The sequence below is a fragment of the Prosopis cineraria genome, unplaced genomic scaffold (genome assembly GCF_029017545.1).
Source record: "Prosopis cineraria cultivar Desert tree isolate PC_DT_omini unplaced genomic scaffold, ASM2901754v1 PC13, whole genome shotgun sequence".
NCBI classification, from domain to species: domain Eukaryota; kingdom Viridiplantae; phylum Streptophyta; class Magnoliopsida; order Fabales; family Fabaceae; genus Prosopis; species Prosopis cineraria.
Window position 1 is genome coordinate 12,549,027 of NW_026555344.1, and position 144,179 is coordinate 12,693,205.

At 32.5% G+C, this 144,179-nt stretch overlaps 6 protein-coding genes and 1 pseudogene across 16 annotated transcripts; 3 read left to right on the plus strand and 4 right to left on the minus strand.

Moving 5' to 3' along the window:
* Positions 1-15,370: 15,370 nt before the first annotated feature.
* LOC129291632 (probable tRNA N6-adenosine threonylcarbamoyltransferase, mitochondrial) lies at positions 15,371-26,291 on the plus strand. Of its 6 annotated transcripts, XR_008588736.1 has the most exons (15): positions 15,371-15,714; positions 16,042-16,086; positions 17,408-17,482; positions 17,984-18,080; positions 18,730-18,820; positions 19,274-19,323; positions 20,137-20,327; positions 21,030-21,115; positions 21,559-21,634; positions 21,828-21,911; positions 22,030-22,144; positions 22,756-22,844; positions 24,436-24,560; positions 25,246-25,308; positions 25,857-26,291. XR_008588736.1 is itself a non-coding variant. In XM_054929103.1 (14 exons), coding segments are annotated over exons 1-14 (1,386 nt in total). In that variant the 5' UTR covers positions 15,371-15,453; the 3' UTR covers positions 25,858-26,288. The 6 variants fall into 6 exon arrangements, 4 of the variants coding, with proteins under 4 accessions (XP_054785078.1, XP_054785077.1, XP_054785079.1 ...); XR_008588737.1 differs by lacking the exons at positions 25,246-25,308; positions 25,857-26,291 and adding an exon at positions 22,991-23,094 and having other exon boundaries at positions 24,436-24,571; XM_054929103.1 differs by lacking the exon at positions 25,246-25,308 and having other exon boundaries at positions 25,857-26,288.
* On the minus strand, positions 25,162-27,465 carry LOC129291633 (V-type proton ATPase subunit G 1-like). 4 transcript variants are annotated; one of them, XM_054929110.1, is made up of 5 exons: positions 27,173-27,376; positions 26,985-27,077; positions 26,649-26,749; positions 25,830-25,986; positions 25,162-25,283 (listed from the first exon to the last, which is right to left on the minus strand). In XM_054929110.1, the coding sequence occupies exons 2-4, from the start codon at positions 27,070-27,072 to the stop codon at positions 25,843-25,845; spliced, it is 333 nt and encodes a 110-aa protein (XP_054785085.1). In that variant the 5' UTR covers positions 27,073-27,077; positions 27,173-27,376; the 3' UTR covers positions 25,162-25,283; positions 25,830-25,842. The 4 variants fall into 4 exon arrangements, with proteins under 4 accessions (XP_054785085.1, XP_054785083.1, XP_054785084.1 ...); XM_054929108.1 differs by lacking the exon at positions 27,173-27,376 and adding an exon at positions 27,419-27,465 and having other exon boundaries at positions 25,167-25,277; XM_054929109.1 differs by having other exon boundaries at positions 25,167-25,277; positions 27,178-27,376.
* A 2,373-nt stretch (positions 27,466-29,838) lies between these two features.
* On the minus strand, positions 29,839-33,778 carry LOC129291715 (DNA replication complex GINS protein PSF2). Of its 2 annotated transcripts, XM_054929210.1 has the most exons (9): positions 33,492-33,778; positions 33,324-33,414; positions 33,158-33,232; positions 32,931-33,045; positions 31,553-31,652; positions 31,451-31,481; positions 31,282-31,374; positions 30,568-30,720; positions 29,839-30,141 (listed from the first exon to the last, which is right to left on the minus strand). In XM_054929210.1, the coding sequence occupies exons 2-9, from the start codon at positions 33,369-33,371 to the stop codon at positions 30,124-30,126; spliced, it is 633 nt and encodes a 210-aa protein (XP_054785185.1). In that variant the 5' UTR covers positions 33,372-33,414; positions 33,492-33,778; the 3' UTR covers positions 29,839-30,123. The 2 variants fall into 2 exon arrangements, with proteins under 2 accessions (XP_054785185.1, XP_054785186.1); XM_054929211.1 differs by lacking the exon at positions 33,492-33,778 and having other exon boundaries at positions 33,324-33,433.
* Positions 33,779-35,329: 1,551 nt separating this feature from the next.
* On the minus strand, positions 35,330-69,693 carry LOC129291382 (protein ARABIDILLO 1-like). The gene is made up of 12 exons (XM_054928686.1): positions 67,659-69,693; positions 67,233-67,391; positions 67,063-67,143; positions 66,836-66,967; positions 66,438-66,565; positions 63,793-63,880; positions 53,479-53,573; positions 46,572-46,635; positions 45,831-46,006; positions 36,437-36,658; positions 36,128-36,212; positions 35,330-35,861 (listed from the first exon to the last, which is right to left on the minus strand). Exons 1-12 carry the CDS (start codon positions 69,003-69,005, stop codon positions 35,682-35,684), a joined length of 2,757 nt encoding a protein of 918 aa, XP_054784661.1. The 5' UTR covers positions 69,006-69,693; the 3' UTR covers positions 35,330-35,681.
* Positions 69,694-73,510: 3,817 nt separating this feature from the next.
* Positions 73,511-74,163, minus strand: LOC129289906 (uncharacterized; annotated as a pseudogene).
* Positions 74,164-112,250: 38,087 nt separating this feature from the next.
* On the plus strand, positions 112,251-118,960 carry LOC129290392 (uncharacterized protein C227.17c). Of its 2 annotated transcripts, none has more exons than XM_054927148.1 (5): positions 112,251-112,374; positions 113,619-113,704; positions 113,796-113,885; positions 113,979-114,097; positions 118,646-118,960. In XM_054927148.1, exons 3-5 carry the CDS (start codon positions 113,807-113,809, stop codon positions 118,766-118,768), a joined length of 321 nt encoding a protein of 106 aa, XP_054783123.1. In that variant the 5' UTR covers positions 112,251-112,374; positions 113,619-113,704; positions 113,796-113,806; the 3' UTR covers positions 118,769-118,960. The 2 variants fall into 2 exon arrangements, with proteins under 2 accessions (XP_054783123.1, XP_054783125.1); XM_054927150.1 differs by having other exon boundaries at positions 112,294-112,411.
* An 8,281-nt stretch (positions 118,961-127,241) lies between these two features.
* Positions 127,242-137,561, plus strand: LOC129291234 (beta-fructofuranosidase, cell wall isozyme-like). The gene is made up of 8 exons (XM_054928498.1): positions 127,242-127,512; positions 128,752-128,760; positions 131,084-131,515; positions 133,210-133,667; positions 134,667-134,828; positions 136,111-136,367; positions 136,486-136,576; positions 137,270-137,561. Exons 1-8 carry the CDS (start codon positions 127,308-127,310, stop codon positions 137,456-137,458), a joined length of 1,803 nt encoding a protein of 600 aa, XP_054784473.1. The 5' UTR covers positions 127,242-127,307; the 3' UTR covers positions 137,459-137,561.
* Positions 137,562-144,179: the final 6,618 nt, after the last annotated feature.

Genomic DNA, 144,179 nt, shown 5'->3' on the forward strand with positions numbered 1-144,179 from the left:
GTTATGGTCCCATGAAATAAATAGAATATTTCTAAATTATGGATTGTGAATAGTGGACCCCCGGTGTATAAAATACATGGATATTAATGTGGGAAGATCAACTAATGATTATCCACCTTTAGTGATAATAGAAACAAATATAATAACAAGATCATAAAGTTTTTACTCTGAAATTGGAGGCTAAGTTGTGAAAAATTTCCATAGCAATTTTTTTGGTGTAAGTCCGACACTCAATGTTGATGAGCATTTATGATATAGTTATGTTACGTAATGATTGAGCATATCAAACAGTCTCATGAGAGGATGAAACAAACGAACGTTTGAGAGATACCATAAATGTTGGTGTCACATAAAATGGATTTCCATTGTATTAAAATAATACAATGATGTAGATTTAATTTTATATTTATGAGGAAAAATTCATTTATAGCCAAATAAAATATTATGTGAGTCAGAGTATAATACTCTAAAGTTGGCTAAAAATGAGGCTAAGTAGTTCAGAAACTTCTTAATGAATAATATTGCATTGAGAGTAAAACTGACACACATTATGTCAATGATTTGTGTAATTGGCAAATGGCAATAGTCATTGCAAAGAGAACAATGGCCAAATGGTGATAGTCATTGTAAAGAGAATAATGGCATAGGTAGATATCGTTTGAGATATAATTAAGCAAGCTAAAAGAGGAAGTTATCTCAATTGATTATGTAAAATTAGATGTAAATCTGATGAATCCGTTAACTAACCCTTGGGGAAGAATTTTAATGTCAAGGAGAATGGGACTTAAGTCAATTTGAAATTAACAGTGATGGCAACCCAACTTTTGTGATTGGAGATCCCATGAAGAAGGTTCAATGGGTAAGAACAAGTCACTTGTTAGTTTTGCTAGCATTAAATTTTTATCCCTTCCTATGGCTTGAGAAAGTTCTAGAATGCATTGATCGGAGGTTGAGTGAAAGCTCTTAATGTTTTCATAGTCCATATGGATGGTGTATTCATTACAGATACACTTGATAAAAACACTTATACAAATGTGAAGTGGAGCCACTCCTATGAGATTGTGGCAAAATCTCTAAAGCATTTGTTAAAACCAGGTGCGCATGGCTAATAATGTGTAAAACCTCATTAACAATGGAAATTGTGGGGGGTATAATCTGACTAATAAGACCTCTAGCACACAACCAAGATTTGTTGGTTCAATAACAAAGTTACACCAACTTTTCTGTGTGTTAAGTTTTATTGGTCTAGGTTTGGTTCAAGTCGAAAGACACCAAATTTGAAGTGATTATCTTCTGTAAAAATAACTCAGATGATAGTGGTCCTTTTGACACATGTGAGGGATTGTTACTATTGTGTCAAAAGGAAAGTCCCATGTTGCTCAAATGAATGAAGACCTTAGTTTATAGATACTAAGATGTGAACTTGGGCTAATAAATGGGCTTAGAGGAGAAATGGGCTCTTGCATATAATTGCACACAAGTTAGATGTAATTCTGGGCAATTTTCCAAAATTTTGGAAACTATTTTTTGGAGATACAAAATTATTTGTATAAGATAGTTTTTCAAAAAAAAATTTCTTCCTTTTGAATTATGTGGGGGATTGTTGAAAATTATACATATTTTTGAGTATTTCAAAAGAAATTATTATAAATTAATAATATTAATTATTATTTAAGTCTATTCATTATTTTATAACGTATCATTTAAACAACATTATTATTTGAAACCATTTTTTAATTGTGATTAAGGTGGTTTTATTATCCAGCGTTATGAGATCTACCTATAAAAGGCAATACTTGCCATAGGTTCAGTGAGATACTTGGTACTCTCGACCTTTCTCTCCTCTTCTATCATTCTAGTTCATTGTGTAGTTACTTGAATATATTATGTGAATTTCTGTTGTCCTGTGTCCTTACTTTTAGTAGGAAGAGTCTGTTTAATCCTGGGGAGCTGTCGCACGATCAACCCGGTATGGTGAAATAGCTCTTAAAGACAGTGTCCTTGAGCATGACTCAGACTAGATTTCATCAACTATTGCTAACACTTGGTTAGTCAACGCACCTCTTTAAAATGGAAGGAAAACAAGAAAATTTAGAAGGAAAATAACCTGCAGCTAATGGCTAGAAGGTGAAGCTAAGAAAAAACTACTACTTTATGCCTATGAAAGAAAAGCAAGTCACACATAAGAGACCTTTCTCCAACTCTAATCAACTCAACAACACTCTAAACAATGTAACATTTGGTCTAACCAAGTCAGATACTTTATCTTTTAACAAACTAAATGTAATTATTGTCTTTTGACAAATTAGATGTAGTTCCTATAGAGTAACATGCCTCTAGCAGAGAGCAGTGAGTCCCTTGCATCCAATAGAATGACAACTGCTGCTCTAGCATTTTTCTTTTAGTTTTCTATTTTATATTTCCAATAATTTATTTTATATACATATCAATATCATGCCAGCTCTCACAATGAAATCCTCCCATTTTGCTTCATCTTTGTTTTCTCATTTTTCTTTATTTTTAAGCACATGCATCTAAGAAAATTATGGCAAAAGACACCAAAAACTCACCATTTAATTTATAGGTCGAGTATATCATACTGTTTGAGGATATACTCTTTTGGCACACCTGCGTTGCAATCTAGTTAGAATAGGGAATGCATAGAATAACAAATTAGTTTTAAATGCTCATATTTGTGTAATTACTTGACTATTTTAAATGCTTTCAATGAAATTATTAAATATCATTAAAATATTTTACTATATGTGACTTCTAATATAATATAATATAAGGGTAAGGTGCAAAAATACCTATCAAGTGGTCGACTAGGAGCATCCAGTAGCATAAAGTGAAAGAAAAGATAAAAATATTTATAACGTTACCAAAATTAGTGTAAAAGTGACCAAACATTTAACTTTGCCCTAACGTCATTAGTTTTCAGTGTTAACTATTAATTGTGCTTGCCACATGTTAGTTATTGTTGACGTAGATCAAAAAAAGGGCAAAAATATCTATGAAGTCGTCAACCAGAAGCACCTAATAGTCTAAAATGAGAAAAAAAATACCCATAACATTATCAAAGTTGGTGTACAAGTAATCAATCCATCAAATCCCTTAAATATTAACTGTTTAGCTAACATCTAAGTAGAAATTAATCATATTTTAACTGATGTGGACAAAAATATTCCTAAGTGAAATTTCAAAGAGCGACATGGACACCTAAGCCGGCACAACACTTTGAAACTGAAATAAATAAGGGAAAAATCAAAATTGATACTTTTAAAGAGTGAAATGAGAAACAAAGCAATTTTCTTCATGTTAATACTGGTATTAGTACTTACAGTATTAGTATTGATATACATAATTAAGACATGAAAGCTTAGTATAGTACGAGTATTGTAAATATTAGTATTAGAATAGATAGTGTGGACTTTATAAGGATAGTACCAGTGTTGAATGGTTTAATACCTAACCAGTCACTATTAGTACTGGTATTGAGAGAGATAGTATTGGTATTGATACCAAAGAAGAACAATGTGACTTAGTACTGGTATAGAAGAATTTTTTAGGGTAAAAGGCAGTCAGTATCGGTATTAAAGACATTATTACTTGTATTAATGTAACTTCAAAAAGACAAGGCCTTCTGTGTTTCTTAAGATCAAAGCGAAATGAAACTAACATCAGTAAAAAAAATGATCAACTTTTGCCTATGTGTTAGCTAAAGGGTCAACATTTAAGGAATTTAATTAGAATCAAGAATAAAGGCCAGGCCAGAAAGCCTTATTTAAATAAGGATTTGAGCTTGAAAAATGGGTCATTTATAAGGTAATTAGGCTTCGAGGCCAACCTTGGTAAACCCTAAAAAAAGGGCTCAGACTCAGGCGACCACCAAGCCATGTTATAATTTTGTGTGTAAAAACTAAAAGCACACTGTATGGTTGGATTAGAGATTTTTTTAAATGTAGGATTTTCTTAATTTCAAGAATAGGGATGTTTCTTTTATTAGAAAATCTGAATTATTATTTGGAAAAAGTTTTTTTTAGTGGTCACCAGTTTTCACAATTAGATGTATTGCATCGGTGGAAGACTAATCAGCAATGATTTTCAAATCTTTCGAGGATGACATGCAATATTCTAAGTATTTCGATCACTACAATAACTAGTGAATTGTCTTTTAGCATATGCTCTTGTATTCTAATAAAGTATCATTATTGCCTCCTTCCAGATAATGTGCAAGCATTAATTTATAGCTGTGGTTAAATAGTTTTGTGGCATTTTATCGTAATTTTTATGTTTTATCTTTTGATATATATATATATATATATTTGATAATGACACAATATAGTTAATATTTATTGTAAGGGTTAGGCCTCATGATTAAGTTAAAATTTAGAAAATCAAGCTTTAAGGCTTAAGCTTTTAAGGGCTGGGGCCATAAAGGTCGAGCCCACCTAGTTTCCCATATATAAATTTGATGGATTGGTCACTTTTATACCAACTTTAATAACATTATAGGTATTTTTTTCTTTTTTTTCTCACTTTAAACTACCAGATGCTCTTGCCCAGATGACTTCATAAGTATTTTTGTCTCTGTTTTAGTCCACATCAACAACGACCGACATGTAGCGAGTACAGTTAGCAACTAACACTAAAAACTAATAGTGTTCGGATAAAGTTAACAATTTGGTCAATTTTGCATCAAATTTGGTAATGTTATAAGTATTTTTTGTCATTTTTCTTACTTTAGGCTATTGAATATTCCTAACTGACCACATGGTAGGTATTTTTTTACCTTAACCTTATAATATAATATAAAATAATGTAATCTCTATATGAAACTTTAGTAATCTTTAGACAATGTGACATGTATAGCACCTCTTTGGAGTATAGAGATGCTTTAATAATTTGATAGCCATATGAAATAAAAAATATTGAAAGCATTCTCAAATTACTTGAAAGATTGCAATTTATTAAAAATGGTCTCACACAGCATTCAAATTAATATGGATGGGTGGTGGTAATACTAATAGGCCATATTTGGTACAGCAAAATGGGTTGGAATGGAATGAGAATAAAAGTAAAAATGGCTTATTCCCTCATTTGGTAGGTAAGAGTGGTTATTCAATTGGCTGACTATAAGAATGGGCCTATTAGCTTATGAATGAATTTTTTCAGTCCAAAATATCCTTACTTAAAATTTATATTGATACCCTTCACTTTTTACCTTCTCCATCAACGGAGCGTATAGTTTCCCTCAAGAACTACAATTCGATAGCTAACTACACTACCGACAATGCTACTAGATCTACTAACAACTACAAGGTGCATGTCTTATACGTCTGTTAAACCCAATGACAATAGAGTGTCTTCTTTTCTCCCTTCGACCATTGTCATCAACAAGCCAAGCTTTGTCCCTAAGTTCTTCACTCTCCCTTACCATCATTGGGTTCCTTACATCTATATCGGCGAACCAGATCAACGATGAGGTGGTCTTCTTATTTGTATGGTGAACCAAATCAAGTTTGGATATGCCATATCTGAGTTGAGTTTATAATTCCTTGCTAGATCTGGGTTAAGGTTGGTCTTCAAATCATCTCTTTCCATTCTACTATGTAAACTTGTTTTGTATTATGGCTAGGTTATCCCATTCCGCTACAGTACATCAGTGCTTCCTATAACATCCTAATTTTAATATGAATTTAATTATGAAAAATATGGATTTAATTGAGTGGAGCAACTCGCTAGGGCAAGCAGTGCATTTCAAAAAAAATTATAAATGTGTGAGTTACCAAAAGTAAAAGTCAAAAACTCATTTTAAACATTTTAAAGGTGTGGTTTTTGAGTTCTCTCTACTAGGTTTAGCCTACAGTGACCTAAGGAGCCCTGATCGAGTTGGATTTCACTAAGGTAAGTTCGCTAAGACCAATCTAGTGGTTTAAGGTCAGGAGCATTTTGTGTTGAACTAAACTATCACATGGTATTCCCCCATTAGGCCTAATGGGTGGCATGTGTGGTTTGGACTAGTTTACTTTTAGCTAGGTGAGTTAGAGTTCTGACTATGGTGTCAGGTGGTGTTGTCATGCATTATAATTGTGTTTTTTGTTATTTGAAATATCTAGTGTTTTAGAAATGCGTTTACTTACCCACTTAGTAATCCACATTGTTAATTGCAAGTTTATGCATCATGGCATTTTAGTTTGGTTTCTAGGACCTTTAATCCTTTATGTCTCATTCCTTATTGTTAACTATTTTTCATGGAAGAGCTCGACCGAAGAAGCACTTGAGACATAGTGTTGGTGTGTGAAATACCATTTAGTTGTAAGGCCTCATCTTTTTTTTTTTATTAATGTGTACTTTTGGCAACTTAGGGGTGATCATGATGTAAAGTGAAAACATGACTCTTATTTGAAAACTTGTGTGAGAATAGTTTTTGAATCTCATGTATTTATTTAGAATGTTTTTGACTATAATGATTAGAGATGACATATTAATGCATTATGGTCAAAAGTTAGTTTGGATCATCCTTAATTATGTTGGATAGCTATAACCCAACTATGGATAATTGCATGTGCTTGGGTATATTCTTGTGTGTATGTGTTATAATCTATATATATGATGTGATCAAGTGTCTTATACTTTAATTAATGGTTTTGGGGGGTGGTTTAAAAGTGTTAGAAAGTTTGATAGTATATTTTAGAGCCATTAAATATTTTAGTGGATAAAGTTTTCATATGGTGGAATTCATATGCCAACCAAAACTATTATTAAATAAGCTTCATATAAACACTTAAATCACATAAATTGGTTGTCTGTATGACAAGTTATGTGCATTTAAAGTTTAAGCAGGGAAATTGTCTTTGACTATAATTTTGGCACTATCATTGTCCTTTCTGCTGTGATGAGTGTCTTATTTGCCACAACAAGTATCTTATTTATCGTGGTGAGCTACACAAATATTAGGTGGATGCCTTTATGCCATTCATAGCAGCGTGGTTAGTGTGCGCCACGGTGAAAGGCCCTGTTTTCTAATGTTGCCCCTATGCTTTCAATAATTTTCTAGAAAAGCACTTTTCCCCTTCTTACCCTCTTTTAACTTGTATTAGGATGATTAAGTCCTTGGGAATCACGCTTCCTTAAATTTGAGTATCTTAAATCAATATTGTGGTTTAATTTTCAAATAGTTTTGGGATCCTACTCTTGACATCAAGTATTCTATTGGGTTTTCTTCTAAATTGCCATATTAGAACATTTTCTAACATGGTAGTTGATTTTAATACACATTTCTCATGTAAGAAAAATTCTTTTATACCGTGGTGAGTTTTCATTAAATGTTTTAATTTTTTTTTACCATGGTAGACTTTTTTCTATCATGGCAAGATTTTAAAATGGTAAGTTTTGTTCTTTCTACCATAGTAAACCTTTTATTTACAATGGTAGTGATTTGAGAAGATACTTTATTTATAGTTACTATAGTAGATACTTTTCTATTATAGTAAGGGGTTTAAAATCATTTAAGTCTTATAATAAAGTGTACCTTGGTGTAACTAAATATGATGTAAAAGTTAAGGGATGTTTCACCTCTTGACTCTTGTCAATCTCGTTCACATTGTAATGTTCATTAAGCTCTTTTTGTAAGAAATTAAAAAAAGAGAAAAAATATAATTGTAGATCTTTACACTTTGCTCACATTTCGTTATATATTCCTGTATTTTTTTTGGTGTTTTAAGTCCCTTCATAAACAAAGTGTAGGAATCTAGAATATAAAAAAAAGTGTGGAAACCTAAAACACCAAAAAAAATGCAAAAACCTATAACAAAATGTAGGGATTAAAAGTTATGTTTTCCTTTAAAAAAATAGAACTTTTATGTTTTTTTTTAAATATCATATGAACATTTGAATTCGTTAACAAAAATAAATTAGTCAATTGTTCATAAACTACTGTTAGGTGGAGAAGGCTTAAATGTTCATGTGAAATCTGCTTTTGATCCTGTTGCTATGAAGAATGCTCTAATGGCTAGTGACAAATTATCATGTCATAATTTCTGCATAGAAACTGATTGTGAAAGCTGGTTCAAGAGAATCTTGGATCATTCTTTGACTGGTGTGGAGTGGCAATGTAAGGTTATTGTATTTGAGATTTTTCTATTAGTTGATCAAAGGCTTGGTGTGTTCTTTTTCTTGGTTGCTCACCAGGGGATGGTGCTGCTAACTTGTTGGCAGCCGTCGATAGAAGGGGGATGGGACCTTATGGGTGGTTGTGTTCAGCACCATCTTTCTTGTGTGATGTGTTGAAGGCTAATCTGATTAATGGAAACTTTGTGAATACAAGGAATTGCGTTTCTTATTTTACTAAGATTAGTATTGATTAATTTGTTTTCCTAATATATTGTTATTGTTGTTTCTGTTTTGCTTTTATTTTTTGTGAGTTTGGTGTGTTAGGTTGCAATTTTAGGTTTTTTTTTTACTTCAACTATTGGTGTTTGTACTTAATTTTTTTGATATTACTAAAATTGGCTCTCTTTTGGAAAAAAAAAAATTGTTCTTAAACTATTAACTTGAAAAAATTGATTAGCACTAGACAATTATAATAAGTTGATCAAGTATTAAGTATCCATCACATCTTATCTTCTTGTATTTGATTGGACCAATTTGATGAAACGTGGCTTATGTTAGGATAATCTCTCTAACTTGTTTTAACTTTCAATCCTTATCATGAGTCCACTTGGCCATCTTTAATCCAACCAATTATTAAGAGTCATGTATTAATGCATGAGAAAGGTTTAGTGAATTCTATTAAAAAGATATATTTCACTTTATTATAGTCTGTTTTTGTGTTTTACATTTCAAAATCCAACTTTTAAGTGGGTGTTATGTTTTTTTTTAGGTAAATTAAAACTATCAATAGCGCTATTGATTTAAATAGAGATAAATCTCCCAATATATTCAAGCATATACTCGCTTTGTTAAAAAATATAAGGTATTTTTAATTAAATCTCACCTCTAATAAAGTAGTTACCTATTTTTCAACTAACTCTATCTTTCCATATTTACCCCTATTAAACACCTTACAATAAATATAAAATCATTATCAATAGAAGTACTTTTGAAAAAAAAAGGTAATGATTACATCTCAAAAGACTAAAAATGCTTTATATTTTTAAATATCCAACTCCTTAAAAATATCTTATATTTTTAAATGGAGGGAGTAGTTGTTTCTCTTTTCATATTTTTAATAAAAACATATGAATAATTATTTATACACATTCAAATATTGGTAGAAATTTCAAAATTCATCTTAATTAAATAAAAAATCAAAGATGGTCAGTTATAATAACTTTGGGTGCCCAATGCTACCTTCTAGATGTTGAAAGGGTAAATGTTACCTCAAATAAATTTAAAATATTAAACTGTCTTAAGTAAATATATAATTGATGAGCAAAAATGGTTTTTAATTTTTTTAAGAAGTATACTGCATATATGTTTATACCAACTTTATCCTTTATCTTTATTTAATTTTTCTGACCAAATCATTTATATTTAATTACACCAACAGCTTTCTTTTACCATTCTTGTTGACAATTAAATTTTAGAGGAAAAAACCATTGACCTCCCTTCCATTTTACTTAAATTACATATACCTTCTTTTTATTTTTAAAATTAACACATTAGTCTAATTTTTAATACCATTAAGAATATTATGTTAGGCTTATAGTTAATTTTTTATTTGTAATCAAGTAAAAAATTAAAATTATTAATTTTTTCTTATAATCTAATTGTATACTCTTTCTCTCTCTCTCCAATTTAAAGAATTTTAAACAATTAAGTATAACAATATTCAAATAAAAAAATTTAATATATCTTACTAAAATTATATAAAAATAAATTATATTAACTAATTTATCTCTTATTATATTAAATTCCTATTTTATTAAGTCTTTTACATACTTGTTTGAAATGTTATCTTAGCTGACTTATTTATTTAATTATTTTAAGATTACTAAATAAATAATTTTGAAAAATCAAAAAAAATTAAAATATACATTAAAAATGTAAAAATATTGTCATTAATTTTTTGGATGAATTAAATAATTTTTAGGTAACATTTATATTTAAACAGGAGCATTTTAATTAAAAGTATGTGATTTAATAGTCAATTAACAATTGAGTGGATTGAAATGATATATTAAAATGTAATGGAGGATGCATTTAATAACTATTGATTTTAATTGATGTTCATTTAGGTTTTAAAAATAAAGATAATATATTCGTACTTAAAGTAAAATAGAGAGGAGATTACTATATTTTACTCTAAATTTTGATGCCTAAATTGCATTTATGTAAGTATTTGAATTATGTTAATAGGAAAAAAACACACACACGCAGTATTTTAAATAGACAAGCATACAATAAAAATTCATTTAATAAAATATCAAATTATTGTTTCCATGCCCAATCCAGGCTTTTCTTCTCTCGCTGTTAGAAAGGACCAAAAGGCTGGGTGATTGCGAAGAGAGACATCGAATCTTGCTACAACGTCACAATATCAGCAAAAAAGCAGATTCATGCTCTCATGCTCGTTTAAAACCATTTATGGTTTGTTATTCTGAGGATTAATATTTTATAAAACATATTTAAAAAAATAAAAAATAATAATTATTTTTTATTTTTTATTTTTTAAAATAATAATTTTAAAACACTTAAAAGATATTTTTATTATTTTGTTCTTTAAAATAATATTTTTTATTTTTAAAATATTTTTTAAAAATATGTTATCAAATGAATTTTTTATTTTAAAAAATAAAAAATTATTTTTAAAATAGTTTGCCAAACAGACTTGTTTCTTTGCTCTCTGAAAGTACCTTGACTGGAGTTGATGAAAGATGATGGCGCTTTGGAAGAGGAAGATGGTGGTGACCGACAGGTTAGGGGCAAATATGCCATTTTATAAAAAAAATAAAATGATAAATAAGTCACAAAAAACTAAAAAATAATTATCATATTTTGTGACATCTATTTATCATTTATATATTTTAAAGGTATTTTATTTTTATTATACCTTATTTATTTCTAAAGTTGATAATTTGAGTCAAGCCACCTGTTCAAAAAAAAAAAATTAAGACTAGATTTGATTATATGAATTTTTAAAAAGGATGAAATATTTTAAAATTGATTCAAATAAATTTAATTTAGATTGAGCTCGATTTAAATAAACCCAAACTGGTAAAATTTTTAATTTTATATGTGTCAAAAAATTTTTGGTCAAGAATTTTGACTCAAAAAAAGTTGCCGTAAGGAGTGTGAGTTGACCCTTGAAGAAGGGGTTACTTGAACATGGGGCAAGGGCGTGAGCGTCAAGGCAACGTGACAGAGCCTCTTATTTGCAACATAATATTATATATATATATATATATATATATAAGGCCACAATAATTCCCCACATCTAATTAATCACTTTTGCTCTGTTCCCTGCTTCTTACAATTCCCCTTCGAACGCTTTCTTCATACAGCTTCATCTATTCATTTACATATCTATCAAATGGCTGTGCTAAGGACAGGCTTAACTTTCGGATTAGGAACCATGTTTGGGATTGTGATTAGTCGAGCTTTTCATCACCGTCATTTTCCTCATCATCATAAAACTCACCGTTTTTGGCACTGCCCCAAGCAGGCTCAGGCTCACGCCCAAGGCCAAACTCAAGTCGAGGCACAAGCTCAGGCAAAGGAAACTATTGATGATGATCAAGCAATCAAGGTTTAATTTGATGGTGAAACCCAAGGTTTCTGGATTTTATGCGTGTATAAGGATTTGGAGAATTTTATGTATTAGTAGCTGGTTAGGTAGGCAGCTGGAGAGATGTGTTCTTTTTCCCTTTTGTAGAAGTACTTTAACTTCTTTTTTTTTTTTTTAATATAATTTTAAATCCTTACATTTTGTTATAGATTTTAGCATTTTTTTTAATATTTTAGGTTTCTTTATAAACAAAATGTAAGGACTTATAACAAAATGTAAGTAAAGTGCATGAATTTAAAGTTATAATTTCTCTCTTTTTTACCCATGGCGTATATGATAATTCTTTTTGAAGCACTATTAGACATTAAATATACTTGCACTTCTTTTAGTGGATATTTGAACCTTGATTCTTTATGTTAAGAGAGGCTAGTTCTTTTTATCACCAAATTTAAAATTTTTAAATTAAAAAAATATAAGGTCAAGGCCTTGAAAGCTAGGACCAGGCTGGCCAAATCAAAGCCCTGAGGTGTAATCTGGCTTTATAGGGGCAGCCTGTTTATGCCCTGTCGGTCTTAATTGACACCGCTACATGAAAGTATTTTGATTTTGTAATTGAAGAATCATTACAACATGTTATGTACTTATGTTAATAATCACTATTGTTACATTTTGTTTTTTTTAATAACTTTATTTGATCTTCCTTTCATCTAATTTTTATTGAGATTTGAGTATTGACAACAACCTACGTCGCCTTGATCCTTTTGTTAATCTAACATTTAGGTGCTCTAGCCTTTAATATAAGATTGTAAAGTGAACTAATCTCATACTTATTAAAAAAACATTTGTTATATCTTTAAAATTATGAAAAAATTGCAACCTTTTTTATTTTACAATTATTTGCAATTAGTAATTGTAACATCCCAATTTAAATTTTAATAGTTAATTTAGGTTAATAGAAATTTAAAAAAAAATATAATATTTAGAGGTAAGAAAATTAGTAGAAAATGATTATTAAATCTAATTTAGGATATAATTCTAAATTAAAAAAATTAAAAAAAATAAATTTATTAAAAAAAATTAATTAAAAAAAATTATTAAATTATTATTATAATAAAAAAAGGGGAAAAGGTATGCCAAAAAAAAAAAGGAAGAAGAAGAGAAAATGAATTTGCTTTCGCGCCGCATGAATAGTAAATATAAAATAATAATAAAAAAAAAGGTGAGAGAGAGAAGAAAAAATAATAAAAAAAATGTGTGGGACCCACTGAATTTTTATAATAACTCACCTTCCTTCATTTCCTCATTCATTCTTGCGTGCGAGCTGAGGCGGAGAGAACGCGAGTCACCGGTGCGAAATATCTAAATTTTTAAGGTAAGAGTTTTTAATAGGATATTTAGGGTGTGATTTTAAGCTTTTCAAGACTAAGTAAGTGTTCTAAAAATTTTTTTAGTCATCCTTCTTCTTTGGTTTCTGAGTTTGTAATGGTAGAAAATTTAAGATCTGGAAGAGGGATGAATTTATGTTGAATAAATATGGTTTTTGAGGTTGTCAGTAGTATAATAAATGTTATAGAGTATAAATTTGTTAATGATCTTTGAATTTATGACTTATGGATTAAATTCTAAACTAGATCTGAAAATATATGTTGATTTATTGAGGTTTAGATGATTATTTGGGATGAGAAATGAATTATTATGGCTATAGGATTATGATTCTAAGCTAGAGACTCAATTTTTAATTTTTGAGTATTTTAGGTGCGAATTTATAAAATAAAAAGAAAATTTTGATAATAGAAATTAGTTTAGAAGTTAATTTTTAGATTATTAATGTTTATTGATAATTGAAAGAGGAGTTAAAAATTTTACTTAATAGTATTAACTATAGATTTGTATTAAGATTGAAATTAGGAATTATATTATATTTTTAATTCTATTATTAGAATTATTTTATTAGTTTCAAAAATTGAAACTAATATTTATAAATAATATGTTATTTGTAGATTGTATTACTGGTGAAGATTGTGGTGAGAGAGAAATTTTAAGGAATAATTTATTGAAAAAGCCACAAGGTAACCATGCTTTTAATTTATGATTAGTGTTACTTCATGTTAATTGGGTGATTATTGAAAAAATTATAAATTTTGCAATATTATATAATTGTGCAATATTATTATAAATTTATTTGATTATTGTGGGAGGTATTGGGAGACTTGCTATTGTTGTTGTATTTATGTGCCACGTGATACGCCCCTATTGGAGCTCAATAAGTGGCTTGTAAGGGCTCAGGCTAATCTACCTTTGGCCGGGTAATTTAGCACCGAGTGAGGGCTACGGCTCGAGGTTAATGGAGGGATATAAGGATGGTTGTTTGTGTGTATTGTAATATTTCTTATATTTGTTGGAATTATATTATTTTTAATTCTCACTTAGTAAGCACACACTTAACTGTTTGTATACACTATCATAAATTGGCTTTGGTTACTGGGACTTTTGAGTCTCATTATGTGGTTAACAATTTTCAGGAGAAGAGCCACGAGTGACACATGGAGGAGTCCCAGAGGCTTAGTGGTATAGATCCACTATCTCTTTTGGGTATTTAATTTATGATTTATAATGTGTTATATTGCCAATATTAGGACTTTTTTTTTATTGTCAATTATATGAATATATAAATGTAATCATGCCTTTCAAACTATTTCTATTTTTGGTACAATTTGGATGACTGTAATTTTAATATTTGGTTTACTTTGGATTGGTTAAAATGGCATGATTATAAGGCCAAATAACTGGCTTGTGTTGAAAATTTATTAAATTGCTTATTTTACTTGTTGGGAGTATAAGGATGGACAAATGTGATTTAGTTTACTTGTTGGGAGTATAAGGATGGACAAATGTGATTTAGCCTAATGGCATGTGGGAGGTAAAAATTTATCTGAAATGTTATAGTGTGTGAGTTGAAACCAATTATAAAATATTTTATATCGAAATTATTGATATAAAAATGTGTTGGGTGGCTGTAACCCAACTATGGTTGAGTTAAATTATTTAAAAAAAAAAATTTGGTGTGTTACAGTAATCATAATAAATTATTGTTTAACAATATAAACCATAATAAATAAAAGAAAATAAAAATAATTATTCTAACTTCCATTGAATCAATGAGGGTATTGGCTCAATTAAACTAGTTTCAATTAAAATGATTTTTTAATATAATATATATGAAAAATAACATAGATAATATATATCTTTATGTTATTATTTCTATATCAAGTTACAAGATAATTTTAAAAATATAAAAAAAATATAACTTTAAATTCATATACTTTACTCGTATTTTGTTATTAGTCCTTGTATTTTTTTCAATAGTTTTGGTCTTTGTATTTTAATTTTTTTTTTATGATTTTAGATTCTTTTATAAACAAAGTATAATAATTTTGAAATGATCTAAAATAATAAAAAATAAAAATATAAGGATCAAATATATTTAAAAAAATATAATAACTAATAATAAAATATAAGTAAAGTATATAAATTTAAAGTTGTGTTTTTTTTTTTAAATTATTTTATTATCTTAAAATATAAAATAATTCAATAAAATCCTCTCATCCACGGTCATCATCCCCTCGCGTTGCCCATTAGCCGAAGTGGTGGCGTTAGCGGGAGCGAGACTTTTTTCTGTGCCACATTCATCATACCGTTGCCAGTTGCCCTCCTTCTCCAAAATGGCTGCTCCGTCAGCATTTTCCCGCCTAAATATGCTCCCAAAACCTTCCATTTTCAGAGCAGTCAACAATTTTCAAAGAACCCGACTTCCACCCAAATGGTCATTTCCCAATTCTTCACTCCATAAATTCTCTTCCATGATAGCCTGCCTTTCCTCCTCATCACGTTCTATTCTGACCTCCCTTGACGTTTCAAAGCACGACGGCGATTTGGTCGTTCTGGGAATTGAAACAAGCTGCGACGACACTGCTTCCGCCGTTGTAAGTATTCGGGTCTTCTTCTTTGGGCATACTATGCTTGCTCCCTCAAAGTAAGCCCTAATCACTCAGATTGGTAAATCAATGGTAAAAGCTAACTATTTATTAAAAATGTTAATCCCAGTTAAAACTGATGGCAAAGGCCTAACTTCATGGGTATTTTCTGTCGTACATCAGAGTAGATATGCCAATTTTGTAATTACGCTTTGGTTCAAGGGAAAAATATAGTTTCTCCATCTTCTCATGGCGTGGATTCATTAGTGTAACTGTGTTTTAAGAGGTATTGTTTGTGTTCCTTTCTTTTGTTGATTTATGGTTTCTATTGTGTAGGTGAGAAGCAATGGTGAAATCCTGAGCCAAGTAATATCTTCTCAGGTACTGCATAGGCTGACTTAGTTTTGTAGTTTTTGCGATGAAAATTTTTACCTTTTCCATAACTGTTATCTTAAATTATAGTCCTTTTGAAATGGAAAAAAAGTAGTTTGTTTTTCCACTGGTCATCAAGGAATAAATCAAGAAAGGGAAAATAACAATCAAGGACCCCTAGAGACAAGTAGTTACGCTGCAGGACTAAATGATTCTGATATTACTTTGCAGAACCAAAGCACCTACTTTTGTTGTGAAAAGACAAAAATACCCCTTCATGTGTATATTATCTACTCTTTTATCAACAACTCTCCATTCGGAAGAAAGCAAATGTTATTTACATTTTAATAGCAATTCATTCTTTTATTAACAACTCTAAAAAATTCACTTGGTGGTATAGAGAAACAAGTGTTATGATTTGATGAACAAGTCTCTGTTCGAAGAAAAAGATACAAGTCCCATTTTTATTTTAACAACAACCAATTCCTTTATTAACAACTCCAAAAAATTAACTTGGTAGTAGAGAGGAACAAGTGTTATGATTCGGTGAACAAATCCTTATTTAAGAAAAAAAAAAAAAGTCCCATTTTTGTTCTAACAACAATCAATTCCTTCATTAACAACTACAAAATGTTAATTTGGTAAAGGAATTGTTATAATTTGGTGAACAAGTCTTCATTCGAGAAAAAACAAGTCTTATTCTCATTTTAACAACAATCAATTCCCTATAAATAATTTTGTTTTTTCACAACAAATTTTAATTACATTTAGGTCCTTTGGTCTTGCAGCGTAATTAATTGTCTCCAGGGGTCCTTGATTGTGATTTTCCTAATCAAGAAATTATGTGGCATAAACTCTAGTGAATTGCTCTTTGATGAATTGTCAACATGCATGCTTCTTGTTATTGGGGTGTACTTTCTCCAGCAGGCTAATGAGAACAAGGCTTCTGCAAACACAGTGATGCTCTAGTCAGCGAGTGCTGTAATGTTGCTTGAAAGTAATGGGAATATAAATTGTACCTGGAGGGACGGGGTGTACCATCTCATTCAAGCTTCGATGTGACATTTTAAAGTGAAAATATCATTCTGCATATGCTCATCAAGGAAGAACGTGGTGTCAAAAAATTACAAATCTAAATGAAAGGAAAATAGTCTGGCATCACTATTATGAATATTATCCATACTGCTATTTTTTGTTGGTACTAGCAATCCTGGGCAGGCATAAGTTTCATTGTTATTGTCCACTTGGTTTTATATAATGTGGTTTATGTTATTGTTTTTGCCTGCTTATAGACATCTATTTGCATCTGACTTCTATTCACCAAATGAAGGCTGACTTGCTTGTGAAATATGGAGGTGTTGCTCCAAAAATGGCAGAAGAAGCTCACTCACAAGTGATTGATTGGGTATAGTATTCCTTTATTTGTATTTGAGTTTGTTAAATATTTAGTTAGTGTATTGTAAAATGGAAGTCAACAGAAATATGCAAACACATGGGAATGAGAAGCAGGGAAAATTTGAGGCTTTTTCTCATTCTTACTTTGTTTGTCAATGTGTGTTGTTTACATACACAATGAATTGAAAGAATCATGGAAGAAATTGACTTATATCCCTGTTTGAACATATCTCATATAGGTCAGGGGAGAGATATCCCTGCCTTTTCTCACGTGCTACAACTCTACAAACCTTATATGGAGCCACATTTTTCCTATTAATCACCTGCATGAGTTCTTATTTTTCTTCCTTTGTGAATGTTATTCTTTAAAACAGTCAATTGTCTTGGTCTACCTAGTGACTATTTTTGTTGATCCTGTGTAAGTTCCCCAAATGTAGTTCTGGTAGAAGGAAAAGTAATCATTGTGTTACTTTAAGTCCTCAGAATTAAGTCTGCCGATTACTTATTACAGGTTGTGCAAGAAACCCTTGATAAAGCTCATTTGACTGAAAAGGATCTCTCTGCTGTTGCTGTTACTATTGGTCCTGGTTTAAGTCTCTGCCTTCGTGGTAAGACATCATGTCATTTTGGCATATTTCTTTTTACATTCTATTTCTTCCTTTAAAAAGGTAAGTAAGCAAGATAGTACTTGATAAAGCTTATTTGGCTGAAAATGATTTCCATCTCTATGGTTGCTGTTACTTATAATCATTGGTGAAGCTCTGTCTTCATGGTAATACACGATTGAATTTAATTTCCATGTATGTGAATTTACATCATATTGAGTCTAATGAAAGGGTTTGTTGCAAATACGATACCTTCTACAAGAAAAGGCAGTATCACTGTGGAAACAAAATAATTAAAATGCAGGTTAGTCACATTAGATTGCCAAAATTTTCAAACTGAAGAGATCAATAAAATGAATGTATGACACTAGACACTATTTTTTGTTAGTTTGTTTATGCATTAACTTTTAGTAGAGAAACATGCTACTAGTTCTGTACTGCTTGCTTAGTAATGCAAAGAAGTTGGAAAGTTTAGACATTCAGTTCAACTGTGGGTAAGATTTTCTGTTCAGACTTCAATCAATGTCATTGAATATTACGTGCTCATGACAATTCTAGAACTGGCATGACTTTACTATCTGGTCATTCCTGAGTTTTAGAAGAAATTCTTGCTATGAATCATGAATTCCTTTGGTCTACTTGCATGATGCAGTGGGTGTGCAAAAAGCAAGGAGAGTTGCTGGAACCTTTAATTTGCCAATTATTGGCATACATCACATGGAAGCTCATGCTCTAGTGGCCAGGTAAAGGTATAATGTCTTCATATTTATCATTTATTTTATTGCTCCATATATGATGAGGTGCGCTAGCAAATTACAATGCTTGAATTGAGAACTTAATTGTTACTCCCTTTGGTCCTATTTGCAGGACACTTTCTAGAAATAATTTTTGATCCAAAATATAGGACACCTTGTAATAATTAAATCACTTTTCCAATTTTACCCTTTTTTGATTAGCATGAAGGTATTTAATATAGTTGTATCATTATTTAAAGCTAAGGTAAAAATGAAAATATATTTATTTTTTAATTATATCAAGAAAACTAATTTTTTTGAGGTGTGAAATGGTTGAAAGCGTTCTACAATAAGGACTAGAGGGAATGTATGTTAACATGTGTCAGAAGTTGTCTGCTTGTTATCAGTTTTATATGGGAAAATATTATTTTTCTATGAGGCATACATATTTGTTCTTTTTAGGTTAATTGAGCGAGATTTGCAGTTTCCATTCATGGCACTGCTTATTTCTGGTAATTATTCTTTTCTGTTTCATTAAATTTATCTATCATGCTAGTTTTCTTCCTTAGACTTCCTTTAATGGCTGGACTTTTCATTTTGTTTCTTATACTTCTGATCATGCAATCAATTTTCTTGGTTCAGGTGAATGATGTGGCCTTCTTAGATAATGACAAATAAGGGCTGCATGGTAAAATTGCACATCAGGCTGCTAACCTTGTTTTGATGACCTGTAAACATAATATAGGAAATAAAATCACAAGTGCATCAAACATTTTAACCAAAATAAATGCATATGGGTAAGAGAGCAAATGTGAAAGGAAAAGGATTATCATAGCTAAAAAGTGGCAAGGACCAACATGATAACTAATGAATTTGAGTTAGAATATTTTTTGTCTGTAAAAAACAATTTTCTTGTTTTAGCTTCTTCCAAAGGAGAAGATCCATTTTTCTGTTTCTTTCTTGGGGCAGGAATTTAACTCAGAAGCAACTTATTTTCAATTAAGAAACTTGGCCAAACATGACAAAATCTCAAAACATATGCTCCTTTTAAAAAAAGTGTAGTTCTACCCTTGAAGAAGCCTGCCAAACAGGTTATACTTAGCAGATTAGAGTCTTTTTTTTTTTTTGTTAGCAATGACATAAGAGGTATTTCCTTGTAATACAAAGATTGTTCTTGTTACATTTTTTTTATTAGTCCAGTCAATTGCTAACATTTTTCCAGACACAGCCGCTATTGGATATATTCTACCGCGTACCATCTCTGGTGATATGCTCTGATATATTTCTGAGAATAATGGCAAATATTGTATTCATGCAATTCCTAGGAGGGCACAATCTACTCATACTTGCTCGTGATCTTGGGCAATACATACAACTTGGTACTACAATAGATGATGCGATTGGAGAGGCATATGACAAAATAGCTAAATGGCTTGGTCTTGATATGAGGAGGAGTGGTGGTCCTGCTATAGAGGAACTTGCTCGGGAGGGTAATGCAGAATCAGTCAGTTTTTCAGTATGTCACATCCTATCATTAGTTTATGACCCATGGTATGCATGGCTAATTTATTGAAGGAGTACTATGCAATTATTTATTTCCTTATCATCTAGTTCTCTAATGAAAACATTGTAAGCTTATATCATTGAACTTGACATTTAAAAGGCCATTTTTAAGAGAGAATAAATAATAGGGCCAATGCAAGTAATGAATGGGAATGGTTTATGTAAATACAGAATGGGAATATAGGTAGGAGTAACTAACTTATACGGAAGTGCATTTGAGTGTTGAGCTGCTCTGGGTTTGTTATATCAAACACAATCTTAAGCAATATATTAAGGTACAAAAACATCAGGGTGCCAGTTTCTACATTTTTTAGGAGTGTTGCGTGGTCTCAACTCTTATTTGATGAATATTGTTTAGTTTCCACTCCACCTTAAACAAAGAATTTAAGCAAGAAAAAAGTAAACTTAATTGATGTCTAGCTTGTAACATCTTATTGTCAAGTGTCAAAAAACTATGCAACACGTGGATAATATATGTTATAGAGGTGGTATATGCTATACTTTCTTTTCTTATTGGTTGAGAGCTAGATGATGCTTTCTTCCTTCACTAATAATTGATTGATTCGTAAAAAGTAGATTTTTGATCCTTTTCAGAAATTACTATGTCTATGGCTTACCTTGTGGTCAAATAAATTTGTCACTGCCTTGTTTCTAGGTTCCAATGAAGCATCACAAAGATTGTAACTTCTCATATGCTGGTCTGAAAACCCAAGTGAGGCTAGCAATTGAATCTAAAAAGATGTATGTAAATATTTCAAGCTGTGATTATTAATGTCTTTTCTGTACTGAACAAAAAAAATGATGGACTGAGGCCTAGCATGTGTTCTGTGCTTAATTTTGTTACATGGCATTCTGGACAATGTGGTTTTTAGTAGTCCTAATATAAGTTCTTTCTGTTGTGATGGACTGAATGCTTTGAGTATTTTACATATATAAAACATTGCATGCTTTGAGTACTTGTTACTTGGCATTCTGGAAAATGTGTTTTCCTTTTGTTTATATATGAACACTTTGACTCTAATATTACTTATCAAGGCCATGGCTTTTGATAGATGAGAAAATATTACGTGATTTAGCATGTGCATTTAAAGAAGTATCAAGTAATATAATAGTAAAATGTGCGGACAAATTTAGTTTCTTGTCATTTTGCCACCCCACATACTCATAATATGGGCCATACACAGTGATGCGAAAATTCCCATTTCTTCTGCAAGTAGTGAGGACCGAGTTTCTAGAGCTGATATTGCTGCTTCCTTTCAGGTTGGTTTTTATGCTTAATAGGTTTTGCAAAGTAAAATGTAAATATCTCTTCCTTTTTGGATTGGTTGACTCCAGTTAATGGACTTATATATGGGGTTTCACTTTTATAATTTCCTTCTTTTTGATGTCCCATTAACTTGGGTGGTTTATCTTCATATCCCTTATTAATCAATTTTTTCTGTATGTCAAGCAGCGGGTTGCAGTATTACATCTTGAGGAAAGATGTGAACGAGCAATACAATGGGCGTTGAAGATGGAGCCTTCTATAAAATACTTGGTAGTTAGAAGTCAACATTTGTTGCTTTGTCAGTCAAACAATGTCAATGCATTAAATTTTCTGTTAATTGTTCACTGGAAAAGTGGAATGCTGTTCATTTTTATACTTTTAACCGCAGGTAGTTTCTGGAGGTGTTGCATCAAATCAATATGTTAGGTCTCGGCTAGATATGGTTGTAAAGAAGAATGGCCTACAACTAGTATGCCCTCCTCCTAGCCTTTGTACTGACAATGGTAATAATTTATTCCTAGTTTTAGTTATAGGCAAGTAGGTAAGTTTTCAATTTGGTCTTTGATCAATATTCGTTTGGATTTCAGTTCTCGAACATTGAAGTGCCTGCAATGTCTCCGTCTTTGTTGACTTGGACCATTTTTGTTTACTTGACACTGACAAGTCATAAAAATTGGGGGGGGGGGGGAGGGAAATCCTGCAACATTTTAATTATTGAAGGACTAAATTGAAAATCCATCTATTTATCAAGAATTAACATATATTTATCCTCTAGAATCCAGGACTTGTTTGGTAAAAAGAATGAATTGAAATGAATGGGAAATAAAATTAACGGTGATTTTGAAGATAGAAAATGATCTTTATACCGATGCTTTGAAAAATAATAAAAAAAGTATACATTGTTGTACATTGATTATAAAGATATGAAAAAGAAAGAAAGAAAGTGATCTTATTTCCTTAGACAAACCTACGGAATGGAACTTTCTGAGTAAACTAGTTTGGTTAAGAAAATAAGAGTTTTTAATTTGGTCCAATTAACTTTCTTTATCCAATTGCTCAAAGAGGTGTGCAAATTTGCTGGTTATAACCCACAGCATGCTCATGAACTGACTAGGGGTGATGGTTGCTTGGACTGGCATTGAGCACTTTCGCATGGGAAGATATGACCCTCCTCCTCCTCCACAAGAACCTGAAGACTTTGTGGTAAGTTTTGTAAACTGTGACATTACATGGACTGAGCTACTAGTTGATCAATTGGGACTCTAGTTTTCTGAGGAAGATGTCATGATGTTAAATAATATTAATGTAAAGACAATCTGATGGAATCCTCACTGTTTTTTAAATCACAGCGGTAATGAGATAAGGTTAAAGCAAAAGTTCAGATTAAGCCCTTAACCTGTGGGAGATTGGAAGACATACAGAACTCACTGAGAACAGAACTAAAGTGATAAAGGTAAAGCAAACACAAAGAAACTTCACACAGGCTCCTCGGCATTCTAGAGGCCAGCACTCTCCTATTGTCCCTCAATATCTGGCGCACACTCCTCCCCACCACTATATGCCAGACTTCGTTACTATTTTAACCGACTGCCCTGCCAACTCATCCCTCTTCTTTGTCCTTTTCTTTTTGCTATAAATTTGGGCTGGCATACCAGGCTAAGCACTCTCTACAGACCCATCACAATCTGATTTGACTTAAAAAAGTGTAGCATCAGCCAGCTTCCACAATCCTACCTTATAGTTTGGTTTCCTAGTATGAATCCACTTCTACTTAAACTCAGGATGATCGTTTATATTTAGTTTAGAAATTTGATTGCAACTATGAAGCTTTAAGGCCCATTTGGGTTCTCTCAGTGAAATTCTTTCTTTTGATACAAAGAGAGTGAAATTCTCATTCTCTCACTTTTTTGTAGTGTCTATTACATTATTCTAATGATTGTCCTACAATTTTTATCTTTCTTTTTTCTTTTTGGTCTTTTGGTTAAGATGATAACATAAAAAATCATTTTTCATTGCCCAATCACTTTTTTCATTCTATTTTTAAGGCTCATTTATTTAAGATTAAAAATAAATGATTTTTTAGATGATTTAGAGATTTCATAAGGAGATATTTATTTTGTTGAGATTTTGTAAAAAAGTTGAAATTAATCCTTTATGTTTGGTTATAATAATAAATAGTGATTTTTAGATTTTGTGATATCTTCATGGATCATTGTTTATAAAAAATGATTTATTATTATGTTATTTTAAAATTTTATAATATTTTCATGTATCTTTGTATTTTTATAACATTCTCATCCACTGCATTAGATTACATTTAGAAGTTATTCAAGGCAACTTCTCAAAATAATTATAAATATGCTTTTCTCTCATTTTTTTTTGGTTTTCAAAAGTTTAAACAAATATAATAAAATTAAATTTTTTTTTTTGAAAAAGAATTGATTTTTTCATGAAAAAAAGCTTAAGCAAATGGGCCCTTAATTCTAGCAGTGGGTAAATTTTTTTCCCCTCAATATCTAGGATTCCTTTCAGCTTGAATAGCCATTATTATGCTTGTGTTTTGTCAATCGATATATATATATATATATATTTTATAACATAAATGTAGATAACGTATTTAGAGAGAAACTTCAAAAAGGTAGTAGATGTAAATATGAAAAGAGAGGTCGCCATATAAATCACAATCTCGTGTTACCTTCTATCTGAATGCATCAGTACATAAATGCAAAAGATCTGATTTAGTATCTTAGACATCTGGGTAGCAGCTAAACTCTCCATTTTCTTTTCATAACAGTATGATGTACGCCCACGGTGGCCATTAGGAGAAGAGTATGCCGAAGGAAGAAGTGAAGCTCCCTCTGTAAAGAGGGCCCGTGTTCATCCATCTCTGACATCTCTGATACAAGCAGCATCACAATAGTAATCATGACTTGCTTATCTTGCTTCAGTCTTCTTGCTTAGTCTTCTTTCAAAAGAAAATTTATAGCCTCTATCTTGCTTCAGTCATATAATCTATATAGCCGACCCTATCTAGTAGAATTTTGTTGTTGTTGTTGTATTCAGTTTTCAAAAGATAGTCAGACTCAGACCCAGTCACTGGAATGGATCTAGGATTGAAGTAGTGAGATGAATCTTTGAAATGTTAGCATGCTTATATATTCTAAAACTGGATGTGGGTCTCCGTCATTGCGTATAGTTTTAGAAATGAGTTATATTACTCATGACTTATGAATTGATATGTTGATTTTAGGCTGAAAAGTGTACATGTAATACTGTTTTGTTATTTATTGAAGTTGGTGTTCTTTTGTGCTATGGGATTCATATAATTAGCCTAATCATTTTCTGCTGCTCAACTTATAAACGAGTACAAAAACCAGATTAATTTGTGTGGCTCCATGATTGGCGCTGGAACTAACAGAAAGTTACGTGTAGAACTATAATCTTTAAGTAGAGCATTTAAAGCAAAAATGGAGATTGATATTACAAAGAATTATGATTAAAGAAACCCTCTAACCAGGTCTTCTGCCAAAACAACACACCATATTAGTGATATAGCAAATGTTTCTAGAGGTGAATTTCTATAGCTTCGCTGCTTTTATTGTAGATGACTCCTTCCGTTGGCTTCTTCATCAATCTCTGAATCTCAAGAAAACAAAACAGTTGCATGGTGAGTAAGGAAATGATAGTTAAGAGGTTGGTTAGGGGCTTTACACACTCCTATTAGCATAAAGAATGAGGGGGGGGGGGGGGGAATAAAACATAAGACACACTATGTAGGAATCAGGAAAGTTTTACTTGAACACAATTCATTCATAAATGATCTTCTACAGATCTTCATGCAGTGTTTTATATATTGAGTATATAATTGACATGTCAAATTGTAGAACTGCATCATTTTAAAACCTATAATTCATTTTGTTATCTGGAATATTAATATCATAATTGATGTACGTAGAACTGCATCATTTTAAAACCTATAAGCCTATTGATTTTATATTTTGTATCTAATTATATCAAGTTTGTATTGAATTAGATGTCATAATTCAGACCATTCAGGCATGATAATGTAATTCCATTGACATTCTTTGAATTTTGTCGAAATTATAGACACATCTTTTACTTTTAAAACCTACACATACGTGCTTTTGCTAAAAAAAGGGCTCGGAAGAAATAAGTCAATCTGCTGACCTTATGTAAGGCATTATACTTTCACAGAAGTAACATGGTTGAGCAGCATGTCAACAATTTCTGCAGAAACCTTTGAAGCCGATGCTCGTAGATCATTGATCTTAGCTTCTGTTTCTTCTTCAAGCCTTTTCACAGTAGATCCAGCGTTCCCACTAGTCTATAAACACATAAGCAAGTAGGGAAAAAAGAAACAGAAAAATAATGATTCAGGTACTGAATTCTTAACCTTACGTGGTATTACAACAACAACAACAAGCCTTTATCCCACTAGGTGGGGTCGGTTACATAGATTGCAAGACGTCATTGTGCTCTATCATTTATCAAGCTTTTAGGAATATTATTAATTAAGAGATCGCGTTCAACAACTTTCAAGAGTGTTCTCTTAGGCCTTCCTCTACCTCTTTTAATCAGGCTCAAAGTTCCAAGTAAGAAGCTTATCATACATTTTCTTTAATCATTCACTTGACAGAATACTAATGTACAATATGTTACTTTTAAAGATCAACCTGTGAATTCTTTAATCTTTAGGGTTTGACCAATCCTTGTAAGGTTCGACAGTTTATATATCCTTGTAAGGTTCGACAGAATTTTATATTGTCGAAGGCCAAATACAACTCTTTTACCCAGGCTTGAAACCGCTATAAAACATAGTGAGCCTTTATGGTTTGACCCTTCAAATAAAATATGCAACGTGCTAAAAAAGACATTATTAAATATAGTGGAATCTGTGTATTTTCATAAAGCTCAAAATGGCTACGCTATCTATATTTTATAAATGGTACAGCACCTTGTGCATTTCACATTTTATATTAACAATACCTCGGAAAGATTCTTTTGGTATTCACTTTCCATGTGGGATTTGTACAGAGCTGCTTCTCTCTCTGCTTCCTCTTTTGCCTGCTTCAATCTTTGAGTTCTCACTGGAGAATTCACACAAACACATGGCATGCATGTCACATTTGCTAGGGAAAAGGAAGTAAAACCATGCAGGTTGTGATTCTGATTCATTACAAGTTCTATACTTGTCAACAGATGAATAGAAAATCCAATTGTGGTATGGAATAAATTAATTCAACTGATAAAAAGTAAAGCGTTGAGATTGTAGGATATTATTGAAACACGAAGTTTTTATGATAAAAGGCCATTGAATCTCACAGCTTCTTGCATTGGAAACAATGTGTTGAGCTTCTTGTTCTGCAGTTAACAGCATCTGAATTCCTCCTTGCCCTCTAAAGGGATCCATGGTATCTGGAAAAGGACACAAACATGAAGATGGGATCAAATATATAATTAGTAACAGAACCTATGAAATTAACAAGAGTTAATTATTGATAAACTGTTACCGAACCAAATATTAATCTTTATCCTATCAGAAACGTATTTGAGTAAAATTTCTAATGCCAGCAACGAAATTTCCTGACAGCTATTTGGTCTATGAGAATTCAGAATTTGCAATATAATCAACTGATTGAATTTAACATGGCCAAAAAGGGATTAAGTCAAATGTGGAAGTAAAAAAAATAAAGAAAGAAAGAAAAGTTGGATCATGAAAAGGGTGCTGATTTGAAAAAAAGAAATGATTTCATTACTTGAATGAAAAGCTGGTTATGATAAAATGGATAATAATGAGAAGAAGGACGATGCAAGTGTAGTTTGTTGAAGAGTATCCTCCAAAAACTCCTAAATGAGGGGTTTGCGATTGGCTTTGTTATCTACCAAGTCAAATATTACATTTAGAAGCATTTCATTTCATTTGTTTTTTTTTTTTTTTTACGTCAATGTAAGATGAATTAACTTTTTAATATATGTTCAAATTATAGGATCATTTATAAATTTTTACCGCCATCCCTTCATATTAAAAATTACATTTCTAAAGTACAATAATAATTACTTCAGACAAAAAAAAAATAATCCTATATTTGTCATTTGTATGGCATGTTTAACAATTATTACGTATGCATTTGGTTAATATAAAATAATTGGAAAATTGCACAATGATTAAATATCTATTACTATTGCAAAAGTGCTATTTCATACAGTTATCTTTCTTAGTTTCCAAAAAAAAAAATTGATAATAATTTATTTAGGAATGATAATACAGTTATTTAGGAATGATAAAATTTTATCCCATATTTGATCCACAACTTTGTGCGTATTTTCTTTGTTGCCCCATATTGGAGCTTGAATTATGGGTATTCTATTGTTTTGCATTCGTTAAGAGTTGTTTTGTAATAGACAACATTTTCATTGGTGAGCAACTTATTTCTAAGATTAAGAATGATTTTGGTGTTTGGATTGAAGGACGACAGCAAATTCTGCAACATTATGCCATGCAATTTTTATAAATGATATTTAATATACATAATAATAAGGGATACTAGAATAACGATTACAGGTCTATTAGCTTTTACAATGTTATTTACTTTTTTCCTCCAAAGTATAATGTAATTAACTTAAGTTGATATTAGAGCATGTTATCTCTCTTAATAGGCTATGAATGCCTCTCTTAATGATTTTGATATTACTCTATAGGACCAAAGTTGTGAAAGGATAAAAATACTTTTCATATGATATTATACTCTTTTAACAACTCTTCATTGGAAAAAAAAAAATCACATTCACATTTTAACAATAATCAATTCTCTTATTAACAATTTTAAAAAATTAACTTGGTAGTAGAGAAAAATAAGTGTTGTGATTTGGTGAACAAATTTCATTTTCATTCGAATAAGAACCAATTTTTTTATTAACAACTCTAAAAAATTAACTTCATAAGATGAATAAGAATTGTAATTCAATGAGCAAGTCTCCATTCAAGAAAAAATAAGTCCCATTTTCATTCTAAAAACAAACAATTCTTTCACTAACAACTACAAAATATTAATTTAGTAAAAGAATTATTATAATCTAAGAACAAGTCTCGATTTGAAAAAAAAAAAAAGTCTCATTCCTATTTTAATAATAATCAATTCTCATCACAACAAAAATACATCAAGGGTAGTTTTGTCTTTTCACAACAAATTTTGATTACATTAAATCTTTTGATCCTGCAAAGTAACACAAGAATCATTTCATCTTGCAGCATAATTAATTATTTTTGGGGGTCCTTGATTGTGATTTTCCCAATTCATATTCAAGTAAGTATGTGTTTTGAGGATTATGATTTTTATTTCAGGATGATTTAATTTTTTATATTAATTCTTTAATAATGAATTTTTCTACAAACTTTAGGGAAATTATTACATTTCCAGAGACAAAAATGTTATTTAAATAATTCAAATGAATTTTAATGTTATGTTATTTAATAAGTTACATTCTTTTTAACTAGACAAATTATGCTGAAAGTTTAAATCTCTACATGGGCTTTTCACTGAATAAATTTATATAATAACCACATTCCCCTAATCCAAATTCCAAATGTTTCAAAATGTCAAGGGAAAATGAAAAATAAGGACCTCATAAAAATATCAATATCAAGTTAGCATATCTTTATAAATAATATATCCCAAATTTAATACTCCTCCCATGTTTTAGTACTAAAATATTTAAAACAACTTAATTTAATATTAATCTTCTTATGAGGTACTTACTCGAGATTCTCCCAAATCTTGAGGCATCCCACCAAGTTCCTCCTTGTGGTGATGAATATGGCAATGGCTGGGATATGCATGTTCTATCCACTTGTACCCTTTATGCATCCTCCAAAATTCGAAGCTTCTTATTTAACCAAATATTTTATCCCAATCAAACCAGTCCCTCAGAAATTTCTATGATCTAACATTGAAATTTAACTCTAACTCATCCATCTTACCTAATCCTCTACATTGACAGAATGTGACTGGACCTTTTTTGTTTTTGGATAAAAGGACCATTTATATTAATCAAAGTCCAAGGTTAAAAGAAGGGGGTGGGGACAATCCCAGAATAATTTGTTTGGGAATTGGCTATTGTTGAAGATAGAAATAAAAACATTGGAAGAAAAAAGAGCCCAAGCGAAAGAGGCCCTGCGTGATGGGACAAACCGGTTTGTTCTTGATGAAGATTGACCCTTTAAATGTTACCACATAACAGTAGGAGCATTGGTGTTAATTGTCGAGACAGTATGTTTTGATTCTCAACAAGTGATAACGAGGAATTGTAGAGATCAGAGCAATATTCTATGAAAAGTCAGCTCAGGATAACAGTTCACAATGAACACAGTTGCAAAGGTCACTGTAAAGTACACCTGTAGATGCATGCACCTCAAAAGCCAGCCATGTGTCATAAGTGATGATCTTTGATGAGATGTAGATTATCATCGTCGCAATTGCCTCTGTAGAGAGAGAGAGAAGGGGGGGTTAAATTTAAAAACCATTTGTTAGGTGAAAAGTACTCATGATGGACTAGAATAACTTTTTACAATAAGATTTAGGGAGAATTACTTTGAAGCTCCACACAACAAAATTAAATACTATAAGGTCTATTGACAATTGAGCAAAGGCAAATGACACCTAAATGTGTTGTCATTTTCCTTTGTTAAGCTGTTAATGGACTTTGTAGTATTTAAATGCTTTGCATGAGACTTATGTGCAATTCTCTCTGAAGAATTAGTTAGTAATTTTGGCCTCTTGTGAAAGATGGTCAAATGACAAATAGAATCTAAGGATTCACAATAATAAAATCTCATTGCATGAATATGCAAAATAATATGATTCATATACAGAAATAATTCTGAGCATGTAGCAGATGTTAAACATACTCTTGGAGCATTGTTGACTAATTGTGGACGTCTGTCAGCCACTCTCTCTGGGTCTGGTATCAACTCTGGACTATCATGCTTACAAAATGCCTGCAAAGCTCTTCTAATAAATGGGCGAACAATATTCACCTCCATTGCCGACAAATTCTTAATCTGCAATATCCCAAAAGTCACAAGCATGCTTGAGCATAAACATAACTAGAAAATCAATAAGAACACATGTCCCTTGTGTGTGAACTGTTTATACCAAAAATGACAACGAAACGCCAAACGTCCATCCTCCATTTACAGCATAAAATTGCATGGCTGAATAGAAAAGGCATGCCGTGTAGATTTTTGAAAGGGGATAAAGTCTTAATTAGCCAGTTTCAGGCTTGAGTCTTGCGAAAAAAATCATGTTAAGAGAGCTTCCTCCCAATTGCGGCCTGACTAGAATTAAATTTGGATTAATCGGAAATACCAGAAACTCTAAATAGGTGTTTTCATTTAACTTCTACGTTGTGTAAAATGCATGAAAACTATGAACTAAATATTAAAATTTGGCATATATTACAAGCACGATTTTTTGTCCACATCTTTTCTTCATCTTTCATATTTGTGTTCTCATAATCCGTGAGGAGTAATTTCCTTGGATAGGTCGATTGAGAGAGTGTCCCGAGAATTCGTTTGGAATTTTAACAAAAAAACATTCAAATAGATTAAAAAAAAACTTACCTTGACGGCAATTGTACGGCCATTGAATGCCTCTAAGTCAGTCCTTACTTTATGAAATCTTACATCTCGTATGTCCTCAATTAGAGACCTCACCTTAAAAAAGGATATAAATCAGACCAAGAAGAAACGCTTGGCACAATTGCAGAAGGTGAAAGATTCTTAAACTAACCATATATACATCAGGAATGTCATCACGTGCACTAAAATCCACAAATATATTAGTTAGTCACTTAGAAGTAAAAACGTAATAAGTTAACGTCATTAAACTTACTGATCAAAGAGAAGTCTTGAGATTTCTACATAATGAAATGGTAATTTTTCAGACATTTCCTGAGATTCTCGCTCAGCCTCCAGAACTTGAGTTAAATTATCTATTCACAAAGCAAAGGTGTGGGAAACATTAAAATTTCTCCTATCCTTTCGCTTCGCAATAGTGTAAAAATCATATTCACAACAAATTCCCACATTCCAATAGATCATAGTTAAAACAAAAATTTTTGAGACTATCCAAAGAAGCAAAATGTTAGAATAAACCAAGTTTTGCATATATGAATATACAGAAATCAAAGCATGCTACACAAGCTTGCAGTTGATAAATAAATAAATAAAAAAAAAAGGATTCACTAATGTGATTCAGAAGGAAAGTTGAGAAACTGAAAGCAGAAACACATAAAACAGAAGAATGAAATGGCATATGATCAAAATCTATCTCGATGGTACTTATTCTTAGAAGCTATAGTAGACCAATAACTTCAGTAATTTTCATTAGACATGCATACAAAGACAAAATAAACACTCAAATTCAAGAAAACATAGTAATGCAAGTTGGAACCAATAGACCTATAGCCCGTTCAGGTCATGTCATGAATATCAACTCCGCTTATAGACCATACATCAAGCATTCTTACTCAAAAGTAAAAATATTATTTATTCAACTAAGTGCAAAATACCAGTACAATAGTATTCTGCATAAGAATGCTTCCCTGGGACACTTAGACCCTCAAAAATATGTACCCCTTCTATATTTCACAGAGCCACTATCAACTTTGCGATAGCATGCCTTGTTTTCAAACATTTGATAATTTAGAAGAATGTATTGTTGATCATTTGTTTTCTGCAAGAAAATACAGTGAAACATTGCATATTATCCAAACTAATGGCTGAGCTTTTCTTTGGTTACTTTGGTAAGAAATTACGCAATCAGTTTTAAAATTAATTCATATTTTTCTGACTAAAAAAATCCAACGCCACACAAGGCTATGACATGAAAGTTTTGGGAACATAAATAACAGCACATAGAGGGAAATATTCAAAAACAATTCAAAGGCTTGGAAATATCGAAGGCAAGGAAACATATCCATAACATTCAACTGGGATAAAGGCATTAGAATCTAGAAATATCAAGATCCATTAGAATAGAACTTGTCCTTTCCAAAGACAGTTTATGATTTTCCTAACATGTAATTGTGACATCAGGACTTCAATGGCGAACATATATAGATCTTAAGGAAATCTCAATTATAGACCTCCTTCCTCTCTTTCCCTTTTACCCCACTTTTATGAGTCCTTCCGTAACCAAAGTAAAGAATGAAATATCATCATTAAAATGAACTAGAAAAGTTAATAGACAAGAAATAAATGAAGCTCACCAACTGACATCCATTCAGGAGGGCGAATAGAGCACTTTCCTCTCTTCTTCAAAGCCACAGCCAACCACAATGGCACTTGAGTAGCTATTTGTGGAGCAAACGGACCAAAATCTCCCTGCCATTTTTACAGAAATCAAGTTGATATGCTCAATGTTATAACATCTCAAAAAGTTGTCTTTTCTGCTTCTCAGAGAGCAGGAAGAGCATAAGCTACAACTAGCACTTACACTTATCAGATTGAGAGCATCCATTTTGAGATTGGGTACGATCTCAACCATGTCATCCTCCGCCACAAATTCAAGCTTGGAAAAAAAATCATATCCATAATTTATTGTCAGCAGCTAAATTAGACCAAAGCATGATGGAATTCTTTAACAATTCAAGTATAGATACCTCTTCGGCTGAAAACAGAGAGAGGTGAGGATCAGATTGCCCAGCCATCTCTTCTTAATCCACAAGGGTTAGGCTCTTCTGGGCGCACTTGCTACCAAATCAATTTCGCTCTCGCATCAGTAACAGATTACTCAGAAAACTAAAACTCAGCTAAAGGATCATGATTACCTTTAAGAAATTTCCAATTGCTTACTTTGTCTTCCCTATCTGCTTCGTTCTGATTTTTCGCTTCTGCTGCTTCTCGCCGTCTTCTTCGCTGATCTTTTTTAGCCTCCTCCTTTATTTCTCCAAGAATAAACCCCAAAGACCACCCAATTTCCTCTGGATATGGCAGTGAATCACAGTGCCCAGGTTCTCTTTTCCATTCTTATGCGCAAGCTTTGGAGAATTTTTCCTCTTAATCATGGCGGGAATTTCCTTTTCCTTTTCCTTTTTTGTTTTCGGCCTGCAGCTGAACTCATGGCGGGAATTGACAAAAATATTAAATATTAGAGCAAAGAATATAGTGCGGCCCATTTAAACCAAATATTTTAGGTCCGGGTCAGAAAATTTTAACGTAATCAACTCAAAAGTCTTTTAATTGAATTTTGTTTGGGAGAATTACAAACAAATTTCACATAAATAAATTAATTATTACAAAGTCTATTGATAATTGAATTAAATTATATTGGCAATTAATTATGTTGTTAATGCAGTTTAATTTTATTGTTAATAGACCTTATAATATTTAATTTTCTTGTATGAGATATCAATGTAATTCTTCCCTTTTGTTTTACTCTTAAAAAAGAAAATTTTTAATTTATAAGTTGAATTTAGATTTTATAATATATTTTTATGTTTTAAAATTAAAATTCATATTACTTATTTTTAATTCTTCAACATTATAATTTGTGATTTAGAAAAAGAATACTCTCTCTGTTATTTTTAATTAAAATTAAAATTCATATTACTTGTTTTTAATTCTTCAACATTATAATTTGTGATTTAGAAAAAGAATACTCTCTCTGTTTAAAATTGTAAGATATCTTTAATTAAATCTTACCCCCTAAAAAAGTAGTCACCTACTTTTAAACTAACATTATCTTTTTAAATTTGTTTCTATTAAACACCCTACAATAAATATAAAGTCATTATCAATAGGGACACTTTTGAAAAAAAAATAATAATTACATCTTAAAAGATTAAAAATGCTTTATATTTTTTAACATTCAATTTTTTAAAAAATACCTTACATTTTTTAACGAAAGAAGTATGCTATATTATGATGCATGAATTAAAAAAGACTTAAACTTGCTGGCACGGCCTCGAGTCATCAAATAAAGGCTAAACTTTAAAAATGATTAATTTTAAGATAATTGAACTTAAAAACTTAAGCTCATAGAATCCATATGGACTCAACCTGCCCATTTCACTGCTCTAGAAAAGATATATCTTTATTTTTTTAATTATTAAATATATAAATTTTAATTTTCAATGAATACCAACAAAGTTAATATGTTAGTGATGCAAAGCATGTATCTTACCAACTAATTCTGTTACAAATTAATTTTTATTTTTAGAATAGTTAGGCATGGCATAAGGTATTCGTTTTTTTTTTTTTTTTTGCCATTGAAAATAAAGTTGGTAATTCCAGCCACCCAAAATAAACATTAAAAAATTTAGAGCTAAACTTGGAAAAATCTTGCAGCCCCAAAACCACCAAGTTGAAAAGGCAAACTAGGGAGGAAAAAACAACAAAAAAACAGAATAATAGAGTTGAGATCAGCGAATTAACTTTGCCTTAAAGATCATGCATTATTAGTGCTCATTAAAAAGCATACTTGCTTCTTAGATTTTACAGAATGACTCGTTACATAAATTGCAACAGAAGCAGCAGGTTACCAAGTGCAGAAGAACAAACAAAAAGTATGTCATGACTCCAGATTTGGTGAAAACAAAAAAACAAGTAAAAACAAATGCATTATTTTGCTCAAGCGATCAATGAACTCAACTCAACCTTCAACAAGTGTCATCAAATAGCCTAATTTTATAATTATACAAAATACATGTAAATAATACAAAGGAAAAGCACCAAGGCAATAGTTTTAATATAAACTTTCTCCTATATTCTGCAGCCTTAATTTGAAAAGATTGATACAAGGAGGAGAAGAAAGAAATACATCTCAAAATTATGAAACTATCAGAGCTAAGCAGTTGGGGCATGATAAGAAGGTAAGCAGAAGAATCTATCAATTTCCTTCATTTACATCAAAGGATCAATGTTCTTATGGAACATAGAGCAGTCGTGTCTACAAATGAAACATCACAAACTCTAGAATAATTTCGGACGTTGGATTGCTGCCAAACGTTGAAATTGTTCTAGATGGTTTGCAGATCTGTCTGGTGATACTCAAGGTTGCGGAGAACAATTCTCGCAAATATTTTTGCTTCGAGCGGAGCAGTTGCCGAGGCAGCTGCCCCACGAAGAACTCTTGCTGCACATGCGTTCTGCATCAGGCTAGCATGGTGCATGGCGTGTCGTCCACCAGGAATTGTAAACTGCATTTGAAAGATTAACACAAGAAATTTAATGCTTGTTCAGATCAAAGAAACAAAAATACTGACAAAAATTCAAGGACAAGATCGATATGGATGCTATTGACACAAAAATTCAAGAGTGTTTGACTGGTTGATACAGGCATGAAGTATTTCTTAAGGTATTTGTTTTATCAATGAGAATACAAAATAGTAAGAGGAAAGAGACCAAGATAACGATTTGAGATGAGGCAAAGATGGGATACAAAAAGCCTGAGGATAGTAGTTACCTGTAGAAGAGCAAATGCAGCACAAGCTTTTAGTATAGATGATGGATTTCGTAGCATAGCAACAAATCTTCCAATTTCAGAACCACTAAGAATCAATCGATAAAACAGCTCATTAACAACTATTAGTAAATCTCCAAAACAGAAGTTCAATAGAGGCGTGCATTTATTCATCACGTGGTATTTTAAAAAGTACGCATGCATGAACTTAAAAGTGGGAGTTATTCTTTTTCCTTCTCTCTCTCTTTTTTTTATTCTTAAAAAAGAGGCCATTTTTTTTTTTTGGGTAGCAACAATGTGAGAGAAAGAAACCTGCATCTAAGATGTCCTGCTTCTTGGATTCGCGCGCCTTCAGAAACTTGAGCCAGTGCTGCCGGGGCTGACGATGTAGCAGCAACAGCAAATGCTTGCGGATCAGAAAACATAAGGATGAAAGCTTCAATGTGTTTCAAAGCCATCCTTCTAGCTCCATCCAAGCTCACACTCTTGGAGACGCTTTCTGATGAGGTTCCTACCAAAGCAAATTCATCCATTCTGCACAACGCATCATAAGGTTCAATTGAAATGGATGAAAACTTTCTTGAAATGGCGGACAATATAATTATATTGTTAACTTTGCATAGATAATACCTATTCATTAAAAATAATCTTACTAATCAATCTTGAGCTCTGGAGAATAGATAGCATAATGCCAGATTCAAAAGTAAAAAAGAACCTTGGTTTTTAACAATATGATGAAACCCCGGCAATTTGTTCATGTATACTTTGTTTATGCAAATTCAAGACAGTCCACATCAATTTGCACATTGTAGCAATTCTGCAGTGACGACTTCACATATCTATTCTTGTTATTTCTACAATGAGTTCATGGGAGAAAACAACTGAGGGGGGGGGGGGGGAGACCCAAAAAATCACAACAGTGATATATCTCACATGGTGAAGATTCCCACCAACTCCGCCTATGTTTATAGCCGGTCTCAAGACCGAGTAAAGGAGGAGGGTTGTGTTAGGCCATCAACAGCCAATGTAAAACTTTGTTGAATCTATCATGAACATGGACAATAGACATTATGATGGTAACGCGTTGCATGGCTTGATAAGATTCCAGATAACGTGCCTATAAAGACTTATTCAAGAAGGAAGCATCAAAAGATAAAATAGGATAAATTAAGATAATTAAGATAGATGATTTGATTCAGTCTTTTATTTAGTATTTTATTTGGTATTTTCCTCTATTTAGTTTTTATTCAGATTTCCCTAGATTTTATTTAGTTGTTTAGATTTGATTCAGCATTTTAGATATTTGAATTTTTTAGTATTTTGGATTTTAAGAGAATCTATCTAGTTATCCAGTTATCTAGATTTTATTTAATATTTTATTGTATTTAGCTTTATAAATATGACTAGCAACTTAGAAGCTAGCATATCAGAATTAATGAAACAGTCTTTCAAACCCTTTGGAGATTCTTCTAAGTGTGGCTATTAAGAGGAGTATAGAACGAGATTCTTGCTTCATACCCTCCTAATAGATTTATTTCTCTTATTCTATTTTACTATCGTGAGCACCTACCAATTTGGCATCAAAGCCATGGTCATTACACGTGCTGGTCAAGAGACCAACCCTACCGATAACCCATCCAACGTCGCCTCAAAAATCCTAACTTGCTTGCACACGATCTGGCTCTTATCTCCTCCAAATTAGAGAAACTCGACATATTACAAGAAAAGATAGAAGCCTTAGAAGCATCAGCAACACAAAGAAGTAGAAGGACTCCAGAAAGCCGATACAGACGCCGTAACTGGGATGAGGAAAGTGAAGAAGAATTCGATTATTACAAGAGGGGGTCACGTCCGCCTCAACCCAAAATTGATTTTCCCAACTTCAGCGGGGGTGATCCTCGGGGATGGATTCTTAAAGCTGAAAAAAATTTTCAGTATTATCATACCCCAAAAGAATCAAAGGTGGATATAGCATCTATGTCATTAGAAGGAGATGCTTTGGATTTGTTCTCTTGGTTAAATTCAGAACACACCTTACTATATTGGGATGAGTTAGTGAAGGCGCTGCAGGAGAACTATGGACCACTTGAATACCAGAACCCGAACGAATATTTGTGCAGAATCAAGCAAGACGGCTCTGTACAAGAATATCGACAGGAATTTGCAAGGCGCGTCGCCAGAGTAAAAAACTGGCCTGAACACTGCCTTCTCGGTGTGTTTCTCAGTGGGCTAAAGGAGAAGCTCCGATCAGACGTTCGAATTCACAAGCCCAGGAGTGTATATCGTGCGCTCAGCCTTGCTCTGGAATTCGAAGGGAAGATGACTTCGAACGGACCCAAACTGAATCCGGGTCAAAACCCGACCCGACCTTATTATGGGTCCTTAGCCACTGCACGTGACTCGAATCAACCATCGAGGAGGTCAGCTGGATTCTCACCGGCGAACACGAGCCCGAACGCGTACAGGACCCCGACGCATACTGCGTCACCCTCGCCCTCCCTTACTCCAACAAATACACATCCTTCTAAGCTTCCTCCAGGCGAGATCGAACATCAGAGAAGGAGAGATAAAGGACTGTGCTTCCGCTGTGGGGAGCAGTTCCAGCCTGGGCATCGATGTAGGGGTTCCTTCTCTCTAATGGAGATCACCGAGGAAGGAGAGGAGATTTGTCCTCCCCTTGATGACGTCGCGCTTGAAGAAACAGAACCTGAGGGAGCCGAAATTTCACTAAATGCCATCCTGGGAAATAATTCTGGCTCAGCAATGAAATTAAGTGGCAGATTAGGTTCTAGACAGGTGTTATTATTGGTGGATAGTAGATCCACCCATAATTTTATTTCTGATGCATTGGTTCAAGAGCTTCATCAACCTACCCAAGCTATTTCTACTTTTGGGGTCCAAATAGGTGATAGTAGTATTGTGCGATGCAATCGAGTCTGCAAAATATTGAAGTAGAATTGATGGGGTTAACAATTAAAGAAGATATTTTCCCCTTCACTCTAGGGGGTGCTGATCTAGTTCTCGGTATTAAGTGGCTAGCATCTCTCAATACAGTGCAAGCGAATTGGAATCAACTCTTCATGATTTTCTAGGTGAATGGCAAGAGGTATAAGTTACAAGGGGTTCCTAATGCTGCTAAAGGTGCTCAATTTAATTCAATGCAAGCTTCCGCTGACCCTAAACCTTCCCAATATTTCAAACCAGAACCTTTATTTGCCACATTTCCTGCCGTCTTTGAAGAACCCATAAATTTGCCACCATTCCGAAATCACTCCCATACTATTACCCTACAACCAGGAGCCAACCCACCCAATTTACGACCCTATCGATATCCTCATTATCAAAAAACTGAGATTGAGAAACAAGTCGAAGAATTACTACAAAAGGGATTTATTCGACCCAGTTCCGGTCCATTTGCCAGCCCAGTCTTACTGGTTGCAAAGAAAGACGAGTCATGGCGCTTCTGCATAGATTACCGAAAATTGAATAGTATCACCATCCCAAACAAGTACCCAATCCCCAACATTGATGAGTTATTAGATGAGTTACACGGGGCAACTTATTTCTCCAAACTGGATCTACGATCGGGATACCACCAAATTCGGATGTCACCTGATGATATTTACAAAACAGCGTTTCGAACTCACTCCGGGCACTATGAGTTCACAGTCATGCCTTTCGGCTTAACTAATGCACCAGCTACCTTTCAAGCAATCATGAACGATTTATTTCGTCCTTATTTACGAAAATTTGTACTGGTCTTTTTTGATGACATCTTGATCTACAGTTCATCTCTTCAACAACACCAAGAGCATCTACACACCGTATTCCAGACTTTACAGAAAATGTATTCTGTGTACATTTAAAAAAATGCTTCATTGGTCGACCAAGAGTTCCCTTTTTAGGACACAACATTTCTGCCCAAGGGGTTGAAGTTGAGGCTGGAAAAGTAGAGGCAGTACGAGAATGGCCTGTCCCGAAGAATGTAAAGGAGTTACGTGGATTCTTAGGCCTTGCAGGATATTACAGACGTTTTGTGAAGAATTTTGGGATTATTGCATGACCACTCACTGAGTTGACTAAGAAAGATGCCTTCTTATGGTCTGAACTAGCTCAGCAGGCTTTTAATCGCCTTAAACTTGCATTGATGACAGCACCGGTCTTACAGTTACCAAACTTTGAGGAGGAATTTGTAGTTGAATGCGATGCGTCCACAGAAGGTATTGGAGCTATACTCCTACAAAACAACCATCCCATTGCTTACTTAAGTAAAGGATTTTCATTCTCTAATCGCTTCAAATCCACTTATGATCGAGAATTCCTAGCGTTAGTTCTTGCAGTACAAAAATGGCGCCATTACCTCCTTGGGAGGCATTTTTTTGTCAGAACAGATCATGCTAGTCTGCAATATTTGCTCCAACAATGCGTCACCACCAACACCCAACAAAGGCTAATCATCAAGCTTTTACCATTTAATTTTACTATTATACACAAGGCAGGAGCAGAAAATAAGGGAGCTGATGCATTATCACGACGACCCCAGCATGCAGATTTTTTTCAGTTGGCAGTCCCTTTCGCTACAGAGCTTTATGACCTTACCTCTAAATTAGCATTAGATCCCTTCACTAAGGAAATAATGCAGGACATACAGAAAGATCCGTCGTCTCGACCTGGATTTCACTTGGTTGATCAAAAACTCTTTTATGACCACAAAGTAGTCATTCCTTACTCATCCCAACTACGACCGAAGTTACTAGCAGAAGCCCACTCGACTGCAGTTGGGGGACACAGTGGTTTTCTTAAAACATTCAAGCGACTATCAGAGAACTTTTATTGGCCTACTATGAAGGCCGATGTAAAGGCATATGTGAGGCATTGTGCCACTTGTCAGCAAAATAAGTATCAGACTCTGGCACCAGCAGGACTTTTGCAACCTTTATCTATACCCTCTCAAATTTGGGAGGATATCTCACTGGATTTTATCACTAGTCTCCCTATGTCAGGAGGTTTTGAGGTCATCTTGGTAGTAGTTGATCGTTTGAGTAAGTATGCCCATTTTCTTGCTCTTGCGCATCCATATACCGCCAAAAAAGTGGCCACCATCTTTTGTGAGGAAATTGTCAGGTTACATGGGGTGCCTCGCTCAATAGTATCTGATAGGGACCCTCTCTTCATGAGCTCTTTTTGGCAAGAATTATTCAGATTAAGCCAGACCAAATTAAAAATGAGTACTGCCTACCATCCCCAAACTGATGGTCAGACAGAGGTGGTCAACCGCTGCCTTGAAGCCTATCTTCGATGTTTTGCACATGAGCAACCTAAGTCATGGCACAAGTTTCTTTGCTGGGCTGAATATTCCTATAACACAGGTCATCATACATCAACCAAACAGTCTCCTTTTAAGCTAGTATATGGAAGAGATCCTCCGCCCTTGTGTCCTTATGTCAGGGGTGAAACCATTATCGCTGAATTGGAAGATCAACTAGAAACTAGAGATGCAATGCTCAAACTCTTGAAGGACGATTTATACAAGGTTCAGGACCGGATGAAGGCTTATGCTGACAAACGTCGGAGAGAAGTTGAGTATGCCATGGATGATGTAGTGTGGCTACGAGTACAGCCCTTTCACCAACAATCACTGACCAAGAGAAAGTTTGAAAAATTATCACCTCGCTTTTTTGGTCCTTACAAGATTATTTGAAGGATTGGAAAGGTGGCCTATGAGTTGGAACTTCCTGCAGATGCTCGTATTCATCCTATTTTTCATGTATCTCTCTTACGCCCAGCATATGGGATGGCGGCGCCAACTACACCAGCTTCTTTACCACTATCAGCTGATTTTGAGTTACACGTGAGGCCCCATCAAGTCTTAGATCATCGTTGGACACGTCATCATTCGCTGGAGCTATTGGTGGAATGGCATGGGCGACCTATGGAGGAAGCAAGTTGGGAGGACTACGACCTCCTGCGTGTTCAATTCCCCTCTTTTCAACTTGAGGACAAGTTGAGTTTTCAAGGGCGGGGTAATGATAAGATTCTAGATAACGTGCCTATAAAGACTTATTCAAGAAGGAAGCATCAAAAGATAAAATAGGATAAATTAAGATAATTAAGATAGATGATTTGATTCAGTCTTTTATTTAGTATTTTATTTGGTATTTTCCTCTATTTAGTTTTTATTCAGATTTCCCTAGATTTTATTTAGTTGTTTAGATTTGTTCAGCATTTTAGATATTTGGATTTTTTAGTATTTTGGATTTTAGGAGAATCTATCTAGTTATCCATTATCTAGATTTTATTTAATATTTTATTGTATTTAGCTTTATAAATATGACTAGCAACTTAGAAGCTAGCATATTAGAATTAATGAAACAGTCTTTCAAACCCTTTGGAGATTCTCCTAAGCGTGGCTATTACGAGGAGTATAGAACGAGATTCTTGTTTCATACCCTCCTAATAGATTTATTTCTCTTATTCTATTTTACTATCGTGAGCACCTACCATGGTTCGAGTACAGTGATAAGTGAGTTAGAGCCGCTGCATCGGCGCCCGGATGTAGTGTTAAATGAGCAAGGGCTATCGCATCATTCTGGACGTGCGAGGCTAAAGAGGTTAGTCCATGAGAGCAAAATTAGATTTGGTACTTGGAATGTTGGGACATTGAATTGTAAATCTGTAGAGGTTGTAGGGGTTATGATTCAAAGGAAAATCAATATCCTTTTCCTACAAGAAACAAAATGGCGTGGAAAAGAAGCTAAGGATATTTAAAGTTTCAAACTTTAGTATACAGGAAAAGTAAGCGCACGCAATAGAGTAGGCATCATTATGGATAAGGAGTGGAAGAAGAATGTTGTAGAAGTTAGCAGAATTGGAGACAGAATTATTTCCTTAAAAATGATAATTGGACGTGAGACTGTTAATATTGCTAGCGCTTATACGCCTCAAGTCAGGACAGAAGCCAATCTTAAGGAATTATTTTGGGAGGATCTGGAGGGGTTGATTCGACACATACCACAGAGTGAAAAGATTTTTATTAGAGGAGACTTTAATGGGCATATTGGGAGGGAGGCTGGTCAGTATGCAAGGGTGCATGGTGGTTTTGGTTTTTGAGAGCTAAACAATGAAGGACAAACTCTTCTTGATTTTTCATTGGCGTATGATTTTAAGATTGCCAACACTTGTTTCAAAAAGAGAGATGAGCATCTCATCACTTACAAAAGTGGAGCCTTAAGGTCACAGATTGATTTTCTTTTAGTTAGGAACACATATAGAAGACTCTGTAAAAATTGCAAGGTGATCCCCGGGGATGCTGTAATGACACAACATAGGGTCCTAGTCCTTGATGTGTATATTATGAGTAAAATTCATAAACGTCAACAAGCAGTAGCACCAAGGATTAGGTGGTGGCAATTAAAAGGTGAGAAGCAAGATATTTTCAAACGAAATGTTTTGGACAAAAGAATTTGGGAATCTCAAGAAAGTGCTAACATCATGTGGGAGGATATGGCTAAAAAGATATGGAAAGTTGCAAAAGTAGTTTTGGGAGAATCAAAAGGTTCTAGTTCGAGAGATAAGAAATATTGGTAGTGGAATAATAGTGTACAAGAAAAAATTAAGCATAAGAAAAACTATTTTAAAGCCATACATTTATGTAACAATGAGGAAAATTGGGAGAGGTACCGTATGGCTAAGAAGGAAACTAAAAAAGCTGTGGGTGAAGCTCGTTCTAAAGCTTTTGAAGAATTTTATAAGAGCCTTTAGACGAAGGAAGGAGAATGAAACATTTATAAGATTGCTAAGAGTAGGAAAAAAAATCAAGAGACTTAGAATAGATAAGGTGTATTAAGGATGAAGAGGGAAGAATTTTAGTTATAGATGATGAAATTAAAAATAGATGGGAGACTTACTTTTCCAAACTTTTCAATGATGGAGAGGGTTCATCTAGTAACTTGAGGGATTTAGTAACCGGTAAAGGAGAACAAAATTTGTCATTCTATTGAATAATACGTGATAAGGAGGTAAATGAAGTTCTTAAGAAAATGGCAAATGGTAGAGCCAACGGACCTGATTGTATATCTATTGAAGTGTGGAAATGTTTAGGTGAAGAAGGGTTGAGATGGTTAACTAAGTTATTTAATATGATTTTACGGTCCAAGAAAATGCCTGATGAGTGGAGGAGAAATACATTAATTTCTATTTATAAGAATAAATGGAATATTCAGAATTGTACTAACTATAGAAGGACTAAACTCATGAGCCACACAATGAAATTGTGAGAGAAAGTAATTGAGCACAGGTTGAGATTGGAGACAAGGATATCTGAGAATTAGTTTGGTTTTATGCCAGGTGGATCGACTATAGAGGCGATTTATCTACTAAGAGGATTAATAGAAAAGTATCGTTATAAAGATAAAGACTTACACATGGTTTTTATTGATTTGAAAAAAAAGCTTATGACCGTATACCAAGAGAAGTGCTTTGGAAAGCGTTAGAAAAAAAAGGGAGTACGGATTGCTTATATTAAAGCGATACAAGATATGTATGAGGGGGTAAAAACTAGTATAAGAACGCCTAGTAGTCAAACAAAAGATTTTCTTATAAAGATTGGACTATATCAGGGATCATCTTTGAGTTCTTATCTATTCAACTTGATCCTAAATGTTTTGACGGAACATATTCAAAAGGAAATTTCTAAATGTATGCTCTTCGCGGATGATATAGTTCTTATAGCAGAGACAAGAGAAGAGGTTAATTTCAAATTTGAGTTATGAAGTAGGACTTTGGAATAGAAAGGTTTCCGTCTGAGTAGGAGTAAGACGGAATATTTATATTGTAAATTTGGTAAGAGACTATTTGACAGCAATTTGAAAGTGAAATTAGGAGATCAAATTATACCTCAAGTGAAAAACTTTAGATATTTGGGAGTCATTATTCAAAATGATGGAGAAATCAGTGGGGATATTTCACATAAGATTCAAGCTAGGTGGTTTAATTGAAGAAAAGCTAAAGAGTTATTTGGGACCGTAAAATGCCTAATAAACTTAAAGGAAAGTTTTATCGTACTATTATCAGACTGGCAATGTTATATAGTAGTGAATGCTGGGCTCTAACGGGAAAGTAAGAGTATAAAGTTGGAGTAACAGAGATGAGAATGTTACAATGGATGTGCGAACATACACGTAAAGATAAAATTCGAAATGAGCACGTACGCAAAAAAGTGAGGGTAGCACCTATTGAGGAAAAAATGACAGAAAATTGGTTGAGATGTTTTGGGTATGTACAAAGAAGACCAAGGGAGGTACCAGTGAGAAGAGTGGAACATATAACTTTGAGTTCAATTAAGAGGGGTAGAGGAAGGCCTAAGAGAGCACTTTTGGAAGTTGTTGAACGTGATCTCTTAATTAATAATATTCCTAAAAACTTGATAAATGATAGAGTATAATGACGTCTTGCAATCCATGTAGCCGACCCCACCTAGTAGGATAAAGGTTTGTTGTTGTTGTTGGTTAAGATTCCCACCAACTACCATGTGTACACTTTTCTAGGAGTCAAACCATCCAGCCATAAATTTTAACCTAAAAAGTTCATTCATTACAAGATCAATAGAGGACAACAATCGCATGTGCAAGAAAGATTATAAGCATTCTCAAAAGCAAATAAGATGAAGGTAACAGTGCAGGATACAAGTTTTATTCAGCTTAGTTACCTCCCATCAAACATGTAAGCCAATGCCAATGCAGCCATGAAACGAGCCATCTTTGATAATGATGATGAACAGAGATCAACAAGAGCAGAAACTCCTCCTTCCTCGACAATACGTAGAGCATTACCAGGGTTAAAAGCAAGATTCCATAGTGCTCCAGCGGCAGTCTCGTGAACATCCTGAAGGCAGAAAATAGGATGGGATCATGTCACAAATTCACTTGTATAAAGAAAGATGTTAAAAGGACACAATCGAAATTTATATCATTGATTCATGTGAGGTAAAAAAATCCTTATAAAACATGTATGAAGGGGGCACAACTCGTACACAAAAGGGCTAAAAGCTTTAACCATCAGTCACCTTCTTAAAACAAAAGAATGACATCATTACAATAGTCTAGCACCACATATCAGTTATAGTAGTTCAACGTGGTGCCAGAGCATGTTCCACAATAAATGTAGTCTGTATATGCATATCATTAGTATCTTAAAAACGATAAAGCTTTTGAAGCATAATTTAACACCATTGCGTATTGAAGCAACCGAAAAGGAGAAATGACTCGAGGGAACAAACGTAATTAGGGGAAAAACTGCTAAGCAACTTAGGAGACTTGATAATAATGAATCACTCCTAGAATAAGCAAATCCATGCTACAATACAGGAAACTATTTTAGCATTACAATGAAGTTGCACATCATAGATAAATATATTCCTAGATATTAACCAAACAAGAAAATGAATTACCTCAGCTTCAGATCGTGCCAGTGCAATCAGGGGTGCAACACCTCCTTCTTGTCCAATAGCAATGCTGAGAAAACAAAATAAGATCCATGAACAAATGAGTAAATTGAGAGTAGAAATTAAAATTACATTATGAAAATAGTCTCAAATATAATCAAATTCAAACTGTATGTACAAGTATCCGATGATATGAGGATATGGCAAATTTTCAAAATTTTAGAATACGGTTACGGGGATATTTATAATATATATTTTAATATTTTATGATATAATACATGTATTTTGATTTTTAAATAAAAATTTCTAAAGTAATATAACAATATTTATAGTAATTAACTAAAAAAGTGTTTTTTTCAAGTTTTTAAGTGATATAGTAAAAAATTATTGAAAAAAAAAAACATCACAAATGTTAGAATGAGATACGTATGTAAAAGTATTCTACAAGTATTGTATCAGATACAGACACATTTACTTTTTTGAAGTATTCGTGCTTCATAATAGTTAATGAGAACAAATCCAGTTAATGAACTTATGTAAGAATAATAGTTAAAAAAAAAATCAAATTAAATAAAGCATCATGTGATCAACTTCCAACCCTATACTAGACAGGGAATAAGACCAAAGAAGAGATCAAGTTTTATTTTTTTATCTATTTCCTAGTTGGGAAGACTCATTAGTTTGAGAGTATTTATAATGCCTTAAACTTATTTTTGAAGATAAACTGAGCAAAACTGAATATATTCCATTCGGTGGGTGCGTCGATTACATATATACAGAGGAGAGTCCATAATGCCAACCGAGAAATAAGGCCAAGGAATAAGGGATAGAGAGAATAAAATAAAAAACTTCCCTAATGTATTTGATCCTATAATCATATAATAACTAAGAGAATAACTATCAGATATTTACATTAAATATAGTATATTTCCACACTCCCCCTCAAGTTGGACCATAGATGCTAATCATGTCCAACTCACTGATAAAATAATCAAACTTATCTCTACTCAAGCCTTTGGTGAGAACATCAGCTGTTTGCTCCCTTATTAATATGTGTCTCATCTGGATGATGCCAGTATCAATCTTCTCTCTGATAAAATGTCTATCTATCTCAACATGCTTGGTCCTATCATGTTGGACTGGGTTGTGTGAGACGCTGATTGCTGCCATACTATCTGAGTACAGAGTGATAGGCAAGTTAACATTCTTTTTTAGTTCCTCAATCACCCTTTTTAGCCATATACCTTCACAAATTCCTAAAGCAATAGCCCGAAATTCTATCTCTGCACTATTATGGGCCACTACACTTTGCTTCTTGCTTCTCCAAGTAACCAAGTTTGCCCAAACAAAAATGCAATATCCAGATGTAGATTTTCTATCCTCTTGATCAGCTATCCTACATGCATCTGCGTAGATTTTTACACCTCGCTTCTCAGATTTCTTTAAACCATAAACCCTTACCAGGAGTACCTTTCAAATACTTGAAAATCCTGTAAACCTCATTCAAGTGTTTCTGCTGAGGATATGTGAATGTTGACTCACCGTGCTAACTGTAAAGGCAATATCTGGCCTAGTATGTGACAAATAAATTAATTTTCCCACCATGCGCTGATACCTGCCCATATCAACAGACTTGCCAAGGTCATCTTCATTGCTTATCTTGTCAACTCGGATGGGTGTATCACTAGGTCTACATCCAAGCATGCCAGTCTCGTTTAAGAGATCTAGCACATATTTTCTCTGAGAAATAGATATTCCCTTCTTGGATCTTGCCACCTCCATACCTAGGAAATACTTCATTTCTCCAACATCTTTTATCTGAAATTCTTGAGCTAGTGCCTTTTTAAGGTTTTCAATCTCCTCAATATATAGCCTGTAAGGACCATATCATCCACATAAACCAACAAAACAATAATTTTAGTGCCTTAATGTTTAAAAAATATCGTGTGATCGCTTTGACCTAGTTTGAACCTTGCCCATTTTAGTACCTGTGTGAGTCTCTCAAACCATGCTCTTGGACACTGCTTTAGTCCATACAAAGACTTCTTCAATTTGCAAGCATGATTTGGTTTATTTCTTGAGAACCCTGACGGCAACTTCATATCCACTTCCTCTTTCAACTCACCATTTAAGAAGGCATTTTTTACATCTAATTCATGTAATGGCCAATCAAGGTTGGCTGCTAGTGATAGAATTATTCTAACAGTGTTGAGTTTGGCTACCGGTGCGAATGTCTCCGTGTAGTTTATACCATACACTTAGGAGAACCCTTGAGCAATAAGTCTTCCTTTGTGTTTGTTTAGACTACTATCAGCATTGTATTTAGGTGTAAAGACTCACTTACATCCAACCGCTTTCTTTCCTGGGGGTAATTCTACGACATCCCAAGTATCGTTGTTTGTCAATGCCTCCATTTCCTCCATTATAGCTTGCCTCCATTCAGGTACGGCCATGGCCTCTTCAATATTCTTTGATACTGTAACACTATCCAAATGGGCAATAAATCCAGAAAATTTAGCAGACAATGCTTGATAAGATACAAACCTCTGGATAGGATGCCTAGTACAGGCTCTCGGCTTCTTCCTTATAGCTATAGGTAGGTCAATATTATCATTACCACCTGATTCTTCCAGACTTCCTCCACTATCTTCTTTTGGACCTACATTTGGTTCTGACTCTTGATCAGTGCTTGAGATATGGGTCTGTTTACCTGTCTCATTTTTTCGTGTATAGGTATGTGCAAATCTGATGTCTCCCCTTGTTGTGGACGTCTCCTTGGGACTAGGATTTGGTACATCACTTTCAGCTTGAGTGGTGGTATTGGTGTTTTCAATTCCTAGGTCCAAATCAAGATTAGCAAGTTCAAGGGACAAATGATGAGGTATAGCTATAGGGTTAGGTGTTTCAGGTGTTTCACTCGTGTTCTTGCACATGTCAATCTGCAATTCATTCCAATTCTCCCCCTGGATTGGAGATTGTGACTAGAAGGATTATGTTTCGTGAAAGGTGACATCACAAGTGGTAAAGATACGTTTGGTAGTAGGATCAAAGCACTTGTACCCTTTTTTAGTGGCAAAGTAACCTGGGAAAATGCATCGGACAGCTTTGGGGTCAAGTTTGTTTGTGTGAAGATGAACATAGGTAGTACACCCAAATACTCGTAAGGGTAAAGTACTTTTCACGTAGGGTAGATTGTAAGTTTGGTGTAGAACTTCAATGGGAGTTTTATATGACAGGGTGTGGTTAGGAAGGCGATTAATAAGGAAGGTTGCAGTTAGGACAGCATCATCCCAGTGATATTTAGGAACATGGCTGCCAAAGAGAAGTGCACGGGCTGTTTCAAGGATGTGCTTGTTTTTTCTTTCAGCAATACCATTCTACTGAGGGCTGTGTGGACAGGTGCTTTTGTGAACAATTCATTGGAAAGTAAAAAAGTGGAGAGATGTTTATTGAAATATTCTGTGCCATTATCAGTGTGGAGTGTTTGAACAAACATGTGAAATTGAGTTTTGACCATATGATAGAAATCAATGAACACCTGTGAAACATCAGATTTGTCCTTTAGAAAGAACACCCAAGTAACACGAGAATGGTCAACAATAAAAGTAATAAACCACTTTGAGTGAGTTTTATTAGGAACTCGAGAGGGCCCCCATAGATCACTATGGATGATTGTAAAAGGTTTTGATGCAATGTATGGCTGATTAGGAAAAGAAGCATGACGATGTTTTGCTTTTTCACAAGAATCATAATAGAACTGAGAACAATCTTTTATTGCAAATTGAGGGAAACATCTTTGACATATAATTGAAAACCTCAATAAAATCTTGCAGCTGCCAAAGATGTTAGTTAGCCACATCTCCACTCATAAGCCCCATTTAGTACGAGGTATTGAATTTTAAAGGACTAGGAATGAGATTGGGAGTGGGAATAAATTTCAAAATGATGTCTGATATGTCATGGAATTAAAAAAAAAAAAATGAAACTCAACAACAGCAATCTTTATCCCACTAGGTGAGGTTGACTACATGGATTGCATGACGTCATTGTGCTCTATCATCTATCAAACTTTTAAGAATGTTGTTATTTAAGAGGTCTCGATCAACAACTTCCATAAATGTTCTTATTGGCCTTCCTCTAACTTCTTAACAGGGCTCAAAATTATCCATTCCAAATATGAAACTCATTAAACAAAAATTTGCAAAAGAAGACAATTGATGTCATCTTCTACCTTTCACCCTTTTTGAACCTAGAAAATTAAACCCCTTAAATCTTCAACATATCCCCAAACCCTATAAATGCTCATTTACTTGAATCTTCGATGCATACCCTAACCTAGAAAACTCATGAATGTTTCTCATCTTTGTACAAGTACCCGAGATCCACCCAAACCAGATCCTCCGTGAGTCTCCCCTTACTTCTACTATTGCTGAGAACAAAGAAGAAATCCCCCTGCTTCTTCCTTGACTTGCAGAATCACCCCTTTTGACTTGCGAAGAAGAATCTCCAGCACTCTCTTGGCAGATTCTCTTGAAGAGAAACCTGCAGAATCTTGGCCACCAATGCCTTGACAAATGCCAATGCCTATAGTGGGGGAAGTGGGTTTTGGGGATGAGTTTAGATTAGGGAAAGACAATTGAAGAGGAAGTGGTGTGGCCGCAGAGAGACTGACAAAGAGGGAGGCAATGAATTTGGGGAGGAAGGAGAAGTGACAGCAGAGGGAAGGATGAGAGGGATGAGGTGAAGGGTAGTTAGGTAAAAAATCCAATTCCAAGACTAATTCTCCAATACTAGGGAAGTGGTGATATTGGGTAATCTCATGTAAGTTAGAATTGGAATGCTCATTATCATGTACCAAACATAAAAAGTTGGGATTATCCAATCCCAATCCCAGTCCCAACCTCCTAATTTGCCCACCAAACAAGGCCATAACCTTCCATTTTGCCGAAGAACCTTGTTAATTCAGTATCCTCTTTCTTACTAATAGCCAAATTAGATTTCCGTATCAAACTAATGAAAGAACCAGCTACAAACAAGAACTACGAATAAGTCTACAAACATTAATCTTTCTAGCCCTTGCAAGAGTGTTAGAGTGATGGCACCAATATAAGTTGTACAAAAGCCCAACAGAAGTCCACAGCTCTAAACAACAACAACAACAACAAGCCTTTATCCCACTAGGTGGGGTCGCCTACATGGATTGCAAGACGCCATTGTGCTCTATCATTTATCAAGCTTTTAGAAATATTAATTAAGAGATCGCGTTCAATAACTTCCAAGAGTGTTCTCTTAGGCCTTCCTTTACCTCTCTTAATCGGACTAACAAGAGAAAATAGGGAGGAAAGAAAATGAGAGGAGAGAAAATGGAGAAAAGAGAAAAGGGATGTAATTTTATCTTATCATGCTAGGCTGACCAAGAGAATACAAGGGAAAAGGAAAGTCGTTAATTTCTTATGGACAATAATAACCTTAGTATTTGTAGAAAATATTTAGATATAATAAAACTTAAAATTGATACATATTATTTATACAATTTTCATTATATATTATTAATGGAAAAAAATATTTTTCTGGACAAAAACTAATGAAATAAAAATATATTTATTGCAAATTACTTTATCTAATTTCAAATTTTATTTATAAAATTATTAAATGTATAATAATTTAAAAAAATTTAATTACAACCATATATAAGGATGAAAATTGAAGGAGGCAGGAGGCGGAAAAAGAAAAATATTCATGGATAAATTTGAAAGTATGTTTTCTCTCTAAAATCTCCCCATATTTGGAGGGAAAAGTTGAAAGGAAAAATGTATGAGTCCCACATGTTATTTACCCCTCAATTTCTTCTCCATCCCATTTTTCTTTCCTCTGCCAAATGGGGGAAAATGTAGTTTTCCTCCCTTATCTCTCTTGCCGTTCTCTTACCCCCACTTTTCACCCCACCAAGTAAAGCATTAGTGTCTAGCACTAAGATCCTGCATGCAATAATGTTTATTCCAAGCGGATAAGCATCTGACTAAATTTATGTACAAGTGGATGTATCAGTGTGATTATCAATAACGTACAAGAATTGGTCGAAACAGTAAAAACAGAACTGCAGCAGTGCACAAGTGCGAGTAAATAAAGATTGGGAGAGGTTCCAATGTCAGAAGCTGCCCTGGGCACCACACCCTTAGTCTCTCCAATTTCACCCTTTACATTTAATTGCTAAATGCAAAAGATCCTAACCAGACAACCAGTAAAAAGGGAGAAAGAAGAAGGAAAGAAGTAACACATGAACAAGTCTAAATATTCAATTACATGAAGACTTCAATAAACAAATAACTAACTTGAACTCCTATAGAAACAGGAAATCAAGTTATCACTGATCAAAAGGCAATAGGCAATGCTGATAATATATACAGCATCAATGGCGAACCATAACAGTAGATTTCCACAATTTTCACATTCTCTATGCGGTTCATGTTTGGGATTTCAATTTTAATATTCATTGAGGTAGAATTGTAAACATCAGATGTAGGGAAGCTGCATAGAAAAAGATTCCTAGACCCATCATTATTTTTCTCCAAAAAGAAGTTAGTAAAATGAAAAAATTAATGAAAATGACAAAAAATATTCCAAAACACTGAGAAATATTCCGAAACACTGAGAAAGATAAAAATAATGAGAACAGGTATCAAAGAAGATGCAAGGATACTAAAATGAATTATTTAAAACCCAAACAATAAAACAAAATCACTTAAAAGAGAATGTAATCTGTAATAAAAATCCAAAGAAATTTGTAATCAGTTAAAATCATGGCACAAAACAATTTGCAGTAGCACTTCAAAAATATGATAATAATAAATTGTCCAATAATCTTGATTCTCCTGAGCAAAATTTCCAGATAAATGAAGAATCTCACACTTACCTATTGGCTTCAGAAACTGACAATCCCCAGAGAGCACCGGCAGCTCTCTCTTGAAGTCCAGGGGAGGCATTAGAACAAGATTGTGCAAGAGCAACCTACATATATCACAATGTCAAAAGCTTCAACAAATTAAAACCTTTATGCTATGAAAGAATTGTGGAATTTTCAGAGAGGAAAAATTGTATCATCTCATTCATTTTCTAATATACAAACTAGTCCTATATATACACATCAAAAGAGATAAAAACTAATAAATACTAATAAAGCCTAATTAATGATCCTAATAAATGCTAATTATTTACAATAATGACATAATATTCCCACACTCCTCCTCGAGTTGGATCATAAATGCTAATCATGTCCAACTTGCTTATGCAACTCTCAAATGCAGGCTTAGGTAGTCCCTTGGCTAGCACATCTACAGCTTGTAACTTTGTAGGTAGGGATGTCGACATACAATGCCTCCTACTTTCTCTTTGATAAAATGTCTATCTACTTCAACATGTTTAGATCTCTCATGCTGTACAAGATTCAATGCCATGCTTATAGCAGCCTTGTTATCACAATACAATTTCATTAGTGGATCAACTCTAACTTGTATTTCTTCCATGACCCTTCTTCTTCTATAATTCCTTGAGCTAATGCTCTCAATTCTGATTCAGCATTGCTTTTGGATACAACTCTTTGCTTTTGACCTTTCTAGGTCACTGAGTTTCCCCACACAAATGAACAATAGCCAGAGGTGAATCTTCTGTCTCCATAGGTTCCCCCTAGTCTGCATCTATGTAAATTTCAATTGTCCTTTGATCATGCTTCTTGAATAACAATCCCTTACCTTTAAGGTATCTGAGAATCCTGTATATAGCTTCGAGGTGTCTCTTCCTTGGATCACACATGTATTGACTCACTACATTGACAACAAAAGCAATATCTGGCCTTGTATCGAATAGATAAATCAGCTTCCCAACCAATCTCTAATATCTGTCTTTACCAATGGTTTCTTCTTTCTCCTTGTCTTCTTCTTCTTCAACTTTGTTGTCAGAGTTGTCTTCTCCTTCTGACTCCTCAGTGCTGCTTTTCTCAGGTGGCTTCTTTTTTGATACCACAATAGGAGTTTCCTTAGGTTTACAACCTAACATGCTAGTTTCCCAAAGAAGATCAAGTATATACTTCCTCTAAGATATATATATGCCTTGTTTTGACCTAGAAACTTCCATCCTGAGAAAATATTTCAAGTTTCTAAGATTCTTAACTTCAAATTCCTTACCAAGGACAGTTTTTGTCCTTGCTATTTTGTAAACATGATCTCCTGTAAAGATTATATTATCAACATACACAATGAGCATGCACTTCTTAGCTCCCTTAGCTTTAACAAACATCATATGATCTGACAATCCTTGCTTGTAGCTTTCTAACTTCAAGACCATTGAGAATCTGTCAAACCATGCCTTAAGTGACTGTTTCAAGCCATACAGTGATTTTTTTAGTCGACATACTTTGCCATTTCTACCTCTATCAAACTCAGGAGGTAAAGTCATGTAGACTTCCTCCTTCAATTCTCCATTTAGAAAAGCATTTTTGATATCTAGTTGATGAAGATGCCATTCAAGGTTGGCCACTGACAATAGAATTCTGATAGTGTTTAGTTTTGCCATTGGTGTAAACGTCTCTTTGTAGTCTATGCCATAAGTCTGGGTGAAACCTCTTACTACTAACCGTGCTTTCAACTTGTCATGTGTGCTATTAGCTTTATACTTTAGGGTAAAGACCCACTTGCAACTAACCAATTTCTTACCTCTAGGTCTTTCAACAATCTCCCATGTTCCATTTTTCTCCAAAGCTCTCATTTCCTCCATCACTGCATTTCTCTATTCGGGTATTTCCAGTGCCTCTTGGATGTTGTTTGGAATAATAACTTTATCCAAATTAGGGATGAAGGCCCAGTAACTAGGAGAGAGAGCCTTGTAGGATACATGCTTCTGAATTGGATGCAAAGTACAAGACTGAGGTTGTTTCCGAAGGGCAATAGGTAGATCAAAATCAATAGATTCACTTCTTTGTTCTGAGTCATCTGGCTCACTAGATGGATCAATCTTTGGTACATCAGCTTTAAGGACTACCTCTGGTTCTGACTCTCTTAGTGCCTCAGGTACAAGTTGCTCACTATCTTTTGTTTTCTTCTTTCAAGTGTAAACTAACAACTCTCCCTTTTGTGGTCTTTACACATCTTCCTCTGTTTTCTTGTTTCCCTTAAACTTTGGCATAAGAGAAGGGGTTGGTGAAGGGGAGATGTTGGACAGAGGTAAGGGTGATGGTTTTGGTAAAGGAGATAAGGACTCAAGAAGTACATATTCAATGTTAGGTTCTGGTTTTCAAGTCTGAGATTCACCTATATTCTCCCTATGAATTGAGGAATTGGAATAAAAAGGAGCTTCTTCATGGAATGTAACATCAAGGTTTACAAGGATGCGTTTAGAAACAGGATCAAAACATTTATATTCTCTTTAAGTAGGAGAATAGCCAAAGAAGATACACTTGATAGCTCGAGGTTCAAGTTTATTACTTTGATGGATATGAACAAAGGTTGTGCACCCAAACACATGAAGCGGAAGTTTGATTTCAATGTAGGATGTAGAAAAAACACTCTGCAATTTTTGGAGAGGAGTTTCAAAGGCTAATATTCGACTGGGCATTCGGTTGATGAGATAGGTTGCGATTAAAATGGCATCCCCCAATAAAACTTTGGCATATTGCAAGTGAACATAAGTGTTCTTGCAACTTCAAGGATATCTCTATTTTTCCTTTCTGCGGCCCCATTTTGTTGGGGTGTACGGGCACATGTACTGGTATGGACAATACCATGCATCTGGAAAAAACTACTTAAAGATTAGTTGAAGTATTCAATACCATTGTCAGTATATAAAACTCAAATGCTAGTATTGAACTGGTTTCTGATCATGATGAAAAAACTCATGAATGTGGATGCAGCCTCAGACTTGTTTTTCAAAAGGTAAACCCAACAAACACAAGTATGGTCATCAATGAAAGAGATGAACCATTTTGTTTAAGTACGGTTTGAAATGCGAGATGGTCCTCACAAATCACTGTAGATGGTTGTGGAAGGTTTGGTAGGTGTATATTTGGCTCTAGGAAAGGAAGTTTGATGGTGTTTGGCAAATTCACACACCTCACATTGGATTTGACTATGATTCAAGGTCAGGCATCAGGTTGGAAACAATCGCGAAAGATAATGAAAATTAAGGTGACCCATTCTCTCATGCCATAACATAAAATCATGAACTTTAGAGGTAGATGCAGAATTACCAACAATAGGTAGGTTATCCACTCGAGTGATGACTTCTAAATAGAAAGCCTCTCATATTCTTTGGCACTGCCGATTATCGCACCAAATGATAGATCCTAAAACACACAATGTGGCGAAAGAAATTTAGCAAAACAATTTGAGTGCTTGGTCAGTTGACTGATTGAAAGTAAATTACAGTCAAGTTTTGGCACGTGAAGGATAGATTCCAAAATAATAGAATTTGATATACAGATACTCCCTTTTCCTACCACCAGTGCTAAGGAGCCAACTGCAATTTTCACTTTAACATTTTCAGCACATGGGGTGCAAGTGGTGAACAATTGATGGCAATTAGTCATATGATCAGATGCCCTGAAATCCACAATCTAGACCATTGCACTTCGAGTCATCTTTAAAGCATGAAGAAAAGACACTCTTTTTGCCACTAATGCCATGGGTGCAGGTCTGAAATTATACACAACACTGCATAAAAGTAGCCACAGCACCACTCCTAGCACTTTAAATGAGGGAAAGGCTTTCTGGTAGACTGAAATCAGAAGTCACAACCCAATATAACTCTAAATCCAGCAAAACAGGGCACTAACAACACCATACAACCTAATATGGTTTGAAAACGATGTACCCATACATTACATTGTGCTAGATATGGCTGGAGAGAGTACGTCGTCGCCGTCCGAGAAGATCGCGTCCTAAACGGACATGCCGCCGTAAGCTTGCTAACGCAGTGAGCAGGGGTGGCGCGTATGGTCCACACGCACCGCTGTTCGCTGTTGCCGTCTTGGGTTTCATCGTTCAGAGCCTCTTAAGTACATCCAGGGTGGCAATGAGATTCAAAACTTACTCCACCATTGTCCACACAAACGACCTTACATACTGTTCAGAAAGTCTCATTCTAGCCATTCCAAAACTAACCTAATTTGAATTTTTAAGCCTGATGCTCTAATACCATGTGGAATATTCAGAGAGGAAAAATTGTATTATCTCATTCATTTTCTAATGTACAAACTGGTCCTATATATACACATCAAGAGAGATAAAAATTGATAAATACTAATAAAGCCTAATTAATGATCCTAATAAATGCTAATTATTTACAATAATGACATAATATTCCCACAAGAATGATAGTGTTGATTAAATTCATTTATGATGCATATTGTGGAATTTGGGAGAAAATAATATTTCTTATTGATCAATACTGACTGCTGAGATACAAACTAATTATATATTTAACCAAGGGAATAAACACTAATAATTACTGATAATTCCTAATAAATACTATAAAAGGCTATACACTAAGAGATAATATTTATAATAAATATTAAATTGTTATGATTTTAGAATAATGACAGCAATTAGTTTTATTAGTTATTGGGTTATGCCTTGATTTAGAATGTATAGCCATTAGTGGCCATTGGGTATGATTCCTATTCCTATAAATACCCTATAATTTCAATTTGTAAACTCTATGATTGATCAATGATAAGCCTACACTATTCAGCATCTCCTCTCCTCTATCTCTCTCTAATCCCTTTCAATTCCTCTCTGTCTCTCTCTTACCTGCTTTGTTCTTCCCTCAATTTTCTCTATTCTTCCCAAATTTCTCTATCAGTCAGAATTATTTTTACATAGCATAAATATTCCCACACTTCCCCTCAAGTTGGATCATAGACGCTAATTATCTCCAACTTGCTCATGCAATTCTCAAATGCAAGTCCAAGTAACCCTTCGGTCAAAACTACTTGCAACTTTGTAGGTACATATGTCAAATATTGAATTCCTTCTTCCACTTATTCTCTAATGAAGTGTTAGTCTATCCCTACATGTTTAGATATATCATGTTGCACCGGATTTATGGCCATGCTAATGACAGCCTTATTATCACAATAAAGCTTCAATAGTGAGTTTGCTCCGACTTGGATTTCATTCAAGACTTGTTTTAGCCACAATTCCTCTATTATTCTTTAAGCCAAACCTCTCAATTCAGATTCATTACTGCTTTTTGAAACAACTCTTTACTTTTGGCTTCTCCATATAACTAAATTTCCCCTCACACATGAACAATAACCAGAGGTCAACCTTTGATTTTTATAGCTCCCACCCCAATTTGCATCTATGTAAACTGTAATAGATTTTTGCTCATGTTTTCTGAAGAACAACCCTCTACCATGAGTACTTTTCAAATATCTCAATCCTATAAACTACCTTTGTATGGCTCTTCATTGGACAACTCATATATTGACTAGCTACACTAACAGCAAATGCTATATTTGGCCTTGTATAGGAAAGATATATCAATTTTGCAACAAGTCTTTGATATCTCTCCTTGTCAGCTGTTGCTTCCTTCTCTTCAGTTTCCTCCTCCTCTTCTTCACCATCCTCATCTGAGTTTTCTTGCCCCTCAAGATCTTTCTCTTTTTGCTTCTTTTTCAATAGGCATTTCGGCAGGTCTGCAACCAAACATTCTTGTCTCCTTCAGAAGATCAAGTATAAATTTTTTGAAAGACATATATTTCTCTATGACCTAGCAATTTCCATACCAAAAAAAAAAATATTTTAGCTTCTTGAGATCTTTGACTTCAAATTCCTTGCCGAAGGTAGCCTTCACTCTTTCTATCTCCTCAAGATGATAGTATTATGTCATCAACATAGATAATAAGGATACATTTCTTACTTCCCTCGACTTTAACGAACATTGTATGGTCTGAAAGGGCTTGTTTGTAACCATCAAACTTCAGGATTCTACCTATTAAACCAAGCTCTCGACGACTATTTCAAGCCATATATAACCTTTTTCATTTTACAAACTTAAGTTTCCCTACCTTTATCAAACCCAAAAGGTAGAGTCATACAGACTTCTTCCTTCAACTCTCTATTCAAAAAAGCATTTTTTATGGCAAGTTGGTGAAGAGACCACCCAAGATTAGCTGCTACAGATAATAGAACTCTGATAGTGTTTCAATTTTACCACCGCAACAAATGTTCCTTCATAGTCCAAACCATATGTATGGATAAACCCCCTTGCAACTAAGTATGCTTTTAGCTTGTCAAGGGTTCCATCAGCCTTGTATTTTGGGGTGAACGCCCATTTCAACTGACTGTTCTCTTTCCTTTAAGTAGTTGAACAAGTTCCTATGCCTATTCTTTTCTAAGCCCTCATTTCTTCCATTACAACACTTTGCCATTCAAGGATGCTTAAAGCTTCCTATACAGTCTTAGGTACCTTTAGCTTATCAAGATTAGCAACAAAGGCCTAATATTAAGAAGAGTGCATTGTATGAAACAAATCTCTCTATCAAATGAAAAGTACATGAGTGAGGTTGCTTTCTCAAAGCAATGGAAGATCAAGATTAATAAATTCACTTACTTGTTTTGTATCATCTAGCCTTCGGGTTTCAAAGGTTCAGGAACTACCTCTGGTTCCGCCTCACTTGGTGTGTCAGGTACAGGTTGCTCATTGTCTTTCAATTTTTTTTCCAAGTGTAACCTAACAATTCTCCCTTTTGTGGTCTTTCTACATCTCCATTCTACTTGTGTTCCTTAAGTTGTGGCATAAGAGGAGATGGTGGTACTGGTAGAGCAGGCGAAGGTAATGGCTCCAAAGGTGGTGGTAGTAATGGTTTAGTTGGTGTAAACCATGGCTCAAGAAGTATCAGTTCTCGATTAGGTTTTAGTTCCCAAGGTTGAGATTGACCTATAATCTCCCCCTGAATCAAAGGATTGAGATAGAATGAAGTATCTTCATGAAAGGTGACATCAAGGCCTACAGATGTATATTTTGAGACAAAGTCAAAGCATTTGTATCCTTTTTAAGTAGCAAAATAGCCAAGAAATATGCATTTGATAGCTTAAGGTTCAAGTTTAATGCTTTCGTGGTTATGAACAAAAGCTGTGCACCCAAACACACAAATAGAAAGATTGGTTTTAATATAAAATGCGGAGAAAACACTTTGCAATTTGTGGAGAGGAGTTTCAAATGATAGGATTCAAATAGGCATATGGGTTGATTAGGTAAATTGCAGTCAAAATAACATCCCCCCAATAAAACTTTGGCATATTACAAGTAAACATAAGTACTCTAGCAACATCAAGTATATGGCAATTTTTCCTATCTACAACCCCATCTTGTTGGGTTGTATGGGCACAAGAACTAGTATGGATAATACCATGCATTTGGAAGAAAGCGCTCAAAGATTGGTTAAAATACTCTCTGCCATTATTGATATATAAGACTTGGACGGTGGTGTTGAACTTTGTCTTGATCATATTGAAAAAAATCGATCAAACGTTGATGCAACCTCACGCTTCTTTTCTTAATAGATAAACCCAACAGATAAGAGTATGGTCATCAATAAAGGAAATAAACCATGTTGTTTTAGTATGATTAGGAATACGATAGTTCCCACAAGCCACTATGAATGGTTGTGAAAGGTTTGGTGAGTGTGCATGGGGCTCTAGGAAAGGAAGTTATGTGGTGTTTGATAAGTTTACAGACTTCACAATGACTATCATTAATATTTAGGTTCGGGCATAGAGTTGGGAACAATTATTTAAGGTAATGAAAATTAGGGTGACCCATTCTCTTATACCACAACACAAAAACATTAATTTTAGAGGTAGATACAGAGTCACTGACAATCGGTGAGTACTCAAATGGAGACTTTGAAATAGTAGAGCTTCTCATACTCCTTAGCACTTTCAATTGTCACTTTAGATGATAGATCCTGAAACACACAATGGGATGGGAAAAATTTAGCATAACAATTTGATTGCTTATTCAATTGACTGATTGAAAGTAAATTTCAATCCAACTTATGCACATGAAGTACAGATTCCAACACTATAGAATCTGAAATTTGAATACTCCCTTTTCCTGTCACAAGTGCTAAGGAGCCATCTGCAATCTTTACTTTAATATACCCAACACACAGGATACGTGGTAAACAACTCATGATAGCTAGTCATTTGATCGGAGGCACCAAAGTCAACAATCCATAAAGATTTGGTGCATGAGGTTTATAAGGCTTGAAGGAAGTTACCCTTTTCAGCCACCGACATTGAAGACACTAACTCTTATGTGTCCCACAACTAAATCCTCAGCTAGTGGCCAAATCACTCTCTGTATCACAAATGGAAGATAAACAAAGAGCACCATGCTTAGAAAAGCCAAAAATAGTATTCTAGAATCATCAAGAAAGCACAAATGTTCAGAATAGGAGCTCAAGATAAGCCACAGTGATGAAACACAACACTGGATGAGACACCCATCACCAAAAAAAATTCTGAACAAGGCTCCCAAGACTCAAAGAACCCCATAGATCAGACCGGAAAATCAGTGCCGTTGTCGAAAACAAGCGTTGCCATCCACCTAGGCTTCATATGCGCCCCTATGTGCTCTTTGACACAGAAACTACAGGCAACGGTGTAAGCGCCACATTTGTTATCGCTTGCTGCGCTGCGCCGATCGGACCCTAGCAAATCTCGCTAGGCCAACAATGAAAGCTAGGACGCCCTCTACCATCATGAACGGAAACAACCAGAGACACTCTAAGAGCCTTATCTTTTGAAGCATCACCAAGATAAGCCCTAGACACACCCAACCAAAAACCCTAGATGCATAGGCTCTAATACCATGAATTTAGGAGAAGATAATATTTCTTATTGATTAATACTAAGATACAAACTGACTATATATACAACCAGGTAATAAATACTAATAATTACTAGTAATCCCTAATAAATACTAATAAATGGCTATATATTAAGAGATAATATTTGCAATAAATATTAAATATTTCCACATATAAATATTTTTCCATACGAGGAAAAATAAACAAAGTTAACAAGCATGGATTTCCAGTTGCACAATGGCCATAAGACTCCTTATTATAATCTACCCAAATAACAGCAGGTGTTAAATGCAAAACATTTCCCAGATCAGTTACAAGATTATATTGTTTGTGGGTCAAAATACCATTTGCGACTGAAATTTGTACACCAAAAATGGGATTGGGCTGATCTGAAAATAATTCAGGTATAAAGTAAAAAGGGTTAAATTATGCAAGATCATGACTGCCCAATATCACCAGTGAAACCTGCAAAACGTTTAAGGAAACTGGCTATAAATCCTAGTTCCTGGAGTAACTCCAGTGTTTGTAAAATTAATTAAATCAGCAACATTACACCCACATATCATTTTTTCAGAGAACACCATATTGATTCACTACTTTGCTTTCTTTCATTTATTTTCTTTCTTTTTCTTCTTCATTTTTTAAATAAGGGAAGAGAAAGGAATAAAAGAAAATCTATTTCTGTTCAAACATTCACAGGTAAATAATATGAAAAAAATTGTTAAACAAAAAAAAAATTATTTGTAAGGCAAAAAACAAGGGTCAACAGTTGCCTCAATGGTTGGTACATTCCTCAAAATCAATTTTAATTGGGCAAGCCAAGATGTAATAATATCTAGGGAGAATGACAAATAAGGACCTTGGGAGAACATTAATGTCAAATTAGAATTTTTCAACACTGATGTTCCCAAATTTCAATACTCCTTCTACCATTTTTCAGTACTAAAGTTCCTAACTTAGCACTAATGTTCTTACAAAGTCCTGGCTTGTCATTCTCCCTAATATCTATTAATTACAATGCACGTCAATCCCCATTTGGCATAATGTACTTTGGCTAAAAACGTATTCATATATTTAATATCATATAAAGATTAGTTTTACTTTCTATATTCATATATTCATTCAAATTCCAATTTTTTCTTCAAGATAAATTATTTTAGTTATACGACAGACAAAATATTCTCTAACTTCATATGTGGAGGAGGTTATATACAGCATACGCAAAAATGTTTACGAACTAACCTCTGCAAAACACTCAAGCCACAGATGTTAATTACATTGCATATCTGGAAGTCAGTGCCAAATTATGCATGAATATACAACACTAGAAACATCGAATGACTAAGGCGAATAGCATACCAAGGCCTGAACTCCACTGGCTGCAGCAATGGCTTCTCGATTCCTGTCATCAAATGACAAATTCCAAAGCGCACCAGCAGCTTCTTGCCTATAAAAAGAGATATATGTTTATACAAGGTCAAGTCTCAGTAGAATCCACGTATCACTTTGGTATGTGCCATAGTAGAGATCAAAGAGAAGTAAGGATTATAATAGGGGGAAATCACAAGCACTACCAGCAAAAAAGTAAAATTAAATTCAGAAATGTAATATCAAAAGCATTGAAGGAGAATCCTTTCCAAGGAAACAAAATGGATAAATGTGCAACCAGGTCTCTCTTGTTTCCCATGTCTGACCACCTTAAAATGTCAGTTACTCTTGAAAACAGAAAAAAATTTTAACAAACAAAGATTAGTTACTCTTAGATAGCAAGTCTACTCCAGCTTGTATCCCACTTAATAGCAGATTCTATTTCAGACTCCACTAAATGCTGGCACCATGGTCAACTAGGCTACAAATGAGCAACCAACAATGTCAAAGAAGATTATCAACAGACTCTTAAACCTGCTCTCTCGTTAGGCTACAGCAAAATGATAAATTCTCATTTTCCCAGCCATGTTAGAAGAAAAATTTGGAAAATGCTAAGCAGCACTCCTCGTAGACAGAAACCAAAATCATAATTGTCATTTTTATCCACTTGCATTTCTTAATCAAGGTGTAGTTTTACTTTTCTATATTATTATAAATTACATTTAAAGTGTTTGACCACATGTTCAGCTTCAAACGTATAACATTACACGATGACAAAATCATCAAATTATGGAGTTCCTTGATATACTGTTATCTTGACCCTAACATCTTAGATGTCCATTAACATCCAAGATGCTTGCATTTGGACACTACTCTTTAAGATGTCAGGTACCATCCAAAATATCAAGGTGTAATAGAATGACTTTCTTTTGGGGATATCTCATAAGTCATGACGCTCATAAAAAGCAACGGAGTATGGACTCTCACATCACATCCTCTTGAGATTTGCTAACTACTCTAAAAAACCACTTGTATTTGTTCTATGGCAATTTTAAACTGTCATACCAATGAGAAGCACTTTAGATACTTTGGTGTCCTATACCACCAAATCCAAGAGGCAAAAGAATGTAAGGAAACAAAACAGCGTATCAAACATTTTTCATATAATTGTTTTTCGCATGACATGTTAGTGCTTTTGTTTTTTAGCAAGGGTGAGCCGAAGCAAGGTGAAGATAAATTTTGATTGCATCTCTTTGTTTTCTAAGATGATATGGTGAAAGATTATTAGAATCAAACATTGAAGCATTCCAATCAACCAAATAACCTTCAAGCTTGAAATAACGATTTTTCAAAAGCAAAACCGGAAAATATTTGCCAATTTATTGCTTGACCTAAAAGCATGAAAAAAAATGAGTATGATTTTCAGCAAACCCTCTGTTATGAAGCCCATTAAGCTTGAAACACGAAGATAACACAGCCTAACAGTTACCTTTAAATGAAAAAAAAAAAATATATATATATATATATATTGTTAGTGACATTTTAATATGTGACAGCAAGTAATGAACTTCAGACCATCTTCTGGTCAAAGAGATTGCGATGATACTTGCTAGGATAAAAATGTTAGGTAGGTGAGATTAGTTAGGTGATGCATAATGATGATATGTTTATTCATCTGTAAATTACATAGTTAAGAATGAATATTACTCAGATATATTAGGATATTTAGATGAATAAGGACTGTGTGAGTTTACCATAGTTTACATTATTAGTTATTTAACAGGATAGAACAATCTTTTTTGAGCATTTCTTTGCATGAGGATTAAGTAGACTATTGAATTATAATTTAGATTCGGTAATCCTCATTTGTATATTCCTCCTTTATTGATTAAATTCTCCTGCTATTATAAAAAAAGAAATTGAGATCAAATACTGAAATTCTACTCTCCCTCCTTTCTCTCTCTAAACATTTCCCTACTCCCCGCCCCCCAAAAAAAAATTCTGTATTATTTATGCAGTATCATCAATACAAACATTTTATACATGTCAAAAGAATCGTGATAACTAAGAATCTTAGAGGGTTTAACTTTCCTCAAGAGGTAGCGTAAACAAATTTAAGTCTGCCTACAAGTAGAAAAGGTAGAATACAGTATGGCAGGTGAAATCAAATAGAATAAAGATGATTACAAAAAGACACATGAACGCACAAATATGCAACAATGCGTAGCACATCAGCGAGTTATAATTAAGCACCTATAATGCCCTTTGAAGTGTATTAAAGGAAAGTGTGGCAGAGGAAGAAAAGTAGTAGAGATGAAAGAATCTGTGACACTGAAGTTAAAAAATAGGGGCCAACAATGTAAGTAAGGCATGCATGTTCTCAGATGTCGTGTAAAGAGACATCTAACTGTCAACACTTGAGCAAGATCCCTTTCTTTGTTATTATTCCCTTTTCTGCTGTAATTACCATACTGGTTTCAGGTTTTAATTCTGATTAGAGCCACACAGAGGCACCTCTAATTCATATTTTCTCCACTTTCAGCTTGGTAATACTGTTCTTACTGTTTCCTACACTTTGGTACCAACTATAGATTAATAGACACATATTGAGAATGAGTAGAATGACTGAAGCTTACCTGACACCCTCATGAGGAGAGCGTGTGAGTTGAACAAGTGCCTCCAGAGCCCCTGCTTCTTGTCCAACAGCAGCATTGTTACTGTTGCTATCTCCATGAGCAGCCAAGTTAGCCAACGCACGAGCAGCCTAGTTTAAGAGAAGCGACATTAATTATTCAATGACATTTTATTTACATTTTACTCAATAGAATGGACAAAGGCCTAAGAAACATTCAATTAGAAAATCAGAGCTTGGAACTTTAACAAAAAGAATATACATATGACACATGACACATCTTCATCAGTTAAAGTGATCATGAAACCCTGGCACATAGAAAAGATGAAGCAATTCTTAGCTAGAATAGATTTATTATTGGCTATGATGTAGCCTCAATGATAGAAAGTATTGCAGTACTACCTGCTCTTGCACTCCCTCAAATTTGCAGCTACGAGCAAGCATTACTAAAGCATGTACGCCACCAGCCAATGCAACTTCTGTACTACATTTGTCATCAGCTGCCAAATTAGCCAATGCACCAGCTGCACGTTCCTGAAGCACAAATAATAAGTTAGCCAAAGAAACTCCAATTATAGAAAGACCAAGCAATATTCAATGCCCATACACAAAAAATAGAAGAAACTCACCAAAACCCCATCCCCACTGGAGGACCACTTGAATATAAGATCCACCAAAGCTTGTATTCCACCAGCCGCAGCAATTGCACCCTAAAACAGAATACTTCTTCATTCATAACTAAGATTTTAAATATGAAATGCAAAAAAAACTTCAATTCAAATTAGCTAGAAAACCAAACCTTGTGCTCTTCTCCAACAGAGAGATTCCACAATCCTCCAGCAGCCTCTTCAGCCACCAGCTTGTTCATGGATCTTGCCAAACCAGCAAGAATATCAATTCCCCCTTCTTCAGCAACGGCTTTCGCAACATTGGCATTGACAGACAAATTTGCAATGGCCTACATATTTAAGAAGTTTGATACCAAATAATGTGTGGGTCAGTTTTTTTTTTCTTCTATCAGCATTATAAGTAAACATTTAAAGGCAACAGAAAGGACAAATACAGGGTATAATTATGCATAAAATATGTGATATCCAGTGTACCAAGCCAAAAACTACACATCAACCAATCCTAGAAGAAGTGTAAGTAAGAATGACTAGAAAAGAAAAAAAGAAAAAAAAAACCAGATAGACCATTTACACACAGGAAGGGAAAATAGATTCACCTTAGCTGCCTCAGACTGAAGCCCTTCCCTCCATGATTTTGCCAAGCCAAGAAGTAGACGTATACCACCATCTCGCATAACTGCTTCAGCCCTTCCACGGTCAATACTAGCATTTTCATCATCAATTACAACAAACGTTGCAAGACCTGTGGCTGCCCTTTCCTGAACGTCCTCTTGTGGACTCTGCATTAGACTAAGCAAGAGTGCTCCACCTTGTTCAACCCAGAAATTTTCCAGGCCCTGCTGAGAGCTCTCAGCAGATCGCAGAAGTGTATGGGATAGGATCCACTCAAGCCAGATCATAAGTTCATTTAAGTCCTTATTTTTGTTCTTAACGCTCCTCCAGTCCAAAAACACATTCTTGCCATTCTTTGTATCATCAAAAAATAAAGAAGCAAGACCTTTAAAAATATCTGTAAAAAGGGCAATTAATAGCTTATTTTTATATTTATTTGTGGGGAAGCTGGTGTCTTCTTCAAGTATAGGACAATTCAGAGCACACAAAACTTTCAAACTCTGTGATGATAACAATCTCGAAACAGTAGATGGACCGACATCAGTTCTTGAAACATCTATTCCAGTAAGGTTAGGCAGCTTGTGCCAAAGATGAGAAACTACACCCCAATTCATACTTGACGTCCCCGCAACTGAGAGAAAACAAACTGATAACACATTTCCCAATGCTAGCTCGTCAACATTCAAACAGTCAATGAATCCAATATCAGTCAAATTCGGACAATGCTTAGCCAATGCATTAATGGCATCAGAACTTACATCCCTAATGCCTGAGAGTCTTAGTTTCCTTAACCGAGAACAGCAATGAGCAATAGCTTTTATAGCATCACTGCTGATTCTTTCACAGAAATCTGGACCAAGCTGAAGGCTCTCAAGCAACTCATGCCTGGCCACAATTATCGCAAGGGTCGCATCAGTAATCTTTCTGCAATAGTCACCACTTATTTCACGCAAATTCCTAGCTTGGAGATGAATTATGGCGTCAGCAGATTCAGCCCCACGAAATCTAAGCTTCTGAAGATGCACACACCTTGGAGTAAGTGAAGATGCCATGGCGGCATCAAACCTGTGAGAGCGAAGATCAAGAGAAGTCCATAAACATGGGGTGCTACCAAGAAGCCTCCATGTCCTACAAGTTGATGATAAGCTTGCTCGGTCACGATAACTCAGACATGAAAACAGTTGAATTACTGTGTCATCAGGCAAGCCCCTCCAATCAACAACTCGTTCAGGGTCTAAATCCGAGCCCTCATCTTGAATTTCTGGATAACTTGGCAAGACCACCTTCTCTTTTCCTTTCCTTGCGACCTTCCTCCTCACCCTGCGACTCATATCCTAATGATATTCACACTATAGCCGACACCAATACCTTTCAAACTCTAATACCCCAATCTTAAAACCACTGAAGCAATTCACCAAGAAAACGACCTCAAATACAGAAATACAGAATCCTTTGAGAAGATGTCCCGGAAAACAATAAACTTTCACCTTAAAAACCCTAGTCCTCAAGCAAAGCCGCGAAATTGCATCACACAAAACAACCTAAAACTCGAAGCATTCAATGACCCAAAAACGCCAATATACAAACGCAAAGAAAATCTGGATTCATAAATGCACTGAAGGAAAGAACATAAATGTCTCCAAACACGTAAGCTCGGGTATCTAGTTTAGTTGGAGCACGCAATCATGAATCAAGACGAATTTTTCAGAATTGTATTGAAGCAAATTCAAATGGAGCAGCTGCAATGGAGGCGAGAGGAGAGAGCACATATGAAGAGAAGGGTCTGATAGAAATTGAGATGGACGTACAGGGGAAGACCAAACCCTCAAAGATTGCGTCTATCTCTTGCCAATCTTCCTTCTGCTATATAATGAACCAGAGTAAGAGAAAGATGATTATTATCCAGGTGTGGTGGGTATAGGAGAAAACGTTGAAAGAAAATTACTGCATTGAAGGCACACGGGCGAAGAGGAAGAATGGTGTGAAATTCCAGCTCATAAAAGGACCATCAAAGCCCCTAGCATTGTCATCTGAGGGAGTGTATGTATATAACTCACGTCGAGTTGAATAAAACCACATGATTTGTATGGAACGATGATGATGATTGATTATTGGAGGATTTTTTTTTTCCCCCTCTTCTAGTGATGCCAATTCCGTCTCCCTTGGGACCATTATATCAATATCAAATTTGATAAAAATGTTGTTAAATTGATATTTATGTTGTGTTTGGATTAATGAGATTTAAATTTGGATTTCAACTTAATCCAAATCTAAATTTATGCTTTGTCATATTTTACATTTGAAATTTCAATCATTTTCTTTCATTCTCTTCACATTTCTCATATCTCATTTTCTTCTTTTACCTATTATAAAATAGAGATAAGCACATCATTCTCAATGTTATGTTTTATCTTTAAATTTTGACTCATCTCTCTTCTTACTTTAAGATTAAAAAAAATTACTTGTAGGTAATTAGATATGTGCATGATTGATATATGTTTAAATCAAGGGTCAAGGGGATCTTTATCAATGACATTTTTTAACCACACTAGTTATCTAAAGTCAAGATAGTGTAATGTAATCTAAGAACACCATTGTCCCATGTTAAACCTTAATTTTTTTTTATTGCTTATAGAATTTTCTTATTGAAAATAATTATATTAAAAGCACAATCAAGCACTGAATATAAACACCTCTTTTAATAAAAATTTGAATATTGGTTTGTCATATCGTGAAAAACTGACTCCTTCTACTTGACTCAACCTTTGTTGGCAAACCTTAATTATTTTAATTAGTAATTGGCATGAAAAATTACAAACAATTCTCTTATAAAAAAATTAATATTAAATTACAAATAAGTGTTAAGAAACTAATATTTTGTTATTCCATTGCTTGGTGTCCTCAGCAATTTAGGATATTATCACCTCCCATCCAAATTAATTCCAAACCCCACTATGCTGGATCATTATTGCCAATGACAACTTCACTTTGAAATGATTTTAATATTTATAGAAATCCCTTTTCTATCATAGTAAACCTTTATAAAGATAGTTTGACTCTTAATTATCATGGTAGGGTCCTAAAATAATAACTTTTGTTCTTTTTACCATAATAAACCCTTTAATTACCATGGTAGGGTAATTGTAAAGTCCTAAAATCTTGATGTAGATTAATTTAAAAATTCATAAGAAATGAAATGAAGGATTGTGGTTGGAAATTAGGTAAATTAAGGTTAGTTTAAAAGTATTGGACCCACCAAAACCCTATCAAAGGCTTGAAGTAAGTTACAAGGGATATTGGGCCATATTAGGGCCTAATAAGGATGGATGAAAGTGGGCTTTGCCCACTACACTATCCACCACGGCAAGAGGTGCAATATGCCATGACAAATTGAGTTGTTTTCAAATTAATATGTTCACGATGGAATAGTGAAATGAGGAGAGAGGGACAAGAGAACCAGGAAATGGCGACTCGACTCTGCTAGGGTTAGAGGTTTATGACCCTTTGAAGTACATAAGAGCTACGCGCCTCTTGGGTAAGCTTTAACATCCTTTTCTTCATCCTTCTCCTTTGCTTCTTCTCATTTTCTTCTTAGTTTATGGGCAATGGCAATAGGAGTTTGCAAATGGAGTAGGGTTTTTACTAAAGTCTTGTGGTTATGAGTAGTAATAGGAGATCCATTAAGTGTTTTATACTTTGTCTCAAGCCATTAATGGTGTTTTGAGCATTGAAAATGTATGGAATGTCCAACCCCAGTATGTTGAAGCTAGATAATTGATGGCTTGGGGAGTGTCATACTCAAAAATGCGACACGGATGGCGTACGAGAGCGAAAGTTCTGGCCTTCGAAAAGAAGATCAAAGAAATGAAAGTTGCCACTAAAATTTTGAGGAAAATCTTGAGAAATCGTTTAAAGGACAGTAAAGATGGTCTATGAAATTAGAAAATAGATTCGGGAGTTGATTGAGTGTGAAAAAAATGTTAGACACCCCACAACACTCATTTGTGAGAATGGTTACCTAAAGTTTGTTGTGCTAAATTAATATGGTTTTAAAGTTATTTTAATTATCCCTTTCTTATTCATGTGTTTGATATAAAAATAATGATAATTAAGTGAGAAATATTTATTTATTTACATGGGAGGACTTGACTCAGAATCGAACTTTAAGGCCTACGTACCTTGCGATGGGGATCAAAATTCATGTAGTTTAGAATTAAAAATTGTGGGTGAAAATATTTTTTGAAGAGAAATTAATTAAAAATAAATCACTATTTTGCAAGTAAAATGGTTTTCTAAAATTTTGATATGTATGTTTTAAATTGCAAAAAGTAATTTAATTTCAATTATTTTCTCAATTTTGGAATTTTTGAAATAAATAAAAGAAAACATTTTAAAATTATTTTTTTGTTGTGAAAAGAAAAGAATTTAAAATTATTTTTTTATATTTTATGATTGGGAATGCTATACTTGTAGAGCCTTATTAGCTCATACAGTAATACAATTATTCTATGTATCTGAATTGATTTCAAAATCTCACACGATAAAAGAGTTTAACAACTTAGTTTATTTACTTAAATTTTTAAATATTAATAATATCATTATTTTTTTAGTACGTTCATTCATATATACTTTTTTAAAAAAAAACTTTTAATTATCATATCTGCAAAGTTTTATTGACTTTTACGATAATACAATTATCATAAATATCTGTGAAGATTCAAAATCATCACACAATAAAGGATTAAATAATATATATATTTTAAATATATTTTAATGCGTAATTATATAATTTATATTTTTAAACATAAAAATCTTAATCACGGTATCTGTGAAGTCTTATTGACTTTCACGGTAAGAGGATTATTCTAGAGGTCTATAGATATTCAAAAATCTTGTATGACCAAAAAATTTAATACATTAATTTAATTAATTAATTTTATTGTTAAAAAATTGATAATTCTATTTACAAAATTTATTTATTTATTTACCATATAAATTGAGAATCACAAAATTTGCGAGGATTTATTATCTACATGACAATACACTTAATTTAAATCTGTACAAAGATTCTTGAAATCTCACATGAGACATAAATATTTTATTAATTTAAATTAAAAAGAGAGTTAATTTTAATTGTGGGCCATTGGAACCCATATTAATGTATAAGTTTATATATATAAATTATTTTTTCATACCTATAAAATCTTATTGACTTACACGGCATGAAATCACTTTAATTGTCTACGCAGATTCTTAAAATCTCACATGACAAAATCAAAGGCTAGAAAGTTTAATATTATGATCAAATCATACCCAAAACAATCAGAATGAAATTAACAATTTTTCATGATTAATAAGCAAGCACAATGATAAATTTTCAAATACCAAGAAGCTAGAAATTCAATTGAACTATATTCTTTAATCACTAAAGGGTATAAGATCATATCTAGTCTCATATGTAGTTAGACAGTGATCCATGAAAACTTGGAATAACAAATGTGATTCAAACCTATAACCTTTAGCTGATACTTTAAAACTTGAGAACATACTCTTGTATTTACTAATATATCATCAAACACCTAAATTTGAATAGCTCTCATAATGCAAGCAGTAAGATCATGAAATCATAATTTTGAAGAACTAGATTGCTAATCCATCTTTAAGCATTTAAATGGTTTTAAACATGCATTAATCACCAAGTTAGAATAGACATTCATTTAATGCATGCCTATATAAAATTAAACCAAATTTCACCTATTCCTTCTATAACACATGTGCACACAAAATTTATCACAACCATAATCGCATTAGCAAATCTTTAAGACAAATATTTTATCTAAACCTGTGTTAATTTAGGCTCGATGCATTTTCTGAAAGTGAAGTCAAGACCCTACCTATGGACTAGGTCATTTTGAATCATATGCCACACACAATGCCACTCTTCTCATGAAAACACAAGAGCCATAATCTCAACAAAGGCTGCACAAGGAGGCAGACGAGAGTCTGTGCACCATCTTAGTTCTTCCTTTGTTACTTTGTGAACTTCACGATTACCTTTACTCTTTGTCATCAGGTGTAAGTACTTCTCTACATTGAAATGCTTAACCCCTAAGTCTTTATCCCATATAAATATATAGGCGTATGGTGCCACAATATCTGGATGTAGAAATCATTTCACATACCACTGTTTCTTTTGTTTGTAAGCATTCACATGAATAGCCCGCTTCGACCATTCTAACTCATCCCATTTTGTGGTTCGTCTGTCATAATGAAATAAAAGGATCGTGAGGTTCTCTAAAACTTTTTCATTATTGTATTAATATTCTTTTCTTGATCATAGCCAACAGTGAAAGTCACCAAGTACTTTGGCTTGGATGTATAATCTCCCTCAAATCTTCGGTCTCTTTCTTTTGTTTCTCCAGAGCTCTCAATCCTCTCTCCCACACTCGGTCCTCTCTCATCCTTCTCAATTCTCTCTCTCTCTCTCATCCTTTATTTTTCATCCTCTCTTGCTCTAACTTCTTCTACATTTCTCTCTCATTCCAACCTCCTGAAATCTTTATCGTTGGCCTCTACTTTTGGTCTCTTCTCCTCCTTCTTCACCATTTTCGTCTGGTCTGAGTGTTGTCCTCCTCGATCTCCTCTCTATTTTCATCTTCTTCTCTCTCTATTGCTACTCTCTCTTCTTTCTCCAACCTCTTCTCTATCTCGCTCTCATTCCTTCTTTTTCTCAGACTCTCGATCCTCTCTTTAAAGCAGATGAAGCTTGCGTGTGAGAGCTATTTACATGCTTTCTTTTTGCTCTGTTCTTCTCTCTTTTCCTCTTCTTTTTTGCTACAACATGCATGTATGCGTCTCTAGCCTTAATTCTTTTGCTTCTTTGTACATGAGTCTGCTGCCAAGTGAAGCTCTTTTTTTTATCTCTGTTCTGCTCTCTACTTCTGTGTCTCTGGCCTAAAGTTCAGGTTCACTGTCTACTCTACTCTTGGTTTCTTTTCTCTATGCCTTTTGTGTGGGTGTGTCTGGAGTTACTGCTCTGCTTTCCTTCTGTGTTTCGTGTGCACTTCTTTTGTTTTTTTTTGTATGCTATAACGTGGATGTATTTTTGAATGAAGGATAAAAGCTAATGGTTAAACGCTGGATTTTCCAGTGTTTAACCCTTGGTTTATATTTTTTTAACCCTAATTTTCTTTTTTGTATGTTTATTATTATTAATATATATATATATATATGTACATATAAGGGAGACAATCAGATCTACAAGAATTTAAAAATACTTAATTTTCAAGAAGTTGATTCTCATAATTTTCTAATTATTGAAATAATTTGAGAGAGATTTTTTAAGATTTAAGCAAGATATATATTTTTTTGATTTTGTTAGATTATTATTTTTTTGAAAATATAATCCTAAAAAGAATTAAATTTTTTTTGTATTTTTATATTTTTTTTGTTTTAATGAACTAGAAAAAAAATTCTTAACCAATAAAAGATTATCTAGGTTAACAATAAAATTAAATCCTATTAATTAAATATTTTTTTATTTTGAAAATATAATCCTAAAAAATATTAAATTTCATTTTTGTATTTTTATATTTTTTAGTTGAATTTATTATTATTTTTATTAAATTAAAAAAATGTTCAGACAAAATACAGTATTCACAAGGAGCTTAAGGTCTATTACTAGTTATTGGGAGATTGAATAAGTTAGTGGGATTTAGTAGGGAGATGTATAATTGTTATAGTCATTAATGGAGTTTTAGAGTTAAGTTTTGATTAAGGGATTTTATAGTTCTTATAGCCCTTATGGTTGATTTATGTGCTTGATTATAGATCATCTCTAGCTTGGAATGCAGGAGGTAGTTGGAGACTCCATTAATAACTTGTTGTACTCTTGCTCTGGTTGAAATCAAGGGTTGGGGCAACTAAGAGTTAATTCATCCAACATGCTTATTATTTGCGAATTTGCAATTTACTAGTGATTCTGGTATGACAATAGATGACAATAAAATGTAATATTATTGTTGTAAGCTAGATCCTAGAATTGTGTTATAATGTGTGTGAAGCTATGGAGTAATTGGAGTACTAGTTATATAGTGAAATTTGAAGTTTTAAGGGTACATTTACATTTAATTATATTTCTTAGGGCTTGGAAAATGTGACAGAGTGTGAGAGTGATTATGATGCCGTATTGGTTGCTACTTGAGTTGTAACACTTACCTTTTATGTTGAATTATGCTTAGTGAGCATGGATGTTGATGAGTTTGAGTTGATTATGTATTGATTATTGTGGTCATGAAATTATAAGTTTGGATTCGGTATGATGATTTATTTGATGAGCAACAAGTATAAGTTCTTGGATTATGGAAATATTGCATTGTTGAGATACAAATATGATTATGGCTTGTATTGTATTTTGAACTTGTATGGTCATAGAGGGGTAGAAGTTCACCTAAGTCTAATAAAGGGTAATATTAGAAATCTATGTGATGTGGCCCCCATTTAATTTGCACATAATGTTGGAATTATTGTTACTACCTATGCTTAGCATTGTCATAAACCTATAGGTTTAGTATGGGTTGAGCATAATGCTCAATATCACCAATTCTAATGGGGAACGGTGTAGGCTAACCAACTATGATACCTCGATAATTCAACAAAGGAGAACCTATGGTCTAAGAGTGGGGAGTGGATATCTTGGCTAGGTAACCCTTTACAATTGGAAAGCGGGCCTAATCTAGTCACACAAGTTAGTCCTATATGATTTGATAGCCTATGAATTCAATCAAAAGATATAAGAAGAGGAATAAGGATGGAATTCATATGATCACACATAACTAACATCATTAAATTGTATGGTGTGTGATTAATATTTAATAGCATTGTGATATATATTGAGTGTCAATAAAAGTTATATGTGAATCTTTAACTCATGTGCTTGCATTTGCCACACTTTTATGTGTTTGAATTTATGTACCTTGGTTATTGAGATTGTATAATCTCACTTCCTATCCTCTAATGATTTTTCAAGGTGTAACTTCTTATGAGGCCAGGGGAGAAGATGATAAAGGCAAAGACATTTCATAACATCTTCATTGCATTTATGTGAAAGTGGGTACAATATTGCCAACTAGGGGTAATTTTATGTAATAAGTCATGTGTACTTTTGAGTCTTAATGTCTTTGGGATGCTATGTTACCTAGCATGCTCATTTGTCAATTTTGTGGTTTGTGATATTTAATTATTTAGGAGTTTGGGAAGAGTGGCCTACTATTCTAGAAGTTCATATTTTTCCCCTTTTATTGTCGAATGGTAGTGAGTCTAAAATAAGTAGATCGTTTGTTTTATTCTCTCTGTGTGGACGCTTTGGCCACCTCGTTTAAAGTTTTGGCTAGAAAGATATGTGTTTCTAAAGTTGGATTCATAAGCTTATTCATTAGCTATGTTGACAGAACCAATATGCCATGATTGATTTTATATTTGGCCACTACGAGAAGTTGGCAATAGTTTGTCATAGTTGAAAGGTCTAGATTGCAATGAAAACCTTTGTGTGTATTGAACCATGAAAGACTCTTCCTTAGCCACGATGAATTGCATAGTTTTTGCAAAATGGTCTTTTAAACTCATTAGACTTGATTAATGCCTAGTTTTATCTCGATGTTTCCGCATTTACTTGTACTTTGATTTTTAAAGAAGTTTTAAGAATATGATCTCCTCATTCTCTAACCTAAGTTAGTTTGGGATCCCATTCTATTTGAAAATATTTCTTCTTTAGAAACTTTTTATAACTATTAAATTGCTAAGGTTGATTCAATCCTTCTTAAGTACCTCTTTTTCCTTCCTTATGAGTCTAAGTAAAGTTGTTAGTGATTGGTTATTGTCCTGGATATTACAATAATCAAGGAATATCTTTTGTTCTTTCTATTATGATAGACACTATTTTACTATGATAAGCATTTAAAGGGTAAGTTTTAGGTAATCACTTTATTTTTTTAAATAAATCAGTTTGAAAAATTAGAGTATTACATTATCCATAATTAGTGTGAAAAGTATACATTTCACACCGATTATGTTCATAACTAGGGTATAAAGAATATATATTTCATTCCTGTAAAAGAGGATGTCAAATGCCTATAGATTATGGATACAAGTGTTGAGGAAAATGATAAAATGAATACATATATGTGATGTTGTTTGAATTTTGGGTTTGTACTAGGCTAATGTCATTAGAGTAGGGTGAATATGGAAAAAATATAGGCTAAGATAATGTTGATGCTTAATGATATTGTATGCTAGAATAATGCTATCAACATGGTAAAGCCACCACCTAGTCTTTTTGTGGTTGGCAATTTATCATACCCATTATCATGTCCCTAGTCTTTTAGTTAGGATGGTAGTAGATGTTTGAGGATAGTATGTGATAGGGGATATGGAAGAAGAATCGTGCTAGTTTAAGGACAGAACCTTAAAATACAATAAAAACACAAGAACAAAAAGAAAGGGATGAAATTTATGATAGAAATAAAGAAAGATATGAAGCAAATAATAAGATAATGATCAAGGAGAAAATCCTTTAGAGCACCTGCCTCTAGGAACCTCAACCTTTGAAGACACCACAAGAGTTGATCACACTCTTAATCACATCTATTTCTCACACGAGATGCCACCACAAAGCACTAAGGCTCATAAGAGTTATAAATTCTAAAATGAATAATTTCATTCAACTTCTGTCTTGTTTACAAGAGGGAGCATGTGTTAACCTTTAGAAATTCATGTTATTTCATCACATTTTCCTTAGATTCTAATCCATTTTGGTTCAATTGTATATGTTTTTATTGCCTAGATTAGGAAAATGTGCATTTTGTTTTGGGCTTGTGTTCTTGGCTTTAATTTGATATTTTTAGCCTAATTTCATGTTATTTTGATTGAAGTTTTGATTAGAAGCATTTCTGGAGCTTTGTGGATGTTTTTGGAAGGCTTTTGGATGAAGAAATTAAGAGCAAAATGAATGATTTTCGTTAGATGTAAAAACAGTGTAAAACTGCTAAAGTCGTCCCAAAGTCATGACTTTTGTTCGCGACTTTTACCGCTGTCAAAAAAATGCTGCATTTCATTTATCAGAAATTAGTTGGCTAGGATACATATAAGCTGAGAGCTCGACTCAGAATGCATTCTTTAGACTTTTAGACACTTTTGGAGCTTGGTTGTGCTAGGGTTTGGGCATTGGAAGAGTTGGGATCAAGAGATTGAAGCTTTGAAGACATTTGGAGCTTATTTTTTTTTATTTTCTATTCTTCTTCCCTTTCCTCTCTTGTAATCTGAAATAGGTCCACTTATTTTGTATATTTATAGCTTGTGGATGATTATGAGTGGCTAAACCTTTTGTTCTAGGATTATTTGGAACCCTTGTATGGATTAACACTATATTTCTCATCTCTTTTTGTGATTAATGATATATATGTGTTTATTTTATTCTTTCCTTAATGCTTCTACATGATTGGCTACCATTTAGATGTTGGGTTCACTTAATTTATGCTTGAGAGGGCTAGGTTGAGTGTAGAACTTGGGTAAAATTGTGTAAGCACTTGATATTTGCATGTTGAATAGATAGTTTTGCTAGTAAGATAGAGATATACTTGCTAGTCTTGCATAGCCACATTGGGGTTGGTGTTTAAAATTGAGTTTTATTGATTGTAACAAGAGATTGGGCAATTAATTTAACTAAACACTTGTTCATGACTTGAGAGAGCTTGTCCAAGTATTTTTAGAACCCTAGGTTAGCACTTATTTTTATTAAAAACATTTACGAGAGGAGGTAATTTTGGTGTTATGAAATACAAGGGGGATAAATAATTTTAGGTCCTAAATTGTGTTGGAAGTTTATGAATCACTCACTTTTTTTATTTTCTAGTGTTAGTTTCATTTGCAAAATTATTTTTACCTAACTTTGTGTAGCTCAACTTGATTGAATTTACTTAATCTTTTACTTGATCATTGTTTTTGAACAAATCCTCAAGGGAACGATACTTTACTTTCATTATATTACTTGCTACGATCCGTGCACTTGTGATGAGCAACAAGTTTTTAGCGCCGTTGCCGGGGATTTGGTTTTGAAAATATTTTGGTCAACCTTAGATTAGTGATAGTAGATTTCGCTTGAGCATTGTAAATATTATTTCTTGTGTGTTTGTGTTTCCTTTTATTGCTTGTTTTCTTGTGTTCTTGTTTATGTTTATTCTTTTTGTGTGTTTTTGTGTTTTTTATTTTTTCATCTTATGCTTTCCTTGCACTAAGAATTAGTTTGTGTTTTTGTTCTCTTGGTGTATGGATTCTCCTTGGTGGACTAATGGGGTAAGTGGAGGATATGAGTATGATGCTTATATAAATTCTAGTTATACCACTAATGCTTGTGAATCCCAATATGATTATACTTGTTGTAATTTTTATGGGGTTGATCACTATAATGAGCAATGCTCCCATGTCTCACCTTTGAATTATGTGGAGGAGGATTACGCTAGGGCCCAAACTAACTTTCATGATAATACTCTTGACCCTAAATGGAATCATGAACAAGCATTGTCTTGGGATTTTACTCATTCTCTTTCCTCATATGCATCACATCCTCATACATCACACAATACTCATGTGGATGAAAGCACCCACATTCATAAGGAGAAGTCAAAAATAGAGGATATGCTTCAACATATCCTAGATAATCAAAATGAAATGAGAGCTTGGCAAGAAAAGAAAATTAATGAACATGCATTGGCTCTTCAAAATTTAACACTCCAAACTAGTAAAATGGCTTCTACCTTTGAGTCTTTGAATCAAAAAGGTCTTTTTGATGATATTTCAAATGATCCTTATATAAAAGATGAGGACTTAAGTGAACAAAGGACTATGGGGTGTGTGAAAGAGTTTCCAATAGCTAGTAATGATTTTGAGGGTGATTGTGAGTTGGAAATTAATGAGGAAGGAACAAAGAGTGTTTGGTTGATGCTCTAACTGTGAAGCCTTATCCATTAGATTTTGAAGAAAAGAGAAGAGAGGAAATTCTAAGAGTTTATACACTTGATGCTCCTACTGATGTTTTGACTCTTACTGATGAGAGTCAAGTGGATTTCATTGGGTTTTTAAAATATTTGGGGGCCTTGAATGATATTTGTGAAAAAATTACATTAGAGCCTATCAATGATTTTCTTGAATCATGTACCTGGAAATCAAATTTGATTAAGGAAACATGTGTTGCTTGTTTTGATGAATGCCCATTCTTGTTGAAGCCTTATCATATGAAGAGAAATGAGGATAAGGTGATCTTGAAGAGTCAAGCTATAAGACTATAAACCAAGCGCTACTTAGGAGGCAACCCAAGTTTTAAACCTCATCTTTTGATTTTTCCTTTATAGTTTAGTTATTTTGGTGAAGTTATGTGTGATCTTGTGTCTTTTGTAGGTTAACATGGAGATATGAGGAAGTGTGAGCCTTTAAAGAAGCAAGAAATATGGCAAAGGAACAAAAGAGCACAAAAGAAAGGAAAATTTTAGGGAAGTCAAGCTATTTAAGTTGTTTTTATGCTTATAAACTTGTCTTGGAAATTCTTTTGAGCTTATTCAATTAAGTGCAATTTTTTGTGGTTTGATTCCCATGAAAAATGGTTCTTTTAGGGGGTTGATTGCATTTTAATTGAAGAAAATTGTGTATGGTTGATGAATGATGGTTAGAGATTAATTTTGGAGTGAATATAGTGCTTGGAAGAGGTTTTAAGGGGTAAACAAATCAAATTTTTGAAACAGATTGCTGTAGAATTTTTGCTGTCAAAAGTTCTGATGGGCATCCAGAGAAGATGAAAGTCGTGACTTTGGATTTAAGCCTAATATGAAAGTCATGACTTTGGAAAAATTTTCAAAAAAAATAAAAATTAAAAAAAAAGAGAGAGAATTTTTTGCCCTTGTTTTTTTTCTCTTGCCTAAACTTTTACTCTCAATGAATGCTAACCTCACTCAATCACTTCAATACAAACCTTTTCCCCCCTAAATCTTTTAAATTTTTTTCCTTTTCACTATCCATAATTCTAGCCATCTAAGCTTTGTCCACTTTCATTCTTCTTTAGCATGAATCACATTTGTCATTCATCCTCCTCTTTACCTCAAAGTTCCTAAGAGATCACATAGATTAGCTTGTCTTAATTCTAGTTCTATGGTTGTTTTGTTAACTGTGGATATTGTTGAAATACTCTTTTGTTATAGGTTGTTCTTTTTGTGTCTCTCATGCAATCTTTCTATTGTTGTTTGGTTATATAGTTGCATGAGAAAGGGCCCTTACTTTTCTCTTTTGACAGTGAGGACACTGTTCAATTTAAGTTTGGAGGTGAGGGTATTATTTTGGTTGATTTGACATGAACTTTAATTTTGAAACTTAGCTTTTACTGTTCCTCTTTTCTGAAATTTGAGCTAAATTGAGAAATTATTTATTAAATAGAATGCATGATCCAATGATAGAATGTTGCTTAAATTGTATGTTTTATAGGAAGTTGTGATCAATATTTTAGAATGCTTGATTTGCAGGGTTAAGGCTTGCTTTCTAGTAATTTGTGAAATTTTCTTTTGTACTTTTGAATCAGACAATGATTTGAATGCCTTTATTAGGAAATTTTGTGGCAAGTTTATGTGCATTTTCTTTCTCAATTGAGAAACTCTAGAACCTATCTTGGAATCTCTTGAGGCATTTTAATCACTTTACATGATATTAAAATATGATTTGGGCATTCTTTCAAATGCGTTTGAGCCTTTCGAGCCTACCTATTGCATCATTTTCACTTGAACCCCTTTTTGAGCTTGGAATTGAAAATCTTATGTATTTTCTTTTTCAAATCCTACATTAGACCCTAGCCTCTACAACTTGAAAAACCATTAACTACCTTACTCTTGAGATAAGTGATTAAAAAAAATTTTTGTGCTAGTAGGGAAGATTGGTTTAGTTGTTCAAGGAGGTGGTGTTGTTATAAATTTGGGTATGAGGAATGGAAATGAAATTTGAAATTCTACTAATTGTGCTCCTAAAAAAAGCATGAAAAAAATAGAAATATACATGAAAAAAAATTGCAATGAAAAAAAAACAAGAAGAGTTTCAATATCAATAAATTTGGAGTACAAGGAATGGTATTTGAGATAAGTTTGGGGAAAAGTATTTGGCTAGCAAGGATGGAATGGTTGGCTTCTCATTGTCATTTATCTCAAATTCTTTGAATTCCATTTATCTTTTCATTTCAATTAGTCCAAAACCTTCGGCCACGCTACAAGCTTACAAAGTCCTATTGATTTTGAATTATGTGAAGTTATTTTTTAATGGAGAGATAAGAAGAGTTTAGGCATATGAAGTCTTAATATTGAGCTTGTTTCATGCATATTGAGTTATTACATTTTGACTTGATAGTTACAGGAAAATCATTCTCTGGTCTCACACACACACATTTCTAAATTGTTGGAAAGCATGATCTTAATTTGTGAATCATGCATTCCTTTATATTTCACTGCTATCCTCTTTAATATATATTTGAAGCAACTAGTGAGGATATTTTCATACATGCTTAGTAGATGAATAATTGGTCAATCTAGTTGTTTTATTACTTGTTTTACTCGAGGATGAGTAAAAATCTAAGTTTAGGGGTGAAGCATGCCTAATTTATATAGGCTCATAGAAAAGACTATTTTCTAAAATTAAAACCCTAATTTCCTAATACTAAAAGGAGAAATAATATAAAATAATAATAAAATATTCAGCCACATAATTTAGGAGATGTGATTCTAAAATTATGGGATTACAAAATTTAGAAATTAATGCTATAATTAATTCTAACCTTTGACTAGGCTCAAAATAGGAAATCAAATTAAAGGACCATTAAAGTAGGGAATAATTTAGGAGACAATCAAGGAATCATAAAGAATTTAAAATTACACCACCCTTGACTTCTTCACTAGGGTTTCATGCCTCCTTGCTTGCAAGAGGCTCAACTTGTAGTCTTTCTTGCATTGGGCTAAGGTTTGCATCTCTTGGGCTTAACTCTTCATGAATTTGGAACTTAAGCACATTATATACATATAGATGCTCTCTTTTGAGTTTCAGAGGATTGCCCCAATGCTCTCCAAACTCTTGAACTTCTTGCACAAGACTGAACAAGGATTGCTTCATGACTTTAGTTCGGGCTCTTGTCATTGGACCTCCAATATGTTGTAATGGGTCTTTAGGTACGTTGGATTGGAAGTATTGGGCTTCTTCCATGTTATCATGCTCATGATTACCATCCTCAAGCTTTGTTGCCATTAATGCTATGTCATCTGTGCCATGAGGTCCGTCATTCCCTCCCAGTTGGAAAGGATTCGTCCTCGAATCTGCAGAATCATATAAAAATAGATCAGAAACATTAAATGTGGTACTAACATTGCCATAAGAACTAGGCAAATCAATATTGTAAGCACTATCATTAATTCTTTCCAAAACTTGAAAAGGTCCACCTCCTCGAGCTTGAAGTTTGGACTTCCTTTGATTAGGAAATCTCTCTTTTCTTAAATGTAACCAAACCCAATCTCTGGGCTCAAAGACCACACATCTCCTGCTTTTATTAGCTTGCTTGGCATATTGCTCATTCTTTTGCTCTATGTTTGCTTTAACCTTAGCATATAAGTCCTGCACAAACTCAGCTTTAAGATGATTCATATGATCAGTCAAAGATTTACTATAAATCAGAATGTCATCAAAGTAAACCACAACAAACTTGCCTATAAACTTTCTAAAAACATGATTCATTAATGCTATGAAAGTACTAGGAGCATTGGTCAAACTAAAAGGCATAACTAACCATTCATATAACCTAAATTTAGTTTTAAATGCAGTTTTCCATTCATCACCCTTTTTCATACGAATTTGATGATAACCACTTCTAAAATTAATTTTAGAAAAGATAGAAGCACCATGCAACTCATCAAGCATATCATCAAGCCTAGGGATAGGGTAACGATACTTTACAGTGATTTTTTTGATTGCTCTACAATCAACACATATCCTCCAAGATCTGTCTACCAAGATAACAAGGACAGCACAAGGGCTAAGGTTCTCACGCATAAAGCTTTTCATCATCAATTCCTCTACTTGGCACTGGATCTCCTTAGTCTCTTCAGGGTTAGCCCTATAAGCAAGCTTGTTTGGAATAGCAGCTCTGGGCAAGAAATCAACCCTATGCTCAATTCCTCTTAAGGGAGGAAGTCCATCAGGAATTTCATCAGGAAATAAATCTCTATAATCCTACAACAAAGAGACAATACTAGAAGGCAAAGTGGCGTCAAGAGTGACAGTATAAAAATAAATATTCTTGGGAATTACAATAAGAGCTTGCTCACTCATTAAAGCCTCTTGAATTTCACTTTTCCCACACAATAATATTTTCTTTTCACTATTTTCCTTTACTCCCACCATTCTATTTTTTTTCTTTCCTCACCTTCTCACCACTCTTTTTCCTCTCTTTTGATGATTTTTAAGTAAAGTAATACTCTCTTTCTTTTCTTTCTCACCCATGCCACAATCAAGGAAATCTCTCCTTTGCTTGTCATCTTGAGCAATCTTTAGTTGATCTTCATAGGCTTGGATGGGCCTAAGAGGATTTAATACAATAGTCTTACCTTTAAAGGGCACCTTGTAACAATTTTTAAAACCATTATGAGTAGCCTTACTATCAAATTGCCAAGGCCTACCTAATAACAAGTGTCCAGCAAGCATAGGGGCTATATCATATAATACATCATAAGTATAAACCCCAATAGAGAAAGTAATCAACACTTGCTTAGAAACCCTAATTTTAGCACAATCATTTAATCATTGCAATTTGTAGGGCTTAGGGTGTGGAATTAAAGGTAAAGATAATTTATCTATAAGTAAAGTGCTAGCTACGTTTGTGCAATTACCACCATCAATTACCATACTATACACTTTCTCTTTGATGAAGCATCTAGTGTGAAAAATATGCTCGCGTTGCTCATGTTCATCATCCTTCTTTGGTTGAATATTGAGAGCTCTTCTTACCACTAAGATAGAGTCAACTATACCATTGCATTCAAGCTCATCATTTGATTCATGGGAGGTAGAATCATCATCAACATTATCAGCATCATATTTATCACTTTCATAGACACTATCATAGCCACCATCATCTCTCAAGATCATAACTCTTTTATTGCTACAATCTCTCGCCATATGGCCCATACCATGACATTTAAAACACTTAATAGGAGAAGTGTTAAATGAATAAGAAGAAGGTTTAGGGTTAGAAGTTTTACCCTCATACTTGATCTTTATTTCTTCCTTGGCCTAGGATGTATCTTCGGCTTTGGAATCCTTCCATTTGGAAGTTGTCTTGGATCTTTCCAAGAGGACTTAGAACATTTGTTCTTATTTCTCTGATCCAACTTTATAGCCTTGTATATGAGCTCTTCCTTGTCCACAAAAGTGTACAAATCAAGCTTATCTCTCAACTCTGGCCTCAAGCCATCCATAATTCTTGACATTGCTTCACGTTCATTTTCTTGAATGTTTGCACAAAACTTCAAGATATTCAACTCGTGCACATACTCCTCCACTGTCATAGATCCTTGAGAAAACATTCTCAATTTTCTATTTAGCTCCGTGTAGTAGTAGCTGAGGACATAAGCCTTTCTCATGTACCTTTTAAGCTTCCTCACATTTTAATGGGCTTTTTCCCAAGTTGGCTTCTTTTGTATTGTAAATCTTGCTGCTAATAAATAGTATAGTCAATGAAATTCAAAGAAGCAGTTTTTACCTTCCTTGACTCAGACAAATCAAGAGTCATAAAGATTTGGTCCATCTTCATTTCCCAATCAAGGTATTTTTCTGGATTGTTGCTACCCTTGAATGAAGGATACTTTACTTTCTAGTCCGGTAAGTCAACATCACACTTTAAGGATTTCTTTCCCTTATGAGAAGGGGGCTCTTCATATTCCTCATCATCACTGGGGGTCTCACGCTTCCTTCCTTTAGAAGAAGAAGTCTCCGACTCATCTTTATCCTCCTTATGGAACCTATGATCAAGTTCCAAGCTAAATTGCTGCAACTGTGTTTTGATAAGTTCTAAAACAGAGTTCATATCAATACTAGGGGATTCATCCTTATTACTCATGTTCACAGAAGCACTAGAAACCATATAAGATAAAAAAAATGGATCCTCACACACATAAACTCACGTGTACTCTCAAGATAAATAAAGTCACTTTTATTTCATAAAAAAAATTAATGGCTTTTTTTTAATGATGAAAAACACACTTGCCTTTTACCACTCACTAAGCTTGTGGATAGAATCTAATGGTGAAACCAAATACAAATCAATAAACTAAAAAACAACTAAGTGAATATCTTCTAAATTAAGGAAACTAGAAAACAAGTACAAGATGAAAAGAGGAATTTTTTTTTGGTAATTTTGAAATAAATAGGAAAGCAAAATTTTCAAATAAAATTAAGCTTGCAAAAGGAAAAACTACGCATGACAACAAAAATAAGAAAGAAAGAAAGAAGTAAAAGTCAAAGAGTCAAATACTCAAAGACAAAAATAGAAAACTAAATAAAATAAGAGAGTAGTACAAATAGCAAATAAGAGAGTAAAGGATTTGAAAAGTGCTACTAAAAATTAAAAATAAGAAAGTGATCAATGTAGAAGACTTTCTTATTACCGAAGTTGACTTTTCTCTTTAGGCAACCTCTTGGTAACTTGGAGTTCAAGAATAGCCTTTTTCTATAGTCATAACTCACAGCAATATATTTTTTTTTTGTAATTTTTTTTGAATTTTTGGATTTTTTTCTCTCTTTTTTTAACACACTAACACTTTTTTTTTTTCCTTTTTTGCACGAATTTTTAGGTTTTTTCTCTTTTTTTTAGAAGGCTAATAAAATGAAAACTCACATAAGATAAAAAAAAGTCACAAAGATGAAGAAGAGAAAAACCAAAAGATAGAAGTAGATGGGGTAGATAAGAAATGATCACAAAGAGAAATAACTCAAGATGAAAAAGAAGAAGAAAGGATAAGAATTTGAACCCAAAACTAGCAACCAAAGCTCTGATGCCAATCTGATAGGGGATGCGGAAGCAGAATCATGCTATTTTAAGGACAGAATCTTGAAACACAATAAAAACACAAGAACAAAAAAAGGGACAAAATTTATGACGAAAATAAAGAAAGATATGAAGTAAACAATAGGATAATGATCAAGGAGAAAATCCTCTAGAGCACCTGCCTCTAGGAACCTCAACTTTTGAAGACAACACAATAGTTGATCACACTCTTGATCGCATCTATTTCTCACACAGGATGCCACCACAAAGTACTAAGGCTCACTAGAGTTATAAACTCTAAAATGAATAATTTATTCAACTTCTGTCTTGTTTACAAGAGGGAGCATGCCTAATTTATATAGGCTCATAGAAAAGAATATTTTCTAAAATTAAAACCCGAATTTCCTAATATTAAAAGGAGAAATAATATAAAATAATGATAAAATATTCAGCCACATAATTTAGGAGATGTGTTCCTAAAATTATGGGATTACAAAATTTAGAAATTAATGCTATAATTAATTCTAACATTTGATTAGACTCAAAATAGGAATTCAAATCAAAGGACCATTAAAATAGGAAATAATTTAGGAGACAATCAAGGAATCATAAAGGATTTAAAATTACGCCACCCTTGACTTCTTCACTAGGGTTTCATACCTCCTTGCTTGCAAGAGGCTCAACTTGTAGTCTTCCTTGCATTGGGCTAAGGTTTGCATCTTTTAGGCTTGACTCTTCATGAATTTAGATCTTAAGCACATTATATACGTATAGATGCTCTCCTTTAGGCTTGAGAGGAGTGCCCTAATGCTCTCCAAGCTCTTGAACTTCTTACACAAGACTGAACAAGGCTTGCTTCATGGCTTTAGTTCGAGCTCTTGTCATTGGACCTCCAATATATTATAATGGGTCTTTAGGTACGAGCTTCTTCAATGTTACCATGCTTATGATTACCATCCTCAAGCTTTGTTGCCATTAATGCTATGTCGTTTGTGCCATGGGGTCCATCAGTATGTACATTTTTAACCTATGTTATGTAAGAGAGAGTTGTAATAACTAATGGATTTGAGGCTAAGTATGTTAGTAGAGATGAATCAAGGATTCTAATCAATACAAATTTTATTGATTGAATTTTTTAGGAAGAAAATATGTTTAGAAATTTTTATTTGAAATTGTATTAGAAATTTGAGAAGTTTGGAGGAATCCTAGTCAATGGAAAATAGAGGATTGTCATATGACTTGTGTAATATCCTCAAAATTTAAACTTGATTAATTAAGCTTGATTAGAGCAATTGAGATTTATTAATGAGATGTGTGGCCAGAGAGGTCTAACGGGTGTGTTTGGTTGTAATTTCAGCGTAAAACGTGGGTTCGAAAGGAAGTTAGGTCGCCTGAATATGAAGAAGGAAGAAAATTTGAAGGATGAGATTTTATGCCACGTGCCACAGCTTGTGGATGATTAGCCATGACACATATGTATTGATATGCCTAGGAGGAGTTCTCTGTGCCATGCAATGTAGTTGTGTCCGTCATGGTGAATGGTCACTTTTCTGAAGAAATACAGTCTCGAAACTAATGCAAAGGGGAAGAAAAACAAAAGAGAAAACAAAATAAACACAAGAGGCTTTGCTAAGGCTTAGAGTTTGGAAGCATTTAGAGTGTTTTGAAGCTTTTAAATACTAGGGGTAAGATTCTCAAGCTTAAGTTTACCTTTCTCTTCCAATTTTCTCTAGTTGAGAAGATAGGGTTTGAGAAAGATAATTTTTAGTCCATAGAGGCTATGAGTTTGAACCTACCGACTTAAATAGAGTTAATATGAATTGTTTGAGCTATTTAAACCATTCATGACTTTATGCATTTTTTTATTGTTGGAGGTCATTAATGAATGAAAATTCACCATTAATGAGGTAGTTGGGGTAATATGGCTCATTTAATGGTTATTTAATAGTTCAATAAAGTAAATAAGAGTTGAAGGAAGCTAAGAAATCCTATGGGTACCTTTGTTTGGGAAGAGAATGAATCTTAGGAGTGAAGAACTGTTTGAGTTAATAGTGAAATTTATTCAAAAATAGATATTGATAAAGTATATTGTGATTAATTATAGAGTAATCATTTTTGACTCTATTTAAGCTTTATGGAAGCTTTGGGAGTATGTAATTGAGGGGTGAAATCTTTGACCTCTTAAAAATTTGAGATAACCATGGGAATTCTTTCTTATATTTTTGTGTCTTAATTAATTTATTGTTTGATATTTGATAATTTAAATATGAGAATTTGAAATGAAATGCAAGTGTGGCTTGTCTTATTTGAAAATCCATTACATTACTCTAGTAAGGTTCAATGAAGTGTTTTCATTTGAAATTTGATGATGTGATTTGTAAATGGATTTTCAATAATTGTTATGATAGAGGAGTTCAATGAGTATATGTAATTGTCTAGAGTTCAATGATTGGTTGTTATGTGTTGTATCATAACCATTTGTAATATGGTTCAATGATGATATTATGCATACCTGTATAATGAATATTTGCATGCTATGAGAAATTTGCATGTTGATACACTACATGATCATAAGAGGTAGGAGTTCACCTAGGAAGAGGAGTAGAGAATTAAAATCCACGTGATAAGGCTTCCATCAAAGCTCGATGATTAACTTTGATTTATTATTTACATTGTCTTACTTGTTCAACAAGGGACTATCCTACTAATTCAATGAAGAACTCGAACCTAGCTAGTTATCTACTTGTTTAATAAGGAAATTAGTTAGGCAGAATGACACCCCCATAGTGTGAGAAATAGGAGAAACCGTGATCCATAAGTGAGATGGGAAGCCTTGGCAAGGTAATTTCTCACAAGTATTTTAGCTAAGGTAGTCTCAGTGTATAGACGAACCTAATGTGTTATAGCCCACGGTTTCATGTCAAAGGAATAAGGAGGATATAAGGGCGATATAAGCATGATATATGGATAAAGGGCACATGATTGATTGCCTTATGACCCTAGTAATGAAAATCATGAGTTCATTATTATATCCATGTGAAAATCTAAAAAAAATCTCATATAAATCTTGTGATTGGATCTTGTTTTCCATGTAAATGATAGTATTACTATATCATCAACTCATGATTATGTGCTTCTACTAATGAGCATTATGAATTGCATGCTTGAACATGTTTCATGTTTAGAATGTTTTCATTGCTACTTACATTTAAATTAATTGATGTGCATTAGTTTGAGTTAGATAGACTTTAGTTACTCAGTAGTTATACTTACCTCACTATCTTCAATATTATAAGAACTAGCTCAAGAGGATTAAACAGAGGAAAATAGTCAAAGGCATAGGACTGTAATCTTATTAGTAGGCCTCCTTTACCTTTTGAATATTTATGTGTATATTGTGCATGATATTGTCAACTAGGGAATATTTCATTTATTACTTACTTGCACCATGTGTTTTGTTAATTATGTAGCGTATTATAGGCCCTAGGATGTATGTTTATGAATTATTAGATCTATAGCAGGCTCAAAATACTAGTGTAAGTAAGAATTGCATATAAAATGTGATTCATGTAGATTAATTTATGATTTATGAGTTTTAGAGCTCCCCTTTCTATTTTTGAGATTAAAGGAGTTAAGTAATGAAAATGTGTTTTATAAGTGTGGTTAATGATATGATGCGTTGCACAGGTTCGTTGTAGTCTATTAAATGTGGTTTAGGGAGTATTTGTGACTTTTGGCTTTTAGTATTGAGTTTGGACACTCAAATTTTGTGTTAAATGTAAAAAAGTAAGAATTTTAAAACGAGTATCTAACTCTCAAATGAGAAATAATTTGAGTGTAAAACCAAAGCCAATAGCTAAAGCTAGGAAAAAGTTTTTTGTAGACACCTAAATCACATCAATCAGACATTGGACAGAGAAATGGGGTGCGTCAAAAGTTGCCCTAAGTGTTGTCAAATGACAGTAGATCTGCTATGATGGAATGTGCAATGCATTGTGGCACAATGTTCAATGAGCTATGACACATGGTATAGAGGCATACAGGCTGCGGTGCAAGTGCCATGAGCCACGACATATGCCTCTATTTCTTCTCTATTTTACTATTGTTGAATATTATGCAAATGCACTGACCCTTTTTGAGATCCTATGCTTTCGCATACAAAATAAACCATGATTCTTCAATGTAAAGTTCTTTTTGGGTGTTTTAAACATTAAAAACTTAGGATCCCTTTTGTTTAAGTTTGATAAATTTGTTATTGTCACTTATGAAAATTGACAAGATTGGTAATTAGTATAATGTTTGGGAGATTGGGGAGGATTAGTAGGGGTAATCCTACTTGTCTAACCCAAATATTTCAACTTAGGTAAGAAGTTAAGGAGCATGATGAAAATAATTTTTTGAATCGATGAATAACGGGAATCAAGGTCAAACATGAAATTTAGGATTTATTTGACGATTTGGGAATTAAGTTGGAGATTGAGGACTATATGTTGTTAAATCCATGAAATTAGAATTATCCTTGATGCGAATGTATGTGGAGTAATCATGTAATTGAGGTGTGAACATTGATGTGTTTGTTAGGCATGCGTAATCCTTTGAATGAGACAATTGTGGGTTAAATTGTTAGATATAGGTGATCGTGAGACTCTTTTCATGTGAATAATGTAAAATACATGTATTGTTGAGATAATATGGCAATAGCTACCAGCCTGACATTAGAGTTGTGTAACAAAGGACTCATGACCAAGTGTAATTAGGGATGACCGGGAAGCCAATAAAGCCTTGATTTCCCAACTGGACATGATTGTCAGTTAAATAAGGTCTCTATTATAAGTAAAAGTTTTGGTGTAGAATTTGGTTGTTGTTGTGTTGTACATGTATAAGAAAGGTACTATATTTTATATTTCTTTATGCTTAGTCTTTAAAACAACTAGACTATAATAATAATTGATTCCTGGTAGGATAATTGTGAATGGTACATTTGGATAAGGATAGATGTGAACATAATAATTATTAGATCTTAAGCTTTAAGATGGATCTTCTTTCTTGTACTAACAAGTTCTTTCCTTTTAAATTATCATGTATTCATGAAGCATTAGAAGAAAACTTTGGTATCCCACTTATATTTGGATTTAAGAGGGCTAGCAGAATTCTTTGTAACCCACCTCATGTTTTTGTTTAAAGGGTTAAAAAATCATTTTTACCTTAAAACTATTTTTCAAGGAACACTTAATGTCTTATACTATAAAATGATGATGCAAATTAATTCATGAACTAATAAATTGGAGCATCAAGCACCTTCCATCTCTTTTAAAGAAACATATGCTTATTTTGATGTAGGGTCCACATAAAAAACTAACACAAAGTAATCAAATAGAGACAGTGAGCTGTCAAAAAATTTCAGCTCTAACCCCTATAAAATCCCTCACTACTAAATTCAATTAACTATTAAAACTCATAGTAATCAAAGGATTAATCCATTAAGTAGATGAAAAACTTTTAATTTCAAAATAAGGGATCTCGAGTTTTCATAATCAAAATGAGTTTAAATCAATCATAATCTCTTATATCAGAGTAAAAACAAGTTACGGAATCATAGGATACCTTAGAGCAGTGAAAAAGAATGAAAACAAATGAAGAACAATTAATTTGTTATAGAAAAAGGCAGTGTGTTGTGGCTTGTGCACGTTGCATCGCGGCGTGTTGCTCTCTGTGCCATGCGTCGCGGTATGTTGCAAGCAAATGATAGTAGATTGATAGCAAAATTGAGGAATTTTTGACACGCCTTGATTCTTCGTCTGATGTTCAAATGACATAATTTAGGTGTCTATAGAAAGATCTTTTCATGAACTAACTAATGGCATGGCTTTCACTTCTAAAACAAGTCATACAAGGAAGTTAGATACCTAAACCTATTTTGACCACTTTTCACAACAAAGGGTGTCTAAAACCCAAAACAAGTGCCAATAGTCATTCCTAACACTCAAACCATACTCATTGGATATAGGACTATTGATACAACATGTCACACACACTTAAATACCAGTACAGTAAAAAAATAATATTCCTCAACCCCTTTTTACACTAAAAATAGAAGGGGGAGGTAATTTGCTTTACATTGCATCAAAACCAATCACAACATGTTTGCAATATCATTTCTACACTTGTACTAGTATTTTAGCCCTATCAATAAATATATCTCATCATACACAAATACTTAGAGCCTAAAATACAATTCAGATATTTGCAACAACAAAATAGTGTAAGTGAAACAATATGCAACTTAAAGTTGGCAACAATATTCTATTACACAATATCAAACATAATTCTAGAGGCATACAGTAGGAATGAACTAATTCCTAACCTCTTGAGCCTTCTCCCTCTTTGTACCAGAGTTAGAGCTTGTAAAGTGTTAAATAAAAGGGGTGAGTCTACTTACTCAATAACCAAGGTTATACCTATTCTATGTAGTTATATAGCAATTGTAAATAAAAAACATGCATATGAAATCAAGTTCTCAAAACATGCTTTAGCATATATCATATCTTACTAATCTAGTTAACACATTTTCATCTTATATATGCTAGATACAAAATCACAAGACACTTAGACATGTGACCATGACCCGATATATTATACGACTTCTACAACTCAAAACATGTCACACATCATATGTAACATTCTAAATTTCTAAATTAGGAATTATCAGTGTTTTCAAGGGTATTTTGGCCAAATTTAATGGATTATTAATTAATGATGTTTATGAGAGACTAATATAGTTTTAGATCCTTGGACAGCCTTAGAAGAAGGCTAGGTTAAAGTTTGAGTAGGCCATGACAAAGGAAGGTTTAAATTGATAAGGGACTCTCTGTGTCATGTGCCATGGTAGGCGTGTCAATATGCCATGGTGTACGTGCAAAATCTGCACTTATCAGATCACGAACCAAACTAAAAATTAAAAGAGAGAAAAGGGTGAACACGAGAGGAGCAACAGAGAGAGCTTATCTACTATTAGGGCACAATCCTTAAACCATATTAGAAGTATTTGGAGCTTGAATCATCATTGGGTAAGTTCCACATTCCCTTTCCTCCCTCTTTATGTGAAATTTCTGACTTAAAAGATAGTATGGGGCTTGTTTTCAGTTCATTTAGGTTTAGACCAAACCTATTGGCTTATTTAAGGTCTTGGAGAGTTAAATCAAGCAACTAATCCTAGGTTTATGATTTTTATGATGATTTGAAATTTTTGTTGAGGGTTTGGACTAACCTTAGGCATAATTTGAGAATTTTTAGACAACGTGGATAGTTGGATGGTGATTTTGGCATGTTAGGGTGTTTAATAGGATGGTTAGAGTATTTTGAGAGGGTTGATATTATTAGAAGAGGAATTTGAGTGTTATGAATACTTAGAACCTGGTGAATTAGGGGTTTATCTAGAGTGATAATTAACAATTGTTACTCGATTATGTAGATTGAATGTTCTCAAGCTTTATCATGCATATAGAATGTGTGGAGCTAACGTTGAGCTATAGTAACCCTTTTATATGACAAAGGATTAAGATAAGGGAATAATTTATACTATTTGATTATATTGCTTAACTATTTGTGAGTAGATATATTAAATTTGTTTCTTGGGATTTGATAATCCTGCATGTTGTGAAATGTGATTTTGTGCATGAAAAACTATTTGCAAATGATGAAAATGATAAAAGTTTATATGGACTAGTTAAGAAATTTGAAATGTATATGTGTTATATATGATAAGTGAGAGCATGATCATGTTAGGGGTGGGAGTTCACCCATAAGAAGGAGTAGTGGAAGTTCATATAGCATGTATCTCCTTAATGTTTAGTGAGGCATGATGTTGGAGATTTTCTTTTTAGTATCCATGTGGGATACGGTGTTGAAGAATAACACTCCTTAGCATCAGTGATATGGTGTTGGAGTAACGACACCCCAATTCGTGTGCGATAGGGGGAGACCATATTCTAGAAGTGGAATAGGACACCTTTAGTTGAGTGATCCTACCACTGAAGGTAAGCTCTGACCATTATGAATGTGCACTTGGTCTAAGAGCCTATGATTTTATTCGGGGTGATATGAAGGCTTGGATGGTAGAATGATCATGCTAGTAGTAATGACTTGCGTTTATAAAAAGGAATTTTTGAATATGCTACAGCGAAAATGAAAAAGATTATCTTGAACTATATTAAAAGTATATATGGTATTTAAAAGCTTTACACTCATATAGTTATGCATGTTAATTAACAGTAGTGAATTATTCTATTACTAAAATATTTATCTCACCCTGTGGTTATATTTTACAGGTAAGGGCTTCGATAGGGGTAAAGGAAAAGAAAGGGCAACTGAAGAATAAAGAGCATTATTATATAGCTCTTTTAGGTTTGTAACGAATATTATTATTATATAATGCTAATTTAGGAACATGACATTGTTTTGTTATCACTCATATAAGAATATGTGAAGTGTGTGTACCTTGGCCCAAGTTTGATATTGTTGTGATTACATATGTATGCTTGACCAAGATACAATTACAAGTGATATAATTGAAGTGATTTATACGTCAAAATGACCAAATTGATATGTGTGTTAAGTTTTATCCACCCTTTGTGTTATTGTGAATTGAGGGTCTGGTGGTCATTTTGAGGATGAATGCTTAATTGTATGATATGGTTGTCCTGTCATGTTGTATGTGGTCTATTTGAGTTGGTCAGAATGGTTTTATAGTTAATGGCATTTAGTGGTGTGTTTATGACAATTTGGAAGTGTTTTGAGGTGAAAACGAACCATTTTAGATTCGAGTGTCCATCTTTTTAACAGATGATTATTTGAGTGTGAGATCGGTGCCATTAGCTAGAGGGCTTAAAGAGCTTTATGTAGACACTTGAACTGCTAAAATCAAATATTGGATGGTGAAGCAATACGCTCTGAAAGTTCAAAATGCTATCATGACAGCAATTTGCTATCATAACTATAGGTACGTGTAAGCACAAGTACCTTCTTAGGGACTCAGCCATCTGCGCCATCCACTACAATAGACGGACCAGATTTTTTTTGAAAATGGCTTGTTTTAGCTTGTTTTGAAGTGCTGTTTGATTTTTGTGCTTCTATTATCATAGTTAATTGATTTTAAACTATGGTTTGAGCTCAAACAACATATTTTAAAAGGGGTTTCTTGTGATCTCATTGTTTTAATCAATTATCTTTTAAACCCTTAGGTTGTGATAACTTTTTCTTGCGATTCTATCTATCCTAGTTATCACAACGGCATGAAAGAGTGTTATCCTAGTAATGGCAAGGCGGACATTACATCATATGCTTACATAGGAAATGATTAACCAACTTCATACTCTCCTTATTTCCTTCGACTGAAACCGTAGGCTATAACACTAAATAGGGCTTCGTTTGTGTAACTGGACTATTCAAGCTCACTAATTGTAAGGTGTAACCTAACCAAAGATCACAATACTTACTCTTGGACCACAGCTTCTCCCACTCTCGAATCTTTGGGGTGTTATACTCCCTAAGCTATTCTCCTCAACAAACTGGTGGAAAAAGCTAGGTTCTAGTCCTTTGACAAATTACGGGATGGTCCCTCAACAAATTGTGGGACAAGACTATACCCTTGTGCACTAGAGGGTAGCCTAAATACCATATAGATTTTTCCTCTACTCCTAATCTCTAGGCAAACTCCCGCCCACTGATCATCTCATAGACGATACTTACTTAGTTTTCACAATCTCAATTATTCAATATCAAAATCAACACTTTAGGCCCACAAACATGCACTACCCAAGTGAGCATCAATTCTTATTTTCACTTACTTCACACAAAGCCCATCATTTATAATTTTATATATTCATCTTATTAGTCTCATTACCAATCACCAACTACTCATTCAAAACACATCATAAAGTGAATTTCTTTTTGAACATCACATTTGTATGCTTAATACACATCAAGTAATCACGCAAACACAAGATTTCATTGCATGTTAAACTCATCACAAGTCAAAATTCACAAACTAAACATACAAATTGCATCATATAGCAATTAACATATAACTATCTAAAGTAGGATTCTCTGGTTACTTCAAACCTTTGAGAGGTTAAAGGTTTACCCTCTCAATGTTCTAAACTTCCAAACTTGATTTTCCAAGTCAAAACAGTGTCTAAAAGCTTAATCTACAATCAACCAAGTTGGATTTCATCAACAATAACAATCACACACCACTTTCAACTCACTTTCCATTTCTAGCTCACCCAATGCCCACATTGCTTACATTTAGGCCTACTTATTGGGTTTATTAACTCTCTTTAGTCCCCATAAGCATTAATAAGTCATTAAACTCCCATTAATGGCATCACACTCCTCCAACAACCATCATTAATGTCATTTTTTCGCATATTTATAAAGCCTAACAACTAAAGATACCAAAATTCAATATATCTAGGTTTAGATACTCTAATCTACTCCCATTAACTCCATTTGAGTTAATGGATTCAAACCCATAATCTATATGGACCAAAAATCATCTTCCACTATCAAACCTTAACCATAAACTCATAAATGTGGAAGAGATAGGGAGGAATAGGGTTTAGGGCACTTACCTCAAGTATTTCTAGCCTTAAAATATTCCCAATATTGTCTAAAAACAAACCCTAGCAATGCTAAACTCGTCCTCTTCATTTTCTCCTTTCCCTTCTTTCTGTTTTTATCATAAATCGTGACTCTTAATTTGTAGAAAATGATAATGCACTACAATGCATGGCACAAAGAGGTTCCCTTCTCACATTTGAAGTGTCCGTTCACCACGGTGAATGTGATTCATGCCACAATACTAACCCTTTATTTTCTTCTCCTTTCAATGCCGGGTGGCTCGACTTGATACCAAACCCACTATTAGGACTGAAGCACAACCGAATATGACTATTAGACCTCCCTAGCCACACACCACCTCAACTTACTTTTCTTAATTAAGCTTAATAAATCAGGGAATTAAAAACTAGAATGTTATGACCCCTCCCTCATCAATTTTGCCATTTCTAACTCCTTCACTTTGACAATTTCATTGTCTTTGTCCATATCTCCTTCTTAAGGCTAATCTTAAGATTCTCTAAAACTTGCCAAGGAAGATGGTAATATGATAAAGAAAATGACAAAGTCTAGTAACAACACCTGGCGCACCCAAAAATGCGACGTGGACAACGTGCGAGAGCGAAGGTTCTGGCTTTCGAAAAGAAGATTGAAGAAATGGGAGTTACCACTAAAAATCTTGAGGAAAATCTTGGGAAACCATTTAAAGAAGAATAAGGATGGTTTGTGAAAATAGAAAATAGGTTCGAGAGTTAATTGAGTGTGGGGAAGGTGTTAAGCACCCCACAACACCTGTTTGTAAGAACGGTTACCTGAAGTTTGTTGTGCTAAATTAGTATGATTTTAAAGTTATTTTAATTATCCCTTTCTTATTCACATGTTTTAAAAAATAATAATAATAAACTAGAAAATATTTATTTATTTATGAAGGAGGACTTGACTCATAATTAGGTTTTGACGCCTACGTACCCTACGATAGGGATCAAAGTCCACATAGTTTGGGAGTAAAAGTTGTGAGGTGAAAATATTTTTTTGAAGAGAAATTAATCATAAATAATTCACTATTTTGCAAATAAAATAATTTTCTAAAATTTTGATATGTATGTTTTAAATTACAAAAAGTAATTTAATTTTAATTATTTTCTCAAATTTTAAATTTTTTTAAATAAAGAAAAGAAAAGAGTTTAAAAATTATTTTTTATGTTTTATTATTTTTGAAAAATTTAACTGTTATACTTGCAGAGCTTTATTAGGTCATACGATAATATAGTTATTCTAAATATTTGCAAAGATTCTGAAATTTCTCACAATAAAAGAGTGAAATAATGTATATATTTTAAATATATTTTAATGCGTAATTATATAATTTATATTTTTAAACATAGAAAGCTTAATTGCTATACCTGCGAGCCTTATTGACTTATACAGTAAGATGATTATTTTAAAGGTCTACAGATATTCAAAAAATATCATATGACCAAAAGATTGAATACCTTAATTTGATTAATTAATTTTATTAAAAACATTTATAATTTTATTTACAAAAATCATTTATTTACTATGTAAATTAATAATTGTGAAATTTGCAAAGATTTATTATCCTACATGATAATGCACTTGATTTAATTCTCTATGAAGATTCTCAAAATCTCAAATGAGACTTAAATACTTTATTTATTTAAATTATAAAAAGAGAATTAATTTTAATGATGGGCCTTTAAAACCCATATTGCCATATACAAAATTGATCCTCATACCTGTAAAATCTTATTAATTTTCACGATATAAGATCATTTTAAATTTAAATGTTTGCAGGGATTCTTGAAATCTCATACTACAAATAGATTTAAATATTATACATTATTAAGAGTTTTACAACCAACAAATAATTGTGAAGCTCATAGTTAGAAATAATTTTAATGATAGTCTAAAACGTGTAAAAGGAAAAGGAGAATTGCAAAATGCATAACTTGGTACAATGCCACACAAAATAAATCATGTAATCTATACAAATTTCATAATTCCCCAGTTACTCCATTAATCCCACAGATTAAGCTTTGAAGAATGAACAAGCAAAAATTATTATCCATTTGAAACTGAGCCATTACTCTCCACTTCATCACCTTTCATCTTCACCTGTAAAGGGAAATCAATGACACTTGGTCTTGTTGTCGTGGGTTCATATCCGTATAACAAGTGCAGTAGAACTCCCTATTGCACAGGTTCGGCCTTGAATGCATGTTGCACTTTCCATATGATTCGTTAGCTTCTCTCTTTTCCTCTTTCTTCACCATTTTCGTCTTATTCTCTCTCTGCTGTTACTCTCTCTCCTTTTTGTCTCTCTTCCTTCTCGCTCACTCTCACCTCTAGAAGCTAATACCAAGTCCTCCTCCTATCTCTCTCTCATTCATTCATCCTTTAAAGTGCTCAACTCCCTCTTCTCTCTTGTATGTTCATCCCCTTTCTGATCTCTTCCCTCCTCTCACTCTAACCTCCCTTCTCTTCTCCTTTCTATTCTCTCATTCCTTCCTCCCTTTTCTTTTGCTCTCTCCTTTTTGCTTCTTTGTCTATCATCCGTGCTGTGTTGTTGTGCTCTCTTTTTCTTTTTTTTTCCTGTAACGTCCTTGCTCACTTTTTCGTCCAATTTTTTTCTTCTTTGTCTGGTTTTTTTTCTTTCTTTCTCTATGCTATGTCTGTGCTTCCTCATTCTCCATCTCTCTCTGTCTCCTCATTTTTTTCTCATCCGTTCCTAGCTCCCTCATTCTGTTTTTTCTGCATTTTCATTTCTCTTCCTCTGTGCTATGTTTTTCTTTCATTTTCTCATCTGTTCCTTTTTCTTTCATTCCTCCATCCCTTTTAAAGTAGAAACAGGGAAGAGCTTGCGTGTGAGGAGAGAGTTTATATGCTTCAACTTTCTCACTATGCTCTGCTATGTTCTCTCTGTTTTCTCTTCTTTTCTGCTGCTATATGTGTGCGTGCGTCTCTGGCTCTGTTTTTCTTTACTTCTTCATACGTGCATGCATTTCTTTTCCAAAGGTAAGCTTCGTGCTTTGTCTGCTATTTCACTCGTGTGTCTGACCTCGTTTCTATTTGCTGTTTGCTTTTGCTGTTCTTGCATTTGCTTCCTTTGCTGGTGTTTTCATGTTTCTGTTTTTGCTTCTTCTGTTTTCTTCTTTGCGCAGGAACATGCATGGCACACAAAGGACCAAACTGAGTTTACATATTTTAATTTTAATAACTCTTTTTTTAATTATGTTTATTAATTTCTGAAATTGGATTAAGAGACTTAAAAATCTAATTTTGGATTAAACAAATATTTTTTAAAAATATAATCCTAAAAAGGATTAAATTTCATTTTTGTATATTTATATATTTTTGGTTGAATTTATTTTTATTTTTGTTAAATTTAAAAAATGTTGGAATAAAATACAGTGTTCACAATACCCATTACAATTGTTATAGTAGTAGAAAATTCTAGATGTAATTACCATGGGAGTTATCAAAGTAGGTTTTTATGTCTGATTGTAAGATTAGCAATAAAACCTTTCCTTCTTTCCAAGCACTTGGTGGCCACAAAGCAAGCCATAAGAAGCTTAAGAACTCGCCTCCAATGGATGCCATTCTAGACAAAGTGAAGAGGAAAGAGCAAGACTTTATTCTCCATAAGAATAACACGAGCAATAATATCAATATAGATCATACTTCACTTGCTTTTCAACTTCTGAATAGCATTGAAAATCTTAATAATATGAATAAACAGTATGAATTATCTAGTTACTTTAACTATTCTGTTTATAAAAGGGTTACTCATGGTATTCTATGCTCTTTCAACTATCAGTTGCTCATGATAACTCATGAGTCATGTCAATCTACATAATTAAGCACTACTCCTCTGGTCTTATTTATAGGGTAGAGAGAGAAGAAAAAATTTAGTTCTATTTATAGGGCATTTTCCAATTCCTAATGCCCCTTTTCACATTTTTGCCCTTAAATGCTTTGAATAGAAATACCAATAATAAGATTTAAGAATATTTGTGAGGGATAAAGGTGGAAATTTGTTTAATTTTAAGACAAAGTTAATGAGATTTAAGAATATTTGTGAGGAATAAAGGTAGAAATTTGTTAAATTTTAAGACAAAGTTAATGAAATTTAAAGTTTTTTTGGTGACACATGCTAAAAGTGACTTATAAATAGGACAAGAGAGAGTATATGTCAATTACAAATTGAACACAAGTACTTATTAGTACCAATTAAACTAGTTTAAGCTTCTAATTCCTTCCATTAAGAAACTTAAGTTCTAACCATCCTCTATAAACCTTTTACAACTTCTACTAGCTGGCTTAATATTTATATAAGATTTTTGCACTTTTAAACTTCCCAATTAAAGCTAAAATTGAGCCTGTAACTCTAAAGCTCAACCATTAACCATCAAACTAGTCGCAAATCCTAAGTTTAACTTTCAATAGCACTTTCACCACTACTGAGCTAGAAAATAATATCTCAAAACTCCCTAATTTAGTTTCTTTATATCTTAAACTAAAAGAAAATAGGGTAAAATAGGAGAATAAGGAGGTATGAAGCTTACCTGACAGGTGACAGGTCAAAACAAAGTCCCAGTTGCCTGAAATCCTTTGCCTTAGCATAGTTAATCTCCTAACCCTCTCCTTTCATGTTCTTCCCTATTTATCCTCTAGTCCACAAGCTGATCCACATCCTTTAATTTAAAATTCTACTCTATGCATTACAGCGTATTAGGCAATGCCATGGTGCATGGCACGGTGAGAAAATTCTCACTTTAGTTCACATGCTTTCTTGGATTACTTTACTTCCACTCGATCATGATTATACAATTGTCTAATAACCCAAAATGTCAATTTACCATCTAAAATCAAGATTAACATAATTAATCAACTAATTTACTTTTAATTAGTAATTAGTTTTTGGATTAAGAATTTAGGGTGTTACACCATTCGTCGTGATGCATTTCACAAACTCATGACAGTAACATATTGTCATGATAAATTCAAAGCTAAACTTCTAATGCCCCCAAATTTTCTTCTAACGTTTAATTGAAATAATTTAGGTATCCACATAAAGCTTATTAGTAAACTAGCTAATGACATTAGTTTTATTTCTATATTAATTCATATCACCAAGATGAACACCCAAAACCATGTTAACCACCTTTTCATACTTTTAACCTTTAATGTGTCCAAAACTCAACCAAAGTGTTAAAAGCCCACAACCATACTTAGACTAAACTCAAAATGCTTATGACAACTTATACAATGCACTATATTAAGCAAAACCACTATTTATCTCATTTTGAACCTTCATGATCCTACTTGTACCAATTTCATGAAATCAAGAGGGTTTTTTAATACCATTTTCCAATATCTCATTTCATTATTCAAAATAATCATTATCCTACTTGTACCAATATTTTAGCCCTGTTCATGCAATCTATTTCATATAATAAATAGACTTAAGGCCTCAAGTACAACCCATCACATAAGAGATGTAAATGATGCAAGCATAACGAAATAAATAACCTAGTTGGTAACATCACCATCATTTATTCATGCCACACAATTACTGAAGGCATTACGGCAGGAAAAACTTTATCATGAGCCTTAGATGCTTCTCTTTGCCTTGATCAGGACTAGAGCCTATAACATGTTAAATGAGGGGTGAGTACAACCGCTCAATAACTAAGGTAGTTTAAATCATACACACACAAGTCAATTAATCATGGTCATGTAAAGTAGACAATTATATAAATCACATTCACATCCATAGCACATATTATCACGGTCACAAATTTATAAAGCATGTGATATTTGCTCAATGGAATGCATGATCATTAACCTCCCTTATAAGCTAATAATACCTCCAACTAAAATCATAGGTTATTAAATCAAATATGGCTACTTTCACAATAATGGACTAATCCAAAATCATCAATTATGAGGAGCTACTTGGCTAGAGGTTACTACACTCATTTTCAGACCATGGTTTCCCTTATTTGTAACGTCTACCTTGACATTATCAGAACAACACTCTAACATATCATTGTGATAATTAGGATTAATTAACATTCCTAAATAAAGTCATTACAAACTAAGGGTTTAAAAAAATAGTTTAAAATATCGGGATCCCAAGAAAACCCTTTTTGAAAAGCTGTTTGAGCTCAAACTATAGTTTAAAACAAATTATATGAGATAATGGAATCATGAAACTATAAAACAACTCTTAAAAATAATAACAAACAATTTGAAAAATACCAAAACTTGCCTCATCCGCCATGATAGATGCCACAGAAGGACTACGTTCCTCTTTATGCATTGTGCCACGGTACAACTATCATGTGTCATAATGCGCGCTTGCTATCATAATAGCACTCTGAACCAAATTTTGGAGAGTGCCATTGCCCTATTCGACATCTGATTTGAGCAACTCAAGTATTTACATATAGCTCTTCAAGCTCTCTAACTAATGACACTAGTCTCGCTCCCAAATATTCAACCATAAAAAAATTGGACACCCAAATCTAAAATGATTCGTTTTCAACTTATAACACACACAAGAGCGTCCAATTCTCATAACCTAGTGCTAATTGCCTTGAAACCACTTGAACCAACTCAAATGGACCATACATAACCTGATAGGCCAAATATATCACAACAATAATAGTCCAAATACAAATTGACTACTAAATCCCCCATTCCACAATGAATTCAAAGGGGATAATTTAATTCCAAATAACATGCTATGGCTATTCCCATACACCAAACATTACAACATCACTTATACTAATATCTGAACCACTCACATTCTTTAACCGTAGATACATCAATTGTAGGCCAAGATGCACACATTGCAAATATGAAGGTAATTTCTCATGTTCAAAACAAGTTTACAAATTTCTATAATTAATCAAACAAGTAATTCACACAAATTATTTTTCCCCAATTACTTCACACTTTTGAGAAATTAAAGCTTACCTCTCACACAACTTGTTTCTCAAGCTATAATCCAAGCTCAAATGGTGTGCCATGTAGTTAGTTTATAATTTAACAACAACAATTATCACTATAACATCCATTTATTCCACAATTACACCTTTCAACTATTGAAATCTCACTTAACCAACCGAATCAATTACACATTTCAACTATTTGAATTTCACTTGACCAACCAAATATTCTTAACTACTTGCATTTTCTTGTAACCAATGGGTTTATTATATCCCATTAACTTCATTTCATTCCCATTAACTTAAATAAAAATAATGATAACACCTAATCGTACAAAATCACCCTTAGAGTACCTAGGGTTCATCCAAAACCTAAGATCCAAGCTCTCAACCTTATAAAAATATCAAATCTAGGTGTGGAAAACTTAAACAACTGCTATTAGTTTCATTTAGACTATTGGGTTTAAACTCAACGCCTTAAGATTAGAAAATTATCCTCCCATTATAAATCCTAACTCAAAAATTGAGTAGAATGGAAGAGAAATGGTAAAAGAGGCTAACCTTAGTGGTTTAAGGTTTCAAATCACGTCTAATAGCTAAGGAATTTGTGCCCTAGCAGAGCCAATTGTTTCCCCTTTGTTTGTCTGTGATCCTTTTCTCTTCCCTTTTCTGCTCTTCACGAGTCGAGTGTTTCATTTAACTACAAGTTGTGTTATCTGTCGTGATAGATAGTACAGAAAAGGCTTAGGTTAGATTTGCTCCACTAATTGAGCCCCGGATGGCTCAACACTCTTTTGAGCCCAAATCAAAGGTTGTAAAGAAATCCAATAGGCTCATTAGCTGTCTCTAATGATCCTCGAATTAATTAACACATAAATTCACATAATTAACCTCAAATTAGTCCTTTAATCCATAATTTAAAATTTAGGATATTACAGAGGGTGACAGATGCTCTGATTTTATTAGTTCTTGAATTAATTTGCACCATCTCATAATATAGGATACTGGTTTAGTGCTCTTCAAAAAATAGTTTAAAGGTAAAAATAATCTGTAGCCCTTATTTAAACTATTTTTTTCCAATATTGCTTATATGAGCAATATGCCTATTTTTACTATATTATGTTCAAAATGATGAGCTAGACAAAACAGGTACAAAGAATTTAAAATTACCTTTACTCCTTAAACTCGTTAATGTAGCCAACACCCAACTTGGCAAACACTGATTTCTATTTGCCAAGGATAATATTTAATTTATCTTTGCTTTAGGTGAAATTGGCTAGGACACTAGTTAAATCTAGAGATGAGAATATAGGCCAACCTGACCAATATGAGTTGAAAGAAATATAAGTTGGGTTGAGTTCAACTCATTTTTATATGGGTTGAATTTTTTCAACCCAATCCAACCCAACCCTTAAGGGTTGGTGGCCTAAATGGACCAACCTGCCAACCCATTTTTTTATTTTTAAATTTATTTTTATAATTTTTTGAAAAAATACACCTAAATAATAAATTTTAATTTGATATTTCTTCATAATTTATTCTAAATATATCAAAATATTAATTTATAATGTTTGTACAAAATATATAAATTGATACAGCTAAGTAAATCATGCTTAATATGGTTTATATTCACAAAATTTTCTCCTTTTTCTCTTTTTAATTTTTTAAAAAAATAATATGGGTTAAATGAGTCAATCCTAACCCATGAGAGTTAACCCATATGGTTCACGGGTTATATGATCCAGGCCAAAAAAACTCATTTTTTATTTGGGTCAATTTTTTCCAACCTAACCTGACTCTTATGACTCATTATTCGTGCCAACCAATATTCTTGGCTCTAGTTAAATTCTCCTTGTTTTTTTAATCTATCATAAGAATCACAAGAGGGTGTAAATGTTTCACAAATATTTTCTAATTTCCCTACTTCCTTAGCTTCTTAAATGATTCCTTATTTTTCTAATTCTTTCTCCAAAGAAATCACTCTCTTTTTGCTATTTGAAAATGCTTAGCTAATGCAACCAATTCATCATGCTTCTCGTTATAAGAATCTTGTAACTAGTTAAAAGAAAAATCAAAATGAAAATAATATATTAAAATTAGAATTTGGTATTTGCATCATTAATTGGATCCATTAAGCACTTGTGAGCATGTTGTTGTTTGATGTGGAAAAGATGAGAGCGATCCTCTTCAATTTGCTCTCTTTCAGCTCTGTCTATAATTAATCTTTTGTAATAGTAGTAATCACCTTTCATTTTCTAGCACAGTTTTTGGAGAATCGTCTTCTTCCACATTCTTTTTTTTTTCCTTCAGAGTCTTCTTCCACATTCTTAGTTGCATGATTAGAAGCATATAAATGTTCAAGAGTATCCCAATATTCTTGTCATCAGAGCATTTTCTAATCTTCCCAAAATCATCTTCATTTAGAGCAATATAGAATACTTGCATGGTTTTAAGGTTTAAAGTAAAGAGTTTCTTCTTATGCTTATCTCAGAACTTCCTTAACCGGAAGTCGATATTGTTTTTGATAACATTCCACACATAAACATCAAGAGATTCAAGATAAAATTTCATTTTTGCTTTCTAAAAATCAAAGCATATACTATCAAGAAAAGGTGGCTTAGCTTGTTAATATAATGGCCTTCAAGAAGCATATTGCTGTGATCTAAACAAGCCATTATGAAAACTATTAGATTGTTAGATCCTTTTTGAGAACCTTAGCGATGATACTAATGTTAGATTGGCCGATCACCCAAGGGAAGAAAAGCTGGGTGATACTTAAAATTTTCTCCCTTCAAGTGTACACCCAACAAACTATGAAATGCATCCAAAAGAGGGATGAACAGAGGATAAAGATATGAATATGAAGAAGAGCAATACACAAGCTATTTATCTTAGTCCAACTAAAACCATTTGGCTTACATCTAATCTTTATGAACCTTCTAAGATTTTTCACTATATACCACAAGGTTGATCTAGTCACTCGTAAAGCCTTAAAACATCAATCTCAATCTTGCTTGTTTGATTTCTCTTCCCCTTACATGGGTAACCAAGAAACCCATTCAAAATTCCCACAAATCATGAGTCTACTCAAAGCATATAAAAATATCAATCACCTAAATGACTACACAAAGATTTCCTCACTGAATGAGTTAGTTGATACAAACATTGAAGCTCCAAGTGTAATTGAGAGTGTTTGATCAGGAATTTAAAGTATTTGAATCACTGTAATAATTTTTAAATGTAAAACTCTTCTCACTCAATTACAAATGATGGTTGTGCATATAACCATCCAATAAAAGGCATTATTTATAAGCTATTTTGTGGTAATGCTCAAGGTTGATGGATACAGATTAAAGGACAACAACTTTCAAAGGCCATAATTCTTGATTTAACTCTAAAGTGGGAAAATGACCTCTGGTTGTAAAGTTCTTGATGTCTAATTTCAAATATAACAAGATCCACTTCAAAATTATCTGTAGTTTAAGAGATGTGATCAAAATAGTGAGAAAATGTGAAAGCATTTTTCTACAGTATTTCAAAATTTAGAAGTCAAATATGAAAACTCATCTCTTTCATGTGAAATTCACTTTTAGTGAAATAGATGTCTATTAAAATCTATGTGCGATTATTTTCAAATAGAACAAGTTTCACATCAAAAGAAGTTGTAATTTGTGAGATATTATAAGAACATAAATCAAAGGTCAAAAGTGAAACATGAACAAAAGTAATTATTAGAGTTTGAAGGCAAGGGAAATCGAGTTCAAAGATAAACATGGATATAGGAGGTGGTGAACTCAAGTTTAGGAAGCTTAAACTAGAGTTTTAGCAGACCATGCAAACAAATAATTCAAAGAACTCGATTTAGAAGAAATTAAGCGTAGGTTTTGAAAACAAAAGATGAAAACTTGATTTCATTGAGGAGTAAAATTGATTTCAATTGCACAAAAACATGAACTCGAGTTTCTTGAGAAGAGGAATTAATCATAATAGAACAAATAGTCATCAAAACTAAATTTTGAAGAAACAGAGAGTGTGAACTCGTTTCTAAACTGAAAGGAGTTTATGAGATCAAAAGCAATTCAAATTATAGTTTGAAACAATAGTTCCCTTATTCCTTCGTATCTGTTTGTTTATTAGCTCCAACTTTTAACTTTCTTGCATCAATATGCTCTTGCATTATTTATTACATGTGTTGGAAATTTTGTTTGAACTATCTGGATATTACAAGAAGATACGGTATTTATGAATTATTTATTTTAAAAAATTGTGTTACAATTCAAAAAGGATTGGATCTAGGTAAGATGTTAATTCCTCATAATGTACACAAACCAAGGTTTGTATTCTCACAGAAAGAAATGCATATATTTAGTGCTCGATTGCATAGATCAGGCTAGTAGCATCAAGAACAATGGACAGCTACAACAATTAAGAATCTTGCTTTGTTTCCGATTCTCTCAATCCAGCCCTTAACGCAATAATCCCAATCAATAGAAAATGGACTCACAAATCTACCGAGCATGTTAGGTGAATCTCTCTATTTATCTATTCTCCAGTATGTCATTGGAGTGAGTCAATCTATGATTTGGTAAACTGGTTCTGAGATTTTGTATACATAGTATTTGAGGTTTCGCCCTTAACTATTTTTCCTATTTGATGGGGGGATAAAATGACTTTGTGTTTTCTACTTTAATATATAGTGAAAATTGCTTGGTTGTTATGTGTTAGCAATAAAATCATGATTTTTGGTTTAAGGTGCTGATTTTAGGTTTTGAAAGATAGGTCCTATGGTGTTAGCTCGTTGACATCAAATCCTGATTTTAGCTGGTGTAGTAGGATTTTTAACTCAATAATATAGTTTACATTATTCATGCCCTCCTCAATTGGTGGCAAATTTAAAATATTAAATTAGAGGGGGCAATTTTTTTAGGGTTAAATATCAATTTAGGCCCTGAATTATAGATTTAGAGGTCATTTAAATCCTAACTTTTAAAAAAATATATTCTGAACCTTAAACAATTAAAGTTAGTATAATTTGACTTCTACCGTTAACTTTCAACAAACATCCGTCAAATTTATTTGGAAAGAATTGCACTTTAGGCTCCAATTTGACAGACGTTTGTTTAGGATTCAAAATGCATCTTTTTAAAAGTTTAAGATTTAAATCGCCCTTGGACCTATAATTCAAGGTCTAAATTACATGTTAACCCTTGATAATATTACAAATTTCCTAAGATATGAGAAGAAGGAATTAAAAAAAGGTAAATGATGATGATGAGGAAACTACATAAAAGAAGGTTGTAAATTGTAATAATGAGTAAAGAAGTTTTTGGTAGAGATTATGTGGGTATAAATGAGATAGTGTCGAATTGACTAGTTTTGTTCTTGTTGAGTGGGGTTTTGATAAGCAATCAGTGGTAGTAATAGGAGTGTAACATAATCTTTCGTTATAAGCATATTTTCATATTTTTTTTCCTATTTGTTCTTTGGCGTAATGGAATCTCATAATAATATTGGTGAAAAAAATTATCATTTTTTGTTAGGAACAATCTAAAATAGATTTCTTTTCATACATTTTTTTTTCTATCTCTTTATTTATCATAAAGGCATTTGGTTTTGTTTTATAAATTTTCACGTTTATCGATCAATTCAAATCAAAAAATTTACACATGCCTTCAAAATCTTTTTAAAAATTGATATAACATGCAAAATACACGTTTTTTAGTTACTGTTGAATTATTATTGACTAGAGTGCATTTTTTAAAATACAAAAGGGTTAATATGCAATTTTGATCCTAAACTATAGGTCTAGGGGCGATTTGAATTCTAAACTTTTAAAAAGGTGTATGCTAAACTCTAAACAATTAAAGTTAGGGCAATTTGACTCCGCCCATTAACTTTTAACAAACTTCTATCAAGCCGGGCCTAAAGTGCAATTTTTTCTAAATGAATTTGATGAACGTTTGTTGAAAGTTAATGGTAGGGGTCAAATTGCTTTAATTTTAATTGTTTATAGTTCAAAATATACCTTTTTAAAGTATAAGGTTCAAATAGTCCCTGGATCTATAGTTTAGGGTCTAAATTGATATTCAATCCATTTTTTATTTAAATTCTTTTAAAAAGTTAATAATAATATAAATTTATAAATATGAATCATTTCCCATCATATTAAAATGGGGTGGAGATTAAATAATGGTTGAGATTTAGAAATTATTATTTATGTAAAATATATAATCTTTTTTAAATATGACAAACGGTTAGACCGGTAATCCTTTAAATTTATAAGAATAGGTATTTCATTCTTTTTCTTTTTTATCTTTAAATTTAATTTGATTTTATTTTATTTAAGTTAATGTAAATTTTAATTTAATATAAAGTTAATTTAATATAATTTAATAAATATTAATTTAAAATCTAAAGTTTTTGTTATTTTTTAGTTTTTCTGTAATTATTATGCGATGAATTTTTTTACCAATATTTTTATTTTATCAATAGTAAATGTTTAATATATTTATATATGATATCAAAATTTTTAAAATAATAATTATTTTATCATTTTATATTTTTATAAATTTTTTAATTTTATTATTTTCACTATTTATGTATATTTTGTGTTATTTATGTATATTTTGTGTTAATATAAGATCACTTGCTAACATACGTTTTTATCAACTTTATTTTTTTAGTCAACTTCTTCTCTCTCCCTAATTCTATTTAACATGGTAAGTTATTAAGATTCCTTTTAATTATTTGAAAAAATTGAAAAAATAAGTGTGAGAAAATTAGAAAAAAAAAATAACGGTGAAAAAATATAAAAATAAAAGTAAATTTATGAGTATAAATTAATAAAATAAATAAATAAGTAAATAAATTTTATAAAACCCGTTCCCGTGAGCAGCGATCCCAGTTCTCTTCGTTGACGAACAAGCATCCCATACTCCGTCGGGCGCCGTCCCCCGTTGTCAGCCCTGCGTGGTTGTTCTCGAGCAAGCCGTTAAGAAGGTTCGAACCCTTGGGCATTTTCTGCTCCCAAAATCCTGTGAGATTGATTTGTTCAATCTGGTGTTTTGAATCTATATTTGAATGTTCCCCGCGTCGTCTGTTCCCCGCGTGGTTGTTCTTGCTTTGTTTTAAATTTTTCATTTTAATTTGGCTTTGATTCTCGTTGTGTAATTGTTGAATATTGACACCTTTGAATTTGGGAATGTTTACATATTGAGGTTTTTTTTTTTTTTTTGGGTACTAGTTTTTGCTTGAATGGTGTGTGATTGGCTATTATACTCCTACCCTCTTTATTTTGATTACTAGCGACTTATATGATTTGGCTATAGTTGTTTTGCAATGTTGGATTTGTTGTCTATTGGCATTCCGTTTATTAATCTTTTTATATTATCATCAAATTTGGAAATTTTAAACGTACTTGTGATGTATGATCTTGTAAATTATTTGGCTCGAGTTGTGTCATAGTATCTGGAACAACTATGCATATTTCAAAGATTGCAGTGGAGGCATACAGGTCCGCCTATTCCCAATGATCCTTCTAGTTTTCACCGTGGTTGAAACTGGAGGGTAGGATTCATTTGGCAAGTTTGCATGATGTTTTACGTAATGGTTTGCATACTCAAATTGTATGCTTTTCATTTCATTTTTGGTTTACATATCATTCTTCTATAGCCATCTAGTTGGAAGTAAGAGAATAAGGTGTACATTAGTGTGATGATTTGATAATTATTTTTCCCTGTCAAATTTTAATTTCTATGAATTCTTGTACGTTCCTTGATTTATGTGTTAATGTTAAATTTATTAATAATTATGATTCTTATTTCTCTTTTGTTGATATGAACAACAAAAATGTTCTCTTCTGTTTGGGGCATTTGAGTTTTTAACTATGGTTAATCTTAGTGTGTTTTAGTTCCTGTTCGCCCTTCAGTATTTGAACCTTTGTACTTTGTACTTTTTCACATCATATTTGATAGCCAAAAAAAAAAAAAAGGGAGAAAAGAGAAAAGAAAAGGAAAGGAAAGGGATTCAAATCAGAAGATGTGTTCATGCTTCCCATGTTAGTGTTAATTGAGAATTTTTAAATATATTTATTTGATTTATAGGTTATAGATATTACCTGTGTTAGGATTTTCCTTTAGGTGGATGGAAAGGACAGATGTCACAAAATGAGAGTAAAAATCCTTTTAGTGATTTAAGATCTGCAATGCAATTGTAGAATCATCTCTAAATCTCAAGCTTTTCAGGTTTTTTGGACACGGTTGAGGTGAGGCACTGACCTATTATTGTCAGTGAGGCTCCTGTTTGCAGATAACATATCATCCACTCTGGAGTATGTGCCTTCTTCTTATGCTTTGTGTAGTTTACATTATCATATATGTGTTTCAATCAGTGGTTAAGGATTCATTTTCAAATTTGTACAGGCATGTTGTAGATGGAAGAAGGTTCCAACTCTCTACCTAAACATAAGTTATCCTGCACCAAGTGCTTTGATGCTCTCTGGTTTTGCTACTGTAATACCCAATCCAAAGATCATAAAATATTTATGCCTTTTCTTTATGTTAAGATTCTATATCTAATAAAGAATTTGATATTTATCTCTGCAGCCCCAGTCCACCAGATGCAGCAATATTACAGACTTGGTGTGCTTGATAACTGTCATCAGAAATGGAGTGCTCTTGCTGACTGCTTGACGCTTAAGACCAAGCGTGCTTCTGAGGTTCAGGTTAGTTTTTCTTTGCCACTGTCTTGTTAGCCATTGATAAGTTTACTACCATACAGACTCTTGTTACTTTGAGAAGAAAATGAACTTATAAGTACTTACATAATTCCATTTTGCTGAAATGATAATGTTTCCTCTAGAACCAATAATGCAGCGGGCCTTGGAATTAATATGCTGAAAATATAAGACATTGGGTTGAACTTGATCTTTACTTGCTCTACTTATGACCTGGACTAGACCTTGTACATATCTGGGATATGTGAACATCTCTTTTGGACTGTTTAGATTTAATATGGATGATGTAGATTTTTCTTTTCTTCCCCCCTAATGCCTTTATTTCCTTGAAGAGAGCAGAATGTAATAGGATATGTGCATAATTGCTCTTAGGTCCTTTGTCCAGTGTATTATTGTATGGTCTAGTGGCCTGAAAACAGGGGATGGACCTAAACAGCAATTTATGTGAAGATTGGCTGATCCATGCCCTTTCATGTGAAATCTCATGACATCATAATAGGATAAGAGAGCTAGAAATATAATATATGAAACTCATATTAGTGGTGGATCTTGTTGAATGTTAGCTTTTTAGGGCTTGTTTGGCATGTTAGAAATAATAAAAAAAAGAATAAACTAAATGTATTTATAGATGGAAAAGAACTTTAGTTCCTATTTACAAGAATAAAGGGGATATTCAGCATTTGTGCAAAGTATAGAAGGATAAACTTATGAGTCATACATTGAAATTATGGAAAAGAGTGATTGAACACAAGTTGAGACAAGAGATTGGTATTTTTGAGAACTAATTTGGATTCATGTTGGTGAGGGCTACAAAGCAATATATTTACTAAAGAATTTCTAGAGTAAAGGAAGATACTTACTTATGATTTTTATTGACTTGGAAGGGGCTTGTGATTGTGTGCCAATAGAAATATTTTGGAAGGCCTTGGAAAAGAGAGGTGTTCGTGTTGCTTATATCAAAGTTATATAAGGTATGTATAAGGGGACAATAACCAGTCTAAGAATTGGAGGTGAGACTAAGGATTTCCTTATAAGGATTGGCCTACTTTAGGGGTCAGTTTAAGTTTTACTTGTTTGACGTGGTTTTAGATGTTATAACTCAGTGAATAAAAGGGGAAATCCCCAAATGTATGTTTTTTGCAGATGACATAGTTTTCATTGCAGAATTAATAGAAGGGATTAACTCTAAATTTGAGTTATGAAGAAGCACCTTGGAGTTGAAGGGTTTTCGCCTTAGTATGAGTAAAATAGAATATATGGACTTTTACATTGATAGAGGCTAGTCAGTAGTTCTTTGAAGATTAATAGGTAAGATCATACCACAAGTGACCAAGTTTAGATATTTGCGAGCCATTATACAAAATAATGGTGAAATTGATGGATATGTGATGAGAGACTCTGCAAACTTGTTTAAGAAGGAGGAAATGTCAAAAACTGAAGTAAGGTATTTTTTTTTAATAGTTGTTGATTAACTCAAATTATTTTGAATATTTCTATTTGAGAGATTTTAGGAGTTAAGCAAAATAAGGAACCATATCTTTTATTGAAGTAGTTCGACATCTAGTTTGTCATTTTCTAGTTGTTGGAATTTGTTTCAGATATCTTAGGGATAATTCAGATTTTATTTAGTTATTTTGAAGGTATTTTAGCTCTATAAATAGGCTAGCAACTCAGAAGCTACTCATATTCTGAAATAAAAGTTCATTTTATCCCTTAGGAAATTCTCGAGGCTTCATACTGTACGGTGGATTAATTTTTGATGGAATGGGAATGAGACTAAGAATGGGAATAGGAATGAGATGGGGTTGGAGTTAAAAGCATGTTTGGTTTGTAGGTGGAATGATAATATAATTTTTATTACACATATAATTATATTAGTAAAATACCAAAATACCCCTATCCAAGAAGTATGCTCATCACCGTGCTTTCTTCTTTCTCATGGGGGAAATTTTCCTAAAACCAGCAAGAGATATATATCTAAAGGCGGAAATGATCCATTGCTAATGGACTATTAATATCATCACCATCACCATCCTTTTTGCGCGCACAAGCAAGTCACAGCAGCCATTGACATATCCCCACACAGATCATGCGCTTCAAAGAAATCTTTAATGAGTACGGATCTTGTAATTCTCCTTTATGTGAAATAAGCCTTGATGACAATCCTCAAAGAAATCTTTAATGAGCACAGATCTTCTAATTCTCTTGTATGTGAAACAATCCTTGATGACAAGTAGTAACTAGTAAAACAAGCAAACATGCACAAATATACACGGCCATTTGGAATCTTTTTGTACATCTGACTGGACATCAAACTTTGTAGGAGATGAGTGGTGAAGAAGAATGAGTGAAATAGAGTGCCGAAAAGTGAGCGATAAATCCAGCAAAGAAGCTGCGCTTTATGACAGAGAAGCAGAAGATTCAATTGAACACCATGAGCCGAAGAAGTCAATGACAGGGAGGGAGATTGATGGTGATTGGTGACCAGATTTGTGAGGTTGGCGACAGAGATGAGTGACTAAGGGCTTGAAAGATGAGCAACAGAGAGCTTGAGAAAGATGGATGGTGGAGGGCTTTGTTCTTGTGACTTTATCAGAAAATTTGAAGGTCATTTTGGTCATAAAATTTTCATTTATAGGAAATAACCCCCATTCCCATGGTAGTTGGAAGGATTGCTCATTTCCATGTTTGAGGGAGGCTTCCATTGCCAAGGAATAGGATTGTCTTCTACCAAACACACTAACTATGACATTCTCGTTCCCATTTCCATTCCCTTGGTTCATTCCCTCCTACCAAAAATGGTCTTAGTGTTGGTTATTAAGAGATTATAAAGTGAGATACTTGTTTTTTCATTCTTAGTAGAATTGTATAGCCTTTTTCTTTCTATCTGATGGAGCACTTACCAAGATGTTGCATGAAGAATACAATTTTGGCAGTTCAAATGGAGAAAAGGCTACAAGATTTATTTGTGATCAAAAAGTACCTAAAAAGCTTAAAGGGAAGATTTATTGCACTATTATAAAACCAACTATGTTATATGAGAGTAAATGTTGAGTTTTAAAAAGACAATAATAATATAAAGTGGGGATAGTAGAGACGAGAATGTTCCAATAGATGTGTGGGCATGCAGGGAAAGATAAGATTTGTAGCGATCATATATGAAAAGAGTTGGTGTAGCATCTATTATGGAGAAAATCATATGAAGTTGCCTTAGATAGTAAATGTTGGGCTTTAAAAATACAATAATAATATAAAGTTGGGATAGTAAAGATGAGAATGTTGAAATGGATGTGTGGGCATGTGGGGAAAGGTAAGTTTCGTAGTGATCATATGTGAAAAGAGTTGGTGTGGCATCTATTATGGAGAAAATCATATAAAGTTGTCTTAGATGGTTTGAATATATAAGAGGTTGTTGAAGGTGCCGCTGAGAAGGGTAGATCAATTTTGAGTCCAATAAAGAGGGGCAGCAAGAACATTTAAGAACAGAGAGAACAGTCAATAAAGTTATTAAAAGAGATCTTTTGGTTAACAATATATCCAAAGATTTTGTTGTTGATAGATCATATTGATATTGTTCAATCTATGTAGCTGATATCAACTAGTGAGGTAAAGCTGTTTGTTGTTGCTATTGTTGTATGGGTGCAAAAGTTAGTTAAATAGATGCTTTTTAACCACATGAAAAGATGTAGTGGGAGACTTTAAGGAAGTTTAACGGTGTCATGCGATCCATGTGACTAATCAATCTTAGTGAGACAAGGCTTGCATGTGTGTATATATATATAGATGGAAAATATCACCCTATAGTACATATGATAATTTTTATTGATAACAGGAGTGGAATAGACAGTGCATATCTCTCCCTCTCTGTTTTTTTTTTTTTTTTTTGAATTCTGTGTGTCAAATCGAACTCATGATGTGATAGTTGATGAGAGAATGCTCACCCTGACAGGCCACGAGCTCCATCGACATAGACGATTGCATATTTTATTTTTTATGCAATGGAAAGTTATTCCCTTCTCTTGGGGGCAACTAAACAGGGCATGTTAGTGTTTGGGGCTCACATTCTCTCTTACCCACTCTCTGCACGAGATACTGTCATGGTGTCAAGTGAACCACCTTGTATGAGAGAGTCTTGCTCACATTTCCTCATGTGGGTGTCTTGCTCATATATTCATTTGACAATTTGTTTTTCTTTGTAACTGGTTATTATTAGAAAATTGGGAACAGTCTTTTTCCCCAACTCTGTTTTGCAAAATTAATATGAAGTGGAGATCAAGTGTCGGCATGATTAAAGATGAAAATCTTCTCATTTCTGGTTTGGCTTTTCTGTTCCCCTACCATTTTTGCTCCTCTGAATGATTAAAAAAAGATAAAAATGTAGTATCATAAATGAACTAAACCTCTTCGTTGTTAGTATTTTCTTATATTAATAATTAAAAATAATTGCTTCCATTTGCAATATATTATGTATCGAACTTGTGTGGTTGAATCAACATGGCATATCAATTCATCTGTAGAGTTGAAACCTGTGTGCAGGAAATTTTGGAAGCTCGTGAGAAGGCGAAGCCACACATCTGGTATTTTCGGACCACAAAAGAATCTTCCGATAACTGGAAAAAGCTTTATGGTCATCTAGACAGAATTGATCCTGAAGATTGATGGCACTTTGCTGAAGACTAATTCACAAGCGGTAATAATTGTTATTTTATGACAACGAATTATCTGATCTCTTTTTGAATGTTATTTATTATTATTTTTTCACATAATTGTATGACTTTTATAACTTAGCATTATATGATTTTTTTTCAAAAAAAAAAAAAAAAAGAACTAGTATGGTACGATAACTTGTAAGCGACACCTTTTTCATGTTGTCTTGTATCAAGTGGGTCTGTTTAATTATCATCAAAAATATTAATTATATACAAGTACTCCTTTTGTTTCTATATATAAAAAAAAATTATATCACACAGTTTAAAAAATTAATTAACTATAATAATTATATTTTGAAAATAAATAAGATAAAAATTCCCTATGTTAATTACTATAAGCATGCATTAAGTGCTTGCTTTTCATTAATGTAAATTATGAAGGGTAATTCAAAAAATTTATAATAAATGTTTATTAAAATATATGATTTTGCTTATAATAAAAAAAATAAAAGTGATAGTTTCTCAAACAAATAAAAATGAGAGGAGTGGATTGCAGCAAATAGGGGACATGAATATGTAAAATGTGCCTGTTATATGCTGGTCTTGGCCGCTAGAGAATATTTTTGGGAAAATTAGAGGGATCTACTACTAAAATTTATTATAAAGAATCATAAAAATTAAATTTAGGGTGTAGGATCATGATAAATGTAATTGACTATTATGATCTTAATATAAAATCTATCAATAATGCCTTGATATTGACATGGGGTGTAGCTTTACAAGAGCATTCTTTTAAAAAAAAGGTTGTACAACTTTCAATTCCGCACACGCGAAGACAAAAAGGTAGTATTAAATTTAATTAAATCAATATAATTTTTTTAAAAATATTTACTTTTTAAATAATTAATTGAATATAATTTTAAAATATTTACTTTTTTAAAAAAATCATATAATTTAAAAAATATTTACTTTTAAAGAATTATTACATTTTGTTCTTTCATTGGTTTAAAAAAATGCTTTAGTGCAGCTTATCTTTTTAGAATTTAATTTAACATTATAGTGTAATGAAGTATAGTGACAATCAATCCATATCCACTTGTAATACAAATATTGTACAAACTGGAAAAGAATTGGATGCTTTTGACCAAATATTAGCAAACTAAGATGCCAATGAATTAAAAATGAGGAATTCATAACTCCTTACTATGTTAATAAGGAAATTTGGAAAATGCCACCGTCTTAATAGGGAAATTTGAACTAAAATGTTACAACACCAAATTGATGGTCAACAGCATACCATGCTCATAAAAATTCTTACTAGTTCTAAAAACAAACATTTAATATCAGACAAATTAAGTAACCAAAAATACATAAAGTTCGCATTTGACTTTTGCAGGGTATATATGTGTGATGCAAACCATCGAAGTTGCTAATGACCTTGCCTTATATTTTGTCTCCATCACTACAAAACTCAATTTGAACCTGGATATACACAATAGGATACAACGCCATTAGCAAGCAATAACTTATAATCTGTCACCATGCAGCTAATAAAGTAAATGATAAAATACAATGATTAAAATCTTAGTCTAATTAAGTAAATAATACTCCCTCTATTAAAAAATGTAAGATATTTTTAATTAAATTTTATTTAATAAAGTAGTTATTTGTCTTTAAATTAACTTTATCTTTTATATCTATCTCTATTTAATAAAGTGTTTTGATATAAAATAAATATAAAGTGATTTATTCAATAAAAATATTTTTGATAAAAAAGTAATGATTACACTTTAAAAGGTTAAAAATTTTACATTTTTTAACAAAGGGGGTAAAATATTAAAATAAAATCCAAATATATTGTTAGAGTTTAGAAAAAGCAAGATGATGATGATAATAATCATAGAAATCGACAAAATTGTATTTGGCAATGTTAATGATAAAAAAATAAAAAGCAAACCAGTATCAACTATATATACCCAAAAAAAAAACTCAAAGAATTGCAAAGTTATGAAAATACAAAAATTAACTTCTAATCATCTAATTGCATCAATGTGATCTATCAAACCAAACTCTTTTCCACATCATGGTATCCATGTAATTTTTTTTTTTGTGAGGACAACAAATAACATTTTTCAACGTTTGTGTAAACATTATCATATATTATTCACACACACACACACACACGCACGCGCACACATGCACACACATTTTACTTCTAATCTTAATTATCAATGCACTTTATGATAAATGAGAAGTAAATTTACATGAAGATTAGGTTAATAAATATAAGGATAAAATGGAAGATTTTTTTTTTAACATGTATTTGATTGATTATATTTTAAACTTAGACTAGCTGAAAACAAATGCTCATATTTAGATGAGGGAGAGTTTTTTTTTTTTTTTTTGGGTATTGTAGGACAAGCATGAGGGCATAGGATTCTTGTCATTTGCCAGCATGAAAAGTCCACTTTCTCAATGCCACATTAACATTGAAATCTTTACCACCTATATGAACAAGCGTTTGATATGGATCATAGTGTTCTGCTATCATTTTCAGCTCATGTAACATGCTCTTTAACTATAGCCTAAATCTTGGGACCAACCTTGTTTTCCCACTTTCCCATGGCTTCTGTCGTGGCATAAAACTTTTTAGCTAGCTTCTATGGATGCTCATTTATCAGCACACATACATTATCTCTCCTTTCTTTAACTATATACCCATACATTAAAAGATTCTGCAAAATTAGTGGGGTATTTTCTCAACAATTAAATGAAAAGTGCAATGTAGCCCACTTATCGACATCATCTTGTATCCCAGCCCATTTTGTTGGTGAAGAATTTTTTTTTTTGGTTAAGTTACCTTACAAGGCATGCCACAAAAGCAAGATAAAAACAAATCACATTACACCTAGATTGCAGGGCCCACACTATTATTCAGTGGATGTTAATTTTCTCTTAATGGCATAGGGTGAATTGAACCGTTTTTTGAAGTTCAGGGAAAGGAACGTACTAAAATAGAGTTTAGAATATTGGGTGCACTTGAAAGTATAGCTTGAAGGTAAAAATAAACTTTAATCATAATTAATAAGAGTTTACATTAATATAAAACTCTACCCTATCATAGATTTTCTTAGTGAACTTCTAAAATTCTAAATCTATAATTCCATCAACCTCATAAGAATCACTAAACTTCCTCCTATGATCTATTTTACTCAAATTCTCGAATTCCTCATTTTAGAGTCCAACATCCTAATTTCCCCAATCCACCAATTGCAACACTAATTAATATTCTAAACTAATTAAACATAAATTATAACCTAGATAAACTCATTCAAACCATTTAATCCTATACTAAACGGTATATCAATGTCCACATAAATCTCATCAATTTCCCAAAACCCTAACTCCAATCTTCACAAACAGATTAAATAGATTTATGATAGCATATTTTAATTGCCCATGTGTCAATCACTTGAGAAAACAGAAACAGGGAAAAAAGAAAAGGGGAGAAATAAATAAAAAGGAATTGTATATTTAAAAGGAGCGGACTTGACCTTACATAAAAGTTTAAAACCTATTTACTTTATCAAGGAGAGCAAGGTCCAATTAATTGAGATATAAATGTTTAATTGTTAAAAATATTTATTTATATTTTTTTTGGAAGATTTTCACTATATTTTTAAAGAATTTGGATTCAGTGAGTGGTGTGAATCTGCCCACTCAATAAGTGTTTTGTGTGGCATAATAACAATCCTTTAACTTAATTTTACAATTTTAAGAGATTTGATCATGTAATATTTAAAAAGTATTAAATATTAAATTTTTAGGGGATAACATATATGAAGAATGCTTTGATCATGAGAATTGTTTTAAATTAAGTATTGATGAAATTCAATAATTATACTTAATATACTCATTATATGAGTGAGCTTATGCCACCCATGCAATTTAAATCCACTTTTAAAATTTTTTTTATTGCATACAAGTATTTTATTGGATATAATTTTATTCAAGATATGATGAGATAATAAATGTAAAAATTTTTTTTAATAGAGATTCAAACTTTGTTTTGGTGCGTTATGAAAAATTAATTCCTTCAACTAGACTTGGACCTCTATTGTTCCATTTTCAAAACAATTTTTTTGTGCCTCTAATATCGACAAAGCCTTTATTGATCCACGTGGCACCCAATCAATAAAAAGTACCAGAAAAGGTAAGGGATCGGATCTCACACCAGCTTTGCTTTAGATAAAAGACATTAATTAACTATGAATAAATGACGAAATTATTTTTAAATTTTAAATTTAGTAGTATCATAGATTATGAACTTATTTATTATATAAATTATTTTTTAATTTTTAAAAATAATATAATCTAATTATTATGCTATTAGTAAAAGTTAACTTTAACAGTTCGTTGTTAAAAAAATAACCTAAAAAAGCCTTAAAAATTTATAAAAAAGGACCAAAAATTTTTTAGATCATTTTCTATAACTTTTGTGGATCTTTATCTGTAATTTTTGAGTTCTTTATTGTAACTTTTTAGCCTGCATTTATAATTTTTGGGATCATTTTCTAATCAACTAATAATCAAAACTAACTTTTATTAATGACAAGTGCCAAATTTCACTGTTTTTAAAAGTTGAGAAACAATTTGCATAATAAATTATTTCAAGATTTATGGTACTATTAATCTAAAGTTTTTAGGGATAATTTTCTCATTTGCTCATTAAATTTTGAAATATATATTTATTATCTAATTTATTTTTGTTGGCCAACTTATCATATGATTTATTGAGCTTTGTTGAGACATGTGGCATCTAATGTGTGCGAGTGCCTTCGAATAGGGCTGTACAAAGACTAGATGGGATTAGAATTCAACCTAACCCGAAGTATAGTCTCTTTCATGAAAAGGATTGGGTTAGTTAGACAATCCGTAGTTCATTTTGGTTTAGTAATAACTCAAAAATTAATAGAATCGGATTTGGTCTATAAGACTGGGAGACTGATTTATTAGGCTAATACTCATTTAGCTTTTTTTTTTCTTTTTCATGTATGAGAGACAATAATTTATTTCAATCTAATAAACTCAATTAAGATAATAAAAACACATAATCATAATAAATTCATAATAATTTCCAACAAGAAGAAAAAATATTTTAGTTATAGTCCAAGTGATTTAGAATATTAAGTTATTAGTCTGAACATGTGACTGTGCGGGAAACAGACTTATTTAATTATTATTAGTCTTAACTTATTATTATAAATAATTAGTAAATTAATTATAATCATATTAAATAAATTTAATAGAACCAAATTAGACTAAGTCATTCAAATGCCCAGTCTCCTTGTCTAATCTAACCTAAATAAACAATCTAATCTTTTTAGTCTTTTCAATCTTAAAGGATCAGTTTTTAATAGGACCAAACAGGATTGGACCTTCTTGAATTAGATTGAGTTGAACAATACTAGAGGACTTTGCATAGCCCTACCTCAAAGATGGAAGATCTTTCATGGGCCCTAGCTTTAATATTTAAAAAGTTAAAATTCATTGGTCCTAAAAAATTCTTAAAAGGAATAAAAGAATAATTTTCTAAAGAAGGGAGAGAAAGAAAAATGAAAGATCATGTTGAGTTCCTAAACAATACAATTAAATATTACAAGATTTATTAACCTCAGAACATAGCCAAATGAAAATTACTATTTTAATTATCATTTTGTTAGACTTAGAAGACGTTTGGTTGATAGAAAGGATAACAGTAGAATAAATTAAAGAAATAAGAATAAAATTAACAAGGTAAGTCTCTCACCTCATAGTAAAAATGATAAAATTTAATAACAAATACTAACTCCATTAAAAAATATAAATATTTTTAATCAAATCTCATCCATAATAAAGTAGTTAAATATATTTAAATTAACACCATATTTTCATAAATTACCCTTATTAAATAGTGTGTTTCGCTTAAAAATAAATGTAAAGTAATTTATTTATTAAAGGCATTTAAAAAAACACACATTAATTACATCTTATAAAATATTAAAAATATTTTATATTTTTTAACATACAATTCCTTAAATAATATCTTATAATAAATTACCTTCTCCCCTCATAAATATGATTTGCTCTTTTCTCATGAGAGCAAGGCCATGTTTATGGTTAGGCCATCAAGGCAACTGCTTTAAGTCTTAAAAACAAATGTTTGCTTATGCCTTATATAACCAATCATTATTTTTCATGTTAAGCATTAATATTTATAACATCTTTCCATTAAGAATTTATTGCCTCGCATTTCACTGTACTTATTATTCTCATTACTTGATATCAATTAATTTATTTTAAATGAAGATGAATTGAAATTTTTTAACATTAATCTTGAGAATTTTCTAAGTTTTAATGATGATTTTGATAGAATTGAATGTATTAAGAAAAATATTAATAGAAAAAATTAATAATCCAATTAAAATATTGATTATATTAAAAAACTAAACGCTTATTTAAATACATACATGTATATTAATTATGGAATATTTTTGACAATACTAATAACAAAATTTTAAGGATTTTGGATTTCAAATCCAAATTCTTCTCTTATTACAATTTCTTTCTAGTTTCAAATTTTTCTTATAACTTGATCATTTTATGTCTCAAATATTTTCATCTTAGGCCAAAACATCTTTAGAAACAAAAAAAAAAAAACAAAGAAAATCATCAACTTTGATTTCGGGGGGCCACAAATGATGATTCATGACGTTGAAAGCATCACATGCCAAACCATCATTAAATGAAGCAAGTTATAGAATAACATAAATTAGGCATAACTAGTGGGCGAGCTAGAGGAGAAGAAATAAATACGCAATTATATTGCCAACTCTAAAACCCCTAAGTTTATTAAGTGTTGAAGAGAAGCATGTTGAGAATTTGACAAGTGTATTTGAAATATAAAGGACAAAGAAGACTAATTAATATTGAAATTTATGATGCATATCTTATCTGATTCCTATTTACCACCCCTCCCATCTCTCTCTCTCTCTCTCTCTCTCTCTCTCTCTCTCTCTCTCTCTCCCCTTTCGTTTTTAATATCTCCGCCTTTTTTCTGCCATCATATCATTTTCTGTCCTCTGTATATAATTGCTCTTTTAATCTCTAACTTCTAGAAAGGCTTGAGCTAAGGTTCATATGAGATATGGTCATGAGATGTTAGGAAATCTTTAGGATTGTGATATTATTTAAAGTTATGGTCATTTTTTGTCCTCAAACTTTTCATATGGGATATGCATAGTTGTAAGTATCTTGAACTTGATTTTAGGTTATTATTATCCTGAAAGTTTTAAAATTTGACTCCTCATTGTTTTGCTGTTAAAGCACCGCTTGTTAATTGTTATTTGCTTAACTGGATGTTTTTTGTTAATTTTTTTGGGCCACATAGCACTCAAGTTAGGACATTGTGGTTATGCTTGTAAATATTTGAGGAGAAAATGACCTAAAAATTTAGTTCATGGACACCAGGTATTCTTAAGCAAATATTTCATGCGCAAAAGCAACCTCATTTATTAATTCTGATTGAATATTCACTTAGATGCCACATGATCCAAAAATAGTCAACAAAACAAGTTCAGCTAAACAAATAATGATTAATAAGCGACATATGAATGGCAAGACAATAAGATATTGAATTTTTAAAGTTCAAAGACAAAAATGATCTAAAATTGATTCAGGATATCTGCAGATCTTGCATGACATGCAAGGGCAAAAATAACCCTTAATTTTTATATTTTAAGATAATCCTTTGATATTGTCATATCATAGTTTCCTCGAGTTATTGGGGGATCTTGTGGATAAAAAATTTTTAGTATGTCTTTCATTATTTTCCATCACACCTTTGATCCCCTTTTGAATAGCTGGAGGATCATAATCCCAAATATTTGACACGCACCCACACAAATATATGGAGATTTTTATTGGGATAATGGAAGTCTAGTCTTTTAAATTTGCCTCAATAATTGATTTAGTTTTTCAAATTTATAAATTTGCCTTAGTTATTAATTTAGTTTTCAAGCCCAAAAAAATTATTAATTTGGTTCTTATTAGTCAAAGTAAAAATAAGAAAGTTAAAATTTACTAACATAGATAACAACATATCAAGTTAGCAATAGCAGCCATATAGATTAATAAAAATAAATGTAACTATTTAGGCAAGAAAAAAAGCATTTCACAAATTAAAATAAAACATTGAGTATGGAATTAAATTGATTTGGTGGTCACATGCTAAGTCATCAATTTATACTTTACTCATAAATTAATTATTTGAGAGTTGAAATGCTTTTTTTTTTTTCAAGTACGCTTCATATCAAGGATGACACAATGTTATTTCTATTTGTTTTTCCATATATTTTTCTAGTAATTTGATGTTATATTGATGTCATGCATGTAAGAGTCTATACTCTCTATACACCCAACACGTTCTGATAATACTAGTTCCTTCCTCTCTATAAAAAGGAAGCCACAGGCTTCCTGATCTTGTCATCCACACAATAAACAAAGTGACCATGGCATTATTCTCATCTTCCATGAGGGTTTGGCGTAGTGTGTTGTCTTTCATTGTTGCAGGTCTCAGCTATGGCGTCTATCACAGTACTGAAGCTTCTCACCATTATTCTCACCAAAATATTCATCAAACTCATTCCCTTTTCTCCAACAATCAACCTTATAGAACTGCTTTTCACTTTCAACCTCACCACAATTGGATGAACGGTTCTTACTTTTACCTATCTTTTACTATTCTGCTTGTAGCTTTCAGGTCCTATATATATATATATATAGAGAACCATATATATATATATATATATATGGTTCTGGTAAGTGGGTCAAGTTTATTCACTTAATGAGTATCTAAGGGAATACAATAACAACCGTTCAATTGAATTGAATAGCTAAATTGAACGGCTATAAGAAATTTTATTATATAATACTCAAAAGGGTTAATGGGCATTCTAAACCTGAAATTATTGAGCAAATAGCATCTTAAACTTTAAACTCTTAAAATGTGCAAAAACTCTTTTCAACTTTTAAATTTTTAGCTCTTGAAACCTCATTGTTAATTTAAAAAAATGACCATTATTTTTAAGGGTCAAGATGAGTGTTACATTAACATGCAAATAGACCCTACAATTACAAAAGTAACAGTTATTTTTCTAATTTAATGATAAAGTTTCATGCGTTTGAAATTTAGAAGTTAAAGAGAGCTTTTGTACATTTTAAGAGTTTAGAATCAATGATGTTATTTACATAGTAGTTCAGGTTTTAAAATGCTCATTAACCCTATTTAAAATGTATCAAATCTCAAATTTTTATAGGGGACATTATATGTGATAAGTGCTTTGATGGTGAGGATTGTTTTGAATTTTTCAAAAAAAATATATCTTGATAATTTCTAAGTATAGATGAAATTAAATAGTTGTAGTTGAGACACCTATTAAGTAAATAAACTTAAGCCACTTACCAAATTCAAATCACCTATATTACATGAAATTTGTGACTTCTAGATAGGAGGAAAAATAAAGGAAAAAAGGATGAAATTTGTGATTAAAATTTATGACAAAAATCAAGAAATATTCATTGCCAATTGATTCTACAACGAACTATAGTGTTATTTATACCATTGATAAATATGTCAGAAAAGTTTTCCATTAATTTTTTTGACATATATATTCGTAGGATTTTCGTTGCAGAATCTACTGCAAAAAATTTGGGATAGAAAATTTGTTCTTGCGTATATATATATATTCTTGTTTTCTTTTATTTCATCAAGAATTTTCTCTTTTGAAAAATCACGAATTTTCTGTTTTGTACTGCCGTTGTAGTGAATTATTGCTTACATGTATCGCACTGATGCCTCTTTATTTTTTTATCTTTCAGTTTTTTTTTTTTTTGGGGTTTCTTTCTCTGATTTGATTTCTAACCTTTGTTTCTTTTTTATTTTGCCCTTTGCAGATCCTAACGGTTAGTACTCTTCTAATCTCTCCTTAATTTGGATACTCAACGATTTTATTTTATTTTATTTTATTTTTGGATGAAGGGGAGGCTCATACAGCCTAAACATCAGAAAGAGCCAGAGAAAAATACTTAACTAGTAAAACAGCCAAAAAAAAAAAACGAAAAAACACAAACGACAGAAACCTAAGAGTATGTTTGGTTCTAAAAGAGGAGAGATGATAGTTTTAATATTATATTGTTTGGTTTTGTTAGAGAGGAGGGGAGGGGAGAGGAGGGGTTTTTAATGATCCTTTGTTTGGTTTAGGAGGGGAGGGGAGGTAATAACTAATTTACTATTATATCCATATACATTAATTTAAAAAATTTTTAATTATTCCTTATAGAAAATAATTTTACAGCTCAATTTAAATTGCATAATTTTTTAAAATTCACTCTCAGCCTATCATACTGTCAATATGTGAATAAAAAAATTAAACTAATAATTATAATGATAACAATTTTTTATAAAAAATAAATATAACTTCCTTAAATATATAATAAAATATGATGAATTATAATTTTTTTAAATAAATTCATAGAGATTAGTCAAGGTCTGAGAGTGAAGTGCAATCTAATATGAAGAAGATTTTTTTTAAGCTACGGGTATACTTAAATTATTATAAAAATAGATAAGGGCAAAATAGTTAAAAAAAAATTAGCTTCCCTATAAAAAAAACCTTAATTTAAAGAAGGCCAATATGAGGGGAGGGGAGAGGATAGGAGGGATTGTTTTGGCTCCCCTTCCCTCCAAAATTTCTCAACCAAATCCCCTCTTCCTTCAAAATTTTCCAGCCAAACAGACCCTAAGTGAAAAACAAAAAACACTCAAAAATCTTATATTTTGACGAAGAGAGAGTAAAGAAAAATATTATTATGGATGGGTTGCATGGCAATGAATTTTGTGATGTATTAGAACGAATAGTATTGAATATTGGAATGATTGATAAGTACTTACTATATAGGTAGATCCCTAATCAATATGCCAATTTAGTATTTTTCCTCAACTTCTTTCCTTTTGTTTTCTATTTTTTTGGGAACATGAGAAAAAAATTCTAAAAATTTGCACATCACGTATCGTGAAGTGTGATAATTATTATTTAATGTTTAAAAACTTGCTTGAAATTTTAATTTTTGACTATATGACATATTTCTGTCAATAACTATTATAAGAAATTATTACTTTAATTATGTTATTGATTAAAAAAAAACATAAAAATGACTACTTTAATTCTTTCTACAAATATTTTTTATCGATTAAGTGTAACTAAAGTAATCATTTTCAGAAAGGAAATGATCATTTTATAATCCATTTATACTAAATCACAAATTTGCAAGAAAGGAAGTGGTCATTTTCTATTTTGTTTTAATCAATAACCACCAGAACCAAAGTAGCTATTTCTTATAATAATCATTGAGGGTAGATGTGTTATTTTGTTAAAAATCAAAATACCAAACAAAAATATCTAAAAATTAAATAATAATTACCACGGTACTTAATTGTGATTTGTATTTGTATATTTTGATTAGGGATATCTTTATGTCAATTTCTCTTAGGGAGAATTTTGCTTAAGGGCCACCGTAAAGATTTAATTACTGGTGGATTCAAAAAAACTTTAAAATTTTAATTCAGCTCATGAGAGAAAAATTTAAAAAATTTTGACAATAAAAAAAATCAAAACACCCTTCACTTGTTATGCAGAATCACTAATTGTTAATTTTCTTACTCCACTTATTAATTTATAATTATGAGTTGCAAGTTGTATGAGTTAATATATCAATAATTATATAAGACTTGACATTAGTTGTTTAATCACAAGTAGTAATATTAATTGTTGAATTGTTAACTTTATTTGATAATTTACTAACATCAGTTGTAAATTACTGACAGGTTTTATAATTTGCTAACATCAATTGTAAATTATTAACAGGTCTTGTAATATAATTTATAATTGATATTAGTGAATTAATGAGTAAAGTTAGAAATTAATAACTAATATTACTGATTGTCTGGCAAACAGATGTAATTTATAAGTGATATTAGTAAATTAACAAGTGTAATAAAAAAATTAACAATTAATAATTTTACATAATAAGTGAAATATATTTTAATTTTTTTATCATCAATTTTTTTTTTACTTTTTCCTTTGAACTGAACTTAAATTTTATAATTTTTCTTAAACTCAATAATAATTAAGTTTTTACCTGATCCTCAACTAAAATTTTCCCTTTCTCTTGTCTGTTTTTTTCTATTTGGAAAAACATGAAATAATGAACGTGGGTGTGGATGCAGGACCAATGAGATACAAGGGAGTGTACCACATGTTCTACCAACACAACCCAAAAGGGGCGACATGGGGCAACATAGCGTGGGGCCACTCGGTGTCACGTGACCTCGTGAACTGGGCCCCACTACCACTTGCTCTCTCCCCAGCAGAGTCTTATGACATCAATGGCTGCTGGTCTGGTTCAGCTACCATCCTCCACGGGCAGGGACACAGTAATAAGCCTGCGCTGCTCTACACAGGCGTTGGTCCTAACCAGAAGCAGACACAGAACTTGGCTCTTCCTCTCAACCTCTCTGACCCTTTTCTAAGGGATTGGGTTAGGTCTCCTCTTAACCCTCTCATTGCTCCTACCTCTCTTACTCAGATCAATGCTACGTCTTTTAGGGATCCTACCACTGCTTGGCTTCCCCATGATGGCTTCTGGAGAATCTTAGTAGGTATGGACCATGCAGCATGCCACTTAGTTTTTTTTTTTTAATTCTATCTTATGGTTGTGTGTGTATGTATATAGTCACATTTTATAATTACATTCATCCATTTTTTTTGGCATTATATTTAGGATAACAGAGCAAATTAGTTCTTAAACAAAATGTTTGGGAGCATATGAGACTCTAAATTTAATTTTGGTGTAATGTTCTCTTTCAATTTTTGAAAATGATGCAACTTAACTCCTATTATTAATAAAAAATAACTTTGAACAACAACAACAACAAGCCTTATTCCATTAGGTGGAGTCAGTTATATAAATTATATGACGTCATTGTGCTCTATCATTTATTAAGTTTTTAAAAATATTATTAATTAAAAGGTTTTGTTCAATAACCTTTAAAAGTATTCTCCTTAGTCTTGTTCTACCCTTTTTGATAGGGCTTAATTTTTTAAAAGAAATTATTTTTTAAATAAAGATAAATTTAGAAAGTCATTTCACTTTTAGATTATTTTAATTATCTAACTGCCTCTCATTTGTTCTAACTTAGTGAGATAATTTGAAATAATGCCCCTGCATTTAGAATCGGAAGTAATATACCTTTTTTGTCTGTAAAGTGAAATTTTGAAAACATAAGGGATTCGAATTACAGAATACTTGTTAGTGTGATAAGCAGAGTGAGCAAGGGGCTAAAAGAGATATGATATAAGATATGCACAACTTAGTCAAGAATGTGACATCCATGCATGTGAGTTGTTGGGATTGGCTTTATACTTTTTGAGGTAGTGAAAATAGCATTTAGGCTCTATCATGGTAGATACACTGCTTCTTCTTCTTCTTTTTTAAGATACAATATCTAAATAAAATAAACAACTAGCTAGTTAATAATATGGGATCACTGCTTTTCAATTTCATCATCAACCACCTCTTTGCAATAAAGTAGTGGTTGATTATAAGTATAAAAATAAATATACTACTTGAAAAATTCTTGCATAGACCTAGGTCAAAACATCATCAATGACTTACCCAATAAAAACATGCTACACCATATAGTTTTAAATATAGATTGATGATACTATTGATAATAATAGAGAGAGAAAAGAAATGAAATTAAAGAGGCATTCCTTTTTAAAAAAGTCATTAAAAATAATATAATATTAGATTTTGTTTAATTGAATTGGTGCAACATGGCATTTTTTTTTATTGGACAAAGCATGAATATTCAAATTCATGCAAGGATATCTCTACAATACTCTAGTTAGAGAAAGTGCTGTGGTGATCAATAGCATTAGTTTTTTCCCACTAAACATTATATATGCATGTCAAGTAGAGAATTTCAATTAATGAATAGAAATGATTAATCAATAAATATTAGTCTAGTTGATAAATATTTGACTCATAACTCAAAAGGTTATGGGTTCAATCCCCCTATCAATATATATAAAAATTTTATTGGTGAATGATTTATAAGTACTTTTTAAACCTAAACCCAACCCGCATAAACTTTTTTTATATCAAAAAAAATTAGAAAGGATGGAAAATAAATGTTAAATCCAGTAGAATGGATGGATCTACTCTCTAGTACTTGAATCTAAAATTAATAGGGTTCTTTTTTTTTTTTAGGTACAAATTGATAGGGTTCTTTTCTTTTGTTGACTTTCTTAATTAATTATATAGATTTTGATAAAGTGTATCATGTTGTAGGGAGTCAGAGAAGGGACAGGGGAATAGCACTTCTATTCAAAAGCAAAGACTTTGTTCATTGGGTCAAAGCCAAACACCCACTTTACTCAGCCAAACACACTGGAATGTGGGAGTGTCCTGATTTCTTTCCAGTCTTCATTAATAGCACATTTGGTGTTGAAACTTCAACACTTCATGATGATCATTTTAGGCTCAAGCATGTTCTCAAGCTTAGCTTGATTGATCTTGCTCAGGATTATTACCTAATCGGGTCTTACAATGTAACCAGGGATAGCTTTATCCCGGATAAGGGATTCGAGGACACAGAATTATCCTCAATCTTGAGGTATGATTATGGCAAGTTTTATGCCTCCAAAACGTTCTATGATGATTCAAAAAGACGAAGGATTTTGTGGGGTTGGGTTAATGAATCTTCCGCTAAAAAGGATGATATCCAGAAAGGATGGTCTGGGATTCAGGTAATTTTTTTTTAATCATGCATTCATTTAAAAAAAATTATAATTTTCACAAGCATGTGACTTCTTTAAGTTTATATGTTTCATTATATTTTCATTTAATTGAATTAATAATAGGATATGTTAATAAATGTTTACCAATAAAATTGATGTGATATGCTAACATCTATCTATACTATACTTAATTCATCAATGTTAACGAAGATGATTCAAATGGAAGAAATACTAAATTTTGGTTCAATTAATTAATACTATGTTCCATTAATTACGCGAGCACTCACACACTCTTTTCTGTGTTCATTTGGCTCTTCAATTTATTTAATTTATAGAATATTAATAATAAATCATGTATATAATTTTAATTATAAACAACTAGTACAAAATTTCTATGATGAAAAAAAGAGAACTAAAATGAATGTAATTCTACATATATTGTGTTTTATTAATATATTGATATATTAGTTTTATTGCTCACAATTTCTATTTTATTTAAATTATAGATACCCCTTTTTAATTCAAAAATTCATATGAACTTTATCGAAATTAAAATGTATGTTATACAAACTTCAATTTTATTTTTAAAATTTTATTTCCATCCAGCCAATCATTAGTTTATCATTAAATTATGATGTTAATATTTTATTTTGACCAAAATGCCCCTCCTTAGCATAAATATTGCTTAAAAATAATTTGAACACTTACATGAGTGTAATTTATCATTAGAATTATATCTTAATAAATGCTATCATTAATTAATATTTTATAAAGCTATACGTTATTATTCTTCTTGACATTACGATAATTAATGTTCAGGTATCCCAAAACAGTATTATATAACGTACAATACTATGCTATAGCTTTTAAACGGTACGAACAATAATTTAAATATGTAATTAAGAAGTATATATATTAATAATAACCTAACTCTAAAATCTTACAAAAACAAGTATATATTAACTTTTAAGTTCTTCAATTATTTGATGAAGTGCTTGAATATTATAGGCAATCCCGAGAAGTGTTTGGCTGCATAAATCAGGAAAGCAATTGGTGCAATGGCCAATTAAGGAAATTGAGAAGTTACGAAGCAAAAACCCTCTGACGTGGCGTTCTAAAGTGCTTGAAGCTGGTTCTCTTCTCCATCTCCCAGGCGTTACTGCAGCCCAGGTCAGTCACTTCAAATCATCAATCAATAATATTTGTAATTTATGAATAATACATTTTTATATTAAATTTAATTATATATATATATATATATATTAATTAGGAAGAATGATAAATAAAATCCTTGTAAGCACATTGATATTAAATTAGAATTTTCTACATTATCGTTCTCAAATTTCAATATTCTTTATATTATGTTTCAGTATTAAAGTTCTTAATTTAATATTAATATTTTTATAAAACTTTTATTTGTCATTCTCCCTATTAATTATTTGAATAATAGTATAATATTTCTTCATGGGGCTGATGAGATCTTATTATTATATCTAAAAATTCAATGCCATTTGGTGCATAGAGTGTAAAAGTTAAGCTTTATACTGATTATATAAACTCTATAAGGCTTCATTGATGGATAATTGCAAATACTTTTACAAGTGTCAAGAATCAATTCATCAAATTTATTTTTTGAAAAAAGATATAAAAAGCCTTCTGATTTAATTGGAAAAATATTAAAAAGTTATAAAAAGTTTTCATTGATGGATAACTTGTTAGCCTTGGTACCTTAAAACTCGATTCATTAAATTTCTTCTTGTTTCACATTTTTTTTATAAAAAGCCTTTTGATTTAATTAAAAAAATTACAAAAAGTTATATTATTTATGCTTTAGGGTTTGTTTGGATTTCCATTTGAAAAAATTGATTAACAGAATGTTATGATATTTGAAAGACATTTTCTTAAATTGATTCTACAAAATTAATTTACTAAATGGAGGAAAAATTAGCTTCTTTAAAATGGAGTTTCATAAACTAAATAAAGTTTGGGAAAATTAGGAATAATTGGTTAACTTTTGCAAAATAGAATTTCCGAGAACCAAATGGAGTTTGGAAGAATGGGGAGTATTTGAATGAATTTTTTTTTCTAAAATCATGATTTTAGACCTCATATAATTAATTATAGAGGAGCATCCAAACATGTGGTTATATGCGAAAACAATGTAAAATGTGTCATATCAAGCGTTTTTAATTATGCAAATGCCAATGCTTACATCTTTAATACCTGTTTCTTTTTAATGGTGTAAAAAGCATAAAAAGTGTTTTTTTTTATTTTTTTTAGTAATGATTGTATTATAAAAAACTTTATATGATTGCTTGGCAAGTTATCAGTTAGTTTGGCCGTACCGAGATAAAATAAACGATAAGAAAAAGCAATTAATAATGAACCAAACATTGTACGTAGGAGCATGACAAAGAATAATGATTATATAGAAAAAGTATTGGGCGTGCAGGCAGATGTGGAAGTAACATTCAAAGTGAATGAGTTAGCAGAAAAGGCAAAAGAATTGAAGCAAATTGGTGGGAAGAGAAAAGTGACAGACCCACGAAGTTTATGTGGGGAAAAAGGAGGAATAGGACCATTTGGATTGTTGGTTTTGGCATCAAAGGGATTGCAAGAGCACACTTCAGTGTTCTTCAAAGTCTTCAAACTCAAAATTGATCACAACACCACCAAGTTAGTGGTGGTCATGTGCAGTGACCAGTCGAGGTAGGTACCACATTACATACCACTTGTTCGGTCAGGGGAGTGGTATATACTTGCATGCGCGTTTTGTAAGTATTGCTTTGTGTTCAATGAATTGAATCAATGTTTTTGCCTGGGACAGGTCTTCGTTGAACCATGAGAATGACTTGTCATCTTATGGTGCTTTTCTTGATGTGGACCCTCTTCACCAAAATCTTTCACTCCGCAGTTTGGTAAGTTCCACTGTCTATTAATACTTGCTAGCTAGAACCATGCATATATGTGTTTTGTTGAGTACATAAGGAATAATTTATCTTGTTTGATGGTTTCTCTCGTGGTTTAATTTGTATTTGATTACTTGTGAAAAGAAGGGGAAATAATAAAATCATATGACTTGTAAAATTCAACATCTCATTGTCTTGCCGTTTATGCATCGCTTGTTGACTGTTATCTACTTAAATGGACATGTTTTGTTGACTTTTTTAAGACACGTGACATCCAAGTTAGAATATGTGTAGTTAGGTTTTCTAATGTTTAAAGAGGGAAATAACCTCAAAAATCAAGTTTAAAATATCAAATGTTCCTAAATAAATACTTCAATAATAAATTATATATTAAAGTACTTAGATGACACATAAAAAGTCAATAAAACAAATACAGCTATAAGTAAATAACGGTTAACAAATGAGATGTGAATGGCAGGATAATAGGATATTGAATTTTTAAAATTCAAGGGCAAAATGACTCAAAAATGACTTTAAAATATTCGTAGACCATACGAATTTTTTTTACATCAATTATTACGTTTTTTTTTAAATCTAAACTATATAAATTTTATCTTCACGTACAGTGTAACTCAGCTCTGTGTGTGCGTGTGCGCATATGTAATAATTAAAGTGCTTATATACATATATATACACATGTAGATTGATCACTCAGTGGTTGAAAGCTTCGGAGGAAAAGGGAAAGTGTGCATCACAGCAAGAGTGTATCCCACTTTGGCAATCAATGATGAAGCTCACTTGTTCGTTTTCAACGATGCATCTTCCAATCTCAACGTCACTACACTCACTGCTTGGAGTATGAAGAAAGCACGTGTCAATTCCATAAATTAATATCTATGATATTATATTTAATCTCTTTTAATAGTACCTATTTTGATTTGGCTAACATATATATATATATATGTAGTTCCTATCATTAATTAATTAGCAATAAAATCTCTCCCTAGCTATTATGCACATGATATGCTATGTTTGGATTATTGGATACGTATATTTAGATTTGGGCCAAATCTCACATCTGGGCATTTAAAAAAATCCAAGTCCAAATTTATAATTTGAAATATTTTTTAATCCTCCTTTTTCCATATCTCTGTATGCTTTCTTAAAACACTACCCAATAGTAATTGCCTTTATTATTTAAACCACCCAAACAATAAAAGAATTTTTAAATACATGAATTTGAAATGCAAGATTTCAAATCTAAATCTATCAATCCTAAAACATCCTCAAAAACTAAACACCATTAACAATTCAATTCCATGGTAATTACGGGATTAACCCTTAAGGAGATTATCAAGTTATAATTTCAAAATAAAGGAATCCCAAGTTTTTTAAAAGTTGAAATGAGTCAAATTCATTCTTGAACTATTTAATCAGAGTAAAATTAAGTTACGAAAGAATGAGATATCTTAGATGAGTAAAAGAACTTGAAAATAGTTGAAAAACAGAGCAATACATGGCTTATTCACCCTATGCCGTGACTTATTACTTGCTGTGTCACACACCGTGGCATAGGCGCCAATGCACCGCGGCGTGTTACACACTTTCATGACAACAACTTTTGCTATCATTTGACAGCAAAATCAGGCAACTTTCAGCATGCCTCCATTTGATGTCCAAAGATATGATTTAGGTGTTTATAAAAAGCTTTTTTTTTTCATAAATTACCTGATGATATGAGTTTCACTTCCAAAACATATCAAACTAGGGAGTTAGACACTCAAATACATTTCTATCACTTTTCATAACTTTCACACATAAAAGGGAGTCCAAAACCCAAAACAAGTGCCAAAAGTCATTCTTAACACCCAAACTATATTTATTAGACTTAAGACTACTAGTACAACACACCACATGTACTCAAATACTAGTATAACATAAACTCACTTCTCAACTCCTTTAATACCAAAAATAGAAGGTAGAGGTAATTTCTTTGCATTGCATTAAAATCAATCACATTATGCTTAAAACAACTTTACTACACTTGCACTAGTATTTTAGCCTTATCAATATATATAGCTGAGCATACACAACTACTTAGAGCCCAAAATACAATCTTTATAATTTAAATAATTATGTAGTGCAAGTGTGAACAAAATGCATCTTAGAATTAGCGATGAAATTACAAAAAAACAATACTTAGAGGCCTACACTAGGGCATAGATTCCTGAGTCTCCAGAGCTTTATCCCTCTCTGTACTAGCGCTAGAGCCTATACAATGTTGAAGGAAATGGATGAGTCTATCTACTTAGTAACTAAGATAAATCTACACTATGTAGTTATATATTAATTGAAATAAAAAACAAGAGTATGAACAATAAATTTTCTTAAAACATGCATTAACACATAATTTCACATATACCACAACACATACTTACTCATCTAATTCACTTCCATTTAATCACTTGGTACATAATCACTAGACACTCAGACATGTGACCATAATCCAATATATTGACATGACTTACCACAATTGAATTGTGTGACACGTCATACAATCACATAAGTAATGATCAACTATCTTTATACCCTCCTTATTTCCTCTGATTGAAACTGTGAACTATAACACCTAATAGAATTCTATCCGTGCGATTGGACTACCTAAGCTCACTAATCGTAAGGTGTGACCTGACCAAAAATCACATGACTCACTCTTAAACCACGGCTTCCTTCACTCTTGAATCTCTGAGGTGTTGTATACCGTAAACTAATTTTCTCAATAAACTAGTGAAAGTAGCTAGGTTCTAGTCCCTCCACAAACTATGAGATAAGGCTATATCCTCATGCACTGAAGGGCAGCCAAAATACCATATCGATTTTAACTACTCTCATCCCTAGGCAAACTCCCTCCTATTGATCATGCCATGTATAATGCTCATTTAGTATTTACGATCTCATTTATTCATTATTAAAATGAACACATTAGGTTCATGACCATGCGCTACCCAAGTGAGTGTCATGTCTCATTTTCACACATATTTACTACTTTTAAACTCAACACATTCCTCTTTATCAACTCATCATTAACTATTTAGTTTCACATCACATTGCAATTGCAATTCATTTCAAAATCACTTTTGCAACTTTACAATTCATTTTGAAGCAATTGTGTAAACGCAAAGTTTCATTGCATGTTGTATACATTCACAAGTCACAATTCACATGTTAAACACATGTTTCACATCATATTGCAATTAATATACATTACCTAAAGTAGGGTTCCCCTAATTACCTCAAGTCTTTGAGAGGTCAAAGGTTTACCCCTTAATATTCTAAGCTTCTAAGTTTGATTCCCAAGTCAAAATGGTGTTCGAGAGCTCAATTTACAAATAACCAAGTTAAACTTCATCAACAATGTCAAACACACATCTCTCAACTCTCATTCTCCACTTCTGGATTATCTAATGCTCACATTGTTTATGTTTGGGCCTACTCATTGGGTTTATCAACTCTCTTTAGTCTCCAGTAACATTAATAAGTCATTAAAATTCTAGTAATGACATTACAACTTTCTCACCTACGCTCATTAATGCTAAATTTGCATGTTAATGAGGCTTCACAACCAAAGGCATCAAAACTCAATATTTCTAAGGTTATATACTCAAACTTACTCTCATTAACTTCATTTGAGTTAATGGATTCGGATCCATAACTTATATGAACTGAAAATCATCTCCCACTATCAAACCCTAACAAAAAACTTCATAAATGTGAAAGAAAATGAAAGATTAAGGTGTGTGATACTTATCTTTGGTGTTTCTAACTTCCAAAACATCCCAAATATCCTCTCAATATGAACCCTAACATAGCTCCTTGTTGGTTCTTTGTTTCCTCTTCCTTTCTCTCTATTTTTTTTTGCTTTAATTTATGACTATTAATCTATAGAAAATAGCTGTGTGCCACATTGCATGCTGCACTCGCTATGAAGCATGGCACAGAGAGATCCCCTTTCACTTCAGTTGTGTCTGTGGGCCGTAGCAGACATATTTCACACCACTGCGTGTGGCACAAAAGCACTTCATCCTTGTTTTCTTTTCCTTTCGATGTTCGATTGGCCTAACTTCACATTGGACCCATAATTAAGGCTAAAACACAACCAAAATCAATCATTAAACCTCCTTAGTCACATACCGTATCAAGTTACTTAATTATCATAACTAAGCTTAGTTAATTTGGGGATTGAAATTCAAGATGTTATAAATCCAAACACTACCTTAGTTAATTTTTGACAAACCACTTTTTCTTATAAATAAGGGTCTTTGGTTTAAGTTTACATTTTAGTTTACTTTTCTTTTTGTTGCATTTTGTTTTGCATAATTAGTTCATTAATGAAAGTATGATATTTTCTGCCCTTTTTCTAATATTGCAAAACAAAAAGTAACAATACATCCAAAAGATGTTCTAGTTTTTTAGTTCTTCAAAATAATTTTTAGCTCTTTTGTTTATTAAAATAGGTAATAGGAAACATATTTTTAAACAATTTTTTTTTTCATTTTTTGTTTCTTGAAAATTAAAATTGTTCTAAAAATAGACAATTGAACATGCCCATAATGCTAATTGTCTTCATTAACCACTAAAAAAAATAGTCTATTGGACGAGCTTGGTAAATCAAGTTTATTTTAGTTAAGGTTGAGAATATGAGTTGGGTTATAAATTAATATTTTGATATATTTAGAATGTATCATGAAGGAATATTAAATTGAAATTTATTATTTGATTGTATTTTTTAAAAAAATTCATAAAAAATTAATAAATTAATAATTGGGTTGACGAGTTAGCCCATTTAACTCACCAACCTTAAAAAGTTGGGTTGAGTTGAAATTTTTTAACCCATATAAAAATTAATTGAACCTAACTCAACGCACATTTTTTTCAACCCATATGGTTCAGGTGGTTCCATATGCCCACCCCTAATCCTAATCTTGGTTATGACTACAACTTGATAGGATGAATCCTTAAACCAAAAATTATATCTCAAGGAACTTTCAAACCAAACTTAGGGTTGATAGCTATCTCGGTCTAATTTAATTTTGGTGAAACCCTAATTGAAGTCTAGATTGAACTATAGTTGATATATAAATTTTTGTCCAATATTTTAAAAATTGGATTGGACTAGTCAATTTAATTAGTCAAATCAGGAATTGGCTCTTAATTCACTACTACAAAAAAGGTAATATTGGATGGTTCTTTTTGCCTATATTAGACTGTTATAAACCGTTCAATATAACATCATCATATATTGGTAAGACAAATATTGGACAGTTCAAGAAAATGTCCAATATATTGATGAAAGAAGTGAGAACTATGAAGGATATATTAGATGGTTAACTTTAGAATCATCTAATATTCTCAACTATATTGGACGGTTATAGTCACAACCGTCCAATATATTGCATAATATTGAACGGTTTTGATTATAACCATATAATAAATTCCTTATATTGGATGGTTTTTGTCAATAACTGTTCAATATATTTAATTTTTTTTATAATAGGGAGGCTACATTTCTTACAGCCCCCTGCAACAATGCAATGCAAATAAAATGTCCAGTCCATTCCAAACTTATACCAAACTAAAGCAATTATAAGAAACTAATAATTTTATTAAAAAACAAATATGTTTGCTATACAATTGCTCATTATAATACTAAGGAAAAAATAAACTATTACAAATTAAAATATAAATGAGAAAAACTAAAATAAATAAGGTCCAGCTCACTTATTTTTAGCCCATAGTTGAAAAATATATTCATACCATTCCTCAATAACTTTGTTGATGTGACAGTCCGTGAATTCTTCACAGTACGAATCAGGATAATACTGTAATAATGTAATATGATAACAATATTAATCAATTATTTAAGGAAATTAAAATTCATAACCTTATATAATTGAATTTGAATAACATACATACCATAGCGGGAATTAGGATCGTTCTATGAGTGATGATATCTTTAAGAAACCTTATCACGCAATATCCACAATCCTTGCTATATGCTATTTGTCGTGGGCATTGCATATAAAAACCAATAAACATGTTATTGAATTAATTAGATAATTAGTATTAATTGTTAAAATTAGTAGCAACTAGTACCTTTATTATCTTTCAATTAGGATAAGCTAGATCATATGACTTGTACCTTAATGGTACAGAAAGGTTCTTTTGGGTGCGATAAAGCACCACAACCCTGATAAAGAAAGAAAATAAGTTGAAGTTAAAAATTTAAAATGATAAAAAATATATAAAAAGTTAATTAAAATATAGGCTTACATATTAAATAATTCCATCATATTAGGTTTATTATCTAGCTGCCCACTAATAGAATCCAGATAGTAAAACTTTGTAGTTTTAACACTAGTCGACATAATGCCAATTAACATTCAGTAGCTCTTAAAACAATTTGAAAGCACATGTCATGAAATTTAAAATAAAAAAACAAATTAAATTAATTAGGATATCTTTAAACTCACCCTTACACATAAAGTACTAAAAATAATGTCCCTATAGTAGGGTTCTTTCCCTCAAAGTAATTTGCCAATGCTTGAGCTTGGCTATGCTGCACCTCAATAGTGATGTTGCAATGAGTAGAGGCATCATGAGGACAAACAAAGATAAATTTTGATGCAAGATCACTAGGGACAATAAAATTTTCATATAGGAACCTAAATAAAAAATTAAAAAATTATTATCTTAAACTTAAACATAGTAAAAGGTCATGCATATAATATGTACCTCATGTAAAAGTGGATCATGTTTTGGCTAATTCAAACGTGCTTAAGGACTTCATTGACCATTTCAACCCTAATCATATCATATTGTTCTCTATCGTACATGCTTTGGTCAAAACTCATAAGCAGAGTAGAATTAGCAAACAATTTTGCATATGCCTCAAGTACACACTGGTAGGTTTATAGCAATTGATCTGACACGGTTGTCTTAACCTTGAATAGTTGGCCTGATTGTTTAGTGATGCCCTTCCCTTTGGACTGCACACCAATTATATTGTTAGAGACCAATATAGGTAACGTGTACATAAATAGGTAATTGGCATACCTATGCTCGATTTTGTGCTTTATCTTCTATATAGAAGCAAACCTTGGGCCATGCAATAAAGTTTCCACCTGCTTCTCCAACAGTGAATGCATCTAAGGTAGGAATAGGCAATGGGTAGTTGGCATCAATAGGTTTAAGAATCAACCTTTGCAAATAGTCTGCAGGCATCGGCACATTGTGCATGGTATTTTCCCTAGGGATATTAAACACACATCCTTTTGCCACTTTGTGTCAACTAGGGCTATTTGCCACAAAAATGCAATCGTGTTCTCCCTAAATAAACATAAGTATAAGTTAATGAAATAATAGTGAACCAAAGTTAAGGAGTGAAGAATTATGTATACCTCGGGAATTTGACCAGATGGTTGAGCCATAGTGCAACTATCTATCTTGCTAAGGTTAATGTGCTCTATGGGTGACTTCCTATTCTCATTAGCCTTAAGCAGTGCCTTAATCCTTTTTTGCTGTGTTTCTACTTGTTGTTTCAAAGAATTAAACT

Coding starts and splice junctions, on each gene's coding strand:
- LOC129290392 (XM_054927148.1), top strand. CDS start 113,807: ATGGAAGAAGGTTCCAACTCTCTACCTAAACATAAGTTATCCTGCACC. Junction 113,886..113,978: donor TGCTCTCTGGTTTTGCTACT/GTAATACCCAAT, acceptor TTATCTCTGCAG/CCCCAGTCCACCAGATGCAG. Junction 114,098..118,645: donor AGCGTGCTTCTGAGGTTCAG/GTTAGTTTTTCT, acceptor ACCTGTGTGCAG/GAAATTTTGGAAGCTCGTGA.
- LOC129291234 (XM_054928498.1), top strand. CDS start 127,308: ATGGCATTATTCTCATCTTCCATGAGGGTTTGGCGTAGTGTGTTGTCT. Junction 133,668..134,666: donor AAGGATGGTCTGGGATTCAG/GTAATTTTTTTT, acceptor TGAATATTATAG/GCAATCCCGAGAAGTGTTTG. Junction 134,829..136,110: donor CAGGCGTTACTGCAGCCCAG/GTCAGTCACTTC, acceptor TTGGGCGTGCAG/GCAGATGTGGAAGTAACATT.
- LOC129291715 (XM_054929210.1), bottom strand. CDS start 33,371: ATGGCTGGGCAATCTGATCCTCACCTCTCTCTGTTTTCAGCCGAAGAG. Junction 33,233..33,323: donor CTCTGTTTTCAGCCGAAGAG/GTATCTATACTT, acceptor TTTTTTTCCAAG/CTTGAATTTGTGGCGGAGGA. Junction 31,375..31,450: donor ACATTCCTGATGTATATATG/GTTAGTTTAAGA, acceptor TCCTTTTTTAAG/GTGAGGTCTCTAATTGAGGA.
- LOC129291633 (XM_054929110.1), bottom strand. CDS start 27,072: ATGGATCCCTTTAGAGGGCAAGGAGGAATTCAGATGCTGTTAACTGCA. Junction 26,750..26,984: donor TGTTTCCAATGCAAGAAGCT/GTGAGATTCAAT, acceptor TGAATTCTCCAG/TGAGAACTCAAAGATTGAAG. Junction 25,987..26,648: donor ACCAAAAGAATCTTTCCGAG/GTATTGTTAATA, acceptor ATGTGTTTATAG/ACTAGTGGGAACGCTGGATC.
- LOC129291632 (XM_054929102.1), top strand. CDS start 15,454: ATGGCTGCTCCGTCAGCATTTTCCCGCCTAAATATGCTCCCAAAACCT. Junction 17,483..17,983: donor ACTCACAAGTGATTGATTGG/GTATAGTATTCC, acceptor TACTTATTACAG/GTTGTGCAAGAAACCCTTGA. Junction 21,635..21,827: donor ATATTGCTGCTTCCTTTCAG/GTTGGTTTTTAT, acceptor TATGTCAAGCAG/CGGGTTGCAGTATTACATCT.
- LOC129291382 (XM_054928686.1), bottom strand. CDS start 69,005: ATGAGTCGCAGGGTGAGGAGGAAGGTCGCAAGGAAAGGAAAAGAGAAG. Junction 67,144..67,232: donor CTGTTGGAGAAGAGCACAAG/GTTTGGTTTTCT, acceptor ATTCTGTTTTAG/GGTGCAATTGCTGCGGCTGG. Junction 53,574..63,792: donor CCAGTGGAGTTCAGGCCTTG/GTATGCTATTCG, acceptor TGATATATGTAG/GTTGCTCTTGCACAATCTTG.